This window comes from Ovis canadensis, chromosome 20, assembly GCF_042477335.2.
Source record: "Ovis canadensis isolate MfBH-ARS-UI-01 breed Bighorn chromosome 20, ARS-UI_OviCan_v2, whole genome shotgun sequence".
Taxonomy (NCBI): domain Eukaryota; kingdom Metazoa; phylum Chordata; class Mammalia; order Artiodactyla; family Bovidae; genus Ovis; species Ovis canadensis.
Genome location: NC_091264.1, coordinates 64058331 through 64201040, shown reverse-complemented (window position 1 = coordinate 64201040; position 142710 = coordinate 64058331). Strand labels below are relative to the sequence as shown.

Genomic DNA, 142710 nt, shown 5'->3' with positions numbered 1-142710 from the left:
CCACTGAGTCGGTGACCACCACCGAGTAGCCATCCACAGAGATGTGGGATGGGCTGGGGCAAATATGGCAGCCTGACACACCCTCGGGCAGGGGGCTGCGGTGGGATTGTCCATGTTTACAGAGGGGGAATCTGAGGGCTCCTCTCACACTCAGCAGGAAGACCCTCTGCCCATACTTAGGGGGCTCCCCGGGGGCAGCCTTCTGCAGCCCAGCTGCTGTGGGGAGCGTGAATTGAGACACAGCATTGGTGGCAGAAACCAGCTCATCCCTCTTCACGCAGTCTAACCAAGTACTCTCTGCTTTTTCCAAGCCCAGTTTTGTTTTGGGCTCTATCCATCCTTATCCTTCAGCACTGCCAAAAGAAATTAAGATTTTTCAAGTACCTCCTTTTGATACTGCGTTTAATGGAAGCTCTGACTGGTCACGGATTCTCCTTCTTGAATTTTCACTGACAAACTGCCTCCAGCTGCCCTCTCGAGTGGGAGGCCACCACAATAAAATGCAGTGTTAGCTGGGGATTTCAGCTGCCACCTGGGGGCTAGAGGTTCTCAATGGACGCTATTTAGCAAGGCCAGTGGTGAAACGGTGACAAATGGTATGTTGGCTTTTTTTTTCTTGAGTCTGTGGTTTAGGACTGGTTGGTTTCAATCTTGCTGGCTTTTTTTTTTTTTTTTTTCCTGTTAGCAATCTTTTCCACATTTAAAATCCGTTACTGCCTCTCATACGGGGATATGGCAGCAAGCTTGGTGCTGTCAACAGAAACCATTTGTTGGTGAGAAGGTTCATGAGTTTAGACTCCTGGCAAGTACTGATTTTTAGAGTTAATCCACACTACAGAATTTATGTTTATTTTCTTAAGTTATTTTCTTTTTCAACTCACAAAATAATTTTCCTTTAAATTGTTATCACTCCACTGACATGAAATGACCTAGACGGTTGCTTCTTTTATCTCTGCTCACAGCCGGTCAAATTAGGCTCGTTGGCATCTGATTAGCCTCAGACGGTCTGCATCTGAGCCCCTTTTACTCTCTAAACATCCCTGCCGGCTTCACTGGCTGGTGGGCCTTTGCTTCGGGCTCTGCCCCCCTAGCAGGCACCCTCCTCCCCACTCAGAGCCACTTCTTTTATTACATTTTTTTCACACTTAAGCAATTCTTGATTAATACTATAATTTATATGTCAACCTTGATGAAAATCCTCCAAGCTGTCCGCGTATGTCATTTAATGTATTCCGTTACTGTTATTTTTTATCGGCGCGTAGTTGACTTAGGACGTGTTAGTTCAGGTGTTCAGCGCAGTGATTCAGCTATACACATTTCCTGGCCTTCCGCCTTGGCCGGAGCTCTGGAGGCCCCCTGGCACAGCCTTCCGCCTGCATCCTTCCTGGTTCTAGAATACTTCCAACCTGCAATGATCACTGGCTGAGCTACAAAATGGGAAAAGGAGGGGAGCTGGGCAGAGAGGCCATTGAACTAAACTGCCCAAAGGTCGTGAGAAAGGATGGTCTCTGCTCCACGCCTGATGAGAGGCCCTGGACTCCCGCTTATTAAAGGGGAAGGAGGTCAGTGCCACTAGAGTTGAGGCGAGGCTGGCAGAAGACGTCTGGTGCTGGAGTAGCTTTCTGCTTCTAGCAGCAGAGAGAGCTGAGACCATCGCTCCTTCAAAGAGGCGTCCTGGGCTCAGGGCCCCTTCTGTGCAGGTCATATCCGGTGCACCCCAGCCCAACAAGGGCAGGTGCCATTTGAAGTGGAGAAATGATTTTCCTACAGTCCAGAGCCACTTGGGGTATAATTAACAGGCAACTTAAACTGTTTGCACCACGTCCATATCTCCAGACCATATATCCTCTTGCCCGTCTAAAACCCAGACAACAGCAATCACATCACATTCTATACATGTATCAAATCAACATGTGCGTGCACGCTCAGTCACATTCAGCTCTCTGTGACTGTGGACCGTAGCTACCAGGCTCCTCTGTCCAAGGGGTTTTCCAGCCGAGGATAATGGCATAGGTTTCCGTTTCCTCCTCCAGGGGATCTTCCCCACCCAGGGATGGAACCCTTGTCTCTTGCATTTGTAGGCGAACTCTTCACCACTGAGCCACCTGGGAAGCCCATGATACACCTTAAACTTACACAGTGTTGTAAGTCACGTAGGTTTCAATTTGAAAATAAAGATAAAGCCCAGACAGAGTAGGGTTGCTCCTAGGTTGTCCACTCTTCCAGAGGAGGGAATAGTTGCCACATGGAGACAGGAATCTGACAAAAGTGCTCTCTTACATCTGTGTGCGGAAGGCTCGGTCCTTACATTAAATGAGTGCCCGCATCACTTTTAGACTATAGGGGTCACAGGCTAGAGACGGTGCTGTAGGTGACCTGAAACATCCAAAGATCCCAAAGCTGCTGCTCTAATCCAAAGGCATCCAGTGACCGTCTTCCAGCAAGTGTATTTTTCTGATGATGTTTGATTCAGTCACTTTAGAGTAAATCCTGGGAGTCTGGAAAATGGTCAAGGTGACTTCTGCATGGCAGTGAACCCAACCTAAGATGATTAAAAGTGTCTGATCACAGAAACCTATTTCTGTGTTTTTCTGAGGCTCTGTGACCAGATAATGTAACGTGTATGCTCCCAAGGGACAGGAGGGAGTGCCCAGGGAGACAGAGCTTCGTGGTTTCAGTTTGGCAGCAAATGTCTTCCTGCTCAGCAAGTCAGTTTTGAGGTTTTGTTCATGAACTGAGCGGATGGAACACACAGGGGCTGAAACTGATGAGTCAGGGACACAGATAGCACTGGTTCCCTACGAACAGGTGAATCAGCCATTGCACATCTACACCGCGTCTGTCCTGAGAGGGAGGGACAAAAAGGCACAGGTTTTCTGACCTCAAGGCTCTTCGTGTCTCGAGGACCTTGACGGATGGGGATGGGGAGGAGCTGAGAGTAAGCAGCCACTTCGGGAACCGAACCCTGCAAAACCCAGTGGATGCCTGCACACACCTCCTTTCCACGTCCGCTCTGCAGGTCTGCCCCCAGCCCCCACCCGCCCTGAGGGCCCGCATGGTCTCTGAAAGGACCCTGGAGCTGGGCTCCTCCCTGCCGCTGCAGTTAAGCCCCTCACTCCCCGCCCCATCCTGGCTGCCTGCCCCCTTGCACAGTCTGGGTCACTGCCCTTCCTGCTTTTCAGGTTCTGTTTGGCAAATATGCTGGAAGGACATTTCCAGAAAATGTGCTGTGAATGTTTGGAATGGTGCAGTTACCCGGGACAGAGGCGTTTTCTCCTTCACTGTGTGTTCAGAGTGTGGGCGTGGGCCAAGTGTTACTTTGGTCGTCTGACCAGGGCGTTTAGGTGTGAGTGCAGCAGCGGCGGTGTCCCGTGTGTCTGGAATGCCGCACTTCCGGTTACACAGTCTGGACGGTGCTTGTCTGCTCCAAAACCACCTCGCACTTTTGGCTTCAGCAAATTCCTGTAGTTCCCTAAAGCCCGCATGACGTGTTGCTAAATCACGACTCTCCCATCCTACCTTCTTTTTTATGAGTAGTTAAGGCATAAATTCTTTCTGCAGTAGTAAAGGGCGCCACTGGGTTAGACTCGTCTAACCAGCAGTATGCCTAAAGGGACTCACTCTGACCTAATTCCAATGGTGAGAATTCCAGGGAGCAGGTCAGGCCTACATCTAAAGCATGCGCTTGGTGAGCAGAATGGGATTTTGAGATTGCTTGTTTGCTCAGTATACTCGATTTAATAATATTGTGCTAGTTTCACATGCACAGCAAAGTGATTCAGTTATTTATTTTTGCTCAGATTCTTTTCCCTTATAGGCCTTTATATAAGATACTGGATATAGTTCCCTGTGCTATACGGCAAATCCTTGTTGCTTACCTACTTGATATATAGCAGAGTGTATCTGTTAATCCTGTACTATTCCTAATTTATTCTTCACCCTACCTGCCTCTCCCCTTTGGTAACCATAAGTTTGTTTTTTATGCCTGTAAGCCTGTTTCTATTTTTTATGTATATAGATTCATGTCTATTTTTTATAGTCCATTTATATACAAGTGATAGAGTATTTGTCTTTGTGTTACTTCACTTGGTATCTAATCTCTAGGTCCATCCATGTTGCCTTTTTGATGGCCGAGTAGCACTCCACTGCACATACACACACCACATTTTCTCAAGCCCGTCATCTGTTGATGGACGCTTCAGTTCAGTCACTCAGTCGTGTCCAACTCTTTGTGACCCCATGAATCACAGCACGCCAGGCCTCCCTGTCCATCACCAACTCCCAGAGTTCACTCAGACTCACGTCCATCGAGTCTGTGATGCCATCCAGCCATCTCATCGTCGTCCCCTTCTCCTCCTGCCCCCAATCCCTCCCAGCATCAGGGTCTTTTCCAATGAGTCAACTCTTCACATGAGATGGCCACAGTACTGGAGTTTCAGCTTTAACATCATTCCTTCCAATGAACACCCAGGGCTGATCTCCTTCAGAATGGACTGATTGGATCTCCTTGCAGTCCAAGTGACTCTCAAGAGTCTTCTCCAACACCACAGTTCAAAAGCATCAATTCTTCAGTGCTCAGCCTTCTTCACAGCCCAGCTCTCACATCCATACATGACTACTGGAAAAACCATAGCCTTGACTAAATGGATCTTAGTCGGCAAAGTAATGTCTCTGCTTTTGAATATGCTATCTAGGTTGGTCATAACTTTTCTTCCAAGGAGTAAGTGTTTTTTAATTTTTTCATGGCTGTAGTCACCATCTGCAGTGATTTTGGAGCCCCAAAAAATAAAGTCTGACACTGTTTCCACCATTTCCCCATCTATTTCCCATGAAGTGATGGGACTGGATGTCATGATCTTCATTTCTGAATGTTGAGCTTTAAGCCAACTTTTTCACTCTCCTCTTTCACTTTCAGCAAGAGGCTTTTTAGTTCCTCTTCACTTTCTGCCATAAGGGTGCTGTCATCTGCATATCTGAGGTTATTGATATTTCTCCCGGCAATCTTGATTCCAGCTTGTGTTTCTTCCAGTCCAGCATTTCTCATGATGTACTCTGCATATGAGTTAAATAAGCAGGGTGACAATATACAGCCTTGACGTACTCCTTTTTCTATTTGAAACCAGTCTGTTGTTCCATGTCCAGTTCTGACTATTGCTTCCTGACCTGCATATAGATTTCTCAAGAGGCAGTTCAAGTGGTCTTGTATTCCCATCTCTTTCAGAATTTTCCACAGTTTATTGTGATCCACACAGTCAAAGGCTTTGGCATAGTCAATAAAGCAGAAATAGACGTTTTTCTGGAATTCTCTTACTTTTTCCATGATCCAGCGGATGTCAGCAATTTGATCTCTAGTTCCTCTGCCTTTTCTAAAACCAGCTTGAACATCAGGAAGTTCACGGTTCACATACTGCTGAAGCCTGGCTTGGAGAATTTTGAGCATTACTTTGCTAGCATGTGAGATGAGTGCAATTGTTCGGTAGTTTGATCATTCTTTGGCATTGCCTTTCTTTGGGATTGGAGTGAAAACGGGCCTTTTCCAGTCCTGTGGCCACTGCTGAGTTTTCCAAATTCGCTGGCATATTGAGTGCAGCACTTTCACAGCATCATCTTTCAGGATTTGAAATAGCTCAACTGGAATTCCATCACCTCCACTAGCTTTGTTTGTAGTGATGCTTCCTAAGGCCCACTTGACTTCGCATTCCAGGATGTCTGGCTCTAGATGAGTGATCACACCATCGTGATTATCCAGGTCGTGAAGATCCTTTTTGACAGACGCTTAGGTTGTCTCTGCGTCTTGGCTGCTGTGAACATTAGCAGTGTCAGTCATTCGGCCGTGTCTGCCTGTGACCCCGTGGACTGTAGCCGCCAGGTTCTTCTGTCCATGAATGAAATTCTCCAGGCAAGAATACTGGAGTGAGTTGCCATTTCCTTCTCCAGGAACGTTAGTTTGCTTGTACCTTTTTGAGTTAGAGTTTTCCAGATGCGTGCCCAGGAGTGGGATGGCTAGATCATACGGCAGCTCTGTTTTTAGCTTTTAAGGGCCCTCCACACTGTTGTCCCTAGCAGCTGCACCGATTTGCGTTCCCACCAGCAGTGTAGGAGGGTTCCCAGAAGGACAGCTTTGAGTACAGCTCCTTCTGCCCGTCGTCCTTCCATCCCAGATTCACAAGACATTTCTTGGAATATTACCTCCTGCAAAAGTTAACATGTAAGAAATTCAAAGTTGTGATAAGCTGTGAAGGGGAGGGAGGGAGATGCTCGTGGTTATTTCTATGGGGTATCAGACACAAGGGGACCGTTTTACTTTATATCCTCTAGTACGCGTGAAGTACTACATGATAAAAATTTTAAACATATAGTAATTTTTAAAGGAATATGTGAGGTTGGTTTAAAGTGGGGAGAAAATGCTCATTACCCTTTTGAGTTTTGAGTAAAAATAAAAGGTAATGGAGAAAAATGAGAGAGAAAGCGTGAAATAAGCAAAAGGAAGGGGGAAAGATGGAAAACCGAGAAGGAGGATGAAAGTGATCAGAACGATGCAGGCTGGAGTTGGATTGGGGGTTGGCGGCTGGGGAACACGGGTGGAACAGAAGAGGGGGCAGGGAAGGTGTGGAGGACCCTTAACCCTCAGGTGGGGAAATGGGGCCTCAGGCGCGGCCTCACACCCCCAAAACCTGGGCAATTCTTCCTGCCCCCCGGCCATCGGCCTCGGCCCTCTAAAAGAGCCACCTTCCTCCGTGGTCCAGACCGGCCCGTAGCCAGGGGGTCCTGCCAGGCCTGCCTCGCAGCCCTGAAACCCACAACCCAGACTGGGACTCGAGCCCACCATCTTTATTGAAAGACACTTTGTTACTTACCTGCTCATGGCTGTGCTGGATCTTCCTGCAGCCAGGTCTTCTCTCCAGCTACAGCGAGCGAGGGCCTCAGCCTCCTCGTCGCGGCGGCTCCTCTTGTCGCCAAGCGGAGGCTCTCGGGCACGCGGGCTTCGGTAGCTGCAGCGGGCAGTGCTGGCTCCCGGGCTCTAGGGCACAAGCTCAGGCGCCGTGGCGCACGGGCGTGGCTGCTCCGCAGCCCGTGGGATCTTCCCGAATCAGCGATCAAGCCCGCGTCGCCTGGATTGGCAGGCAGGTTCTCTACCACTGAGCCACAAGGGAAGCCCAGACTCACTGTCTTCCAACAACCAACCCCCCACTGTCTTTTAATTGATATCGCACACCTGATCTCAGGACTTCATGAAACTCAGGTTCCTGATATCTCATTGCAGGGTGAATTCAGTGAGATAATGACAGGTAACAGGAGGATTTACTCAGAAACACTCCTCAGACAGCGTGTGGGCCATCTCAGAAGGCGAGAGGCCCTGAGATATGGGGGTGGGGGGTGGTTTTCATGGACTGCGTCATTTCTGAGGCTAATGAGCAGGAGAATGATTCCAGCTATTTGGGGGAAGGGGCAGGGATTTCCAGGGCTCAGGACTTGGCCTTTTATGGTTGGCCTTGGCACCTGTGGGCGTGTCATTTAGCCCGTGTGGTACAGCGAGCGTATAATGAGGCCCCAGATGCACGGGAAGTTGAGTCTTCTGCCGTCTCCGACGTAATCAGTGCTAACCGGTTACTGTCGTATCAACAGTGGCGGTGTCATTCTTTAAAAAGCTTCGCCCTGCCCCCTCCCCTCCTAGTCCAGCTCTGGTACAGATTCTGCATAAACAGTGGGTGTCCCCATGTGACTGGTTTCTCCGTCCTTCCCTCCCCCAGGGCCTCGGCAGCAGCCTGGAGCCCTACAGCCCACCAGAGCCTGACAAGCCTGGGAATGAAGAGTGGCTGCCCCCCAGGGAAGCCCGCAAGGTAGGTGTGCAGGGCCTGCGTGGGCCTGGTCACTCGGCGACACCTGACTTCAGGGAGAAGGCACACGCTACCCTCTACCCACCCCCTGGTCCACAGTATGGCAAAATCCCACTGGTGTTAGAAAGTGACATTTTCAAAACGTGAAACTGTAAAAATATACTTGACTCAGAGAGGTAAGTAAAAAATATAAGTTCTGTTTAAAGGAAAAAAAAAAGGAAGAAAGGGATTCACAAGTACAGAAGACCAGTACAGATGGGTGGTCTATACCGGCAGGGAGAATGCGAAATGATTTTTTTTCAACTGCTGTCTTCAAATCTTCCTTCCATGTCTCGTCTTGACCCCTTGGGCTGAGCACACAGCACCTTAGTCTTTGGTTGTAAAAAAGTAGCCTCCTTCTAGTCATTAAGATTCTACTTCAGGTTTTTAAAAGTCAGGCCAGGCTAAGCTGAAGACGGACTTCACGTCCGTTCAAGGAGTTTCCCCTGCATCCATCTCAGGGGGACCTGTGGCCCGAGGGTCCTCTGGGAGGAGATCAAGGCCACTTTGGCCTGGTGCTCCTCTCCCCCTCCCCTGCTGCTTCTCACCCCTCAGGGCTTTGTGGATGAAGGAAGCGAAAAGGCAAAAAAACAAGACAGTATATTAAAAAGCAGAGACATTACTTTGCCGACAAAGGTCCGTCTAGTCAAGGCTATGGTTTTTCCAGTAGTCATGGATGGATGTGAGAGTTGGACTATAAAGAAAGTTGAGCACCGAAGAATTGATGCTTTTGAACTGTTGGAGAAGACTCTTGGGAGTCCCTTGGACTGCAAGGAGATCCAACCAGTCCATCCTAAAGGAAATCAGCCCTGAATATTCACTGGAAGGACTGATACTGAAGCTGAAACTCCAATACTTTGGCCACCTGATGCAAAGAGCTGACTCCTTAGAAAAGACCCTGATGCTGAGAAAGATTGAGGGCAGGAGAAGGGGATGACAGAGGATGAGATGGCTGGATGATATCACCAACTTGATGGACATGAGTTTGAGTAAACTCTGGGAGTTGGTGACAGACAGGGAAGCCTGGCATGCTGCAGTACATGGGGTCACAAACAGTCAGACATGACTGAGTGACTAAACTGAGCTGATTTTCGCCGTGCGTGTTCATGGACATCATGAATTCTACCCACAAATCCCCAAGGACTCTGGATCAAGAACCCCACCCTGGAGGATTTGTTGTTCCGGGGAACCCTCCCCTGACAGCCTTCCTGCCTCTGCTTGTAGATCAGCAAGGGGAGAAGGGGGGCGGCTGCACGACTGGTGTGGTGGCCTCTTAGTGAAGCCTGCGGCTCCCTGCAGACTGGAGAAAAATTTGAAAGCAATAGTCCTCAGCTTTGAAACATGCAACTCTGAGACGTCAGGAAAAGTGCCCTGAATGACCTGCTGCTGTGAATTCATTTTCTCTCCTACATTTGTGAAAATACGCTGGAATCAATACCCAAGAAACTGTTAACATTGATTGGCTCTGAGGAGTGGAGATGCGAGGCTAGAAAGAAGGGAAAGGAATTACCATTCTTGCTAAATTCTTTTGTACTGTCTGAAAAATAATAATAACAATAAAATATATTTTGTTTATATAATGGAAACAAATTTTAAAGAACACCTGAAAAGTTTTTCTGAAGGAAACTAGATGTGATTTTAACTGATCCAAGGCTAGTGAGGGCAGCTTTCTAAGCATAAAATTTATAAAAGAAATGATGGGGAAGGTAGGTTTTATTATACGAAAAGGTATGTCAAACATAGTGATATTACAGACAAAGCTAAAAGAAAAAAGTGACAAACCTGAAGAAATATTTGTAATAAAAATTACCGTAAAGGAGCTAATAGTCTTGCAGCAACTTTATAAATCAAGGAGAAAAAGAATAACACGCTTCATACAGCTGTTTCGGAGTTTTCAGGACCCCTCTTCCTGGTTTCTGTTCTTGATTCACCATCTCCAGAGAGCAACTGGGCAGCAAAAGGGAGAAGGAAAATCCTAAACGTTCAGAGGAAATCCCAGGAATCTGTGATGGCTGAGGCCACATCACTTCACTTTTATTTCTAGTCCAGGTGAGGTTAGGTTACTGACCACTGTTGCTTCAGGCCACATAAGGCTTGGAGGATCCTGTACCAAAGTGGACCAGAATTCCATAACTTCCTCCCACACTGGAAGAAAAATGAGTTAACCTCAGAGTCTCCTTTCAAGCATATCCTTAAAGATAAATGAGACCCTCACTAAGGATGCAGGAAATTTTCTTGAAAAATAAAGTATTATATTCATGTGCACATGGCCTTCTGTGACAGCATCGTGCCACGTGGGAAGCAGCATGGACTTTGAAGACCAAACAAATGTTTCACTCTCATAATATTAGAAAAAAATTTAAATTCAGTAATACCAAGTGTTGGAGAGGATTGTGTGGAAAGTACGTTCTCTGCACTGTTCCTCAGAATATTAACTGATCCAATCACTTTGAGAACAATTTGGCAGCATCCAGTAAAGTTAAAAATGGGCACAGTTTCTGATCAATAATTCTATTTCTGAAGACCCAATTGCATGTGGGTGAAAAGAGACATACAAAGATGCTTACCGAGACGTTGTTTCACAATAGAAATTAACCAGAACCAGCCCAAATGTCCATCTGTACGATGAGTAAATAAAATCATGGCCCATTTATACAATAAAGAACACACGAGTCAAACTAAATTAACCAGATTTGTGTGTCCCAACATGCAGGGATCACAAAAAATACATAATTTTAAGTAAAAAAATATAATGTTGCAGATGGTTTTATACAATACGATACCATTTATGTAAACATTCTTAAAAATGCAGAGGAACCCTAAGTGTTGTTTACAGATGATCTTTGCAGTAAAAGTATGAAAATCAAGACCTGGATATATACCAAAGTTCAGATGGAAGGAAATATAGGAGAATTGCTATTAAATTTTCATATACGTTTTTTGAAGCACATTAATCATTTTTACTGAAATATAGCTGATTTACAATATTGTGTTAGTTTTAGGTATACAACATAGCGATTCAGATATAGATAACTACACATACAGATAGAAATACATATTGTGTTGCTATTTATTTACTAAGTCGTGCCCGACTCTTTGTGACCCCGTGGAATGTAGCCCCCAGGCTCTTCTGTCCATGGGATTTCTGAGGGGAGAATACTGGAGTGGGTTGCTATTTCCCTCTCCAGGGGATCTTTCTGACCCGGGGATCAAACCCACATCTGCTGCTTGGCAGGTGGATTCTTGCCCACTAAGCCCCCTGGGAAGCGCGATGGCCTTTATTGCTGCTGCTGCTGCTAAGCCGCTTCAGTCGTGTCCGACTCTGTGCGACCCCAGAGATGGCAGCCCACCAGGCTTCCCCGTCCCTGGGATTCTCCAGGCAAGAACGCTGGAGTGGGTTGCCATTTCCTCCTCCAATGCATGAAAGCGAAAAGTGAAAGTGAAGTCGCTCTGGCGTGTCCGACTCCTAGCAACCCCATGGACTGCATCCCACCAGGCTCCTCCACCCATGGGATTTCCCAGGCAAGAGTACTGGGGTGGGGTGCCATCGCCTTCTCTGGTGGCCTTTATTAGGTGCCTGTAAAACTACGGCTCTGGACACTTTCCCTCCAGTAGAGGTAACCAGAATGTATTCCTGTCCTGCCTCCTGATGACACCAGCTAGGAGCTTCTCCCTGCCTAGCACACCAGCTGGCGGCAGGCTCTGTCATCTTCACGCTAACAACACGAAGTTAGTGTGTTGAACATCATTATTTGGCCAATGGTTCTCAACTAGGGACACTATCCACCCCCGGGGGGCACCTGGCAATGTCTGGGGACATTCTAGTTGGCACCACTGGGGTGGGGGCATTGTTACCGACGTAGAAGGCTGAGCCAGGGATGCTGCTGAGCATCCTGGGAGGCACAGGGCAGCCCGCACAGCAGACACATCTCGTAGAAACTCTCACGAGTGCAGAGCTTGAGAAACACCGTGGAAAGCCCGTCGAAGGCAAATATCATTGAAATGAATTTAATGAATTTTTAGGGTACATTTGACTGTTTTTCCAATGAGTCCCTCCTCTAAATTACCAGACGTGAGAAACCACCCGTTCCTGATAACAGTGGGCACTGGGGCCGGATAGGAGAGAGTGGGTGACGGAGCTGCTCCCACTCAACCCTGACCCCTGATTCTTCCCTCTGTCTCCGCACCAGGCAGGATGCCGTCTGCCAGACAGGGTGTCCGCTCTGTAATCACTTAAATTTGGCAAATCACTGTGGAAGCTTTTCTGATCCTGAAAATGTTATCAGGCTTGCATCTTAATTCAGTCTAACCCTGACTGTTTCCAGAGCTGAAGGAAGAAACATATACTTCTTTCCAACCTCCCAAGCAACAGCTCAGCTCATCAGTGGACCAGACCTCCAATCCGCATCGCTAACCAACTGCCCCTTATCCTTGAAGTTCAATTGGTCAGATCCCACAGAGAGTATCAGTCATGATGAGATTCAGCTTCCTGCATTGGAGGCATTCAAAACCCTTCAAATGCAGTGGTTTAAATAAGATAGAGCTTTATTTAGCTCTCGGTTCAGTGACATCTAGAGGTAGGCAATCCAGGGCTGGTTCGGTAGTGCAGTGATCCCATCACGCTTCCTGAGCACTCTGCGGCCTGCATCCTCACGGTCCAAGACGGCTGCTGAAGTTCCTGCCAGAACACCCAGGTTCAAATCAGCAGCATGAAAGAAAACTCCCTTGCCCACTGTTCCCACAGCCTTTGGCCATGCCCTCTAGAAGGTTCTTCCTTGTCCGTTTTCCTGCACGGCTGTCTCTGAGCCGTGGGCACTGAGGATGTGGTCTTCTTTGGAGCTGGTCTCCATGCCCAACTTCTTGCTTGTGCAGGTGCAGAGACCCAGGGGTCCTTTTGAGAGCTGAACAATCGTAAGCTTTTGCTGGCCAAGCTGAGGGCTTCTGTCCAAATATAGTAAGCCACCAACCCGTTTGCTTCCAGTGGGTTCCAAGTGTGAATTACCTCAACCTAAAACTGTGTCTAGAAACAGTCTTTAAGCCCGAAGTCACTGATCATTCATTTTACTTAGAGCTCTTTAAGCCATGCCCATCCCTTTCCTCTCACATCGACACTGGCTCTCCTTGAGACTGTAAGAAGCTAAGAAAGAAAAGCTGGGTGGGATGCTTCCATCTGATCTTTTGGGCTTGTTCCATTGTCTGGAAGTAAGTCCCAGGGAAGACGCCTGAGAAGGGCTGGGGGCCACCTTCTCCTCTCCTGCCAAAACTGCAGGGGCTTGCAGCCACTGACTGCCGCCTCAGTCTGCGTCAAGTAGCACTGTCAGCCCTCCATACCCACAGGTGCTGGATCATGGATTCAATCAATCTCGGATAGAAAATATTTTTTATTGGAGTGTAATTGCTTTATAATGTTGGGTTAGTTGCTGCTGTACAACAAAGGGAATCAGCTATATGTATAAATATGCTGCTGCTGCTGAGTCGCTTCAGTCGTGTCCGACTCTGTGCAACCCCATAGATGGCAGCCCACCAGGCTCCCCCGTCCCTGGGATTCTCCTGGCAAGAACACTGGAGTGGGTTGCCATTTCCTTCTCCAGTGCATGAAAGTGAAAAGTGAAAGTGAAGTCGCTCAATCGTATCCAACTCTTAGCAACCCCATGAACTGCAGCCCACCAGGCTCCTCCATCCATGGGATTTTCCAGGCAAGAGTACTGGAGTGGGCTACCATTGCCTTCTCCGATAAATATGCATAAATATATATATATATATATGTACACCTCCCTCTTGAGCCTCCCAGGAGCATCGCCACACTCAAAGCCAGCTCTGGGCTCGTGGGTCAGAACAGTGGTGCCGGTGGGCTGAGGGGGGCTGCTCCCTGAGCACATATGGGCAATGTCAACATCCTATCTGGTGCGGAGTGGGGGGAAGAAAAGGCTTCCTTTAGGGCGATGATGCCTAGCAGAGACCAAGGAGGATAAACACAAGTTAGCCGAGTTCAGGCAGGCAGGAGGGCCACTTGTGCAAAAGCCCAGGAGAGAGAGCAAGTGTGGTTTCTGGGTGCTGTTGGCAATGGCTGGGGGCGCATGGCAGGGGAGTGGCAAGGGCCAGCCCAGTCACTGCACTCAGATCCTGCCGGTGCCAGTGGCCTGCTCCCCAGTTTGGGGTTTATCCTGAGGGTGACATGACAGGGACTCCTCAGACATGGGCTGGGGAGCTCGCTGCAGCTCCAGGGCTCCAGGAAGGTAGCCGGAAAGATGACTTTCAGGGGAGAAGCCCGTGAACGGTCTCCCTCGTTAAAGCAGCCTTGAGATGGTTTGGCTAGAACTCAGGTGCCGGCAACAGGAGAGGACAGAACTGGACCGACTGGAACGCCTGCTTCAGGACGGCAGGCAGGCGAGGGAGACAGACGCTGGCCCAGGACCCTGGTTTCCGGATGGAAAACTCAGTGGCAGGATGGAGGGAGCCGGGGGAAAGAAGCTGGTCTGGGCCGGGTCCTGGGGGTCTCGCTCGAGGTCCCTGGAGAGACCTGGCTTGGGGCGGAAGCTCTGCTGTGCTCCGTGTCCAAAGCCGCTGGAACCAAGGAAGGGCTGAGCGTGTCCCAGGGGCGGAGGTGGACCTTCTCCCCGTGGAGTCCCGGCCCTCCTCACCTTGTGCTGCCCCCCAGGGGCTGAGTCCTCCCCCAGGGTGGCCCCTCCCCAGGCTGCTCTCTGGGGTCTTACCCACGTCTTGGATAGTCGCCCTGATTCCCATCCAGAATGATGTCCTTGCTCTCAGACTTTCCCTCCTACTCAGATGAATGATTTACTGCTAAAAACCCATAGACACGAACGGATTATGACTTAACACACTTATGAATTTTGATTGAAGAGAGTCAATAAGATTTAAATCCATTGCAACCTCAGATTTTCCCTCTTTTGCTCCTTCTCTCTCTCCTTTTCTCCCTTCCTTCCCCGCTCTCTTCCTCCCGTCCTCCTTCCCTCCTTCCTTCATGTTTGGGTAGGTAATCTGTCCTGAGGCGCCCTGCCACTGTAACGCCCATTTCCTCAGCCATGGATTTTCCCCAAAATTGAGGATGGGGTTTTGCGCTTTTGAAAGCATAGGTCTGACCTGCCTTTCTGTATCCTGATCCTTTTTTTCTCTAAAGAATGTGTACCCGTGCTCGCTACGTTTATTTGCAATGTGGAAACCTCAGATTGTGGTGATTCTAGCACAGACGAAACAGAATCGGACCATGTGTCTGTTCCGCCGCTGCAAAGCCCCAGGTCAGGAACACAGTCAGTGTGTGGTGGAAAAGAAACCGCCGCGTTTGAGATCCCCTAGATCCACCAGGAGTTCCCACAGCTGTGTGGCGTTTCTCACACTGCGTCCTAGTTCATGCTTACAAGTCCATCTTTTCCCCTTTATCTTAAGTTCTAAGAAGAGAAATATACCTTACCCTTCTTTGGATCCCCTGACCCTGGGCCTTGACACAGTGCTGTGTATAGCAGTGTTTAATCCGTATCTGTTGATTAATGAATGAATGAGTGAGTCTGCAGAGAGAGATGCCGTTCCCAGGTGGGTCAGGCCACTTCCTGATACACCAAGTCCAGGGGCAGCTTTTCCAAGAGGCGAGAGGTTCCTGCTGCTCCATCTGCCCCTGAGAAAAAGCGTAAAGGATGAGTGCCAATAGCACAGGTTACGTGCCGCGTGTCTACTTTGGTGTGTGAGAAGGGATTCTGAGTCCACAGATGTGGAGACTGGTAGCGAGAACTGAGACGAGAGCAAAACTGAGGCCTGAAAGCTTTGGGAGGGAAGGATGCCAAGGGGATGGACAGACGGGACAGGAAACCAGGAAAGGGAGAACTCTGCGGCTGGGCAGAGAGACTGATGGCAAAGAAATGAAAAAAACAGGAAATATTGGTAAACTATAAACATGGTAAATGTTGGTAAACTGATGACAGAGTTGAGAAAGATTAAAAAAAGAAAAGAAAGATACAAAAGCTAAGTGCCCACCCTGAAGACCGCTACCAACTTGTTCCCTCTGCTGCTCAAAGCTTTTAAAAAAAAATTTTATTTTTATTTATGTACTTATTTATTCTATTTATTTTTGGCTGTGCTGGGTCTTTGTTGCTGCACGGGCTGTTCTCCATTTGCCACGAGCAGGGCCCACCCCCTAGTTGCCAGGCACAGCCTTCTCAGTGAGGTGCCTTCTCGTGGTGCGGAGCACCAGCTGTAGGTGGGGAGCACCAGCTGTAGGTGGGGGCACTGGCTTTAGGCGCGGAGCTCCGGCTGCAGGCGCGGGGCACAGGCTGTAGGCGTGGGGCGGTGGTAGTTGAGGCCTCACTGCCCCGAGGCATGTGGAATCCTCCCGGACCAGGGATAGAACCTCTGTCCCCTGCATTGCAAGGGAATGTAGACCACCGGGGAAGTCCTCTTCAAAGCTTTTCTAAAATCCTCTTCCTAGAAATCTTCAGCAGGAGCAAATAAAGCATCTTAACTCCTATAACAGAATTGTAGGATGAGAAGGAACCCTAACGGTTTTCAAGTGTCTTTATTTCACACGGGAGGCAACCGAGGCCCAGAGGACGGAGGGACGTCCGTGTCGGCAAAATCCTGGTCTCTGTGTTTCCAGATCTTTGTTCATTCGCCATAGATATTCACCTACTGTTCCTGTTTCTCCAAACAGAACTGAAAAAACATGTTTGTTTTAAAAAATAAGTCAATAAACATCTCTGTCTGAAGGAACAAGAAGTCTTGGAGGCAGAGGCTATGTTTCGATTGCTGTTGTATTTCTAGGACCTGGCCCAGTGCTTGGCACAGAGTGGCTCTCAGTAAGGTTTTGTTTGGACAGATGCACACACGGGAGGACGGAGGGTGGGTGGATGGATGGGTGGATGAGTGTGGGTTGATGGAGGCGTGGGTGGATGGAGAGTGGGTGGAAGTGTAGGCGGATGGGTGGAGGGGTGGACGGATGGAGGGATGGGTGGGCGGATGGATGGACAGAAGGGTGGACAGCCTGGCTGGGTGGGCGGGTGGACGGATGAATGCGCTCTGCCAGGGCTACCAGTACGACCCAGAGGTTAGTGGCCAGACCTGTGTTTCCTGACGTTGAGCACTCTCAGACTCCAGCTTGTAGTTGCATATGGACCATGCCTTCAGCTTGTTCTGAAGAATGTTCCACACACATGGATCAAGTGAGTGAACGCGATCATTGATAACCTAAAGGAGACTATCATTCCACTGGAAACCTAAGACAGGGACCCAGCAGAAATAACAGCCATACAGGACAACAATGTGTTAAATGTCAGAGGACTATGCAAGCAGTGTGGGCTATTTGTAGCGTGCCTCTCTGATTTACTTTACTTTTGAAACTGGGACGCTTTTGAGAGTGAAAGGGGTCCTTATTAATAAATAAACCAAGAGAGTAGGAACCAACTAGACCGTATGGTATAAGGTATAAGGGCATTCATTTGAGAGATCAAATCCTCCTCGGGGGAGCCTCTGGGCCTTTGCATATACCATTCCCACCACTTGCAACACCTGCCGTCTCATTCCTAATTAGGAAACACTACTTAATCTGCTTAAATTAATAAGCTGTGTGCACTCCGTCACTCAGTCGTGTCCGACTCTTTGCAATGCTATGGACTGTAGCCCGCCAGGCTCCTCTGTCCATGGGATTCTCCAGGCAAGAATACTGGGGTGGGCTGCCAGGCCCTCCTCCAGGGGACCTTCCCAACCCAGGGATTGAACCCGAGGCTCCTGCACTGCGGGGCAGATTCTTTAACTCACCAGGGAAGTCCTAATGAGTTAGTAAGTATTAAATGGGAACAAAAACTGTGTGTGAATGATAAAGGCTAGAGGAATAAGTTTTAAAAGCTTCTGTACATGCCTCAAGTTTGTAGTAATGAGTTAGCTGTCTTAAACACACACACAAAATCAGACACGTCTTTCTAGCGTTTTTAATTACAGACATTTGGCTTTGAGCAAAATGCCTCTTTTAATGATCTAATGAAGGTAATCCAGAATTCTTTTTTTAAGAGCTGGAAATGTTCCTAATAAGGTAGGTTTATGCCCTTCCTATATAACGTGAAGGGGTTTCCCTGGTGGCTCAGTAATAAAGAATCCACCTTTGATGCAGCAGTCGTGGCGCGGGTTCAGTCCCTGGGTTGGGACAATCCTCTGGAGAAGGAAATGGCAACCCACCCCAGTATTCTTGCCTAGAGAATTCCACGGACAGAGGAGCCCGGTGGGCTATAGACCATGGGGCCACAAAAGAGTTGAACACAATTGAAGTGATTAAATAACAGCAGCGATATCCAAGTTGTAGTCCCTGGACTGCAGTGTCAGCGTCACCTGGGGATATGCTAGAAATGTAGGCTCTCAGGCCCCATTCCAGACCTGCAGAGTCAGAATCCACCTTGAACGAGGTCCACAGGCAGTTTGCAGACACATCAGTGTTTGAGAAGCACTGTTCTGTACCACATTAGTTCTTCCAAAAGAATAACATTTATTTAAACACTTAAATATACTTCTATTTTGCTGCTACTCTCCTGTATAAAATATATCCAAAGTAAGTTTCCTTTTGCTTTTAAGCCATTTCAGCGTTTAGAACTTTAATGATGATAATGAGGATGACCGTTGTTTACCAAGAGATCCATCAAAATGGGGCTGAGACACCTAATATTCCCACAAATTGCACGCTCCATTTGGGGGTAAGGATAGAAAATAAACTCAGATTCACACAATAAGCGACTCCTTTCTGGCAGAGACCAGCTTTTAGCTCTAGCCAACCAACTTTGGTGTAAAAGCTTCTCCCAGTGGGAGGGAAAACAACTAAATGAGAGAAGAAACCATACTTGGAAATGCAAACTAATCCAGGAAATCTCCACTTTCGTTCACTGTAAATGTTGAACAAAAAGTTTTATCTGGTACAAGCTGAAGGATTGTGAGCGTGCTCTGGGGGTCCCTCGCCCAGCTATCCTGCCAGCTTTGCTGGCTCGGCTGCCACGAATTTGCTAACCCGCGGCAAGGCCACAGCTGCATACCGACGTGTTTCTGCGGCCGGGAAACAGCTTCTCCAGGCCCCAGCCCAGGCTGCTGCACATGCGACCCTGTGAACCTCCTGCCAGATGAAGATAATCACGTGGGGGGCAATGAGACAGCACACCGGGCTTCCTGGCCACCTCTTCCCATGTTAACATCTGCAGCATGTCCCGGGAAGCGTGGAGGGGCGGGGGGCTCCTGAGAATTCTTCTAACGCCCCATGACTGTCCCCCAGGCTGGGAACCAGGAGGGACATCAACCGATCGTCCTTCCCAAGGCGAAGGTTGTGCAGGACCACATGAGGGCCCAGAGCGCCTCCGAACACAGGTCTGCACGGCTCTTAAAAGCTCACAGTCTCTTTTGCCTACTGGCATGACAACCTGAAACATTCCCATGTCTCGACAACAGGCATTCATCCAACGTGGGGGAGGAGGAATCACAGGTCAGGATAACACTCACAAAGCACCTGCGTGCTGCTCTCCTGACAGACGCCCTGAGTCTGCCTCCTAGGGGTGCCTGTTCCAAGAAGCATGCTGCAAGAATCGAGGCCATGGTCCTGGAAGGCCAGACAGGCGAGAGGTTTCACGGTGATGATCGTTGGTTCTTAGCCCTCAAAGAGGCCTTGGTCCCCTTTCCCTTTTTTGGCCACTGTCTATCAGTTCAGTTCAGTCGCTCACTCGTGTCTGACTCTTTGCGACCCCATGGACTGCAGCATGCCAGGCCTCCCTGTCCATCACCAACTCCTACAGTTTACCCAAACCCATGTCCATTGAGTTGGTGATGCCATCCAACCATCTCATCCTCTGTCGTCCCCTTCTCCTCCTGCCCTCAATCTTTCCCAGCATCAGGGTCTTTTCTAATGAGTCAGCTCTTCGCATCAGTTGGCCAAAGTATTGGAGTTTCAGCTTCAGCATCACTCCTACCAGTGAACACCCAGGACTGATCTCCTTTAGGATGGACTGGTTGGATCTCCTTGCAGTCCTATCAAATGAGGATTAATCCTGCCCTGTCTCATCTTATGGCAGGAAGGACCAAGTCAGACCAAACGAGAGGCTGTCTTTGAAAACCCTTATGTGTCCGGTTTACATGCATGTCAACCAAAAGAATGTATGTTTTTAAAGATCGGTTTTCTTTTAATCTGAGAAAGCAGGTTCAAGGGAGTCAGCTGGTAACTTGCCCACAGTCACTAGACCGTGTGCTGCCTGTCTGCGAGCCGAGCTGGACCAGGTTGCCTTCTCGAGAGACCCCGGTCCTTCCCCGTGGTCTGCAGTGGTCCAGGCGCGCCTGCCTGCCCTCCATCCAACAGGACACCGGTGCTCTGGCCTCGCACTAGAGAATCCAAGCTCGAGCTCTCTACTGGCCAGTCCTCTAGCAAATAGTGGTTTTTTGAAAAATAACGTTTGAGAATTCCCTGAAGGGTATGAAAATTATCCATTCTGCAGGATACCTTCAAATTTAACTTGGGATCAAGTCTGGGCATCTGAGCACTGTGCGTTTAGATCGGAGGCACTTGCCTCCTTGTAGAACGGACTTGACCAAGTTGTGCACACAGGGAGGGCTGTGATCAGACCCAGCCCAGGAATGTGTGCTTACTCTTAGCTTAGGGACTTTATTGATGGCCCAGTCCGCTCTGTCGCTAGATTCCTCTTCGTGAGGACCCACAGGAAAGCTCCCCCTGGGAATGCAGGGGAACCATGGATTTTCCTGAACAACCTTTTAATTTTCTGACCAGCAGTGCGCGCTCACTTCCTATCTGGGAGGTTTCCTCTTTTCTCTGGCCCCTGGGAAACTTGGGCCACATTTGCTTAGCAAATGGAACATATTACTCTGTAATAACTTTATCCTTGCTGCATGCTGCAATTTTCTGATCCCTTTTTCCCTCTGAAAATTTCTTCTATGTCTTTGTATCGCCTGTATTTTGTAAGTCAACTCATTTTTATAAATCAACTGTATCAACTTCATAAATTTCAGTTGAATGGAACCGAGTCCCTGGCCTTATTTGCTGGCGAAGCCTTTGCTCAAAGCCTTAAGCCAAGTACTTGCAGCAGCTGGGCCTTGGCGACCACGCTGAGCTATGACTTTTCTTGGGCCTATGGAGATCGCAACGCGGCCTAAATCTGCAAAGCTGACAGGTCTTCATTGCAGAAGTTGTGTTTAGCTTTGCAAGGTCTCTTAACCCTACAGACAGGCACTAAAGGGCAGACAAGGCGCTTGGTCTTTGACGCTCAGCTCTTGGACTCACCACATGCTAAACAGTAAAATCCCAATCAGATTGTATCATTTGGAATTTGTGAAAATCTGGACAAAGAATGGTTGAAGTTGACTCTTTGTTCTCTGGGCTTATTAAACAAATGAAGAGTGTAATTTGTAAGAAGGAGCAGATGAATATGAAAGAGTTATTTCCCAGCAATTTTTATTCTCATGTGTATATTAAAATGTCATTAGATTCTCTTCATAAACAGCACTGCTGTGGCTAGTACTTTAATATGCTGATTACAAAGTCTTCCTCGCTCTTAAATTAATATTTGATTACTCTAATTAGAAAGTCTATCCTTGAAGGTGATAAATATGTACTCTTGAAAAATATCCTAGTAGTTAAATCACTTGTAACGTATATGATCTTTTTTAAAAATTCTATTTGCCATCATTTTAACTTGCCTCCACTTTTTTCTATCTTCTGTTAGGTTTTATCTTTGTCCTCTTTCTATTCATTACTGAGTTAGAATTAGTAGTGATAGTTGTTCAGTCATGTCTGACTCTGTGACCCCATGGACTGTAGCCCACCAGGCTCCTCTGACTATGGAATTCTCCAGGCAAGAATACTGGAGTGGGTTGCCATTTCCTTCTTCAAGGGATCTTCCTGACCCAGGGATCGAACCCAGGTCTCCTGCATTGCAGGCAGATTCTTAGAAATAATATATTCTATTTCCACTCTATTAGTGGTTATCCCTAAAATTTAACACAAACATTTATTTTTTCACTTTTTAATTTAATTTTTATTTTATATTATAGTTGATTTACAATGTTGTATCAGTTTCAGGTGTACAAGGTGATTCATTTTTACCTCTCTCTTTCTCTCTCTCTCTACACACACACACACACACATGCACACACACACATATACATATATATATCCACTCATCGTCTGATTCTTTTCCCATATATAACATGAATGATCTTGATAGTCATGCCAATCCTTGATATCACTCAAGAATTTAATAATACCTACCTTTTTGACAACATTTGGAAACGTTCACTACTTCTTTGTTGAAGTCACGCCCCTCCTTTTTCTCTGTTTGCTCCACTGGGTCATAGCTGTGGCACGTGACCTCTTAGGACAGCATGGGGGATCTAGTTCCCTGACCAGGGATTGAACCCCAGGTCCTGCATTGGGAGCATGGAGTCTTAGCCACTGGACCACCTGGGGATTCCCTCACCCCAGTCCTGAACGCTGTAACATTGCATCCTGTTTCTCCTCTCTCCATCGCTGATTAAGCCTTCGTGAAGCTTTCCTCCTCCTCCTCGCAGCCTCCCGCTTCGGGTGTTCCCTAAGTTCTACACCGAGGCCACGTCTTCTCCTTTCGTGTTTGCTAAGTAACGAATCCTCCTTCAACATCAACTATCACTTGGAACAGACGACTCTCCAGTCTGGACTCTCGTTTAGTTCCAACCTCTCCACTCAGATTACCTACTGGATACTTCCACTGACACACCAAAGGCATTGTGTCAGCCATTAATAATGGCTGTCAATTTTATTCATTAGCACCATAATAAGGCTTGGCAATGGCAAAAATAAAAGTCATTTTATTGATCATACACACCCCAGGCTACCACTGGTGCTTTGAAATGTCGCTTTTTAACCCTCTGAAGCATCCTAGAGGTGGGCTTTGCCACCGTCACTTTGCCTAGCAGGAGACTGGGAAAGAGCGAGGCACGGAATCTTAATTTCACCAGGCTTGTTCAACATTACGAAAATAAAATGTGAACTCACGTCTGTCATGTGAAGCTGCCTCCTAAAATTTATACCTAAAATTAAATTGCTTTATTTTATCCCAAACTTTCGCTCTGTCCCTATTTTTGCCTATGGTACCATAATCCTCCTAGTAAATATGAAAGCTTAAAATTTTGGGTACTTGATTGGTCCTCCCTCCTCATCACCCTTCATGTTGAATCCATCACCAGGTCCTGTAATTGTGTTTCTTCCTAATTTTTCTTTCTTCCTTCCTCCCATTCATAAACTTATCCATTAGCATCTCCAGTAAACTGCTGCCCTCTCCCTGATTCCTCCTCACACCCTCCTTCCCCGGATCACCACCAGTGAACCTTCCAACGGCACCACTTGCCCGTCCTTTTATCTGATCAGAAGCCTTCAGCCGACCACACTGCTTCAGGTCCTGAGCCTGAGAGGCTAGGCTTCCACAATGGGACCTAAGCTGTTTCTCTGATTTCATCAGCTCCTGCAGCCCAGCACTCCTCTGCTTCCTGGAACAGGCATTTGATTTTCCTTCTGAGCTTTTGTTCATAGTGTTTCCTCACTTGAAATAAATATTCTTCTTCCACCTCTTGCTCCTGAAAGGCCCGATTCAAGCCTTTGATTTGATTCTGTCGTTTTTACCTTCATCTAAAGTTCAATTCAGAGAAGGCAATAGCAACCCACTCCAGTACTCTTGCCTGGAAAATCCCATGGACAGAGGAGCCTGGTAGGCTGCAGTCCACGGGGTCACTAGGAGTCAGACATGACTGAACGACTTCATTTTCCCTTTTCACTTTCATGTGTTGGAGAAGGAAATGGCAACCCACTCCAGTGTTCTTGCCTGGAGAACCCCAGGGATGGGGGAGCCTGGTGGGCTGCCGTCTATGGGGTCGCACGGAGTCGGACACGACTGAAGCGACTTAGTAGCAGCAGCAGCAAAGTTCAATTACTTTGTTTATTTATTGGCTGCTCCACCCGGCTTGGAGGATCTCAGTTCCCCAACCAGGGACCAAACCCAGGTCCAGGAGTGCAAGTACTGAGTGCTAACCACTGGACTGCCAGGGGAGTCCTCCAACTACTGTATTTATTATCCACAGTACTCATTCAGCCCAACTGCATGTTGCCTTAGTTGTAAGGGATGTGTGTGCGTACGTGTGAGTGTGTGGGCGTGTTTGTGTGTGTGTATATCTTGCATCCCCTGGTCAGATTTTAAATTCCTTAGACAGCAAGGATCGATCTCAGACATCTTTTACGTCCCTCAGAGGTTTGGAATGAGTTATTATGTAAATCATCTATGAACAATATAATATTCAAAGGAAGCAAATAAATTTGATAGACAAAATGAAAAGAACATGCATTCTATAATTAAGAATACCTGATTTCCAGTCCAGTCAACCATGTGAATTCACTTTCAGATTCTTTGAGAGAAAGTGGAGTTGCTTTTGCCTACCTCATAGCTTATCGTGCTTTTCAGTGAAGTATCATGTGTGCAGGCCAATTCTTGGCACCAGTGTGTACTGAAAAATGGAACTATGATGCCTGAACAGAGCCTTAGCATTGTGACTCTATGTGAGCATCAGTGATTGCTTTGGAACACCACTGTAGCCATGATTCATTGACAAGAATAAATGCATAGATCATAAGCTCAGACTTAAGTTTGTTCCCTATTTCTGTATTTAGAATTCTACAATTTTAGAGTTGAAACTGTAGAACTAACACCCCCAAAATCTAACATTCTTCTAGAACTAACAACCAAAAAAAAGATGTCCTTTTCATCATAGGGGACTAGAATGCAAAGGTAGGAGGTCAAGAGATAACTGGGGTAACAGGCAATTTTGGCCTTGGAGTACAGAATGAATCAGGGCAAGGGCTAATAGAATTTTAGAACACACTGGTTATAGCAGATACCCTCTTCCAACAACACAAGAGAAGATTCTACACATGGACATCACCAAATGGTCAATACCTAAATCAGATGATTGACTATATTCTTTGCAGGCAAAGATGGAAAAGCTCTATATAGTCAGCAAAAACAAGACTGGAAGCTGAATGTGGCTCAGATCATGAACTCCTTATTGCCAAATTCAGACTGAAATTGAAGAAAGTAGGGAAATCCACTAGACCATTCAGGTATGATCTAAATCAAATCCCTTATGATCATACAGTGGAAGTGACAAGTAGATTCAAGGGATTAGATCTGATAGACTGCCTGAAGAACTATGGACAGAGGTTTGTGACATTGTACAGGAGGCAGTGATTGAGACCATCCCCACGAAAAAGAAATGCAAAAAAAGGCAAAATGGTTGTCTGAGGAGGCGTTACAAATAGCTGAGAAAAGAAGAGAAGCTAAAGTCAAAGGAGAAAGGGAAAGATACACCCATTTGAATGCAGAGTTCAAAATTAGAGATACCAAGCGAATATATCATGCAAAGGTGGGCACAATAAAGAACAGAAATCATAAGAACCTAACAGAAGTAGAAGATATTAAGAAGAGGTGGCAAGAATACACAGAAGAACTGTACAAAAAAGATCTTCATCACCTAGATAACCATGATGGTGTGATTACTCACCTAGAGCCAGACATCCTGGAATGTGAAGTCAAGTGGGCCTTAGGAAGAGTCACTATTGACAAAGCTAGTGGAGGTGATGGAATTCCAGTTGAGCTATTTCAAATACAAGAAGATGATGGTGTGAAAGTCCTGCACTTAATATGCCAGCAAATCTGGAAAACTCAGCAGTAGCCACAGGACTGGAAAAGGTCAGTTTTCATTCCAATCCCAAAGAAAGACAATGCCAAAGAATGTTCAAACTACTGCACAATTGCACTCATCTCACATGCTAGTCGAGTAATGCTCAAAATTCTCCAAGCCAGGCTTCAACAGTACAGAAACCATGAACTCCCTGATGTTCAAGCTAGATTTAGAGAAGGCAAAGGAACCAGAGATCAGATTTCCAACATCCGCTGGACCATCAAGAAAGCAAGCGAGCTCCAGAAAAACGTGTGCTTCTGCTTTATTGACTATGCCAAAGCGTTTGACTGTGGATCACAACAAACCGGAAAATTCTGAAAGAGATGGGAATACCAGACCACCTGACCTGCCTCTTGAGAAATCTGTGTGCAGGTCAGGAAGCAACAGTTAGAACTGGACAGGGCACAACAGACTGGTTGCAAATAAGAAAAGGAGTACGTCAAGGCTGTGTATTGTCACCCTGCTTATTTAACTTATATGCAGAGTACGTCATGTGAAACGCTGGGCTAGAGGAAGCACAAGCTGGAATCAAGATTGCAGGGAGAAATATCAATCACCTCAGATATGCAGATGACACCACCCTTCTGGCAGACAACAAAGAAGAACTAAAGAGCCTCTAGATGAACATGAAAGAGGAGAGTGAAAAAGTTGGCTTAAAACTCAACATTCAGAAAACTAAGATCATGGCATCCAATCCTATCACTTTATGGCAAATAGATGGGGAAACAGTGGAAATAGTGATAGACTTTATTTTGGGGGGCTCCAAAATTACCGCAGATGGTGATTGCAGCCATGAGATTAAAAGACGCTTGATCCTTGGAAGAAAAGTTATGACCAACCTAGACAGCATATTCAAAAGCAGAGACAGACACAGGATACAGCATGCATGGGGCTGGTGCATGGGGATGACCCACAGAGATGTTATGGGGAGGGAGGTGGGAGGGGGGTTCATGTTTGGGAACACATGTAAGAATTAAAGATTTTAAAATTAAAAAAATTAAAAAAAAAAAAGCAGAGACATTACTTTGCCGACAAAGGTCCATTTAGTCAAAGTTATGGTTTTTCCAGTAGTCATGTATGGATGTGAGAGTTGGACTATAAAGAAAGCTGAGTGCTGAAGAATTGATGTTTTGAACTGTGGTGTTGGAGAAGACTCCTGAGAGTTCCTTGGACTGCAAGGAGATTTAACCAGTCCATCCTAAAGGAGATCAGTCCTGGATGTTCATTGGAAGGATCGATGATGAAGCTGAAGCTCCAATACTTTGGCCACCTGATGTGAAGAGCTGACTCATTGGAAAAGACCCTGATGCTGGGGCAGATTGAAGGCAGGAGGAGGAGGGGATGACAGAGGATGAAATGGTTGGATGGCATCGCTGATTTGATGGACATGAATTTGAGTGAACTCTGGAAGTTGGTGATGGACAGGGAGGCCTGACGTGATGCAGTCCATGGGGTCACAAAGAGTCAGACACGACTGAGAGAGTAATCTGAACTGACAGTTCAAATGATTTTCATCTAAATTAATGATTCCCAAGCACAACACTGCAAGACAATGGGAAAACATTTTTATAACAATTTTTTGTAAAACCAAATAATACAATTTACAGAATTACCCAAGGGACTTCCCTGGCTGTCCAGTGGTTAAGACTCTGGACTTAATCGTGCTTCCACTGCAGTGGGGTGTGGTGGCGCAGGTCGACCCCTGGTCAGGAAACTAAGGTCCCACAGGCCATGCATCGCGACCAGAAAAAAAAATCCCACAAGGAGTCCAGTGCAGCCAAAATTAATTAATTTAAAAAAACCAGAATTACCCTGTACTTTGTAGTTATCACTTTCCTACTTTGTTTAAGTTAAAAGTAAGTTAAAAGTCTTTTATGAAACAGATGTGATGAGACATGCTGGAGGGTGGCAGTTGTGGGTTTTGCTGTTGATGACTGTGTGGATCACACTAAACTGGAAAATTCTGAAAGAGACGGGAATACCAGACCACCTGACCTGCCTCTTGAGAAACCTATATGCAGGTCAGGAAGCAACAGTTAGAACTGGACATGGAACAACAGACTAGTTCCAAATAGGAAAAGGAGTATGTCAAGGCTGTATATTGTCAGTCTGCTTATTTAACTCATATACAGAGTACATCATGAGAAACGCTGGGCTGGAAGAAGCACAAGCTGGAATCAAGATTGCTGGGAGAAATATCAATCACCTCAGATATGCAGATGACACCACCCTTCTGGCAGAAAGTGAAGAGAACTAAAAAGCCTCTTGATGAAAGTGAAAGAGGAGAATGAAAAAGTTGGCTTAAAGCTCAACATTCAGAAAATGAAGATCATGGCATCTGGTCCCATCACTTCATGGCAAATAGATGGGGAGACAGTGGAAACAGTGTCAGACTTTATTTTGGGGGGTTCCAAAATCACTGCAGATGGTGATTGCAGCCATGAAATTAAATGACGCTTACTCCTTGGAAGGAAAGTTATGACCAACCTAGATAGCATATTCAAAAGCAGAGACATTACTTTGCCAACAAAGGTCCAGGCTATGGTTTTTCCAGTAGTCATGTATGGATGTGACAGTTGGACTGTGAAGAAAGCTGAGTGCCGAAGAATTGATGCTTTTGAACTGTGGTGTTGGAGAAGACTCTTGAGAGTCCCTTGGACTGCAAGGAGATCCAACCAGTCCAATCTAAAGGAGATCAGCCCTGGGTGTTCTTTGGAAGGACTGATGCTAAAGCTGAAACTCCAGTACTTTGGCGACCTCATGGGAAGAGTTGACTCATTGGAAAAGACTCTGATGCTGGGAGGGATTAGGGGCAGGAGGAGACGGGGACGACAGAGGATGAGATAGCTGGATGGCAACACCGACTCGATGGATGTGAGTTTGAGTGAACTCCGGGAGTTGGTGATGGATGGGGAGGCCTGGCGTGCTGAGATTCATGGGATCGCAGAGTCGGACACGACTGAGCTACTGAACTGAACTGAACTGAGTGACTTCTCATACTCAAACAGAGAGGCGGCAAACTGATAGTGATTTCCACATTTTTGAAAGTGTTACAGGACCATGTTACCCCAAATGCTTGGAAACCCTAACCTAGCCCCAGGTCTTTGTTTCAGAATTGAAAATTATTTGACTTTCAGAAGTTAAATTGCTTGTCCAAGGACACACGACTACTGCACATCCACCGCGAGAATTCAACTCTTAGCTCTCACAACATGCCTCATTCTTTAAGTGCAAAACTATCTTTACTGATGGAAAGAGGAATCTATTTTCCATATAACTTTTGAAAAAAAGTAAAAGTGAAGTCACTCGGTCATGTCCAACTCTTTGGGACCCCATGGACTGTAGCCTACCAGGTTCCTCTGTCCATAGGATTTTCCAGGCAAGAATATTGTATAAATTTTATTCATTTATAATAAGCATATTAAAATCCTCCCAAATGATGACTTCATGGAAAAACTTGATTATAGATCTTTTAAAGATTTTTAAAATAGGTTTCCTACATTTAAACATTTCATATTTTCCATTTATTTTCAAATAAATTTATTTTCATTATAAATAATATTATTTGCAAAAAAACTCTAGAAAACACAGCCATAAAAGCCCTATAATTTTAGAGAGAGTCATATTGCTACTTTAGTATAGTTCCTGCTGGATATTTTTCTTTGTCCATTTTGCACAGTTGAAATTATATTGCATATTTCCTCTTTCATCATTTTACTTATTTCAATTTTTAAGAAGTAGTACATTCACATAATATAAAGCTCAGTGATGAGTATTTTCTGACCTCTGCCTCTCTATCATCCAGTTCTTCTCCCTAACAAAAACTAATATTTCCAGTTTTTGATATGTGCATCCTTGTAGAGATATTTTATGAATTGTGCTCAGGTTCTTTTTCTTAATATTAAGACATATGCATTTCCCAATCGTTTGTAAAAATCTTATTCTTTAGGAGCACATAATACTTCATTATGTAAATATACCACAATTTATTTAGTCATGGTTACATATTAGACATTAAAATTATTCTCAGCTTTTTTTTCCCATAACTTTGTATATCCTAGTGCTTAAGCTAAAAGAATGCATTGACCTTTTCCTTTTAGAAATTTTAGGACTTTGGCAATAACTTTGCTTGAACAGGTTAAGCTCGTTTTACCTCTATTCCCAAAAGCAAATCTATTGCTTCTTCTGCTGAAATTAGTCATCCAACCTGGGGCTGAAACAATCTTTTACCCAAATGAACTGACCTCAGGTGGATACATCACAACGTCTATACTCAAGGAAAAACATCCCTTGCTCGGTGTTCCATGAAAGGTAAGCACTGGTGGAGAGAACTTTCCAGGAGGAGATGGATAAGCTCTGAGCATCTAATGTAAAGCATAGTGATCGCAGTTGCTAAGTACAGTTGGGCTTCCCAGGTGAAGAATCCACCTGCCAGTGCAGAAGTGAGTTCCGTCCCTGATTGGGAAGATCCTCTGGAGATGGAAATGGCAACCCTCCCCAGTATTCTCGCCTGGGAAACCCTGTGGACAGAGGAGCCTGCCCGGCTACAGTCTATGAGGTCACGAAGAGTCGGAAAGGACTGAGCGTGCACACACGTAGAACAATAGTTAGGCCAGTTTACATTTCTCTATATTCTTAATACTGAATACACATGAATAAGAGTCGCTAGGCTTATACATGCCTAATACATAGGATTTATGAACCTCATATACTAATTAATGGCCAAGTGTTTCTACTCAAACTGAGACCTCACCAGAACCAATTAATCTTAAAGATCTCAACTTCCAGTTAAAAAAGGAACATGTTCTGGGGCTCTAATATAGAGTAAGGTCACTACATTTAGTAACAGTGTAATATATACCTTAAAGTTGTAAGAGTAGATCTTAAATGTTCTAACCACACACACACAAATGTATTTACAAGAGGTGACAGAGGCATCAACTAACTTTATAGTATTAATCCCTTTGTCATCATGTGGTACCGGAGAAGGCAATGGCACCCACTCCAGTACTCTTGCCTGGAAAGTCCCATGGACGGAGGAGCCTGGTGGGCAGCAGTCCATGGGGTCGCTAAGAGTTGGACACGACTGAGTGAATTCACTTTCACTTTTCACTTTCATGCATTGGAGAAGGAAATGGGAACCCACTCCAGTGTTCTTGCCTGGAGAATCCCAGGAACAGGGAGCCTTGGTGGGCTGCCGTCTATGGGGTCACACAGAGTCGGACACGACTGAAGCAACTTAGCAGCATCATGTTGTACACCTTACGTCTCCAGAGTTTGTTGTTGTTCAGTTGCTAAGTATGTCTGACTCTTCGACCCCCTTGGACTGCAGCACGCCAGGCTCCTCTTCTTTCATTATCTCCCAGAGTTTGCTCAAATTTGTGTCCTTTGAGTTGATGATGCTATCCAACCATCTCATCCTCTGTTGTCCCCTTCTCCTCGTGCCTTCAATCTTTCCCAGCATCAGGGTCTTTTGCAATGAGTTGGCTCCTCTCTCAGGAGGCCAAAGTATTGGAGCTTCAGCTTCAGTCCTTCCAATGAATATTCAGGGTTTATTTCCTTTAGGATTGGCTGGTTTGATCTCCTTGCTGTCCAATGGACTCTCAAGAGCCTTCTCTAACACCACAGTTTGAAACATGGTATTAAACGTCACTAATATCTTAATAATGCTGTGGGGAAAGCTTGGTGATTCTTTTGTTGTTGCCTGGGGTTTTTAAAAAGTATATTTATTTCATTTATTATTTATTGTTGGCTGTCTCAGTCTTGGTTGTGGCATGTGGGATCTAGTTCCCTAATCAGGGATCAAATCCAGACCCCCAGCACATTGGAAGCTCAGAAGCTTAGCCACTGGACCACCAGAGAAATCCTTTAATTATTTAATTATAAAAAAAGAAAAAGAAAATTGCCAACCTTGAATTCTATACTAAGTGACATTGTCTTCCATAAACATAAAATAGATATGCTCAGAGAAACAAAGATTAGAGAATTCATCAGCAGCAGTCTTCAACAAATAAAATATTATTTTTCAAGCAGACGGAAAATGATTCCAGACAGTAAATTAGAAATACAGTAAAAAAAAAAAAATGAGGGATAATTAAAAAGGTTAAATATGTTGGGTGAATCTAAATAAATGTTGGCTATATAAAAGAGTAATATTATTATTACAGTTATTTAAGAGAAAGATACTTATTATAAGTTCTAGGGTTACCACTATAGAATTTGTAAAAGAACATATGACTTGCAAGGTAAGAAGAAGAAAAAAGATAGAATAACAATTTTTAAAGTTCTCAATCTGAAACAAATCAATGAAGGGGAAAAAAAAACACAGAATAGGCAGGATAAACAGAAAAACCTATATAATATTGTAGAATCAAAACTACACATATTAGTAATTACTTTAAATGGAAATGGATTAAACTCCCCAATAAAAAGACTTAAAGGTTGTCATATGGAATTTAAAGATAAAATTGCTATTTATGAGAGACATATCTAAAACATAAGGATACAGAAAGTTTAAAAATGCAAAGATGGAGAAAGATTTGTCTATCATATAAACATAGACTTGTAAAAGTTTGTTATAGGTATCTTAATATAAGACAAAATAGACATAAAGTCAAAAGCATAATTAATATAATAAAATGCTTTATTTAGTAGCTAGATATAACAGTTTACACTTGTATGTACATAATAAATAGCTTCAAAGCATGTAAAGTAAAAAATAACTGGTCTAAAAAAACATAAAAGCAGATTCATAATCATATTAGAAAATTTTAATATACCTATCCTAACAGGTGATTTGAATAACAAATACTAAACCTGAATATATATTCATATATAAAATTCATTATAACATATATCCAAATTCAAAGGATTGAAATTCTACAGATTATGTTCTTTGACTACAATGCCATCAAACCTTAAATCAAATAACAATTTAAAAAACCTAGAAAATTTCTATATTTTAAGATTAAAAGCATACTTCTAATAACCCATAAGTCAAAGAAGAAAACACAGTGGAAGTGAAAATCAAGTTTGAACTTAACAAAAATGTAAATTATCAAGACTTTTGGGATGCAGAGGAATTTATAGGTTTAAAGACATGCATTTGGAAAGACTAGAAGTCAATGGACAAAGGCATTTAAAGAAATTAGAAAAATCACAGCAAATAAAACTCAAAGTGAAAAGGAGATAATAACGGAAAGAACATAATGAAATAGAACAGAGGCTAGATTCTCTGATAGCCAAACAGAGAATCAATGAAGTCCAAAGTTGGTATTTTCAAAAGACTAATAAGTTAATACAGTGCTGGCAAGACTGATAAAAGAAGTCACACAAAATGTGAAAAAAGAGACTGACCCTAACAATACTAAAATCTTCTGAACAATTTTATGCCATTAAATTTGAAAATTTTGATAAATGGATAAATTGACATAGGAAGAAATAGAAAACCTGAGTATTCCTTCATTAATAATTGTGAATCTATACCTTAAAGCCTTTCAACAAGAATGCTCCAGGACAGATGACTTTACAAGCGCATGCGTACAGATGATAAAAGAAGAAATAATGGCATCTATACAGAAACTAAACGCTGGGAAGGAGGAAGCGCATGTCAGCTCCTCTTCTGAGAGATGTATAACCTTGCTGCCAAAACCTGACAAGAACATATGAAAGGACGGTTCCATGCCAACCTTTCTCATGAACACGGAGTCATAATCCACATTATTAGCATAACAAAATTAGCAATTTAGAAAAGCATGATGTATCCAATCCAGGTTTATTCCAGAAAGAGAACATTGATTTAAAATTAAGAATAGTTAGTGCAAGTCAATATGTTTATAAAATGAAGGGACAAAATCATATGATCATTTCAACAGAGGATAAAATTCAATATCCACTCACAATTTTAAAAGTTTAGAAAATTAGTATTAGAAAAGAATTTCCTTAATCTGATTAAAGATGCCTATAATATTTCTTTAACAAATATCCCTCTTAATAGTGAAAACCTTCCCCCAGTAATTTAAATCAAGAAAAGATGCCCGCTCCGGCCACTTCTGTTCACTGTTGCACTGGAGGCCCGAAAGGCGCTGTTCATCACCTCAGATCAGGCCTGGCATGCGCTTGGTGTCAGCAAAGCATTCACCGAAATTTATTTGGAAATAATCTGATACCTAAAAAATAAGCATTGACGTTGATGCAATAGGGTAATCATTCCCTAACTACTTTGCCCCAAGCTCCTGTTCTTCACAGAGCCAAGCTTTTCGAAAATATGGGTCAGATAATTGTTCAAGACGCCCAGGGCGTCTTCATGACTCCCCAGACTTGCCCGACTGCTGAGTCCACTCTGCGTTCCTCTTCCGGTTCTCTGCGCTCCTCTTCCGGTTCTCTGCGCTCCTCTTCCGGTTCTCTGCGCTCCTCTTCCGGTTCTCTGCGCTCCTCTTCCGGTTCTCTGCATCCCAGCCCCCGTTCTCATAGACCTGCTCCTTTCACGTCTAGACCTCCGCACACATTCTTTCCTCAGCCTGGGGCCATCTCCACCATCTTCTTGCCTGGTTCATCCTTCAGATTCTAGTTCTATAGCTTTCTTACCACCTAATCAAAACTCAAAAACGTCCCAGTAGTAATGTGCATCCTGGCACCCAGAACTTGCTTCCTATTAATGACTCTTCAGTAAGAGGAACCATGGCTACTTGGAGAAACGGCTGGTTCTAGAACTGGTGCAGAAGATATACAAGTTGAGCCTGGAGCATCTAGCAATGTCAGGAAGTAAAGAGCCACACGCGCACACCCACGCACACACACCCATCCCACAGTGGCCCGGCGCAGGAGCCAAAAAAAGCTCCAACTGGCCCAAGTTGGAACAATCAGAATAACACTACGAATAAGGAAGTGTGTATTACAACCCTGAGTACAAAATAAATATGTGGGAATTCATGATCAGAGAAATGACTGAATAAATTAGTGAGTGTGGAAGAACTCTGTGCAGAATTCCAGGTAATTTTTGTAGATATCCTGCCTTCGAGGAGGAGGATGGGTCCTTGCTTCTTGCATGTGTGTTGCCCATTGTAACTCCTTGCCAAACAGGCAGAACTGAAAGGGCAGGGGTCGGGAAGTAACCTTACTGGGGAAGCCTGCCAAGCCCTGTGTTCACCAGATGATCAAGGTCAACATCAGCATGAGAAGGTGTGCTGATAGTCTGTGCTTTCGACATGATGAGAAACGCATTGTACCTCTGTGGGCTCCTCTTCAGAACACATAAGCCAGTCTAACTGTGAGGAAAGCATCAGACAAATCCCGTTTGAGGGCCATTTTACACAATATCCAACCAAGACTCTTCAAAAATGCCAAGATCATCAGAAACAAAGGAAAAAAAATCTGTGAAGCTGTCACAGCCTAAGGGGATACAATCACTAAATGTATGCAGGGACTTGAATGAGATCCTGGAACAGAAAACGGACATTAGGAAAACTAGGGGAATCGAAAAAAAGACCTTAGTTAACAAAAATGTATTGGTGTTGGCTCGTGAATTGTGACAGGTGTGCCATGCTAATGTGGGGTGTTAATACTATGGGAGGGACTTCCCTGGGAGCCCAGTGGTTAAGGCTCCTGGCTCCCAGTGCGTGGGACACAGGTTCAGTCTCCAGTTGGGGAACTAAGATCCTCCATGCCACAAGGTGTGGCCAAGAAATAAATAAGTAATAAAAATAATAATAGGGGAAATGGTGTGGGGAATATGTGGGAATCTTCATACTATCATTGTAATTTTTCTGTAAATCTAAATTCGTGATAAAAAATTTTTTATAAAAAACAGCTGCATGCATGCTAAGTTGCTTCACTCATGTCTGACTCTTTTCAGCCCCATGCACTGCAGCCCACCAGGCTCCTTTGTCCAGGAGATTCTCCAGGCAAGAATACTGGAGTCGGTTGCTGTGCTTGCCTCTAGGGGATCTTCCCAACCCAGGGATCGAACCCAGGTCTCTTACGCCTAACCTGCATTGGCAGGTGGGTTCTTTACCACTAGTGCCACATGGGAAGTCCTAAACAAGTCCTGAATACTAACAAAATGTATAGTATATATAGTAATATATAGTATACTAATATGGTATACTCCCCACCTTCTAGAGATGAGTGCAATTGTGTGGTAGTTTGAGCATTCTTTGGCATTGCCTTTCTTTGGGATTGGAGTGAAAACTGACCTTTTCCAGTCCTGTGGCCACTGCTGAGTTTTCCAAATTTGCTGACATATTAAGTGCAGCACTTTTACAGCATCATCTTTTAGGAATTGAAATAGCTCAACTGAAATTCCATCACCTCCACTAGCTTTGCTCGTAGTGATGCTTCCTAAGGCCCACCTGACTTCACATTCCAGGATGTCCAGCCCTAGATGAGTGTGAGTGATCACATCTTCATGATTATCTGGATCTTGAAGATCTTTTTTGTACAGTTCTTCTGTGTATTCTTGCCACCTCTTCTTAATATCTTCTGCTTCTGTTAGGTCCACACCATTTCTGTCCTTTATTGAGCCCATCTTTGCATGGAATGTTCCCTTGGTATCTCTAATTTTCTTGAAGAGATCTCTAGTCTTTCCCATTCTGTTCTTTTCCTCTATTTCTTTGCATTGATCACTGAGGAAGGCTTTCTTATCTCTCCTTGCTATTCTTTGGAACTCTGCATTCAAATGGGTATATCTTTCCTTTTCTCCTTTGCCTTTCACCTCTCTTCTTTTCACAACTATTTGTAAACCCTCCTCAAACAGCCATTTTGCTTTTTTGCATTTCTTTTTCTTGGGGATGGTCTTGCTCCCTGTCTCCTATACAATGTCATGAACCTCTGTCCATAGTTCATCAGGCACTCTGTCTATCAGATCTAGTCCCTTAAATCTATTTCTCAGTTCCACTGTATGGTCATAAGGAATTTGATTTAGGTCGTACCTGAATGGCCTAGTGGTTTTCCCCACTTTCTTCAAGTCTGACTTTGGCAATAAGGAGCTCATGATCTGAGCCACAGTCAGCTCCCGGTCTTGTTTTTGCTGACTGTGTAGAGCTTCTCCATCTTTGGCTGCAAAGGATATAATCAGTCTGATTTCGGTGTTGACCGTCTGGTGATGTCCATGTGTAGAGTCTTCTCTTATGTTGTTGGAAGAGGGTGTTTGCTATGACCAGTGCATTAAGTCATTTAGAATGTGTAATATTTCATTTTTAAAGGCTAAACTATAAGGCAATTGTGTGCAAGTAAAAATGTTGATTCCTCTCATGATGGCTACTTCCATGTGTTTTTTTGGTGGGTATCAAATTGTTTGAAGATAACTTTTCCATGATCCTGCTCTTCTGGGGTCTGAGCATGTCTGGAGTGTCCACAGGCTGAGGGATACTGTCTTTGGGGAAGCAGCAGAGCAGATTCATAGCCAGGTTATGTGTGCTCATAGCTTCCTGCAATTTTCCTTGATTTTATAACCACAGTTTTTCCTGACAATTTAATGCTTATCTTTTGCAATAGATGATTAGTTGCTTGAGAGTAGGGATGATTGTATATACACTGATTAGCAAGGAGCCTGGCACATAACACATGCTTAGTCGCTCAGTTGTGTCCAACTCTTTGGGACCCAGTGGACTTTAGCCTGCCAAGCTCCTCTATCCATGGAATTCTCCAGTTAAGAAAACTGGAGTGGGTTGCCACTCCCTTCTCCAGGGGCTCTTTCCAACTCAAGGATTGAACTCTGCATTGCAGGCAGATTCTTTCCCATCTGAGCCACCAGGAAGCCCCCTGGCACACAATAAGTGGTCAAGAAATATTTCCTGGATGAACGACTGAAGGGCGGTAACTTAAAGACACTGCGATCGGACAGTAGAGGTACCCAGGTGCTGTTGTGCTGAGTCGTGTCCGACTCTTTGCGGCCCCGTGGACTGCAGCCCACCAGGCTCCTCTATCCATGGGCTTCTCCGTTCAGGAACCCTGGAGTTGTTGCCATGTCTTCCTCTAAGGGATCTTCCTGACCCAGGGATCAAACCCGAGTCTCTTGCGTCTCCTCCACTGGTTCAGTTAGTTCAGTCGCTCAGTCGTGTCTGACTCTTTGCGACCCCAAGAATTGCAGCACGCCAGGCCTCCCTGTCCATCACGAACTCCCGGAGTTCACTCAAACTCACGTCTGTCGAGTCGGTGATGCCATCCAGCCATCTCATCCTCTGTCGTCCCCTTCTCCTCCTGCCCCTAATCCCCTCCCAGTATCAGAGCCTTTTCCAATGAGTCAACTCATCGCATGAGGTGGCCAAAATACTGGAGTTTTAGCTTTAGCACCATTCATTCCAAAGAAAACCCAGGACTGATCTCTTTTAGAGTAGACTGGTTGGATCTCCTTGCAGTCCAAGGGACTCTCAAGAGTCTTCTCCAACACCCAGTTCAAATGCATCAATTCTTCGGCACTCAGCTTTCTTCACAGTCCAACTCTCATATCCATACATGACTACTGGAAAAACCATAGCCTTGACTAGATGGACCTTTGTTGGCAAAGTAATGTCTCTGCTTATGAATATGCTATCTAGGTTGGTCATAACTTTCCTTCCAAGGAGTAAGCGTCATTTAATTTCATGGCTGCAATCACCATCTGCAGTGATTTTGGAGCCCCCCAAAATAAAGTCTGACACTGTTTCCACTGTTTCCCCATCTATTTCCCATGAAGTGACGGGACCAGATGCCATGATATTCGTTTTCTGAATGTTGAGCTTTAAGCCAACTTTTTCACTCCCCTCTTTCACTTTCATCAAGAGGCTTTTTAGCTCCTCTTCACTTTCTGCCATAAGGGTGGTGTCATCTGCATATCTGAGGTTATTGATATTTCTCCTGGCACTCTTGATTCCAGCTTGTGCTTCTTCCAGCCCAGCGTTTCACATGATGTACTCTGCATATAAGTTAAATAAGCAGGGTGACAATATACAGCCTTGACGTACTCCTTTTCCTATTTGGAACTAGTCTGTTGTTCCATGTCCAGTTCTAACTGTTGCTTCCTGACCTGCATATAGGATTCTCAAGAGGCAGGTCAGGTGGTCTGGTATTCCCATTGCTTGAGGAATTTTCCACAGTTAGTTGTGATCCACACAGTCAAAGGCTTTGGCATAGTCAATAAAGCAGAAATAGATGTTTTTCTGGAACTCTCTTGCTTTTTCGATGATCCAGTGGATGTTGGCAATTTGATCTCTGGTTCCTCTGCCTTTTCTAAAACCAGCTTGAACATCTGGACGTTCACGGTTCATGTACCGTTGAAGCCTGGCTTGGAGAATTTTGAGCATTACTTTACTAGCATGTGAGATGAGTGCAATTGTGTGGTAGTTTGATCATTCTTTGGCATTGCCTTTCTTTGGAATTGGAATGAAAACTGACCTTTTCCAGTCCTGTGGCCACTGCTGAGTTTTCCAAATTCGCTGACATATTGAGTGCAGCACTTTCACAGCATCATCTTTCAGGATTTGAAATAGCTCAACTGGAATTCCATCACCTCCACTAGCTTTGTTCGTAGTGATGCTTCCTAAGGCCCACTTGACTTCACATTCCAGGATGTCTGGCTCTAGGTGAGTGATCACACCATCATGATTATCTTGGTTGTGAAGATCTTTTTTGTACAGTTCTTCTGTGTATTCTTGCCACCTCTTCTTAATATCTTCTGCTTCTGTTAGGTCCATACCATTTCTGTCCTTTATGAGCCCATCTTTGCATGAAATGTTCCCTTGGTATCTCTAATTTTCTTGAAGAGATCTCTAGTCTTTCCCATTCTGTTGTTTCCTCTATTTCTTTGCATTGATCACTGAGGAAGGCTTTCTTATCTCTCCTTGCTATTCTTAGGAACTCTGCATTCAGATGCTTATATCTTTCCTTTTCTCCTTTACTTTAGGCAGATTCTTTACCACTTCCTCACCTGTGAAGCCGGAGAAGGCAATGGCACCCCACTCCAGTACTCTTGCCTGGAAAATCCCATGGACGAAGGAGCCTGGTGGGATGCAGTCCATGGGGTCGCTAAGAGTCGGACACAACTGAGCAACTTCACTTTCAATTTTCACTTTCATGCATTGGAGAAGGAAATGGCAACCCACTCCAGTGTTCTTACCTGGAGAATCCCAGGGACGGGGGAGCCTGGTGGGCTGCCTTCTATGGGGTTGCACAGAGGTGCACACAACTGAAGCGACTTAGCAGCAGCAGCACCTGTGAAGCAGAGTTACCTGGACCTGAGTGTAAATTCTAGTGTCCCCACTTATCAGGACTGGGGACAACCATTGTGCCTATTCCAAAAGGTGATTTATGTAAAGATGTGCTTCCTGAGGCTTCTTTGTAAATGTTAGCTATAATTTTTATTAGGTGCTATTGAATGAAAGAAATTAATATCTGTAAAGGGCTTGTAACAGTTTCTGGTGCAGGGCAAGTCCTTTTTGTTTGTATTTACTCATTTTTTTTTAATATTGCTGTTTACCAAATTAAACTGTATTCACTTTGCACAGTCTGCTAGGGATATTCTTTGGAAATGCTTTTACATTCTTTGGAAAAAGAAGGCCTAAATCCTCATTAGTTCAAAATATATTACTCTACAATACCTGTTAATTCAGAAAGGAGCCTGGTCTGAACACCTTTGTAGCATTTATGGAGAAATAATTTGTTCTGCAAAAAGGAGATCATTAAGAAAATGGTTTTAGAGTACTTTGGCTACACCATTCATATATAATTAACAATCCAACTTTGCAGGGGTTTGTTATTCATCTACCAAACAGTGGTTTTCAAATTCTTTGGTTCTGATCAAGTGTAAGAAATGTCTTTTACATTATAACCTAATGTATAATAATATACGTATGTATGAATGTGGGTGTACATATACCCATATGTGTGTATATACATATATATAAACATATACATACTTTTCTATATTTTTAAAATGTGTGTATATTTAATGGAAACAATAGTTCCCTGGGAAGATCCCCTGGAGAAAGAAATGGCAACCCACTCCAGAATTCCTGCTTGGGAAATCCCATGCACAGAGGAGCCTGGTGGGCTACAGTCCATGGGGTCACAAGAGTTGGACATGACTTAGTGACTAAACAGCCACCTGGTCCCCTAGTGGAGAATGGATACACTCTTTTTCCTTTCCCAAGTGCATTCCATTCTATGCGTTCCATCCTGTCTCACTTCAAAATGCTAATCAGTATCTACTAAGGCTAATCAAAATTATCTGAAGCTCCACTACTGGTTTGAAATCTGTAGCTTCATTAAAAAAACAAAACAAAACAAAACAAAAAACCCACCACCACCACAAAGAAAACCGTCCTAAACCAGTTCTCCAACTTCCGTGTGCATCAGAATCGCCTGGGGAACGTGTTAAACAGATTGCTAGGTGCCAGTAGGCGGCTGGTGGTAAAGAATTTGTCCTTCTAATAAGATTCAAGGTGAATCTGTTGCTACTGGTCAGGGGACCACAATTTGCAAACCTCTGCACTGGGCAATACTAGTGATTGAAAAAAATCAAGCCCCAGTATACGTTTCTGTTTGTGGGTATGGTCTGAGCTTTAGTTTCAAATTCATTTACTCTTTGCTTTAGGTTTCAGCCCCCACCTGCTCTGTTCCTTAGCATATTCTGAGTCCCACTGTTTCCTTTGCACCTGGTGTTACCAGTCAGACTGTTTGTACTCATCTCTGCCCATTTGGTCCTATTGATAATCTCTTTCTCTCTAGAAAAGGCCAGAAGGTAATAAGATTACTGGGATGGTCTCCCCTGAATGACAAACATAATGACCCACCCATCACAATGATTCAGGGAACATTTACATTCGATATTTTTTTCAGGAATCTAAAATGAATTAGTTACTGCCCTGTCATAAAGTCAACCGAATGTCAAGGCAGTGTCTCACGATTGTTTACTCATTATGAATTTTAGTTCTGTTCTCCTTGCAGAAGGTGGAACAATGTATAAAGTTACAAATGAGAAATTTTATTAGTCTTGATCAATTGCTTCTATCAAAGAAAGATACCAAAGACATATAACAAGGATTCTTTTGGTAGAATCAGCTTTGGCTTAAAGATAAAAAGGAATTGTGGTTAAACACTCAATCTAGTTTAGGAAGAAAATAACCCTTGACTGTAAATTGATGAGGTTTGACCAATGGTGAAACCTCAGCCTGAGAGGAAACTGGTGAAACCAAATGTGAAGAAGTCTCAGAACTGCTATCGCTGGGGCACAGAGATCAAATAGTCGTAGCATTTGGTCAGGAAACAGCAACGTGGCAGCCAGATTAGGCACTTGTTCCCACACAAAAGAGAGAATAAAACCTGGAACTAAGATGGATGTAGGCAGGGAGAAGTTGCTGGTTGAAATGGGAAAACTGATGATTTGGCCAGGGAGGGAAACAGCAGCTGAAATCAGGAAACAGAGGTTGCGGGTTGTCTAGAAAAGTGGGGGCCACTGGCATCCAATTCAAGCTTGCAGGGAAGACTTGGTTGGCTCTAAATTCAGAGAAGGGCCTAGCACCTGCATTTATTTTACGAGTTTCCTGTGCTTCTCTGTTTTGCTTTGGAAGGCCTGAAATTGTCTTACTTTCTTTCGAGTGCGTGAGATAGGAATTCCCCAAGTTTCATGGGTGACTACTCTAGAACGAGGATGGCATTTAACTTCTCTTTGGTCTCAGTATGCACAAACCAACGAACTTAGGTCACTTCTTGATAAAAACTGCAGTTAAATTTTAGGTTTTGGTGGAGGTAGCCAAGACTGATTTTGCTTTGGGGGGGTGCATAATGAAGGGGATCGTTATCGGCCCTTTTCCAAGCCACCCAACCTTAAAATGCCTCCAACTCTGAGAGCAGTGGTTGCTAGAGCTTGGCTTCTTTTGTCTTTCCTGTCCCATCCCCCATCTCCTTTCGGGAGACTTGGGATTCAAATGTAGATGAAATGCAGATTCTTGGGAGAATGGAAGAAGTGATTGGTTGGGATGTCGAGTGGGGAAAGGAAAAAACTTCTAATGTAAGGTATTAGTCATTGTTCTGCCAGGGTGCAGAGTTGCTGTAACTCCTGATCGGAATAGTCTTGAGTGTTGCCGACTGTCGATTACCCATTGTCCGTACAAATTTGGAAAAGGAGATAGCTGGTGTCTGCTGGTATCCACCACACACTCACCTCAGGTAAGAATTGAAGCTTAGAACCGGTAGATGTGTATTTTAATCACACGTGTGCATCTTCTTCCTTCTCGACGTTTCGGTAATCTTTAAGATTTGTATATTTCACTAGTACAAACCGTTGTGCCCCGTGTATTTTTGGCACAATGCGGATATCTTCCTCGATGAGTTTAGGGGATGTGATTGCACTTTTATTCTCAATTCACCGAGAAAGTACTTTCACAGCGCCCACACACGTGGTCATGGTAACTACTGTGAAACTTCACTTTTTGATAAAAGGTGGTATAAATTTAAAGCCATTAAATGATCTTGGACATATCTGCTTCTGTTATGAGCACCGCTAAAATGTTTATATTTAAAGAGTGAGGGGAGAGAGAAGAATTTGCTTAAAAGTAAGACGGACTGAACTAACGAGGTGGAATACAAAAACAAAACGGTATTAAACAAGCCAGCGGTGTTTTGGGTGGCTGAGAGGAGCCAAGTGGACAGCTGAGCTCAATTTCTCAGTGACCAGTTGGGTACTTCAGTACAGGTCTCCTCTGCCTTGCTCTTAGATTAAGATGGAAACCGGCTCATCCTGGGAGGAGAGAGATGAGTTTACCGGAATGGCTTGCTTACTCCTGGCTTGTTACCGAGGTGACTTCTACCTAGCGGTTACTCTTAATATTTATGCTGGTCACAGCAGCATAAATAATCCAGGTCATCAGGATTGAAGGTCCGTATACATCGGCTTTTTGGAGTTGCTTTTTTTTTTTTTTAATGCTGTAATCCGCCCTTCCTTTTTCCCCACAGTGAGGGAAGTCTCCTTGTGTTAGGGTCGCATGTGTATCAAATGGACTAGCCCCAAAGCTGAGAGTAGCAGTTGCAGGTGTCTTGCTCCCCTCCCCTCGGAAACAGTGGGGGCTTTATATTTATTTCGGTCTTTGACTGTATGGGGGTTTCTAGCTGAGATGTGTGTGTTCACTTTATACTGAGGGTCCCTCTTTTTTTATTCGTGTTTTCTTGGGCTTATGTGACTCTGAACCACCTCCTGCAAGTCGGTGAGCACCGGCGTAGCTGGGCGACCACCACTTTTGAGACTTGGAGGCTACAGGGTGCTTAGTCTTTGCCTTCAAGGAGCTTACAACTACCGTTGACGAACCTGTGTGCCAGAGAGGCGATAAGCACATGTAGCAGATGTTCAGTAAAAGGAAAAGAGGTGCTCGTGTTTGGAGGGGAGAGAGAACTGGCTAGGCGGTCAAAGGGAGCTAGCTCCTGGGCGGGCTGAGAAGGTGGAAACTTTGCGATGCTGTTGTCTAGGCGTAAGATAATGGAATCAGAGCTGAATTAGGTGTCAGGGGCTTTGCTGTGGACGCCAGGATTCCAATTCACAGAATAAACACCCTGTTTTGTAGGTATAGTGTGGGGGCTGGAGCGTCAAACTTGAAGATGCGATCTGGGAGAAGGTCGTAGTCTAGAAACGGGGGGGTGGGAGAGAAGAGTGCACAGAACAGAGTCCGCAGAGGTGAGCGCCGAGTGGCTGCGGTGACTCATTCGGTCCTGGAAGTCAGAAGGCTTTGCTTTTGGGGTGACGTCGGAGCAGGAGTTCACGATTGAAAGGGGGGAGGGCATTCCAGGCAGAGGGGGTTGCAGGCGCCGTGGAGACAATGGTGATTCGACTTGAAGTGACTTAAGGGCAGGCGCTGCGCTCGTTCGTGGGCGTGGGGACGCTGGAATTCCAATTCACCGGTGGTGGGGGGCAAGCTTCTTTTGTAGGTAGACGACGGTGTGGCAGGAAGGACAGCAGGGTCTGTGAGAAGCCTTTTGGTCATTAAACTGCGTACGGGGCACCATCGAACGGGGTTTGAAGAAGGAAACTGGTGGGAGGAGCCTTGTTTTTCGGAGGTCGGTTTCTAGTTCACTGGAGCCCGGGGCGGAGGATGCACCGGGGGCTGAGAGGGCTGGGTTTGATGGGGGGCCACGTGAAGCGGCCTGTCCGCAGGGCCTCGCGAGGTCCCCTTTTCCTCGCAGGGAGGCTGGCGGTCGCCGGCCGTTTGGGGCAGTCGGGCCACGCAGCCTCTTCCTCGTTCCGCAGCGATGAGGAGACGTCCAGGGTCCAGGCAGGTGTGCCCAGGGGCCTCGTCCATGATGCCCCTCTCCCGCGGCGAGTGCAGGGGGAGCCTGCCCATCGCCGGTCCCCGAGCTGTCCCCCCCGTCTCCCCCCCGGCCCCGCCCAGGAGAACCACGACTGACAGCCCCGTTCCCTTGGAACCCAGACTTTTCCCCGGAGCCCGGCCCCTCCTCCCAGCTCCTCTTCGGGGGAGGCGGGCGCTCGAGAGGAACAAGGAGGCCCGGCGCGGGGGAAGCTGCGGGCCGGGCTCAGGCGGCCGCGCCCTCGCGCCGCCCCGGCCCCCGCCCCCGCACCCCGGCTTGCCGCCGAGCGGGAGCGCGCTCCGGCTCCGGGTCTTGGCGGCGGCCGCGGGGGAGGCGGGCACGTGGAGGGGCGGGGGCTCCACCTGGCCACGCCGCCGGCCCTCGGCGGGCTGGCCCTGGCCGGACGGGCTCCGCGCGCCAATGCCGTCGGGGCGGCGGGCTGCGGGCTGCGCGGCTCCGAACCCAACTTTGGGCTCGCCGGTGCCCGCCCCCGTGTGAGCCGCCACCTTCCGCCCCCCACGTCGAGGCGGGCGCGCGGCCCAGTCCGACCTCCGGAGGGCCCCGGGGCGAGCAGGCCCCGGGGCGAGCAGGCCCCGCCCCCTCAGACCACGCCCGCCCACAAGCCACGCCCTGCGCGCCGCGGTCACGCCCCCCACGTCGAGGCGGGCGCACGGCCCGGCCCGACCTCCGGAGGGCCCTGGGGCGATCAGGCCCCTCCCACGCGCGCCGCGGCCACGCCCCCCACGTCGAGGCGGGCGCACGGCCGGCCCGACCTCCGGAGGGCCCTGGGGCGATCAGGCCCCTCCCACGCGCGCCGCGGCCACGCCCCCCACGTCGAGGCGGGCGCGCGGCTCTGCCCGACCTCCGGAGGGCCCTGGGGCGAGCAGGCCCCGCCCCCGCTCGCGGCCCCGCCCCCGCCTCAGGCCCCGCCCCTTCCTGCCCGCCTGCCTGGCCGCTGAGCCCCAGCGCGGCCCGCCGCTCCCCGCGCCGCCCCGCCCGCCGGCCGCCCCGCCCCGCCCCCCCCCCACCCCGCGCGGGCGGCCCGAAAACCCGGAGCGCGGCTCGGCCGGGCCGGGCGGCCGCACTGGGCATGCTCAGTAGCCGGGGCAGGTTTTTCGGCCGCAAGTAGGAAGCTTTCTGCACTACCGCGGAGAGGGGGAGCCGCGGAGCCCGCGCGCCGCCGTGCACCGCCGCCGCGCCCGCCCCAGCCCGGCCCGGCCCCGCGGCGGCGCGATGAGCCCGAGCCCCAGCCGGCCCGCCGCGGAGTGAGCGCGGCGCGGAGGGCGCGTTGCGCAGCTGCTCCTGCGCACCGACCCGGCCGGCGGCCCGCAGCGGCGGGAGTGAGCGCCCGCCCGCCCGGCGCCGCGCGGAGCAGGAAGCGCAGGCCACGCAGGGACCCGACTGGAACAAAGTGTGGGCCGCCGGCGGCTCGGCGCCTCGCCGGCCCTGCCCCGCGCCGCGCGCCCCGCCGCCCGCCATGGCCTCCGAGGAGCTGTACGAGGTAGCTCCCCTCCCCCGGCCCCCGCCCCGGCCGCGGGTTGCTGGACGGAAGCGCGCGCGCCCGAGTTTGCGGGCCGGGGGCGTCCCGGCCGCGGGGCCGGACCGCGGACGGGGCTGGAGTGCTGGCGGCGGGGCGTGGGGGCGCCCGGCGGAGCACTCCTGGGTGGGGGGCTCTCGCCTGCGGGGTTGTGGGGCGGGGGGGGCGCGGGGACGAGTGCGACTGTCTCTCGACTCTGCTGCCGACCCGAGCGCTGCCCGACACCGCGCCGAGAGGGCCGAGCGTTGACCGCATGCTCTAATTAGGTTTGGTATTGTGGCCGGAGCCAGGAAATTTAAACCTAACGCGGCTCCAACCGTCATTCATTTTTGCGCCGTGGTGGTGCGAGCTTCGAGAAGGGGGCCCCCGTCAGAACCGCGAGTTCTGGGCCAAGGGTTTGCCAGCGTCGACTTGGAGCGGTGTGGTTGTTGGTTTGGATCTCCAGGCGTGTCTTGTGCGCCCCGATGTAACTTCTTGACTCGTTGCAAAGTCGACTTCCTGGGGAGTGCGGACGCTTGGAGAGCACTCTTTGCTTTCGGGTGCGTGTTTGTAAATACAGCTTCGTAAGAGACTTCACTTGTGGATACTCCGTGGGTTCACCTCCGATGCGTTCAGGGACCTGGATGTTTAGGGACGTAAGGAAGCGTCTGTAACGAGTAGAGCTCCTTTGGCCCCCCGCGATCGCTTAATGAGAACCGGCTGAGTCTTCCGAGGTGTCCCCTCTTGCCGGTGCGTTACCGCCCTTGGCACAGCGTGCGGCTGTGTGTTACCATCCGTTCTGGCCTTCTAGCAACTTTTTGTGCGAAAGTTCTCTGGAGGAGGCTGCCTTCCGTAGAATCCGTGGTCTGCCCGACATGGTACATGGTCGGAGTACCTTGGCTGGCTGAAAGTGCGCCATTATGCTCAAGTCCTTTACACGCTGGCTGTGCCCTGCTGTATTCAAGATGCTGTCTTGGGTCATTTGGGCTCAGTTGTGTCCCACTCTTTGCCACCCCGTGGACTGCAACCCGACCAGGTTCCTCTGTCCATGGGATTCCCCAGGCAAGAATAGTGGAGTGGGTGGCCATTTCCTCCTCCAGGGGATCTTCCCAACCCAGGAACTGAACTAGAGTCTCCTGCATTGCCAGGAGGATTCTTTACCCCAGCCACTTGGGAAGCCCCATTTAGGGTACTAAAGAAGGGGGGAAAAAAATCTCCTGTTCTCAAGCTTCCATTCTTTCTAAGAAAGAAAGTGGTGTTTGGGAAAAGGCCCGGAAGTAGAGGCTGAGACGTAACAGCTGGGAGAGTACATAGCACCAGGGCAAGAGGGGTTTTGGTTTCTACATCAGACTGTTGGTGAGGATTTTAGGCCTGAATGTTCATGCTTCCTTCATTTTTGAGGTTATAAATACACAGTCGAGTCACTTGTTCCCTTAGTGTTGGGTGAGGGCAGCACCTTATACCTGAGTTGTATCTCACATGTCACAAATTATTCTGGAGACAGCATTTTGACCAGTAGTGCATTATGAACCAGATTTAGTTCTTTGTTTATCCTGTATCTTCAGGCTTTCTGCTCTGGTGGCAGCATTCATTTATAAGTCACCTTCTGTGCCGAGCTGTCGTTCGTAGAGCATGTCATTGAATGCCTGCCCTGTGGACGCTCCGTGGGGAGCCAGGGAGGGACGAGGGATGGGAATGGTTTGTGCCTCCCAAGAGCTTCTGTCGGGAGAATGAAGAACGTCGCAGAGAAACGACCCACTTGCACAGTGGAGCTCATCATTTGGAGTTCTGATTTTGGGGAAAGGTGTTGCAGGGGGTCCAGTTGAGGTGACAGTCAATAACGTGGTCAGTGTCTTTCCCAATGCGTTTTCTCACTTCTCCTTTACTTGTAGGCAGCAGTGTGTCTATATTAGGATTGCAAGTTTATCTGAAAGTCCTGCGTGTAGCGATTGAGAGCCTGGATTTGGAGGCCGAAAACCTAGTTATTGACATCACCTTGAGCAAATTAACCTTGAAAGCTCAGTGTCCTCAATCTGTAAAATTGGAATCAAACGCTTCCCTCGTAGAGATGTGAAGTTTAAATGAAAAAAACGTGTAAAGCAGACCCACCGTTCCCAGAGAGCGCGCTCAGAAGGAGATGGTTGTTATTGTGTTTTAACTGATCTAACATGCCTCTCTGAGGTCTGGTTTTGTTTCTAAAGGTATAGAGTTGTCCTGGGTTAATCAAGGCAATATTCCTTGTGAGGCAGTTGTTTGAAGTAAACACTGCATCTGCCTGGCTGCTTGTCAGGTGGGGAGGGGAACGGTGTGGGAAGCACCAAGATACGTTAGTAACCAGTTCCTGGAGCACCAGTTGCCTGGTCTTGTCCAGTTCTGCTTAAATCGAAGTCGAAGTTTCTTTTGGGGCTCCACCTCCACAATTCCACAGGGATATGTTGACAGAGAGGAAGTTCAGAGTCTTGCTTTTTGAAGTAACTTGGGATGGTAAGAACAGGGCTTCTGCGTCTGCCGTAGCCTCTTGAACTTGGGTGAGTTCCTTAACTTCTGTTTTCTCACCTGAAAAGAAATGAGGCCTCTGACATTTAGCACAGTTTCTGCTCTGAAGTGATTGTCCTCGGTCAGTGGTGAAATGGTCACGGTAGCCGAGCCTCGTAAGTGCAGAAGAGAACAGCCCCCCGAGGGGGAAGCAGCGTCAGCCTTTTCCAGCATTGAGAGCGCTTGTTGGTTGAGGGGCAGTCGATTTACCCGCTGCGTCTCCAGCAGCTAGGATCAGGGGAGGCAGATTTTTCTGCATTCATCCATCCTGCGAAGTTTATAGTCTACAGAAGAAGTCAGGCATCCTTTAGGGCAGGGACCCACATAGTTTGTGTAGAGGACCAGCTAGTTGTTAATACCCAAGACCTTGCAGGCCGAGTGGTCTGTTACCACTGCTCAGCTCTGCTGTTGTCAGAAGCATCCACAGGGTGGGAAAATTCAAATTTCATATAATTTTTACATGTCATGTAATTGTCTTCCTTTTTTAAAAAAAGAATCACTTGGAAATGTGAAGAAAAAAAAATACAGTCTTAACCTATGGATTCTACAAAACAGGCGGTGGGCTGGATCAGGCCTGTGGGTCTTAGTTTGCTGACCTCAGCTTTAGCGGTCAGCTGTTCTGGAGGCAGGGTTTGCACGGGGCTGGGGAGATGGAGGGTGGGGCATGGAGCAGTTAAAGGGCTTCTAACCCCTATCCCAGCGCTAGGCTTTAGAGCCAGAAGTGTGGGTTCCAGTCTTCCCTTCTGGGTCAGGAAGGGAAGAGCTGTATATCTTAAGTAGCTGAATCTCCCCCAGACTTCCTCATCTGTGAAATGGAAGTGATGAGCACTGCTTCAGAGAAGAGTGAAGCCTGAGTAACGTTAGCATCTCAGAGCAGTTGGTAACGTTACCCTATAAAACATCTTTATCTTCTTCCATTCTTAAAAAGAGCCACCGCCAGCTCACACCCTGAAAGCAGAGTTTCTTCCTTTGAGATTTCATTCAGTGTCAAGTGAATTGAGTTTATCACCAAAGAAAACCGTGAACTCCAGAGGATCTTAATTTATCTAGTGGTCAAATAACCATCAGATTGAGTTCAGGTGGGCTGAGCGAAGACTCTAAAACGATGGAAACAGTATTCTTTTATCTTGATCATTCTTTTTCTCATTGGATGTGGGCTTTTCTCCTCCTGAGAACTAGAGTAATGGCCAATTTAAATTTCAGGAGGACCTCAGTTATCTCTTCTTGGCCTTCTGAGAAAATATTTATCCAACACATGGGTGCTTCAGGCAATCAAAAATGGAAGTAAGCTTTTAAGAATGAAATTATATCTGGCTTGTAAAACATGTCTTCAGGTTGGTTAGTTTGGAATGACAATCAGGATTTGGGGGAGAGTTAAGTGTTTGGAGTCTTTCTCCTCCCTTTGGGATAAGATTGTGCATTGCAAGACTTTTCTGTACACGGACCGGAAGCACAGTTATAACGAAGATTGTCTGTGTAATTTGGGTGGAAGTCACAAAAGTCAGGAGACCTTCCATGAACGTTGGTCAAGATGAACCAGCATCTGTAGTGTGTGGTTTGTTGGCTCTTAAGATTGAGATCCCTGAAATAAGAAAAGAGAAAACCTAGAGTCTGTTTTACACGGTGAAGTAAGTTAGAGAAAAACAGATGTCATACATTAAACAGACATATAGGAAATCTAGAGAAATGGTACTGAGGAACCTCTCTCTGCAGGGCAGCAGCCGAGACGCAGACAGAGAGAACGCACTTGTGGACACGGTGGGGGAAGGAGAGGGTGGGATGAATTGAGGGTAGCTTGGAAATACAGACAGTACCATATGTAAAACAGCTAGTGGGGATTTGCTGTGTGGCGCGGGGAGCACGGCCCTGGCTCTGTGTCAGCCTAGGGAGGTGGGATGGTGGGAGGGAAGGTCAAGAGGGAAGGGACGCGCTGAGTCACGTTGTTGTAGGGCAGAAGCCAGCATGACATTGTGAATCAATTTTCCTCCAACTAAAAAAAACTAAAATAGAGTTATTTGCTGGGATTGATTGTGTGGTGGTAGAGTCACGTGTGTGTGTTTTGAAAATTAACACAGTCTGTTAAATGTGAATTGCTGAGGGTATTTATGCATTTGCCTGGTCGGGGAGGATGGAGACGTCTCCCATGCATTTGCTCTGAATTTGCTTCCAGCTCCTGTGTACTTAAGTTTTTCTGTTCTTGCTGTGGTACCTAAGACGCCTCATGCCCTATAATGATTTTAACCACCGAATGTATTTTCATGATACGTAGGACATGCTTCATTAAGTTTTGAGTGTCTGAGCTATATAAAGCCGGGTCTGAGTCAAGCTTTCGTAAGGGGTCTTCACCACAGCATCGTCGTGGGTCTTATTAAAATGCAGATTCTGGGTCCTAAACCCTAAGTTTGCAATTTGCTGTGTTTCAATGGAGACCAGAATCTCTGCTTTACACACCTTCCTTCTTAAGGGTGGATTTGGAAACCTCCAGATTGCACCGGCCTGTTTCTCGACAACGCCGAGGGATCGGGACGTGCCTTCCCAGAAGTTGAGCTCCAGGTGGGCGCACAAGTCCATTTTTCAGGCTCTTTATGGTGTTGCCCCTGGTTAACCGAGTCGTTCCAGGAAGGGGGCATTAAAACTACTCAGTCGTGAGGTTAAGGGCGGTTTCTGGAATGTCTTGTTTTCTGTCTCTGTCATTTGGCGTACTTGTCCACCAGGTTGTAAGGTTGGTGTGGATTGTCTTTGAGAATTCTTTTGTGGTCATTATTTCCCACAGTTCAGATTTTACAGTAGTTGTATTGATGGTCGGATTATGTTTTAATGATACAGTGAATTAAAGGAATGATTCACCTCCAGATTCCTCCTCCCCAGACTTGATGCCCAGGTGTTCCTTTTACACTCAGCCCCTCATTGGCATATGTGGTTTTAAGCCTGGGATGGGGAGAACGCCTAACTTGACTGTTTCCCACACAGACTTAACTCTCCAGCTTTTTGAGCTGATCAAGGCCTGGGAGGACCCATGTCTGGGGAAGGTCTTTTGCTTTGGTGTGAAAATTTGTTCAAGTCCTAAGTGTTTTTCTGGGGAAGAGGATCAGCAGCTTTTTTCTGTTTCTCAGAGGGATCTAGGACTCCCAGAAGAGAATCAAACTTGTTCTTGAGACCGGGGTTTCACACCCCTGCATTGGGCCACTTTGACACCGTTTTTGCCAGGCTCTGCTCTGCTTCAGCCAGAGCCTGCGGTGAAGCGATGCTGAGGCCTCGTGACCCGGTGTGAGGCTGTATGCTGCTGGCAGTCTGTAAGTGGCTCTTCTTGGGATTCTCCATCCATGAAGCCTGCAGTTAGTATTTCAGCTCCACTTTTGATGATGCAGGGACTTCAGGTCCTGTAGCACTGATCCACCCCAGAACTCACTTGCTGTTCTTCTCCAGTGTTCAGCAGCCTGTGTGCACAAAATCTCACCAAGCAGAACCTTGCTGCTCCATACAGACAGCATTTGGTAAGCTTCACCTGCATCTTTGCCTGTTTCTTTGATTATCAGTCTTATCTCAGAACTTTCCTGTTTTTTTTTTTTTTCCTTCTCTTTTTCTGCCCCCTTTTTCAAGTATATCCTTCAGAGATTTCTCAAGTGAGGGGTTGTTGGTGGGAAAGCCTCTGGTTTTCTGATTACCTGGAACTGTCTTTATTTTGCCCTCATTTTTCTTTAGAATCGAATCAGTTGCTTGAGCATTTTCCTTCAGCATCCTGAAGCTCTTGTGCCCTCTGGCTTCCCCATTATTGTTGAGGAGGAGGTTGTCAGCCTGGAGGAGGTCTGCCTTCTGCCTCTGGTGGCTCTGGGATCCTCTCCTTGTCTTTGGTGTTCTGGAGACTTGTTACAGTGTATCTCTGTAACTTCCTGTTTATTGACTGTCTTGATGTATGTTGTGCTTTCCTTGTGGATTTGTGTCTTGTGGGTTCTGAAAGATTGTTGGCCGGCTTATCATCTGATCCCACTGGGCTTCTAAACTCTGCCCCCTTCACAATCCCCGTCTTAACTCTCTTGTAGGCATCTCCTTGTCTCTGTTTTGTTTGCATTCTGGGTGTGTCCTCGGGTCTCACTTCTGGTTCTAATCATCAATTAACTCGTCCATTGGGTCTTTCATTTTAAGTTGTATTTTTTGTTTCTGAATATTCTGGTCCTCCCCTTCCCCATCCTCATCAGTCTGGCTGGCTTTCTTCCTCTTTGGTGTTTGTCTACTTTTATTATGACTGACTGACTCACGGTTGGTTTGGGTTGGAGGAAGTTCCTGGGGCTCTTGGATATTTTCCTTGCTTACCGCCAGCCCAGGGAGGTGTTAAGAGTTGTATTTTATTGATGATCTAGTTATTTTGCAGTGAGAGTGCCTTTTGGAAACCTGTTTGCTTTTTTTTTCGCCAGGATCTGAAGACACGGTTCTGATTTGGAATTTGTGGTATCTCGGATCAAGAGCTTGAGCCAATACTTAAGGTTTATCTAAAGATAGAATGCAGAGAAAGTGTGAACTGCATTTCAGGGGTAACTGTTTATGCAGATGGACATACGACTTACAGCGAGTGCTTCTGAAACATAACGTACAGTGCCTTCGCTCTGCCTTCCCGCTCTACACGCGATTCTGATTCTTATCAACCTTCACCTAAGGTTGGCCTGTGGGCTTGGCTGGAGCCGGTGAAGCCACAGCAGTTGGCCTGCTTGGTCCACCTCTGCAACCCCCGCCACCCCTCTCCTACCCTCTGTGGTGCCAGTACACGGTGGCTTCACCGGCTGGGCAGCCCCAGTGCCCATCCTCATTCAGAAGCTTATCAGAGGTCACCGTTAGCAGGAAGACTCCCTCCCCTTCAGACTCTGGGTGACTCATTCATTTCCTTTTTGTTTGACACTACTAATCATTTGTGTTTGCTTAAGCATTACTTATAAGTAAGTAACGTATAAGTAAGTCAAGTAAGCATTGCTTCCCACGTGCTCAGACGGTGAAGAACCAACCTGCCATGCAAGAGATGCTGGTTGGATCCCTGGGTCAGGAAGATCCCCTGGAGAAGGAAATGGCAACCCACTCTAGTGTTCTTGCTTGGAAAATGCCACGGAGTCCAAGGAGCCTGGCAGGCTACAGTCCATGGGGGTCTCAGAGTCGGACATGATTTAGCAAGTAACAACAGTGCATGACTCTCTCTAGGTATTAAATATGATGAATATTTTCTCCTGGAAAGATGGGCTGTCTATTTTTGGGTTTATATTAGTGCATCTGAGGGTATGAACATGGTGAGCCATTAATAATTGCCGACTTTCAGCTGAAATACAAATGTTATAGTGACTGAAGTTGCATTATTTGAAATTATACCATATATGTGAGAATTGTGCATTTAGGTGTCTTGTTTGAAAAGCCATATGGTGTTTTGGAGGAAAGTTATTTCTAAACTTGATACAAATAATTTGAAGGAAAAGTGTGTTCCTGGAAAGAGTATTTGAAATGTTGGCCACAGCATTTATGTTTACCCGCCGGTTGAAAAGTGTGTAGGGGGGGTGGGGGGGGGGTCTAACCAGTAGTAGCTGGAGAAGTTAGCCCAGTGTTTTTGGGAAGCATCTGTACTTTTTGTTTTTGCCGTGTGAGGCTTTCAAGAGGGTGGCAGTTTGCAGCCTTTGTTGGTTGACCACCCTGCTTCCCTACCCCTGGTTGGTTGCAGGTCACGAATACCTTTGGGTACAATGGTAATGTTTTTCATCAGTAGATGACTGTTGGGAGTTCAGAGCAGCCCAGAGTTGCGGGCAGATTGTCTTAGCATGTAACTGATCTGGAAGCCTCAGCTGCTCAGAATGTGAGAACCAAGGCAGAAGTGCTCCTGACTATAACAGGTTGTCACACCACAGACAACCAGGTCTCCAGGTCTCTCTTGGAGGCCGATCGCCTGTATTTGCGGCACGATGCGCTTGGGCTCCCTGGCTTCCTTAGTGTGTTAGGAGCAGAGAGCTGGAAGGGGAGAGGGAGCCGCTGAGGGCAGGCGAGCTGACCTGAGGAAGTGTGTTCTCGAGACAGGCTGCAGAGGGACCCTGGCGTGGCACCTGCAGTCACAGATCACAGGGACTCCTGAGCCCCTCCAGCTGCTGAAGAGCCTGTTTACAGAGAGAAAAGCCCTGGGTGGAAAAGAGCGATCAAAAATGACTTGTAAGAAGTTTGGGGATGTAAGCGACAGAGCTCAGTTTAATTCTGTGGTCCGTTCTCCAAAGTGTCCCACTCAGGGATTCCTGATGGCAGAGGAGAGAGAGCAAACGTCATCAGGCGCGGAGGGAAGGGGTTGCAGACCCCACCTGGCTTTGAATCCTCTCATCCTCCGGAAACTTCTGTGGAGCTAACAGTGTGCTGCACGGAATGATCTTTGGCTTGACAAGTGTTTTCAGAGTAATTGCCCGTTAATGCTGCTCCATAAATCTTTGGGCTGGCTTGATGCTTCAGGAAGACGAGCCGGGAGTTGGTGTCTTTGTTCATCTCCTCACCATCCTCTTAACCCCGGGTTAAGGGCAGGGACCCGCCCTGTCCTCTTCCGTGACGGCGCTGGGTGGCAGAAGGATTAGATGATTTTAGTGAAATGTGAATGAAAATATTTGAACTGAGTCACCGATAAACAATTTAAGAAATCTTGTTTCAGCCCTTGTTTGTACCCTTGATGTTGGAAAGACATTTAGTTTCTATCTGAAGTCTTGTCTGGGTGTTGAAGGAAGGTGCAGGGACAGTTGCCTCCTGCTCTGCTTCTCTGAGGAGCGGGCTGCTGGCGCTGGGCCCGCCTGTTGCACACCTCCCGACCCTGGGCTGGCCGGAGCCCCCAGGAAACGTCCTGTCTCCCGGGCTCTGTCCTTCATTCCTCCCTCCCTCCATCCTGCATCTCCCGTCCCCTCGGCAAGGTTGGTCCCTGCAGCCTGATTTCCGTCTGCAAGGAGCCCTTGGAGGCCCTTGACCCAGACAGGCTCTGGCTTGTCGCTACACTTGGAGCTCTGCGAGTGGGCGTCCGGCTGCCCCCCTTGACTCACCTCACTTCTCATCCATGCAGTTCAAAGGGAACCCCCCGACCTGCCTGATGCCTCAGAGTCCCAAGGAGGCGGCCCTGGCTCTCTGGTCCCCCCACCCCCTGGACTTAGTCCTCTGACTTCTCTCCCCTCGCGGGTGTACCCTTTGCACTCCTAGCAACAAGTATGACTGTCGTGTGATCTCTCTTGAGGGAGGAGCAGCATGTGCGGAGGTGGGGGTGCTGCCTAGAGCAAGACTTGGGGAGCCTCCCCTCTCCATGTATACAGGCGGTCAGCGCAGACAGCTGATCCGCACAGACAGGGGAGAAGGCCCCCTTCGGAGTTACCCGCACCACTGGCTTCCGCTCCTCCTTGAGCTTTCTGAGACAGTAGCGTCCCCAGCCAGGGGGAATGCTGGGGTCGACCAGCCCTCCTTTCTCGCCAGCCCGGCTGTGTGGTCTGATGAGCCTCCCCCAAAGGCTCCCCTGAATACCCCCGGGGACAGAAGCCCCAGAGAGTCCCACTGAAGCACCCGCTGCCTGGGGAGGAAGGGGCTTGAGAGCCTCGTGTGGGGGCAGGTGGGCTCCTGGGGCTGTGTGCACTGCAGGCTGGTGGCCCCAGGTGTGGCGGCAGGGTCTGCTCGGAACCGAAGCTCTCCTCTGATCTCTGTCTCCCCCGGTCAGCGGCCGGGAGCGGAGGTCTTCTCCTCCTGCCTGCTGCTCTGCTGCGCTCTGCTCCTCCTGCCCCGTCGGGCGATGCAGCGTTGAACTGTTCACAGAAGTAATGAGAAAACTGAGTGAACAGTAGCCTCGCTCTGTTTTTCCAAACCAGCTTCTGAACTGAATCCAGCTTTGCTTGCTGCGTATCTGTCGTCCCTCCCCTTTTCCCGGAAGGTTTTGTCCTGAGCGGGAGACGACTTCTCAGTCCGGTTGGACATCATTATCAGTCTAGGATGGGTCATCGGTCAGGTTTCTGCTTGTCTGTTACGTGTAAGAGGTTAGTAATGATAAAAAAATGCGGCGAACCTGTGGGGAGGTTTACTTTTCTCTGTGTTCCATATACCTTAGCAGGGGTTAGTGAAGAGCTATTTGGTTAGCATTCTTAAATGATTTATGGGTTTGTTAAAAGTGGCATTTGAAAAATTTCTTCAAGAGAGTTTATAATGATACCCTTTAAATGTGAAGCTTGCTTAAACCTTAAAAAACTCTTTGAGTTTGAATGATCAGTTAACTGTGATGTGCCAATACTGTCTATGTATATGTAGGTGGTGCCTGTGATAAAGAACCTGCCTGCTCGTGCAGGAGACAGAGATTCAGGTTTGATCCCTGGGTTGGGAAGATCCCCTGGAGGAGGGAATAGCAACCGACTCCAGTATTCTTGCCTGGAGAATCCTATGGACAGAGGAGCCTGGCGGGCTACAGTCCATGTGGTCACTCTGAGTCGGACACGCCTGAAGCGTCTTAGCACACACACAGATCTTTTGCAAGCTTTAGAAAAGTTTCTTAGAGTCTGGGAGGCATTACCCCGGGTGAGTTAGGGTTTATGTTAAGGTGTTAGAGATTATTCTCTAAGACACATGCTAGCCCACACCTCAACAACAAAAGGAGTCCACTGACTGTTCTTGCCACGAGGACTGGAGTTTTAAGGGTTTCTTACTTCTTGCACTCTTTGTAGTATGACAACAGTCGATGGTGGTTTGATTATAAAAAACCAAGCAGGATCCCAGCCAGCATCCTCACTTGCCTTTCTCTCCACGGTCTCCATCCTTGGGATCACTAAGCAGACGTAGAGAAGATGTGACTGAAATAGCAACATTTTCTCGTGGGGCTCCTGGGAGCTCCCGGGAATTACCGGTAGAGTTCCTGTGCCCAGCAGCGTGGAAGTCTTTGTATGGACCTAGAACTAGTGACTAATTATAGGGTAGAGAATGAACCGGCTTTGTATGGGATTAAGCGAATTTGCCAGGAGCATGAACCTAATGCATCAACACAGATAACAGTTTTTGAATATCACCAAGGATTTTAGGTTGAACAGGTGGCTATAACGAAGCACAAAACATTGATGAAAAGAAAGATCAGAGGTTCCACTTGCCCAGAATTTGGTCCAAAAGAGAATTTGAAAGTGTTTGGGAAACCGCTTTTGACTTACAGCATATCACCAACTTAACTCACTAAAACTTTATGGTTTTGAATTACTCTGATCCTTTCTCAGATTCATTTTTTGTGGATTTTTGGCGCCATGGGGGATATTCAAAAGGCTGTCGGAGGGCAATCCTAAAAGAGGAAAAAGACCCGAGAATGTTTGGTGTTGTCAACAGCTTCTTTGAAATAAAGAGTTTGGTCTCTTAAGGTCACTTCTACTTGAATTAGCTGACGCTCGTTTGGCAGGCAAGTGCTTTGAATTTGATGGTCTCATCACCTTACTCACGGTTTCTACATAAAGGCTCTGCCCGTGTCTAAGGAGAAAAGAAGGTGGAAGTCAAAGGGGGAAAAAAGCATCCCCTGCTGTAACACCCAGGTTATCTAGCGTAAACCGTAGAGGCCCATCGTTAGGAACAGCTCTGTGCATGAATGCAGATAGAAGGGTGCATTTACAAGTCAGTTATTTCATAAACACAGAATTCTATCCATGCTGTTCAGAAGACACATAGAAGTCAACACTGAAGGAATTGTGTATCATGCTATAAAAACCTTTTTATGTTAATCGGTCCATTTTTTTCTCCTTTTTTCTTTTTTACTTTTTCAAGAAAAAATGAATGAAAATCCACAAAAAATGAATCTGAGAAAGGATCAGAGTAATTCAAAACTATAAAGTTTTAGTGAGTTAAGGTGGTGATATGCTGTAAGTCAAAAGCGGTTTCCCGCACACTTTCAAATTCTCTTTTGGGCCAAATTCTGGGCAAGTGGAACCTCTGATCTTGTTGAAGATCTTTGTAATTAATCCTACTTTTTGTTATTCGTCTTGTAAATATCTGTGTGTGTCCTCGCTCTTAAAAGATTTAAAAATCCGTAACATACGTATTTCACCCACAAAGTTAATGAAAATTTACATTTTAATCAAGTTTTTCTTCCTCATTTCATTTCTCATGTAGCAAATACTTCCTATCCCCAGATCACTGTCATCTTCTCATCCAAAAGTTTTGTGTCCTATGGTGAGAAAGCCCTGCGGCTGATTTTCATGGTGTGCACCGGGATCTGGTTTGTCTTTCAGCTGCGGGTCGTCTGCCGTCTCGGCTTGTTGAACCGGTCACCCTCTCCCCGACCTGTCTGCCTCTCTGCCGTGTGTGAAGTTTCCGTGTGTGTGCACGCGTCCGCCAGTTTCTCCTGTTTACCCGATGTTTGTCTCGTCATGATCACACCTGACTCTTTTAATTGGTCGGCTTTATAATAAGCCTGGGAAACTTGCCCTGCCGAATAGGGTGACCTTGTTCTCTTTTCTGAAAGATGGCTCAGCAGTTTGGTGGCGCGTTCTTCCTCTTCCCGGCCGGGGTTGCGCGCGTGGGTCCCTCGGTGGCATTGGAGGTGCACAGTGGGCCCGACGGGCGAGTCCTACCCGGTGCTCAGCCTCTCGTGGTGCTGGTAGGCTAAGTGGGGTGGCAGCCGGGGGGCTCGTTTCATGTTCATTGTCAGAGAAGGCCCCACTGATACGGTGACGTTTGGGGCTTGAAAAGGAAGGAGTGCCCCTGGAGGCGGGTGTGTCTGGAGCTGGAGAGACAGCTGGTACCTGAGGTCGGGGTCTGGGGTCCAAGCGGGGGCCCTTTGTAGATGTGCGCAATACTCTGAGTTTGGTCTTTACTGAGGCGGGGAGCCTTGGGAGGGGTGACATACTCAAATTCACATTTTTAAAGGGTTGTGTTGGGTGCCGGTATATAGGGAGAACCAGCTGGGGCGGGGCTAGGGAGGAAGGAAGACGGGCACAGTTGCTCGGGCAGAAGATGCTGGCGTTTGATACCCGGGGGGCGGGTGGAGTAGTGAGGAGTGATTGCCCCCGGGGTCTGTGTCGAAGGTGGAGCTGAGCACGCCTGACTCGAGGATCGGGTGTCCGGTGTGACGGAAGGAGAAGAAGCGGAAAGAACCTGGGGTTTTCGGGCTTGCGTCACTCGGAGAATGGGGTCGGCCAGTTGTTCAGACAGGCGTGACTGCTCAGGGCTCGGCTTGCGTTTTATCGCTGGGGAGATCTAAGGGGGTGGATAAGTGGGAATTGGGTTCTGGACGCGTTAAGTTTGAGACGCGTTTTAGACACGCGGGCGTGGCCGGGCGGCCCGGCGGCGCTGCAAGCCTAGCGTGCAGGGCACGTGCTTCGGCGGGAGGTGCTTTTGGGGGATGTCCGCCTCTGCGGAGCTGGTGCGATTCCCCTCACTGACCTGGACTCGGACTTAGTACGTCTTCATTGGGTAAACCTGGTTCTTCTCAGGTGGCGCAGTGGTAGCAGAACTCACCGGCCGGTGCAGGAGACACAGGAGACTCGGGTTCGATCCCGGGGTCAGGAAGATTTCCTGGAGGAGGGCACAGCAGCCGCCTACAGTCCGCGGGGTCGCGGAGTCGGACACGACCGAGGCGTCAGGCGCCACGGCATACGGCCGGGGAGGGAGGGCACCCGGGCAGTGAGTGTGGGTGGAGAAGAGCCGTGAAAGTCGCAGGTTGCGAACATTCCTACATAGAGCTGGCGGGGCGGGGGGGTGAAGATGCTGGGAAGGAGACTCGAGCGGTGTGGGCAGGAGAACGGCGGCGGCGCGCTGGAAGCAGGTGAGGAGCGTTCCAAGGAGGGGACGACTGTGCTGAGTGCCGCGGGGACGACCTGGGATTGACCTTCAGGTTTGGCAGCGGCTGGTGGGGGAGTCCAGGGCTACACCTGGCTCGGGCTCCTGAGAGCGTGGGAAAAGAGACACGGAGGCCGTTCTCAGGACCAGTGTTTCCAAAAGGGAGCCAGGAGGGCTGGGTAGGCTCCAGAGTTTGTTTGCTTTAAGATAGAGATTATAGAGGGTTGTATGATGCTGGGGAGGAGCTAATGGGAAGAGATGAATGAATCAGGGGGTGGGGGGGTGGGGTTGTGGGGGGGTGTGGAAGCCGCCTCTCTCTCACCCCTCCCCACCTTTTGGTTCTTAACTAATGTTTTATTACTCACTTTTAAAAGTTCTTCACAGCCTTTCTTAGATTTATTGAAAGTTATATTTTCTAACTAGTTAGTAATTTGTGCATAGGAAGCCTGTTTATATTCCATCACTGTGTCTAGCCACCTTGTTGAACTATCTCATTTGGAAACGTAGTGGATGCTTTTGGATTTATATGTAGAAAATCATCTGTGGAAATAGGGGTGATCGTATATTTTTTTCTTTTCAAGTTTATACCTGTTAGTTCTTAACCTTGTTACTTTGGCTGGGACCATCAGTACAGTGTTGAGTATCAGTTATAAAAACAAGGATTCTTACTTTAAATTCTGAGAGTTCTATAAAATTTTATTATTAAGGAAAAGCGGTAGATAGTTGCTAAGATACCTTTTTTAAAAAAGAATCCGGTTGAAGTTCTCTTATTTCTAGCATGTGAGGAATTCTTAATCCTGAATGGTTAATGAATCGTATGGGATGTGCTTTCTGCATTTCTTACAGATTGTCATTTCAGCCCCTCGTTCCTTTGAATATTTTAATGTATATTAATGTATTATCTGATGTTAAGCCATCCTTGCATTTCTGGGATAAACACTAGTTATACTGTATTGTCTTATGTGTTGTAATAGTCCCTTGAAAGAAAGGTAACCAACTTATTATTTTTTTTAGATTATGAAACACTTGCTGAATTCTTGGATTTTTCTGTTTTGATTTTCTGTTTCTGAAATTTTTACCTGTCTATAAAATCATCTGAACTTCTGTTTCCTTTTAAAATGGAAGAGCTATTTGATTATTCATTAGAGAATTACCTTGTATTGATTTATTGGTGCTTTCTATTAAGTCAGTTGCAGCCTGAAGTTTTTTATATCAGAGTATTTTAGGATATTTAAAAACCTATACATACTGGATCTGTGATTATATACCTTGGACATGCTTTTGGTTTTTTGTGCTTTTTTCTTACAAATAGTTTATCTCACTTGATTCTTTTTAAAAGAGTCCATTTTTTGTTTTATTGATTATTTCTCTCTGCTTTCCGCCTTATTGCTTGCTCTTGGTTTCCTTCTGCGTTCTTTTGCTCTCTGGCTCTTTTCCTAGCTTACTGAGTTGAACATATAGCTCATGCTGTTCTTTAATGAAGGCTATAAAATTACCTTGTAAGCGCAGCTTTAGCCACATCATACAAGTTTTGTTTTTTTAAACCTTAAGTGTCTTTAGATTTTTCTATTTATTTAAAGTAAATTAACTTGTTTGTTTGATTAGGATTTTTTTTCATGTTTTAAAATAAAAAAACTATTAAAAAAATTACAGCCCCAAGGAGTTTGTCTGTTTTCTGAGTACTTAAATGTACTTAAATTTAAATATTCTTAAGGTGAAAATATTCCTTTACTGTGTATTTTCTAATTGAATTACCGTGTGGCCAGAGAATGGTCTTTATGAAATTTTAATTCTGGAGGTTTCCTTCTGTGATCTTATAAAAGGGATTAAATTCAAGATTTGTTTGGTTCAGAGTTCTGTGTATTTGTAATGTGTATGTGTAAACAGTCAGGTGTTCATCAAGTATTGACTATATACCCTGCAATGTGTAGTGTTTCTTTTAATGAATTTTTTCCTTCAAATTTGTTTTTATATGTTGTTACACTGACATGTTTTGGGTAGTATTTTCTAGTCATATCTTTTTCCTTTTTAATTAAAAAAAATCTGGTTTTATTTAAAAGTGTCTCTTGATAGCAAAATATAGTAAGATTTTTAAAACTTCAGTGTGAGGTCTTTTATGAGCTTAGTGTTATGCTTTCTGAACCATTTGGGCTTGTTAAAATGTTTGCTCTTTTATCCTCCCCCCCCCTCCCCAGTCATTTGTTGGTTTGAGAGGTTTTTCTGTATGGATTGGGTATTTATTCATTCTTCTGGTTGGAAGATACAGATTGTTTGTCTACCTTGTGGTTGCCATTACTTTCTTTAGAATCTACTTAACTGTTAATCCAAATGATCAAATCATTGAGTGATTTCTTCTGAAATGTGACAGGGACATTGTATTCTTTACCTTTTGAGTATATCTATGCGCTGCATCTTATGCTCACTGAGAATGTTTCTGTTCTTTTTAGTGTACCAGAAATGGGATATGCATGCAATACGCTTATCTGTCTTCCTTGAGAGCATAAAGGACATGGCTCACTATTCTTTGAGGTCTCCAACCTCACCTCCACTTGATCAAGATTATTATCTAGTATTTGTTCTCTTTTAAAAATAAACCAATTAAAAAAATCACAAGTTTGAATCTCTTCCCTAGTATGTGGACTGACTTTTGTTCCTGAATTGCCCCTCACTTTCTTTCCATTTTTCTCTTTTTTGAGATATAATTTGGATACCATAGAATTCCTCCTTTTAAAGTGTAAAGATCCATGGTTTTTAGTATATTCACACAATTGTACTCACGTTCAGTCAGCTCAGTCGCATCTGACTCTCTGCGACCCCATGGACTGCAGTACACCAGGCCTCCCTGTCCGTCCCAGCTCCCGGAGCTTACTCAAACTTATATCCATCAAGTCGGAGATGCTATCCAACTATCTCATCCTCTGTCATCCCCTTCTCCTCCCACCTTCAATCTTTCCTAGCATCAGGGTCTTTTCCAGTGAGTCAGTTCTTCACATCAGGTGGCCAAAGTATTGGAGTTTCAACTTTAGCATCAGTGTTTCCAATGAATATTCAGGACTCATCTCCTTTAGGATGGACTGCTTGAATCTCCTTGCAGTCCAAGGGACTCTCAAGAGTCTTCTCCAACACCACGATTCAAAAGCATTAGTTCTTTGGTGCTCAGCTTTCTGTATAGTCCAACTCTCACATCCATAGGTAACCACTGGAAAAACCATAGCTTTAACTAGATGGACCTTTGTTGACAAAGTAATGTCTCTGCTTTTTAATATGCTATCTAGGTTGGTCATAGCTTTTCTTCCAAGGAGTAAGCGTCTTTTAATTTCATGGCTGTGGTCACCATCTGTAGTGATTTTGGAGCCCCCCTCCCCCCCCCGAAATAAAGTCTGACACTGTTTCCATTGTTTTCCCATCTATTTGCAATGAAGTGATGGGACCAGATGCCATGATCTTAGTTTTCTGAATGTTGTTTTAAGCCAACTTTTTCACTCTCCTCTTTCACTTTCATCACCAGGCTCTTTAGTTCTTCTTTGCTGTCTGCCGTAAGATGGTGTCATCTGCATATCTGAGGTTATTGATATTTCTCCCAGCAGTCTTGATTCCAGCTTGTGCTTCTTCCAGTCCAGCGTTTCGCATGATGTACTCTGCATATAAGTTAAATAAGCAGGGTGACAGTATGAAGCCTTGACGTACTCCTTTCCTGATTTGGGACCAGTCTGTTGTTCCATGTCCAGTTCTAACTGTTGCTTCTTGACCTGCATACAGATTTCTCAAGAGCCAGGTCAGGTGGTCTGGTATTCCCATCTCTTTCAGAATTTTCCGCAGTTTGTTGTGATCCACACAGTCAAAGGCTTTGGCATAGTCAATAAAGCAGAAATAGATGTTTTTCCGAAACTCTCGCTTTTTCAATGATTCAACGGATGTTGGCAATTTGATCTCTGGTTCCTCTGCCTTTTCTAAATCCAGCTTAAACATCAGGAAGTTCATGGTTCATGTACTGCTGAAGCCTGGCTTGGAGAATTTGGAGCATTACTTTGCTATCGTGTGAGATGAGTGCAATTATGCGGTAGTTTGAGTGTTCTTTGGCATTGCCTTTGGGATTGGAATGAAAACTGACCTTTTCCAGTCCTGTGGCCACTGCTGAGTTTTCCAAATTTGCTGTCTTTTATTAAGTGCAGCACTTTCACAGCACCATCTTTCAGGATTTGAAATAGCTCAGCTGGAATTCCATCACCTCCACTAGCTTTGTTCGTAGTGATGCTTTCTAAGGCCCACTTGACTTCACATTCCAGGATGTGTGGCTCTAGGTGAGTGATCACACCGTTGTGATTATCTGGGTCATGAAAATCTTTTTTGTACAGTTCTTCTGTGTATTCTTGCCACCTCTTCTTAATATCTTCTGCTTCTGTTAGGTCCATACCATTTCTGTACTCATGTTGCCATTACCTAATTTCAGAACATTTCCACACCTCAGGAGGAAGCTCCATACCCACTGGCTGTCAGCCCCGACCCCTGGACCCCTGGACCCCTGGGAAGCACTGATCTAATTTCTGTCAGTCTGTCTATACTGCGCGTTTCAGGTAAATGGAGTCACAGTACAATATGTGGTTTCTCTGCCTGGTTTCTTTTCTAATATGCTAATGATTTAGCATAATGTTTTCATGTATGAGTATATTGTTTCTTTTATGATTGAATAATATGCCGTTTTGTGACTGAACCACGTTTTGATTATTCATTCATCATTGATGGATATTTGAGTTACTTCTGTATCTGTGTGTGTGTGTGTGTGAGGAGTAATCCTGCAGTGAACGTTTATGTAGAAGCTTTTATGTGAATAGTTTCAGTTGCCCTGAATATGTATTTAGGGGTAGACTGTATTACATCTTTTAATTATTTTAGCAAGGATTTGAGATAGTAAATTCTTGACATTTGTACATCTAAAGATAACCTTACTATTGTCACTGTTAATGACTTTTTAGCTGTGAATAGATTTTATTGGTTGATAGTTAAAATTTATGAGCTTTGCAGCCAATGAAAAATCTGCTCTTTTCTTTATAAGTCATCTGAGTTTCTGGTGGTTTAAGATTTCTTACCCATGATAGTTCTGTAGTTTTATTACTGTGAGTCTAAGAGTGGATATGATATACTTTTGATCTGAGTGTGTGGATGATGTGAGGGTGTTTGGTCCTTTTAATCTTTGTTACTGCCTTGAGGAATTGTGTCCCTATGTTCATACAATAAAATAGGCCTATAGTTTCCTCTCCTTGTTTCATGTCAGAATTATGTTCGTATCATAAAGAGTTATGAAGCATTCCCTTCTCTCACTTTCTGAAGTTGGTTTTGATTCTTTATGAAGTTTTACTAGAATTTATCAGTGGAACCATCTGAAATTTTGCGTTGAATTAGATTATGAATTCACTATCTTTTTTGGTTTTTGTGTTTGTCAAAGTTTAAATTTTTCATTTTAATCTTTCTGTTGGTTTTCTAGCTATATTTCATTGCCTTTTTTTTTTTTTTCCCTTGAGGGGTGTGTAGTAGTTGCTCTCTGGGGATTGCAAAATGCATTTTGGCTTTATCCCAATTTAGTTAGTTATTGGTATTGAATCACCTTGGGTGAAACCCAGAATTTCTTCAGTAGTATATTTCCGTTTCCTCCCTCTTCCCTGTGGTAGTAGCATCATATGTATTTCACCTAGATAGCTTTTCCTGTAGTGTATTTACATTTCCTCCTTGTATCCTCAGTATTGCCGTATGTTACGTGTATATACCTTGTAAACTCATTGGTAATGCTGTAATTTTTGCTTTAAGTTGTCATCTTTCATAGAAGCTAAGAAATGATATATTATATATATTATGTATATATGTCTAGTCATCCCTCAGTGTCCATAGGGAACTGGTTGTAAGACACCCACGCATACCAAGTCTGCATATACTCGTTTCTTATGTGAAACGATGTAGTGCTTTCATATAATCTGTGCACATCCTCCCGTATACTTTAAATCATCTCTAGATGACTTATAATGTCTAATAGTGTAAGTGCTAGGTAAATGGTGGCCAGTGTGTTACAAATTCAAGTTTTGCTTTTGGGGACTTTGTGGAAGTTTTTTCCCTGAACATTTTGAACCCGCTCTTGGTTGAATGAGTGGATGTGGAACGTGTGACTAGTGTCCTCACGCAGTGGCTGTCTCGGGCTTTGTTTCTTCCTGCACATTTAAGTGACCACCTAGTGTGATTGCCATTCAGACAAGAGAACTTTTTTTTTTTTTTTAAAGCATCTCTTATAGTCACATCTGCTTGTGATAAATTGTTTTCTGTTGGGAAATGTCCTCGTTTCACCCACAACTTTAAAGAACAGTTTTGCTGGATACTGGAATTCTTGGTTGACAGTTCTTTTGTTCCTGTTTTTGCTTCCCCGCCCCCGGCCTTCTTTGGCAGTTAGAATATTTGGTTCCAGTGTCTTCAGACTTCCACAGTTTCTTAACGAGACGTCAGTGCACGCTCTCACCTTTATTGTCTTTGTTTCCTTGTATACGATGCGTCGTTTTCCTTCGGCTGATTTCAAGCTTTTATCTTTGGCTTTTAGCGCTATGACCAACATGTGTCTCAGTAGTTTTGTCTTTATTCTGTTCAAGGTCTGTTGAGCTTTTGGTGGATATTTCAGGCATCTTCAGAAATGGTTTTCGTTTCTCTGCTGGGTTCCAGTTAGCGTGTTGCTTCCTGCGGTCACACGTATTGAAGACTCCACTCATCTTTCAGTCCCCTCTTGCCTTCAGACTCTTCTGTATTCAGGACCACTGCAGATGTTAGAAGAAAGCGTCTGCTTGTTGTTCAGTCCGTCTGCTGAGTTCATTTTACTGTTTGTCTTGTTCATTTGTTTCTCTGTTCCAAGTCTTTTAACTGTTTGTTGGTGGCCTTAAATCCCAAATCCAGGCTCACTTGGAGCCAGCTTCTATTGACTGTCTTCTTATCTGCATGTGGGTCACTCTTTGCTGTGGTTTTGCTTGTCTAGTTGAAAATTGGACATATTATAGTGACCCTGGACTGTGGCATTCTTAGGATTATTGGAGTTTTATTAGGTTGGTGCAAATACATAATTATGGCTTCAGACCATGAATTTCAAATCATTGTAACTAGGAGTTGAGTCTGAGTAAACGCTGGGAGATAGTGAAGGATGGGGAGGCCTGGCGTGCTGCAGTCCGTGGTGTCACAAAGTGTTGGACACGACTGAGCAGCTAAACAACAAGGCTCACGCACATCGTTATTGACCAAAACAAGAACCATTACAATCAACACATTTGCCAATTAGAAATAAGTTTGTTTATGCCACAGGAATAAAGTAAAAAATCCATGCTTCGGGATTCATTGAACTCTTGGAAAGCATTTTCTGCATCTGGCTGGTGGTAGAAGCATTTTCCTTGCAAAAAGCTGTCAAGGTGCCTGAAGAGGTGGTGGTTGGTTGGTGAGAGGTCAGGTGAGTATGGTGGATAGCAAAACTTTGTGACCCAGGTCGTTGAGCTTTTGAAGCGTTGGTTATACCGAGTGCAGTCGGGTTGTTGTGGGAATGAATTGGGCTGTTTCTGTTGACCAGGGCCGGCTGCAGGCTTTGCAGTTTTTGGCGCATCTCATCAATTTGCTGAGTATACTTCTCATAGGTGATGCTTTTGCAGGGGTTCAGAAATCCTGTCGTGGATTAGACTGGCAGCAGACCACCAGACAGTGGCCAGGACCTTTTTTGGTGTGAGTTTGGCTTTGGGAAGTGCGTTGGAGCTGCTTCTCAGTCCAGCCAGTAAGCTGGTTGTTGCCGGTTATCCTGTACAATCCACTTTTCCTTGCATGTCACAATCCGATCACTTTGTTGACCGGTTTGTTGTTGTTGTACAGAATAAAGAGAAGATGACACTTCAGAACGATGGGTGTTTTTTCCTCTGGTCAGCTCATGAGGCACTCTGGAGAAGGAGATGGCAGCCTGCTCCAATATTCTTGCCTGGAGAATCCCAGGGACAGAGGAGCCTGATCGCCTACAGTCCATGGGGTTGCAAAGAGTCAGACATGACTGAGTGACTTAACACACGAGGCTGTCACTTACCAAGCTTTTTCACCTTTTCCGATGTGCTTCAAATGCCCAGCACCATAGAATGGTTGATGTTGAGTTCTTGAGCATCTTCCCGTGTAGTTTTAAGATCAGCTTCAACATTCTCTCAGTCGGTCATTGTCAACTTGCATGTCCAGCCGCTACGCTCCTCATCTTCAAGGCTCTCGTCTCCTTGCAAAACTTCTTGAACCACCGCCGCATTGTACATTCATTAGCAGTTCCTGGGCCAAATGTGTTGGTGTTGTGAGTTGTCTCCACTGCTTTACAACCCATTTTGAACTCTCATAAGAAAAATCGCTCGAATTTGCTTTTTGAATAATGTAGTTTCCATAGCCTAAAGTAAATATAAGATAAACAGCAAATTAGAAATCATTGGGAAAAGAAAGCATAAAGCAAGAAAGGTGCATTAAATGTGGTTATGTTATACATCATTTTAAGAATGTATTCCAGTATCAAATGGCAGATTTCAACAAGCAAAAACCATGATTAATTTTGCACCAGCCTAATATTATAGCAGTTATTAATAAATGCTTGGAGTCAAGCTATGAACTTCATTTTTCCTTGATAGGCATTTTACATCTCTGATCTGTTCTTGCCTTTTTGATGTTTCTTCATTCTCGCTCCCCAGGCCTGCAGGATTTGGACGTTGGCTTACCATCCAGGTAGAAATGGCCTTGCTGTCTACATGGTCTTTCTTCTGGGGTTTCCCTGGGTTCTAGTTGCTCTGCCAGGTCTGGGCTTTGTGCTTGACGTCTCAAGCCTCTACAAGCTGAGCACAGCTGGGACAGAGCATCCCATTCACAGATCTGGCACCATGCTCCTCCTCAAACGAAACGCCTTACTGGTTTCTGACTGCTGTTTTCCCAGGCCACTGGTGGGCTCCTTTGAGCATATGTAGTTCAGCTGTCAGCCAGAGATTTCAGCATTTTATGCTCCAGATTTGAGCGTTGCTCCTTCTACGATGCTGGTGCTGTCTAAAACCCCTGAATTTCTAGTTGCTTTCCCAACTCTGAACTCTCGTACCTGGCACCTTCAACTATTAAGGGTCTGGTCTTTTCCCACCACCATTTCTGCAGCCATAACTTTGGGGATTAGGCAGTGTCCTCAAGCCAAGGAAACACATAGTTACCTTTCTTAGACCTTAGGGTTGTTATTTTTGAGATTTAACCCTTTCCCTGGCTTCTGGATGAGATGGCATCGCTGACTCAATGGACATGAGTTTGAGCAAGCTCCAGGAACACAGGGAAGCCAAAGAGTCCGACACAGCTGAGCAACTGAATGAACTGGCTTCTGTAAGCACTGTCTTTAGGTCAGTTCAGTTCAGTCACTCAGTCGTGTCCGACTCTTTGTGACCCCATGAATCGCAGCTCGCCAGGCCTCCCTGTCCATCACCATCTCCCGGAGTTCACTCAGACTCACGTCCATCGAGTCCGTGATGCCATCCAGCCATCTCATCCTCTGTCATCCCCTTCTCCTCCTGCCCCCAATCTCTCCCAGCATCAGAGTCTTTTCCAATGAGTCAACTCTTTGCATGAGGTGTCCAAAGTACTGGAGCTTCAGCTTTAGCATCATTCCTTCCAAAGAAATCCCAGGGTTGATGTCCTTCAGAATGGATTGGTTGGATCTCCTTGCAGTCCAAGGGACTCTCAAGAGTCTTCTCCAACACCACAGTTCAAACGCATCAATTCTTTGGCGCTCAGCCTTCTTCACAGTCCGACTCTCACATCCATGCATGACCACAGGAAAAACCATAGCCTTGACTAGACGGGCCTTAGTCGGCAAAGTAACGTCTCTGCTTTTGAATACACTATCTAGGTTGGTCATAACTTTTCTTCCAAGGAGTAAGCGTCTTTTAATTTCATGGCTGCAGTCACCATCTGCAGTGATTTTGGACACCCAAAAAATAAAGTCTCACACTGTTTCCACTGTTTCCCCATCTATTTCCCGTGAAGTGATGGGACCAGATGCCATGATCTTCGTTTTCTGAATGTTGAGCTTTAAGCCAACTTTTTCGCTCTCCTCTTTCACTTTCAGCAAGAGGCTTTTTAGCTCCTCTTCACTTTCTGCCATAGAGGTGTTGTCATCTGCATATCTGAGGTTATTGATATTTCTCCCGGCAATCTTGATTCCAGCTTGTGCTTCTTCCAGCCCAGCATTTCACATGATGTACTGTGCATGTAAGTTAAACAAGCAGGGTGACAATATACAGCCTTGACATACTCCTTTCCCAATTTGGAACCAGTCTGTTGTTCCATGTCCAGTTCTAACTGTTGCTTCCTGACCTGCATACAGATTTCTCAAGAGGCAGGTTAGGTGGTCTGGTATTCCCATCTCTCTTAGAATTTCCCACAGCTTATTGTGATCCACACAGTCAAAGGCTTTGGCATAGTCAATAAAGCAGAAATAGATGTTTTTCTGGAACTCTCTTGCTTTTTTGATGATCCAGTGGATGTTGGCAATTTGATCTCTGGTTCCTCTGCCTTTTCTAAAACCAGCTTGAACATCAGGGAGTTCACGGTTCACGTATTGCTGAAGCCTGGCTTGGAGAATTTTGAGCATTACTTTACTAGCATGTGAGATGAGTGCAATTGTGCGGTAGTTTGAGCATTCTTCTGCACTGCCTTTCTTTGGAATTGGAATGAAAACTGACCTTTTCCAGTCCTGTGGCCACTGCTGAGTTTTCCAAACTTGCTGGCCTACTGTCTTTAGGTAGTTTTTTAAATTTTTTTTCTCCAGTGCGTGTTTCATAAATGTTACGAGTGTCCTCATGACCTCCTCAGCCCTCCTACCATTGCAGAGAAGTGGCTTTTGGTTTGTTTGGAACCATTAGGGAACACTTATCTGTTTCAAGAGCATGTCTTTCTGTGTGCTTTCATTGCTTTGTAGGGTTATTCTTTAATTTTTTTCTTTGTAATACGTTTGTGTGAGATTCAACCACCGTCCTTTTTCTGCTGTTCATTTTCATTTAAAAGTAGCCTCTGCACTTCCGGAAGGGGAGCACAGGTCAGGAGAGGGTTTCTCAAGGCGCGGCCCTGAGCTCCCTCTCGTCGGCACCCTGGTCTTCCTGAGACCCGGCTGCGCCCTGCATCCTCGCCATCAGCTCTCACCTGCACCTCCTCTGTCCGCTGCCCCAGCTGTCCGCGTCTGCTCAAGGTTTAGCCGGTCCCCGGCAGTTTCCCTCGGCGGAAGGAACTCTGCCGGCTCGGTGTCGGGAACTCCGAGGGCCTAGCCAGCCCAGGCCCCTGAGCCCCGGCCTGGATTCCGCGCTCACCCGTGGGTGAGTGTGCAGAGGTTGCCGCCAGCCCCCTGTGGGTTTGCCGTGCTCTCCAGGGCCCCTGCCGATGGTGCTGGGGCTCCTCCGTTCGCATCCATCCACGCCCGCTGGCTTCCCGCCTGCACAGATCGTGGTCCATTGGAGTCTCGTGGCTCTTTGTGATTTTTCCCTTCTCAGCAGTATTTTTGTGGTTTGGGGTCTTCTGGCTATTCCTGAAGATTTTGATAATTTTTTTAGAGCCTTGGGAAAACTGACACCCTCTCCTTTCCCCATCCTCCCTGAGTTCCTCTTGTCTTGAGAGGAGAGGGGGCCTTTGGGTCAGAATTCTTGCCTGTTCTCACACCAGCTCCCTCCTGCGGCGGGGCTGACGATGACAAGCGTTCCCCGGTCGTCCCTCTGCTGGGGTGGGGGGTTGGGGGGACGCCTGGCCTCTCGGCTGCGCCTGTGGGTCTTTGGCCTCCCGTCCCGCCTCACAGGCTCCGTCTCCGGGCCTCTGGATCGCCGGGCATCCGTGGGAGCCTTCAGGGAGGCATCGGACTGCCGGTTGTGTTTACCCTGCTTCATCGTTGGATTTTCATGTTTATGTTCTTAAAGGTTTTCCTACTTGCCCGCTTATGAGTGGTACATTTTAAAATAACTCAGCGTTTTCTTTGCTTGCTGAACTAGGACTAGTTAAGGCATTTTGTCCACCATAGTGGCGAAAATGAAAATACTTCGTTTTCCGTGACGTGTCTCGTTACTTAGCATGCCTTCTCTGCTCTCTTAACCTTTCTGATTTTGAAATACCTTTGTTCTCTGTGCGTGTTCTAAGAGCTTGCCGTCTTCCCCTTAGGAAGCCAGTGTACGTGCTGTAACTTTTGTGAAGCTTGGGTTTTCAGTCACTTAGAGACATAACTGGTGTAGATAAAAGGCAGAGAACAGTGTGGTTAGACTACTCGCCACATTTCAGAGACTCGTAGACCATCCGTGAGAAGGGCCTGTGGCCATCACCTTGCCTGATCACCCTCTTCCAGTTCTCCCCACAAGGATGCAGTAAGTGAGACTCAGGAAAGCTCTTGTTGAGGTGCAAGGCTCCAGGGCCTCCCCTCAAACATCCTCACATCCCTGCAAAGCGCGTGGTACTCATGCCCTCTGAGAACAGCTCATGTTGCAGAACCGAGGCCTCGGTCACCCCATCGGGTCAGCGGTCCGAGGGCCAGAAAGACCCGGCTCTGGTCCTGGACGCTTGCCTTCTGTTCTCCCAGGAGGAAGGGCTAGCTCAGGCTGTCGGATCTGCTTGGGGTCTCCTGTTTTCTTCGTGGGTGGTCTTAGCATGGCTCTCTCCTCACCATGTGGACAGCAGAGTAGCCCTTGCTCTGCTCTATCTAGCGTGTTTCGCGGACTTTCGTAACATACATCCGCTGCTCCAGGGGCAGGAACCCTGATGCCCCTCCCAGTCTCCATGCCATGCCAGTTGTAGGCATACGTGCCATGTGTGTCTTTCAGTGGCGGATAAACCCTTAAGAAGAGTAATTCAGCTTAATGGTTGAGCTGTTTTTTGTAGGTTCATCACTTAAATGAAAACACACAGTTAGAAAATCCTGCAGGACTCTCGGCCCATGTAGCTCGAATGTTCACTGCGTCTCCGTGTCTCTGCCCTGTGTGTCCCGGGTTTCTCCCCGCGTGGTACTTCCTCTGCGTTCGCCTTGTTTCTTGTAGAACAGCAGGGAGAACATCGGTTTCCTCGACTCCGTCCTGCAGTCAGTTTCTGCACACCTGACGTCGTTTGCACGTTGAGTTCAGCTGTATTTGTTTTGAATCTGATAAAACAGGGAGGAATTGTTTCTTGAAGCTCCGTGGGTAACAATGGCTTTAGCTAGAATAAAGGTTTGAATTATGTTTTCACACTAGACAAAAAATTAGGCTAGACTAGACGGTGCTTTTGAATGGGAATAATGCCTATGTAAGCCAGAGTCTATTTGAAGACACTAAGACCTATTAACATGCTAATCAGAGAGTGAATTAGCTCCCACCCGCCCAACCTGATGAGTAAATTTTGCTTTTACTTTTAGAAATTTCCAAAACCAAGTATGATAGCTCTTGTTCATCCAGCCCTTGGTGGTGAAGGTACCTGGTTGGTTAAAGGGGGCAGGAACGTGGTTTCTGTGAACGGCCTGGAAGGCCAGGTCAGGACTTAACCTGGAGCAGGCGGTGCTTCGGGGTCAGATCCCTGGCTTGTCAGGTCCAGGCCTGGAGACTTCTTCCTAGCTGTCACCGTAGAAGGGCCCTGTCTGCACATTTGTTAAGTTTTCGGTAGTTAAGAACGATTTCCTCTGGAAAGATTAATTAGCAGGAATATTCGACAGCAGTGATGCTCACAGTAAGCCACGTGGAAAATTTCCGCATTATGTTGCATAGATACGACTTCAGATAAAAATAGCAGTTGTTTATTTTTAATAAACTTACTTTAAAAATTTCAGCAGAGATAGAATGCTTGATTTAAAATAGTGTTTGTAAGAGTACCTCTGCAGTGGGGGTGGGCTGTCACCCCCAGCTTAAGTTCCCTCCAAGGGGGCTCTTCTGGCCAACTACCGAGCATCTTCCGAGGGCAGAGCAGCCGTCACTGACCACTGCCCCCCGCCCCACTGTGATCTGACCCCTGGGAGAGCCCTAGCATCTAGCAGCGAGACTCTCAGGAGTGGCCTATAGCGGTTTTTTAACTAGCTTTTAATGACACCACACTTAGCCACATTGTTCTTAGACAGTAAATGTGGACGTTATCAGGAAGGCAGGTGCCCTCTTTCACCCTGGCTCCTGATCTCCTGTCTTCTCACCCCCACCTCCTTCCCACCCCAGTGACCCCCGGATCAGTCTCCTCAGGAGCTTCCGGAGCATCTCTGCACTCTTCGCTCCGCTCAGTCGTCAGCATCTGGTGGAGCTGGTCAGAGATGTAGAAGCTGCGAACCTGGGCTCAAAACTTGCCCTCTAGCAAGACTCCTAGGCTTTCGTACCATGTGATTTTGTGTGCCTACGGTGAGCGTAGGAGACCCCGCCAGTGCGTCTAAAATTTACGTCAGTGGTCTGCTGTTGTAACTTTCTCCATCCCCAAAATGCCCGTGGAGGCTAAACGGTCTCTGTCTTGGTGTCTGGCGGGTCCGTCTCTTGACCTTCCTTGCGCGTTGTCAGATGCCCCGTCACTTCCCCACTGGAGGACGTGAGCCTGTCTGCAAGCCCTTTGTTTTTCCGAGACGCCCAGCGCCGCAGTGAACTCTCCCAGCTGCGGTGTCTCATGTACACAGGCCGAGGAAATAGCTGGATTGAAGAGTGTGAGCATTTTTAATTTCAAATTGCCCTCCAGAGTGGCTATGTCAGTTTGACTCTTGAGTTTGTTTTGGTGGCCAATTTGCATATTCTCTATTTATAACATTGTTTTAATTACTGCAGCTTCGGGTTTTCGTATCAAGTTTCATATCAAGTCTCGTCTTTCTTGGGATTCAGAATTACAATGACTTAAATTTCACATTTGTCTTCTATAGGAAATTTAAAATCAGCCTGTCAGGTTTTGCGAAAAGTTCTTTTGGAGTTTCCATGGCAGGAGATTGTACTGAATTTCGAGATTCATATGGATTGGGAGCTGGAGCCTTCTGCTGTTATGCCTGCATGTGGCATCTCTCTTTATTTTAGCTGCAATTCCTTCAGCTAAAGCTTTATAGTTGGTTGTATGTGTCTGTGCGTTTATGTACATGTGGGTTGCGTATGGTAGTTTTATTTTCTGTTAGGTTTATTCTTAGGAAGTCTTTCTAGCTGTTATGAATGAGAGTTCTTAAAAGATTGGCTTTTCATTGATTGCCAGCCCGTAGGAAAATCACCGAGGTCCTTTTGTGTGTTGATCTTGTGCCTGGTTCTCTTGCTCGACGCTAAGCGTTTTAGTCATCAGTTAGACCGCCAGGATCTTCTGAGTAATTATGATTTCGTACATACGTCCCCCTTAGTATTTACGCGTGGATTTCACTTTCTCACCCAAAGTGGGCTGCGGGCTCCTGGGTGGCAGGACGGGACACCAGCTGTCACTCTCGTCGCTCACCAGGAGCACGTCTGACGCACCACCGTCAAGAGTGTGGTCGTTTCTGAAAGCATCCTGCAGTAGATCTTCTCCTGTCTAGGTGTTTTTTTTTTTTGTTTTTTTTTTTTTGGCTAAGAAGTCTTTCTTAATCATTTCAACCCATGCGAGCTTTTCCAGCATCTGGTGATAATGTTCTGCTTCACCCATACCTGAGAGCTTCCTTGTGGTTCAGCTGGTAGAGAATCCACCTCAATGTGGGAGACCCGGGTTCAGTCCCTGGGTTGGGAAGATCCCCTGGAGGAGGGCATGGCCACCCACTCCAGGATTCTTGGCCTGGAGAATCCCATGGACAGTGGAGCCCAGCAGGTAGAGAGTCGGACACGGCGGAGTGACCAGCACGCCCAGTCCTGCACCTGAGGGCAGGGGCGGGTGCGCTCCCTGGCCGCTCCTGGGACCACCAGGCCCCCTCGGTCACGGTTCTTCTACTGCCCCTGGTGGCATTCAGTTTGCTCACTTACACGTTTAGGACGTTTAGACCTCGGCTCTGAAATTGACCCGTACTGTTTTTTCACTTTGGGCCATTCTCCTTCGGTTTGGGTATCAGTTGTTGTCAGAATGAAATTGTTTCTCGATGTTTTGGTGGAATTCATCTAAAGATCTCCATCTCAGACTCTTGAACAGAAGCTTTGGTGACGTGACATTCGTGTTTTTTATTTCTAATAACAATGAGCATTAACTTAAGTGGGTCTGTACCACACTCACACTATTTTCATTTCCACTTTTAGTTAAAATTACTCTTAGCAAACTTTTGGGAACAAAACGCATTTCCAAAAATGTTGGAGTAATAAGTTCTCTTAAACTTTGTGTGTAAGCAGCTGTTTTTATATTTAGTGAATTATTAGAGTTGAACTCATGAGGGGAGACGCAACCTTGAAGCAAATTAAAGTTGAGCCTCTCAGAAAAGGAAGCTGAACAGTGGCTTGGCCATCCTGTTGAGTTACATGCACAGCAAGCCCGGGAAGTCAGAGGCGCTGGCGCTCTCGGAAGCTCTGTTGCGGGTCGCCGAGGGTTTCGGGTTATTGGGGCAGAGCAGACCTCTCGGGGCTGAGGTCCCTGTGGGCTCCTGTCGGCACGTGGCGTTGGCGGGAACACGTTGGGAGAAGGGGTCCCCTGCGATGATGGGATGTCGCAGGGCCAGCTGTCAGCCCCACGCGTCACAACCGATCCTGGCTTTCTCTCTCTGTAACTCAGTGCCCCCATGCCCCCCAACCCCACAGTCTCAGAGTCCGCTTGGTCACCTGTCAGTCGGAGCTCACGTTGTAACAGTGCCTGCTGAGATCTCAGTAACAATCGCAGGTGGAAAGGGGGCCCTCTGTTTTCTCAGCCTCCCGCCTGCCCTTTCAGAGCATGCCTGCACGCGCGCGTGTGTGTGTGTGTGTACGTATTGGAGAGAGACAGGACTTTTACCAAGTTACCCAGATGTTTAGTGTTGTTGGGCCTCCCCTGTGGCTCAGCTGGTAAAGAATCCTCCTTCAATGCGGAAGACCTGGGTTCAATCCCTGGGTTGGGAAGATCCCCTGGAGAAGGGAAAGGCTACCCACTCCAGTATCCTGGCCTGAAGAATTCCATGGACTGTAGAGGGCCTGGGATGGCAAAGAGCCGGACACGACTGAGCGGCTTGCGCTGTTTGGGCTTCCCTGGTGGCTCAGGCGGTAAAGCGTCTGTCCACAATGCGGGAGACCCGGATTTGAGCCCTGGGTTGGGAAGATCCCTTGGAGAAGCAAGTGGGCAATCCACTCCAGTACTAACGCCTGGAAGATCCCATGGACAGAGGAGCCTGGTGGGCTACAGCCCATGGGGTTGCAGAGCCAGACGCGGCTGAGCGGCTTCACTTCACGTCCCGTGAGTTCGGCTGTGCTGCTCTCTCTTGTGGAGCTGGCGTCGGCCTCGTGTGTGGTTCCCGGTCACAGCGCCTGTCTACCCGCCCGCCTCTGTGGGGAGCCTCCTGCTTTCTGTTCCTAAGTACGGATATGCTATGTAATTTAACTTTTCTTTGCTGACCTTTAGGGTATTTACCAGTTTTCCAAATAGACTGCTGGGTCCAAAAGTACACACAGTCAGAAGCCCTAGGCCTCACTGGACTGCCTTCCAGATAGTCGCTTGTTCACATTCATGTCGAGTGTCTGTTTTCCTGTATTTGTATCGACACTGCTGCCTATCAGCCTTACAGCGGCGGCGGCGGCGGCGGCGGCGGCGGCTGCTGCTGCTGCTGCAGCTGCTGCTGCTGCTGTGGCTGCTGCTGCTGAGCCGCTTCAGTCGTGTCCGACTCTGTGCGACCCCATAGACGGCAGCCCCAGGCTCCACCGTCCTGGGATTCTCCAGGCAGGAACACTAGAGCGGGCTGCCATCGCCTTCTCCGCAGCCTTCTGTCTGATGGACTGAAACCGGTGTATGGTTGTCTTAATAGAGCGGACCTGCTTTTCTTTGGCCGTCTTAGTCCTTTTTCTTTTCAAAGGCGTGCTCGCGCCGATGCTCCCATCAGCCACAGGCTCGCCTGCTGTGTTGACGGTGCTTTTTCCTTCTCTCCTGCCAGTTGTAACTTTTAAAAATACATATCTTTTGCTCTACAGAATGTACAATATTACAAATCAACTATACTTCAGTTCTTAAATTTTGATATCTCCCTTTAAAAAATTTTATTTTTTACTCTAGTTGATTTACGATATTGTGATAGTTTTAGGAGTCTAGCAAACGGATTCAGTTTTATGTATATACGTGTGTGTGTGTGTGTGTGTGTGTGTGTGTGTGTGTGTGTGTACATTTTCAGATTCTTTACCGTTGCAACCCCATGCACTATAGCCTACCAGGCTCCTCTGTCCAGGGGATTCTACAAGCAAGAATACTGGAGTGGGTTGCCATTTCCTTCTCCAGGAGATCTTCCCAACCCAGGAATTGAACCCGGGTCTCCTGCATTGCAGGCAGATTCTTTACCAACTGAGCTATGAGGGAAGCCCTGTGATAGTTTTAGGAGTATAGCAAACGGATTCAGTTTTGTGTGTGTGTGTGTGTGTGTGCATTTTCAGATTCTTCACCGGTATAGGTTATTACAAGGCACAGGGTATACTTCCCTGTACTGTTTGGGCCCTTGTTGTTTAGCTGTTTCATATGTAGTAGTGTGTACATGTCAGTGGGAAGCTCCTGTCTACCCCTCCCCTACCCCTTCCACAGGTCTGTGTTTTGTAAGCGAGTTCATCTGTTCTTACCACGTTTGATTGTACTGGTCTCATTAATGAGGTCATGTAGAGCCTCACTGGCTCGATGACTGTTGGCCTCTCTCTCTCCTTTTCGTCCAGTGCGCTCTGGCTCCTTCACGGGCCGAGTGAAGTGAGTGAAGGTTCAGGACAGCGTGCGTAGCAGGGGCTGAGGATCGTTGTCACAGAGGGATTCTTGGTGTGAAAGTGTCCTTGGGGATCTGTGTGTTCTTAAAAAAGTTAATAAAGTACAGTCCTGTAGATTAAAACACGCATCTGCCTTTTCCATTAGGTAATCGCTGCCATAGCGTAAATTCCCAAACTGAAGTTCTTTATTTTTGCAGTATGAGTACCACCCACAGTTTGCTTTTTCTCTAAATTAGCTTACCTTCTCTTTTAAAAGCAAACTATGACTGCCATAAATGGAATCTCCTTTAGCTTAAGCAGTACATAAAAAAATAGAGTAATAATATTAGTATGGGGGGGGGAATGCAATAACTGTAGCAAGTTGATTTACAAAAACATTTACCTGAATGTTTGTTGGTGGGAATATAGTTGTTTCTCATCAGTCAGTAATAAAGGGACGCTTCATGTTCCTTAGCTGAAATGAGTTTCTGTGTCAGTGACACTACTGATTGATTGATTGTTGGTTGATTAATAGTCTGTAATTTTGTGTGAACCATGCAGGGTCAGTTCACATGTTGAGAGTTGAAAGCGGAAGAGGTGTATTTAACCGTCTCACCTGGTAGGGTCGAAGGTCAGGAGCTCCTGGTTCAGGTGATGAAAGTGACCTTGGTGTTACGGAGCCAGCAGAAGAAGCCTCTCTCCACAAACCGTTGTGAGCGTGTCCGGTCATTCGGCTGCTTTTTCAGGCCGTGGCCGGGGGGGGGGGGGGGCTCCCCGTGGCTGCCGTCCAGTGTGGAGAATGAAGCCCTCATCATGGCCTTCAGGTTCTCGTCATCATGGGCAAGATATTTTCATCTTTCAAATGATACCCAGGTCATGCAGATAGCACATCTGTGGCCCCAGAGCTCCACTTTTGTGCTTTGGGGTTGGGGAGGGTCCGTTGATCTCACCGTGGGATGCTGCAGTGCGAGGATGAACCTGGAGGGCGTGAAGGAGCCAGTCCCTGCAGGACGGGAGGTCCTTGAAGCTGTGTCTCATCCTGCCTGAGACTGCGTGGGCATCCCTGTTCACACGCGTGAGGCTCTTTCTGCCGTGGGGATGGCAGTGTCAGCCTGGGAGCGTCGGGGTGGAGTGGCAGTCGGGGTCCTTCCCCGTCTGCAGAAAGCAGAGGCAGGGGGGTTCAGCGTCTCCTTAATAAATGTTAGCACCGAGTTTGCGCCTCTGTATGAACAGGGGGCTAGCTTCCCTCAGTTCCCACTAGTATTCATATTTCAATGATGACCTTTACCTTGAAGATTCTTAATCTTATCCGTGATGAGTTTAACAGAAAGAGTAAATATTCAGAGAACAGTCCCAATTCCATTTCCCAATGATGTATACTCCTACAACTCTTTGCAACCCCATGGACCATACAGTCCACGGAATTCTCCAAGCCAGAATACTGGAGTGGGTGGCCTTTCCCTTCTCCAGGGAAACCTCCCAACCCAAGGGTAGAACCCAGGTCGCCTGCATTGCAGGCAGATTCTTTACCAGCTGAGCCACCAGGGAAGCCCAAGAATCCTAGAATGGGTAGCCTATCCCTTCTCCAGGGGATCTTCCCAACCCAGTGCAGAGATGTCCTGCATTGCAGGCAGATTCTTTACCAGCAGAGCCATCAGGGAAGCCCCATGCTTGTACACAGCGCTTGTCATAAAATACTGCCAGCTTCTGGGAGTAACTTTTGATCTGTCTCTGCTAAGAATGACTTCCTTGTCAGTGTGGAGATTCCAAGCTCAGGAGTCTTGATTAGCTGCTGGGTATTGTATCTATCTATACCTTCATTATTTACAGTGATGAAATGTCTATAAAATTTGCAGTTATAGCCATTTTAAGTGTGAGACTCAGTGGCGCTGAGCAGCAACATTCAGTGTTGTCCAACCGTCCCCTCTGTCTATTACCAAAACTTTTCCATCCTCCCAAACAGAAACTCTGTAACTCGAGTAAAAACACCTCGTTCTCTTTTCCTAGTCCCTGAGAAAGAACCAAACTGCTGCTTTTTGTCTCCGTGAACTGCGCATATTCTGGGTGTTTTATGTAAGTGGGCTCACGTAATACTTGTCTTTTCGTGTCTGACTTCTTTTAACATATGGTTTCCAAGGTTTATCCTTATTGTAGCATGTGTAAGTAAGAACTGCATTTCTTTTCATGGTTGAGAATAGACCCTGTATCTGTCATTCCTCCGTCCGTGTTAGTGGACCTGTGGTGGCTCCTGCGTTTTGGCTACCGTATATAATGCCGCAGTGAAAATTAACACGCACGTTTATCGGTGTCTCTCTCCAATTATTTTGGGTGTACAGGCCCCCCACCCCATTTTTTTTTTAAAGTTTGCTTTACACCCATTAACTTCTACAAAAGACCTCCCTATAGTATCTGCTTTCACAGTAATGAAAGAAGCTGGAAGAAGAGTTTTACTTTTCTGGGAAAAGGTGAAAAGCAAAGTGTTGAGCGTGTGTCTTGCAGCTGCTGCGCAGGTAGTGGGCACCCCAGCAGTGAGAGGGGCCCGCCCCACAGGCTCCCCGCCCCCAGAACTGCACTCAGCGTCTCGCCATCAGACCGCTGAGGCTTTGAACTGTGTCTGAATACCTGGGCTTGATCTCTGCTTATTCTGTGCATCTGAGAGCAACACGTGTCCTAAGTTCATCGGTTGTTCATCTTGCAGCATTTCAGCGTATGAGAGGTTTCCTAGGAGCACTCTGCTTCAGGATAGTAAGAGATCCCTGTGTATCTAGGAATGGATCATACGGGTTGTGTGATGGGTCCTAGTTTGGTCATATGGTACCGTAATTTAACTATGTTTAACTATTTAACTATGTTTAACCACCAAACTACTACATAGCAGTTAACTCCCATTTTACATTCTAACCAGCAACACCACCAACACTTACTTTTTCTCTTTTTTTTTGTTTAAAACATAGCCATCCTAGTAGGTGTGAGGTGGTATCTCATAGTAATGATGTTCACCATCTTTTCATGTATTTATTAGACACTTGTATACTTTTGGAGAAATACCTAGTCCTTTGCCCATTTGTTTCCCCATGGAGTTGTTTGTTGTGGAGCTGCAGGAGTTCTTTATGTGTTCTGAATATTAAACCCTTATCACAGACATGATTTTCAGATCTTTTCTCTTTTCTCCTGTTTGTTGGCTACCTTTTCATTCTCTTGATAGTGTCCTTTGAGATACAGAACGGTAAACTGGAAAACCAGTTTGTCTTATTTTTTTTTTTTTTTCCCCTTGTGCTTGTGCTTTGGATGTTGAATCCATTGCTGACTCCAGTGTCACGAAGATTTATCCCCGGGTTTTCTTTTAAGTGTCTTGTGGCTTTTGTTCTTACATTAAGATGTTGATCCATTTTGCGTTGTTTTGTACATGGTGTGAGGTGTGGGGTTCCACCCTCATGCTTCCACTGGTGGCTCTCCGGCTGTCCCAGCACCTTTGGTTAAAGGGACTGTCCTTTCCCACTGACTAGACTTCGGCATCCTTGTCAGCGGGCCATGGCCGGGTGCATCTGCAGCCTCAGTTCAGTTCCCATGTGTTTATCCTTACGCTAGGACCACAGTGCTTGATTTTGATAGCATTGGGTAGAACTTTGAAATTGGGAAGCATGAGCCTCCTGTTAATAGCTTTGTTCTACTTGAAGGTTGCTGTGACTCTCCAGAAACCCTTCCATGTGAATCTGAGGATCAGCTTTTCCATTTCTGCAAAAAAAAATGCTGTTGGGATTTTGATAGCGATTCCACTGAATCTGTAGATCTCCTCGAGTATTATCCGTCGCCAGGTGTATAGAAACACACTGACATTTGTGTGCTCATCTTGTGTCCTGAAACTTTGTTGAATTGATTTGCTTTCTCAGCTTTCATGTGAATCCTTTCCGTATGTTTTCTGTATACAAGATCCTGTCATCTGTGAACAGGGATAGCTTTACTAAAGCTCCTTTTTTAATTTAGATGCTTCCTATGTATTTTTCTTATCTGATTGCTCTGGCTAGCGCTTCATTACAGTGTTGAATAGCGGTGGTGAAAGTGGGGCATCCTGGTCTCACCAATGAGTAAGATGTTAACGGTGGGTTTTTCATAAATGCCTTTCATTGTGTTGAGGTTCTCTACTGTTCCTAGTTTGTTGAATGTTTTCATCATGAAAGGGTCCGATTTTATCAGAGCCTTTTCTCATTGATTGAAGTGATCTTGTGGGTTTTCTTTCTTTGTTTTATTAATGTGAAATATTAATCTGTGATATATTGATTTTCTTCTGTTGAATTACCCCTGTTTCTGGGATAAATTGGTCACAGTCCCTTTAATGTGGGTTCAGTTTGGTGATACAGTTGATTCTCATTTGTGTATTCCAGGTTTGTGAATTCTCCAAATGCTAAACTTTATTTGTAACCCCAAAATGAGTATCATGGTGCCTTCATGGTTATTCATGATGCTCTGAAAGTGGTGGAAAATTCGAGTCACCTGACATGCACCTTTAGCTGAAATCGACCAAGGAGACACTGCCTTCTTGTTTCAGCATAACTGCTGTGAATATTGAGAATCTGCTGTATTTTGTTGAGGGTTTTTGCTTCTGTATAGTCCATGGTATGCAGGTCAGGAAGCAACAGTGAGAACTGAACCTGGAACAACAGACTGGTTCCAAATAGGAAAAGGAGGACGTCAAGGCTGTATATTGTCACGCTGCTTATTTAACTCCTATGCAGAGTACATTGTGAGAAACGCTGGGCTAGAAGAAACACAAGCTGGAATCAAGATTGCCAGGAGAAATATCAATAACCTCAGATATGCAGATGACACCACCCTTATGGCAGAAAGTGAAGAAGAACTAAAGAGCCTCTTGAGGAGAGTGAAAGAGGAGAGTGAAAAAGTTGGCTTAAAGTTCAACATTCAGAAAACGAAGATCATGGCATCCGGTCCCATCACTTCATGGAAAATAGATGGAGAAACAGTGTCAGACTTAATTTTTTGGGCTCCAAAATCACTGCAGATGGTGACTGCAGCCATGAAATAAAAAGACACTCACTCCTTGGAAGAAAAGTTATGACCAACCTAGACAGCATATTAAAAAGCAGAGACATTACTTTGCCAACAAAGGTCCATCTAGTCAAGGCTATGGTTTTTCCAGGGGTTATGTATGGATGTGAGAGTTGGACTATAAAGAAAGCTGAGCGCAGAAGAATTGATGCTTTCGAACTGTGGTGTTGGAGAAGACTCTTGAGAATCCCTTGGACTGCAAGGAGATCCAACCAGTCCATCCTAAAGGAAGTCAATCCTGAATGTTCATTGGAAGGACTGATGTTGAAGCTGAAACTCCAATACTTTGGCCACCTCATGCGAAGAGTTGACTCATTGTAAAAGACCCTGATGCTGGGAAGGATTAAGGGAAGGAGGAGAAGGGGACGACAGAAGATGAGGTGGTTGGATGGCATCACCGACTCAGTGGACATGAGTTTGAGTAAACTCCGGGAGTTGTTGATGGACAGCAAGGCCTGGCGTGCTGCAGTCCGTGGGGTTGCATAGAGTCGGACATGACTGAGCAACTGAACTGATAGTCTATGGGGTTGCAAGGAGTTGAACATGACTGAGTGACTTTCAATTTTGCTTCCGTATTTGTAAGAGATACAGATGTGTAGCTTTATTGTGACATCTTTATCTGGCTTTATTATCAAGATACACCTCATGGGGTGAATTAGGAAGTATTCCCTCTTCTCTTTGGGGGAAGAATTTGAGAAGGTTTGGCGCTAATTTCTCCTTTTAATGTTTGAGAGAATTCACCAGTGAGAAGCGCCTGGAAAATTGGTGGTTTATTGCTGGTTGACTCTCAGATGTAACCACGTGGTTAAACGAGAACTCTGTTCGCTGCACATGTGTCTTGCAGGTGACTGGTAAGATCGTGGCAGAAGCAAGGTATACACAGTAGACGTCTATCAAAACAAAAACGTAGGTTAATGGTGGTAAACTAGAATACTTAGTTAAAAATGAGAAAAGGACATGTGTGAGACCAGATTGGGCATGGAGACAGCAGATGTGAGTCAAGACTGTCTTAGGCAAACCAGCACATATGCTTATCCTCTTGAATCTATAAAATTAAGCTTCTCTGTAGCTTCTCTTTCTGTTTCCCAGTTTGGGCAGCAAGTAGTTTCGTAATAGGTTTCAACTACAGCCTCACGGCCACACTCTACTTGTACACAACCACCCTGCAAGCTGATAATTCCCAAGTTAGGTCATGTCGATCCCGTGCTTGAAGCCCAGCCTTGACTTGACCTTGGAGTCACTAGTGGTCCTGCAGGAGCCGTGTGCACGTGCAGCATCTGTGTGTGAGGGCGGCTTGCAGATCTGGGTCCTGTCCCAAGCACGGAGAGTCAGGAGGTCCTGGGAAGACATTAACGTGAACATACCCATCTCTTTCGTTCATGAGGTACCATGGTGCCACCCAGCTCTTGCAGGTCCCCAGCATCCTGTTGGGGGGACTGGAATGCAGTTTTTCCACCTTCTTCCATCAGCCACGAGGCTGTTGTAGATCGAGCATCCTGTGCTAGTCGGGTCCAGGTCCCAAATCACTTTTGTGTTCTAAACCTGACACTCAGTGGTGACTGTTGAGTGATTATAGGTGGAAAATTCAAGGTAAGGGTCTTTCCAGTTTCTTCTTGTCATGAACTGAAAAAGTGTGAAGTAGGATTTGTCTGGTCGCTATATGAAGCTCATGATAGACATCAAGTTCTACCTTTAACACTTTTTTCCCCAAGATTGAAGTGGTGATTTTTAAATTCAGACTTGTAACATTGTGCCAAAGAATTGATACTTTTGAACTGTGCTGTTGGAGAAGACTCTTGAGAGTCCCTTGGACTGCAAGGAGATCCAACCAGTCCATTCTAAAGGAGATCAGTCCTGGGTGTTCTTTGGAAGGAATGATGCTAAAGCTGAAACTCCAGTACTTTGGCCACCTCATGCGAAGAGTTGACTCACTGGAAAAGACTCTGATCCTGGGAGGGATTGGGGGCAGGAGGAGAAGGGGACGACCGAGGATGAGGTGGCTGGGATGGCATCACTGACTCGATGGACAGGAGTTTGAGTGAACTCTGGGAGTTGGTGATGGACAGGGAGGCCTGGCGTGCTGCGATTCATGGAGTCGCAGAGTCGGACACGACTGAGCAACTGAACTGAACATTGTGCTTTAGAGCAGACAGAAAACAAACCACCCCTTAAACATTCACAATCACTGTTTTATTTTAATAGCAGCCATATTTTTCTGCAACCTGGAAGATGCAGGAAGCCTCCAGCAATCTGGGGATGGAACCAGGAACTATTTGCAGGAGTTTTGGGGTTTTTCCTGCAGGTGGGGATTGCCATACGAATGTTTAGGAAGATCTGCTAACGCTTTTCTGAGCATTCTTGCCAGCAGACACGTGTCACACTTAAAGGCCTGGGAGCAGTCTGGTTAATGACCAGCGTTAAAACTTCTGTTACTTGTTTGTTCTTTCACTTATAAATAATGAAGTTTAGTAAAATTTAATCATAATCACCTATTCTTTGAAATTTGACAGGCTTTTTCCAGAAATAAAGTAACCTCTGTAAGGCAGGATTTTGGGAGGGGCGGGGGGGGCAAAGGAATCCACATATAATATCCAAGATCTCAAACAAATAGCGGGCACTCAATATTTGTTTAATAAATGAATGAACTTAGGGTAAAGCTCAAGGATGACAGATTGATTCCTTGCTTAAAATTCTTTCCTATAGCAGATTTTTATAGAATTTGGAGAGTTTTGTGAAAACTTTTAGACAGAATTACCTTTGATATCCTTTACCAAACATTACCAGTCAATTTCACATCAGTTGCTAGTTAGTAGGGAGGACCAGATTTATGCCTCTCCTTAGGATTTTGAAAATGTTGTTTTTGACAAATGAGTAAATGAGCAGGACTATTAACAAATCACAGCTTTCTTGTTGAAATTGATGACAGCGAAGGTCTCACAGGCAAGCAGGAAGCTACATCATGAGTGGCTGAAAAGCCACTCTTTCCGTTTAGTGAAAAGCCAGATATTTTGACCAGGATACTTCTTGGAGAGGTAATAGACCAGGACAGTTTTTGATGTGTGGCTGTGTATTGCCTTCTGATGGTGCATCTCAGTCTTGATTTGATTTTTTGGGGGGTACTCAGTGTTGAGGGTCTTAGCCTTTAACTGCATGGATGACAAGCTGAGACGGTCTCCTTAAGGCTTCCCTGTGAGGCCCCTTGTGACACTGGTGACACACACTTTATCATTTTTCTAAATCTTATCAGCCTGTAGTCAATTTACAATGTTGTGTTAATTTCTGCTGTATAGCAAAATGATTTACTTATACATATAAGTTGTCTTTTCCACCTTCCTTTCCAGTGATGGTTTACTTTAGGGTGTTGAATATAGTTCCGTGTTATGCAGTAGGACCTTGTTTGGTTATCCCTCTAATATGTGATAGTTGGCATCTGCGAACCCCAGACTTCCAGTCCATCCTTCCCCCACCCACTACCCTGCAGCCACAAATGTTTCCTTTCTGTTTCTGTTCCATAGATAAATTTGTCTGTGTTATGTGTTAGATTCTACGTATCACATGGTATTTCCTTTGACTTACCGTGACTTAATCATAGTGATTATCTCTAGGTCCATCCACGTTGCTGGAAGTGACATTATTTCATCCTTTTCTATGGCTGAGTAATGCTCCATTGTGTGTATGTATGTGTGTGTCTATATACACACCCCACATCTTTATCTGGTCATCTGTCAGTGGGCATCTGGGTTGTCTCCATGTCTTGACTACGGTGTAGGGTGTTGCTGTGAGCATAGGGGTGCATGTAATTCTCTGAATTACAGTTTTGTCCGGATATGTGCCTAGGAGTGGGTGGGATAGTCTTCTGATTTGGAAGGTGACAGAGGCAAGAGACAGATTACTTTAGTGACTAAGTCGGACTGCAAAGAAAGCTGAGAGCCGAAGAATTGATGCTTTTGAACTGTGGTGTTGGAGAAGACTCTTGAGAGTCCCTTGGACTGCAAGGAGATCCAACCAGTCCATTCTGAAGGAGATAAACCCTGGGTGTTCTTTGGAAGGAATGATGCTGAGGCTGAAACTCCGGTACTTTGACCACCTGATGCAAAGAACTGACTCATTGGAAAAGACCCTGATGCTGGGAAAGATTGAAAGTGGGAGGAGAAGGAGACCCGCAGAGGATGAGTTGGTTGGATGGCATCACCGACTCCATGGACATGAGTTTGAGTAAGCTTCGGGAGCTGGAGATGGACAGTGAAGCCTGGCACGCTGCAGTTGATGGGGTCACAGAGTCGAACATGACTGAGCGACTGAACGGAACCAATTACTGAAACAGATAATAACTAAGTTTTGGCAAAATGAGTCTTTATGGAATTATATGTGCTCAGTCACTCAGCGACATCTGACTCTTTGTGGCCTCGTGAACTGTATGCAGCCCATCAGGCTCCTCCGTCCATGGGATTTTCTGTGCAAGGATACTGGGGTGGGTTACCATTTCCTTCTCGGGATCTTCCCGGCCCAGGGATTGAACCAGCATCCCTCGGGCCTCCTGCTTTGGCAGGTGGATTCTTTGCCCTGCTGCCACCTGGGAAGCCTTACGAAAGCATCCGTCAGTGATTATCTGCCTTGTGCTTTCTGAGGTTAACAGAGTTATAAACGGAAATTACAGAAAGTAAGGCCAACACTGAACAGTGTGATATGTGGTATGTTTTTTTCAAAGATTCTTTAAGGGCGCTCTGCTTGGTATGTTGCTTATTATTAAGTTTATTTGGGAGCAGTTATTTAAGCATATTTCCTTTATTCTTTCTCAGTTCAATGCTCCTGAATATAATCTTCATTATTCAAAGGACTTTGTTCATTTATTTTTTAACATAAAATTTCCCCTAAATGGTCATTCCAGAATGGAGTCCCTGCCCCACAAGTTTAAGCTGTTAGATCATTCCTTCTGGGGCTTCCCTGGTCCAGGGGATGCAGCCGGTGCAGGTTCGATCCCTGGTCGGGAACCTAAGATCCCACATGCCTCTTGGTTAAAAAATGGAACAGGAGCAATGTTGTAACAAATTCAGCTGTTCAGTGGTCATGTCCGGCTCTGCAGCCCTGTGGACTGGAGCACGCCAGGCTCCTCTGTTCTCCACTGTCTCCTGGAGTTTGCTCAAACTCATGTCCATTGAGTTGGTGATGCCATCCAACCATCTCATCCTCTGTCGCCCACCTCTCCTGCCCTCAGTCTTTCCCAGCATCAGGATCTTTTTCTACTGAGCCAGCTTTTCACAAGGTGGCCAAAGTATTGAGTTTCAGCTTCAGCATCAGTTGTTCCAATGAACACCCAGGACTGATCTCCTTTAGGATGGACTGGTTGGATCTCCTTGCAGTCCCAAGGACTCTCAAGAGTCTTCTCCCACACCACAGTTCAAAAGCATCACTTCTCAACGCTCAGCCTTCTTTATGGTCCAGCTCTCAGATCCATGCGTGACTACTGGAAAAAACCATAGCTTTGACTAGACGGACGTTTGTTGGCAAAGTGATATGATGTCTCTGCTTTTTGATACACTGACTAGGTCTGTCAATGCACACACACATCAAAAAAAAAAAAATCTTAAAGAGAATTCCTATTTATTTTGCACCTGCTGTGTGCCAGGCAGTTAAAAGTTGGAGGGATGCAGCTGGAAACAAACCTGTGAGCTCTGTGCCACGGTGATACTCACGTGTAGACTCGGCAAGATGGAGCAGTGAAGCGTGCCAGGACGGGGGGCGAGGGTGGGGCATGGGGGAGGAAACGGGAGCAGGGGGAGGGCGCACAGCCAGGAGGCCGGGGCCTGAGGGCCCGTCCCAGCCCTGCCACTCTCTGCAGAGAGCGTGCTGGCCAGGGGCCTCAGCTTTCCCTCCGGAACGCGTGTCCTCATGAATAAGCTGGTAAAAGTAACACATGTTCAGCCTACTTCATAGGGTTGTGTGGGTAAAAGGAATATTATTAGTAAAAAGGCTTTATAAATAGTGCAGGCGACAACTATTCACTCCTTTTAGCCTCAGATAATTGAATCTTCTCAGTCACGCTGCAGCCAAATGCCATCATCGTGGGGCTTTCCTTGATTAACTCAGGAGATATTTGCTGACTCTCTATGTGCCGGGCACTGGAGAGGTAGCTGGCTTTTAAACAGACAAAAGCAGCTCTGCCCTCATCCTAGTTGAGGTATAATTGAAGACGTAGCATTCAGTACCTCTTAAAACTGCTGCGTGTTTAAAAAGTTGAGTTTGGTGACCTTTGGTTAGATAACAAGTAAAATTTGTATTTTAGTGAGAAAGTCTGTATTTTTAACAAAGGTGGTGATGGGAAACTTAGTGTGGTTTTATTTTCCCATTAACGATTCTGAGACCACTTAAAATACAGTAATCATTGTTTTGTAAAAATCCGTTTTTAAAGTGTTCATGGAATTCCTTCCCTTATAGAAATTCTATAGCTCTAAATTTATAATGGTGTTCAGGGAGACCACTGAATATAATTTTGTGATGACACTGTAGGTCAGGCAATAGAAATACGTCATTTGATAATCAAGAGCAGTTGGCTTATGAAAACCGCACGCTGGAGTCTAGCTATGCTGGTGAAGTGCTGACTGGTGAATGGGGCAACTAGTCCTCCGTTCGGGAGTGTGGAGCAGGAAGGGTGCAGATACTTGGGTACTTAATAAAGATTTTCAGCAGTTAAAGTATTATTTGGAAAAAATATATTAATGAGTAATACAGAGTTCTTAATTAAACGAGTAAACAGTCCTGCAGATTATTTTGTAAAGCTCTTGTTTACTGCGGGGAGATAACGCATCTCAAGCATCGTCACTCTGCTGGTTAGACTGAGTTGTTGCCGCGGTGCTGGCCCAGGTCTGCTCAGCACAGAGCGGCTCCTGGTGCTGAATTGTCCGCGGTGTACTCCTCCACTTGCAAATCTTTCAGTCCCTGGGTTGCATGGCTGCTTGAATCTGGCTATCCTGACCATCTCCTTGGAATCCAGCAGCCAGCACAAAGTGTATATTCCCCGTTAACTCCCAGCAAGTCTTCTTAGGTAATTCAAAGCCCTGGCAACCCACTCCAGTGTTCTTGCCTGGAGAATCCCCGGGACAGGGGAGCCTGGTGGGCTGCCGTCTATGGGGTCGCACAGAGTTGGACACGACTGAAGCGACTTAGCAGCAGCCGTAACAAGAAAGGCGCCAGGAGCAAGAAACGATCCAAGTCCTGGTCAAGTCGCCAAGCGGGTCTGCATGCGTCTGCCCTTCTGTTGTTGCTTTTGTGTTATGTTAAACAAACAACACACTACAGGGTGAACAGTGGAAAAGCCTCCCTTCCCTGTAATTAGATCTGATCCCTTGCCACAGTCTGTACGTCCTAGCTTTGAAAGAAATGTTCAGTGTTTGTGTGTTGAGGCTTTTGTGGATGAATTGACTGATTTTGATTTAAGCCTATAAAGCAACCCTAAACCCATTCATAAATAAGACGCCAGCTCGGCCTGGCAACAGCTTACCCTAATTGTTTTACTCCAGCCATATAAACATAAAACCCACAGTAAGTAATAAGTGTTGTATCCGTTAAAACGGTATTCCCTGCAACGAAGTCAGCTCAGAGCTGCAAACGTGGCCTAGTAAGCAAGGATTCCCAAAGCTGCCTTCCTCTGGGGCAGAGCACGAATACGTTGGAGTATCTGTCGTCCAGCAGCGCCCTCCGTGTGCAGAGTTCCCCCTCCAGGACAGCTCTTTAATTTTTCTCATCCTTAGTTTATAATTCCTAGACCATGTCCTCATTTACAGCTTCAAAGAGAGTTCCGCAGCAGTAATTTGTCAGATATCTGTGGCAGCTCTCTGGTTTGACTCGGTGCTGAAGACCCGACAGCCCCTCCCGGCTCATCAGCGTCCGATGGTTTGAGCACAAGATCTCTTCAGATGGACTGCGTTATCAAGAACATCATCTTGGCAAAGACAGGAAAAGCAGGGTCGAGCGCTTCCTTGTCCTTTTGGATTAGCAAACGTCAGCCTCACGTTGACCAGGATGAACCCTGTTTATTTAGATCTTCAGTTTCTCCCAGTAACATTTTGATGTTTTCAGTGTAAAATTCTTGAACTTCTGTCATTAAATTAATCGTTGATTCCCCAGTATGTTACTCTCTTTGGTAACGTTTTGATAATGGTGTTGCCCTTGGATTATCCACTGCTCCTACATAGAGACACAGTCTAGTTTTATATGCTGGACTTGTACCCTTCAAGCTGGCCAAACCCACCTACTGGTTCTCATAGTTATTCTGTAGATTCGTTAGTGCTCCTCAGCATACTGAATCACCATTTGCAGAGACAGTTTTACGTTCTTGATCTGTCTGTGTTTGCCCTTTTGTGCTGTGTAGAACCTGTAGTCTGAGGGTCAGGAGGGGTGCTGAGAACTAACATCTCGCTTGTAATTCCTAGGGTATTTAGGGGAATGTCTTCAGCCTTTCACATTAAGTGTTACAGTAGCTGTAAGGTTTTTGTAGATTTCCTTACCCAGCTGAGAAAGTTTCTAGTTTAAGTTTGGTCATAAATTTAGATTTGTCAAATGGTTCAAAGGGTTCTTAGATAGCTTCACTTGTGAACTGAGCAGCATACGAAAGAAGAAAGCAATACTAGAAAGCATATCTGGGCACCAAGGTGATCCTGTGGCTTTTATTCTCTATCCTACTAATAAGGTGTTCCATTAGTTGATTTTCAGACGTGAAACCAACCTTCCCTTTTTGGAAATGATCCTACTTGGACATGGTGTTTAATCCTGTTTATATGTTGGTGAATATGGCTTGGGATTTCCGTGTCTATACTTTTACTGGAAATACTGTTCTGCAGGGGTTTTTGGTTTGCTTGCTTGCTTTTATTTAGCTTTGTTTTTAATGATGTCCTTGTTTGGCTTTTCTGGTCAGTAAAACTGGCCTCACAGAATAGGCTGGGAAGTGGTCCTTCCTGTTCTCTGACAGTGCTTGTATCAGTTCAGTTCAGTCGCTCAGTCATGTCTGACTCTGCGGCCCCATGAATCACAGCATGCCAGGCCTCCCTGTCCATCACCCACTCCAGGAATTCACTCAAACTCACGTCCATTGAGTCGGTGATGCCATCCAGCCATCTCATCCTGGGTCATCCCCTTCTCCTTCTGCCCCCAGTCCCTCCCAGCATCAGTCTTTTCCAGTGAGTCAACTCTTCACATGAGGTGGCCAAAGTACTGGAGTTTCAGCTTTAGCATCATTCCTTCCAGAGAACACCCAGGACTGATCTCCTTTAGAATGGACTGGTTGGATCTCCTTGCAGTCCAAGGGACTCTCAAGAGTCTTCTCCAACACCACAGTTCAAAACATATCAATTCTTTGGTGCTCAGCTTTCATTATAATCCAACACTCACATCCATACATGACCACTGGAAAAACCATAGCCTTGACTAGATGGACCTTTGTTGGCAAAGTAATGTCTCTGCTTTTGAATATGCTATCTAGGTTGGTCATAACTTTCATTCTAAGGAGTAAGCATCTTTTAATTTCATGGCTGCAGTCACCATCTGCAGTGATTTGGGAGCCCAAAAGAATAACGTCTGACACTGTTTCCACTGTTCCCCATCTATTTGCCATGAAGTGATGGGACCAGATGCCATGATCTTTGCTTGTATTTGTACTGCTTTTTTCTTCAGTGCATATTTTGTGCAGTTCGTAAGTGAAGCTATTATCTGAGCCTGTGCTTTTCTTTGTGGGAAGACTTTAAACTGCTAAGTAATTTATGGACTTGTAAGTCTGTATAGATTCTCTGTTCGTTCTGGGGTCCATTGTGATGATTTATATTTTCCTAGGCATGTCTCCCTCTCATCAGAGTTGCCTAGTTTGTTGGCATAGAGTTGCTCTTGTTATATACTATTTCATTGTAGTCCTTAAAATCTCTGTCACACAGTGATGTCCCTGTTTCATTTCTGTTACTGGTAAAATTGTGTGCTCTCTTCCTTTTTTTTTTTTTAGTCAGTTTAGCTAATGGTGTATCAGTTTGTTGATCTTTTGAAAGAACCAACTTTCAGTTTTATTATTTTTCTTGGTTGTGTTCCACTGTTGCGTTGATTTCTCCTCAGGTCTTCATTATTTACTACCATCTGCTTGTTTGGGGCTTAATTTACTCTTCTGCTCTTGTTTTCCAACATGGAAAGCTTAGGTTATTTTTTTTTTTTTAAGCTTCTTGTTTTCTGAATAGGTGTGTAAAGCTATAAAATTTACTCTTAAGCGCTGCTTTGACTGCATCCCATAAATTTTTGATGCATTTTCATTTTCATTTACTTCCAAATGCTTTCTAATTTCCCTTGTGCTTTTTTTCTTTGACCAGTGGGACATATTTAGAAGTGTGTTGTTTGATGTCAAGTTTGGGAAATTTTCCAGAATTGAAATTTAACTCCTTGTGGTCAGTGAACAAGCTTTCTCTCCGTCTTTAGCTTTTGACAGTGTGATGTGTCTACATAGGACATCTTTGTATGTCTTGAGCCCTTGCAGATTTTCTGGGGCCTGGAATATGGTCTGTGGCAGTGAATGTTTCGTGTGCTTGAAAAGAATGAGTATTCTGCTACAGGAGGGCATGTTGTGTAAATGTCGGGTGGGGAGAGTTGGAGGACAGCATCCAGTTTTCTATTTCATTGCTTGTTTTCTTTCTGTTCTGTTCTTTCAATTATTGATAGTAGGATACTGAAACCTTCACCTATAAACATAGGCTTGTCCATTTAGCCTTTCATTTCAGGTTTTGCTTCGCATATTGGGGCCCTTAGGTGTACGCATACATTTATAGTCATCATCCCTTCCTGATACGCTGACCTTTTATCATTGTGAAGCGTTCCTGTCTATCTCGAATAACATTTCTTGACTGAAAGTCTGTTTCGTCTAATATGAATATAACCGCTCTCGAGTGGTTGCCGTTTTCGTGTTCTTTCGCCTTGTTTTCGCCTTTGAATCTAAGGTCGAGTCTCTGGTACAGCATGCAGCTGCTTTGTTGGGTCTGCTCTGCCGCTCTGCTCTCTGTTGGGTGCTTGGCTCTGTGATGCTTCGAGGCACTATTGACGCTCCATTTGTCAGTTTTCCAGTCGCTTTCTGTTTATCTCATTGTTTCTGCTTCTTTTTATGCCTTTTTCTTTTTTTTTAAGGAACCTTAAACATTTTATCTTGGGCTGTGTCGGGTCCTTGTTGCTGGACGAGCGCTTCTCTCGTTGCAGCGAGTGGGGACTGCTCTAGGTGCAGTGCCGGAGCTTCTCCCTGCGGTGGCTTCTTGTCTCAGCCTGGGCTATAGGGCATGCAGGCTTCACTCGTGGTGGCTTAGTTGTCCCATAGCGTGTGGGATCTTCCGGGATCAGAGATCCAAACCATTTCTGCTGGTTTGGCAGACAGCTTCTTTACCGCTGAGCCACCAGGGAAGGTCCCTGTTTTCTTTTATGTTAAACATTTTTTGCCTTTATCATATTAATTTCTGTGACTTTTAAACGTCTTTATTTTCTTAGTGATTGCTCAAAGGATTATAATACGCATTTTAACGTTTCACAGTCTGCTGCTGCTGCTGCTGCTAAGTCACTTCAGTCGTGTCCGACTCTGTGCGATCCCATAGACGGCAGCCCACCAGGCTTCCCCGTCCCTGGGATTCTCCAGGCAAGAACACTGGAGTGGGTTCCCATTTCCTTCTGCAATGCATGAAAGTGAAAAGGGAAAGTGAAGTCACTCAGTCATGTCCGACTCTTCACGACCCCATGGACTGCATCCCACCAGGCTCCTCCGTCCATGGGACTTTCAGGGCAAGAGTACTGGAGTGGGTTGTTGTTGCCTTCCCATATCACAGGCTGCTTCTGGTTAATATTACCTTGAAAGTGAAAGTTGCTCAGTCATGTCCAGCTCTTTGCAACCCATGGAATTCTCCAGGCCAGATTGCTGGAGTGGACAGTTGTTCCCTTCTCCAGGGCATCTTCCCAACCCAGTGATCAAACCTAGGTCTCTCCCGCATTGCGGGCAGATGCTTTACCAGCTGAGCCACCAGGGAAGCCCAGGAACACTGGAGTGGGAAGCCTGTCCCTTCTCCCACCGATCTTCCTGACCCAGGAATCGAATCAGGGTCTGCTGCATTGCAGGCAGATTGTTTACCAACGGAGCTACAAGGGAAGCTCCCTTTCTCCCCCTTCCTTTGTGCTTTTAGTCATACACATTCTATCTAAGATGTTAGGTGTGTACAGTGTTACAGTGTTGGCTTTATACAGTTTTGTTTCGTTCAGTAGGTTGAGTAGGAAAAGCAACCTGTGTCCGACCGGTCTTCATATTTAGCTGCGTGCTTGCTCTTTCCGGTGCTCCTTTCTTCTGCTTTTGCGTCCCTGTCTGGAATCTCTCTCTCGTAACCTGTGAAGCTTCCCGTGGTGGTTTTGGTCAGGCAGCTCTGCTGGCAGTGTATTTTCTCAGTATCATTATTTGGAACGTTTTTATTTTGCCTTCATTTTTGAAGGATAGTTTAGCTGGATACAGAATTGCTGGTTTTCTTCTGGTGCTTTGAATATGTCTTTCTCCTATTTCTACATTCCATGGTTTCTGATGAAAAGCCAGCGATTCAGCACATTGTTGTTTCCCTAAACACGTTAGCTTCTTATTTTCCTGCTGGTTTCAAGATTTTCTCTGGCCTTAGCTTCCAAAACTTTCAACAGCTGATTCTCTAACTTAAGGATTTCCTTTTATTTATATTGATTGGGCTTCATTGAACTTCTTGAATCTGTAAACAATCACTTTCATATTTGAAACATTTTCAGCCATTATTTCTTAAAATATCTTTTTTCTGCTTTCCCTCTTTTTTATGTCCTCTTTATTATGTATGCCCTTTTAATATTTTTTTCCTCTTTGTTTTCACTTTGGGTAAAGTCTGTCAGTCTCTCCGATTCACTGATTCTTCTCCCTTCTCATCTGCTGTTTAGTCCATCTAGTGAATTTTTTATTTTAATTACTGTATTTTTCAACTCTGGAATTTTTGTTCTATTTTTGTAGGGTCTATTTCTTACTTCCTATTCAAATCATTGTCATATTTTCCTTGAGTTCTTTAAACATTGTTCTTTTTGGAGGTGGTTGATGTGTGTGTGTGTTTTCAGGTTTAAAATATGTATATATATATATATATATATAAAAGAATTGATCTGAAGTCTTTTTCTGCTAAACCCAAATCTTGTTTAAACTGAGAGATGGTTTTTATTGTTTTATTTTCTGAGTATGACTCATACTTTACTTTTCAGCATTTTAATTTTTTTCCTGAGTATTTTGTTTTAATTTTGCAGGGGTGTGTGTGTGTGTTTTGAGTCCACTGTGAACATAATCTGAGGAATCCTGTAGCCTTGTGTTGCGTGGCCATGCATTTCTTTGCTCAGCTTCTTCCACCCCAGCTCTTACCTGGATTTTCCTCTTGACTTTGCAGAGGTCACTCCTGTGTCTGTGTAGTTTTTGGTCAAGTTGTGGTCAGAGGTTGTGGTCAGACACCTTGAGCCCAGGAGGCTTTACCTCCACTTTGGGTTTGTGTTTGGGTCGGGAGTGCAGTCAAAATGCAGATGACTTGCAAGGCTGCCCCGGTTTGCCCGTTGCTAGCCGCCTGGAGTGTCCATCGTGTGCAGGGCATGCGGTCTGTTCATCACACCCCTCAAGGCCCGTCTCGTTTCCAGGCCCTCCCTCTAAATTTCTGCCTGTTCCTCCACTGTCAGCCACCATTACTGGGCCTCAGCCTTTGGCCAGGAGACCTGCAGCCTTTTCCTGGAGTGGGTTTTCTAACCTCTGCTCCCAATCAAGTCAGTCCCGTCGGTCCCCTTGACAGCTAAACTGCACACTTTCCAGGCCAGCCCCACAGCGGTGGAGGCACTGATGTGTTGGAGCTGGCAGCAAGGTCCCCGCCCTCCACTCTTCTCACAGACTTAAGTTGACTTTCATGAGTATACGCTTGTCAATCTGCTGGTCACCCTTTGTTGGATTTCTAGGCCCAGTAGTTGTTTTTCAACTTTGCCAAGTTTTGTAGTTGTTTTTTCCATGGAAAGGATTTGTCAACCTATTCTTTGCTCTTTCTCTGTCTGATTGGATCTGCTAAGACCATGAGACGAGATGGACTGACCTTTTAAGACACCTGGTTCTGGGGCAGCACTTCCTGGCTCTCCTCCAGCATCTCTCCTTCTTCCCCCTTTATAGTCTCTGCTGGACTCCCCTGTTTGTGCCATTTTGTAAATGTTTGAATGTCTCAGGGCCCAGTCCTCAAACTTTTTTTTTCTCTCTCTCTCCACACTTAACTCCCTTCATGCTCTCGTGGATTTAATGACTTTTAATTCCTGCAAATTCCAAATTTCTATCTTTAGCTCACATTCCAGATGTGTGAGTCTCATGACCTCATCCACGTCTCCTCTTAATGTGTTTGAAGCTGAATTCTTTTATCTTTAAAGACCACCACCTCCTGACCAGCCTCTCTGCCATTACCCTGTCGTCATCTGTGGTTTTTCTCTTCTTCGCAATTAAGTGTATTTAATGTATTTCACATTTATTAATTTGTCTGACTCCATTCACTTGAGTTTAACTCTCAATATAGAAATAAATACTGGTTTTGTTTCCTCCTGTATCCTCAGAAAAAGCAGAAACCCAGCATGTTGCAGGGACTCCATGCATCTTGGTGGTCCACCCATCAGTGGTGGGTGGAGACTGGTTAACAGGACTGGATTTTACAGTCCTGCTTCAAGGGCCTACAGCCAGACTGTCAGGGTCTCACGATCAGAACCTCCACTTGGCAGATTGCAGAGCTGGTTTGTCAAGCTCAGAGTCTGCAAACATTGATTCTGCTTACCCCTTCCATGATCGTCCAAAGGCTGTTGGGGTTCTGTGTAGAAATACTATTTGTTAGTGCCCCTCTGCCCTAAACAGTCTCCCCTAGATGGGGTTCAGAGGAAACAGAAAGGGGTGTGGGACTTCTCTGGCAGTCCAGTGGTTAAGATTCTGTGCTTCCAGTGTGAGGGATATGGGTTCACTTCCTGGTCAGGGAAGTAAGATCCCACATGCCCCTGGTGCAGCCAGAACAGAGAAAAATTTATGAAAGGGGCACTTTCTTAGAAACACCCCTTTGCACCCCTGGTACAGCTCGCGCGGTCTCTAGCGCTCACGTTACAGTGGGAGAGGTGAGCACGGGTCCCGGTTCTGCACTGCGGGGGCCGTTCACCGTGGCTTCCGTGGCATCTCCGTGCAGGAGCTGAGGCTTGGGTTTCGGGCCAAAGCGGTTGCATTCTGGCTCCTAAATGGTTGGTCTGCCCTTGGTCTGAGTCTGTGTGCACGTGTATTGGTGCAGAGTCTCAAGTCTCTTGTAGGCTGTAGAGCAGTTGCATTTCCTCCAGAGAGGGTGGTGGTATTTCTCTGGTGGGTGTACTCATTCCTGTTAGCACCCGAGGGATTTTCTACAAAAAGGTGTCCTCTCTGTGAGTCAGCTTACCATTTATGAGAATGATTTTCACCAGAGGGCATCCGTGAAGTCTGTCATGTGCTTCCTGAGCACCTGGTATATTCTTATTTAATTTTGGCAAGTTTTGGCATTTAGGCTTGGCTTTCTTTGTGGAACATGTAGGTTTAGAAGTGAATACTTGGGGAGAGTTCTTATAATTGAGGATATAGGAGGCTTGCCTGTAGGACTGTAGTTTCTAACTTTGCTATTTTGTTAGGAAAAGGAACATTCTCAAAGTCAGAAATCCTAGTTTATCTGTTTTCACTTCCTGAACAATTTCATCTTTGTCTCCATCCATTTAATAAAACCAGACAGTAAAGCATTCTGATTCAGAACAGGAATTTCTTTATTATTTCTTCAGGCTCTCTATTTTGCATCTTTGGTCTGTGTTGTCAATGAAAAATAACAAATGCTTTTTTTCTATTTTGAGGTATCTGAATACCTCAAAGATTAATACAGATGATATGAAATATGTTTTAATAGTTTTTCGGTTGTAGCAGCTGTGCGGGAATAGTTCTGATTCACTCTCGTTTATACAACACACATACATAGATTGGATTCAGTTTGTGGTTTGTTTGTCACGATGCAAGAAGCAAGTGGTTTCATTGGTACCAGATATCATCCTACTCTTATTCAGAACAAAATGCCAGAAATGTGACTTAACTGGTGGAATTTCTAAGTGGCTTACTCTTTAAAAAATTTGAATCCGTTTTCACTTGTGTAAGTCATAGAAGAAAAAGTGGATGGCTGGGGTGAGTGTTACGACTTTTAGCAAACAGGGTCCGTGTACTGCGTGTGCATGTAGAGGTGCAGACCACCGGCTGAGAAGGGAGGCGGTAACCGTGGCTATGGTTCCACCTCCAGTATCTGGTCTTCTCGCCGGGAGGAAAGGTGGGAGTAAGGATGGCACATTCTGTGCATTTTTCATGGGGCAGATGGAAATCCACATTTGCTGATAACTTCAATCATAACATGTTTGTTTTTGTTAGAAATTTAACTTAGCATTTAACACTTTGCAAAAACATGGCCATCAAAACTTTTTATCCTTACATTCTACCAGCCTGCTTCAAGAATAAGTTAATGAATATATGTAACAGCAGAATTCAGTCAGTCAGTCACTACTGAAGGAATCAGGACTGACTCTGTGTCTGTGGGTAACATGTGGTGGCAGAGTGAGCAGGGCTCCCGGCCTGGCTCTGAGGGGTGGGGCACATGCCTTCTCCAGGCACCTGGACTTCCCCCCACCTGCTCTCTGTTTGCCCCCGCCACTGTCTTGGGTCGTCTGCCGAGTTATTTCTTGGAGTTTGTTTCTCAGCTGGCACCGCTGTGCTGATTTCTTGCCACGGTTGCTTCTGCCTTCCTTGGGACCTGTGCAAGCGGTGTCGGGTAGAGTGCCGTCTGTCTCACTTCACTGGGCACGGTGATGTTTACATTCACTTGTGTCCCACAAGTCGATGCTTGTGGGGTTTTGTTGTGGACAGCAGTTCAAAGTGTGGACAGACCTCATTTCGTCCATACGCTTTCCTGTTGATGGACACTTGCGTCAGCTGTTCTGTTAGGATGAAGCTGCTGTGTCCATTCTCCTACAGGTCTGTCCATGGACATACGTTTCCGTTTCTCTCCGATAGGTGTGTAGGAGCAGAATTGCTGAGGTAGGTATGTGTTTAAGGAGCTGTTAAACAATTTTCCACACTCACCGATGTTGACCTGAAGCAAATAGCCAGGTATTTCTCTAGCAAAGATGGATTTATCCAGGATCAGCAGAGAATTACAATTCAGGTCTCATCTGTGGCAGCCACTTGTAAGTCTGGACCTCAACGAAAGGAGCAGCTTTTATAGAGGCGACAAGGGAGGGGGCGGGGCTGGTAAACAGAGTGTCTGCTTCTCATTGGCCAATTCCTGGCGGGAAGAAGGAGCGTCTTTTCCGCTTGGCTCTGCTATGGATGCAGGGGTGAGAGCTCCCCCTGCTGGTCGCCCAGCTCTGTTTAAGTGGATTTTCTGTGCATTAGCATTATGAATGAATGAACAAAAGTTCTTAGGGAACTGACTGGGAAGGGGCATCAGCTAGCCTCCTGCCTGGGGTGATACTTTCTAGCAAAGTGAGACTTTGGGCGGCACAGGTACATGCCTTTGTTGAGGTCAGCTGGATAGTATTTAGAACAACAGTATACTCTGACTGTAGTTTACTAGACTAGACTATGACTACCACTCTAATGGCAGAAAGTGAAAAGGAACTAAAGAGCCTCTTGATGAGGGTGAAGGAGGAGAGTGAAGAGCCAGCTTAAAACTAAATATTAAAACAACTAAGACCATGGAATCCAGCCCCATTACTTCATGTACTTTCTGTGCACCAGCATGTATGAATGAATATTGACTTTATTTACTCAACATATTTTAATTACAGAAATTGTAAACATCTGAGTTGAAAGTATTTTACAGTGACCATTCATAGGCCCACTCCAGACTACTCCCTGAGCATTCTGCTTGCCATCCTGCCATCTATCCATCAGCACATCTTAAGTGTCCATCAGAACACTCCCCACTAATAAACTTCATTTAGCATGAGTTGATTAACTTGAATTCCATATTTGTTTGTGGATTTTTTTCTAACAGTCTTAAATGCTATACTATAAACACTTAAACAGTACTGTCGTTGTTCAGTTGCCCAGTCGTGTCTGACTCTCTGTGACCCCATGGACTGTAGCATGCCAGGCCTCTCTGTCCTTCACCATCTCCCAAAGTTTGCCCAAGTTCATGTTCAGTGCATTGGTGATACTTTCCACCCATCTCATCCTCTGACGCCCTTTTCTCCATCTGCCCTCAAATCTCTCCCAGCGTCAGGGACTTTACCAGTGAGTCAGCTGTTCATATCAGATGATGAAAATACTGGAGTTTCAACTTCAGCATCAGTCCTTCCAAGGAGTATTCAGGGTTGATTTCCCCTAAGATTAACTGGTTTGATCTCCTTTCTGTCCAAGGGACTCTGAGGAGTCTTCTCCAGCACCATAGTTCAAAGGTATCAATTCTTTGGTGCCTTGACTATACAAGCCTTTGTCGGCAATGTCTGCTTTTCATCATACTGTCTAGGTTTGTCATAGCTTTCCTGCCAAGAAGCAAAGGTCTTCTGATCTCATGGCTGCAGTCACTATCCTTAGTGATTTTAGAGCCCAAGAAGAGGAAATATATCACTACTTCCACCTTTTCCCCCTCTATTTGCATGAAATAATGGGGCTGGATGCCATGGTCTTAGTTTTTTTAATATCTAGTTTTAAGCTGGCTCTTTCACTCTCTTCCTTCACCCTCATCAAGAGGCTCTTTAGTTCCTTTTCACTTTCTGCCATTAGAGTGGTAGTCATAGTCTAGTCTAGTAAACTATAGTCAGAGTATACTGTTGTTCTAAATACTATCCAGCTGACCTCAACAAAGGCATGTACCTGTGCAGCCCAAAGTCTCACTGAGCTAGAAAGTATCACCCCAGGCAGGAGGCTAGCTGATGCCCCTTCCCAGTCAGTTCCCTAAGAACCTTTGTTTTCTTCAGTAATAGCAGTGGGGGTGGGATGGGGAGGGGGTTGGCTTGGTCAAGAATTTTCATTTAAATAGAATCATACAGTGAGCAGTCTTGTAGGAAGGTTTTTCTCCTTCAGTGTAAGGTTTTGAGACTCACCCGTATGTGTGTGTCACTGGCTGATTTCTTTTTGCTGAGCCTATTGTACATACTCGTTTGCCCAGTGACTTGCAAACGTGGACTATTTCTAGTTTGGGTCCATTAAGAACACAGTTTCTATAAATAGGTTTGTACAAGTCTTTTTGTAGATGTATGTTTTCATTCCTTTTGGGTAAGTAATGATTGAAATTGCTGCATCATAGGGTGGGTGTTTGTTTAGTTTTATAAAATGCTGACAGACCTTTTACCAAAATGGATGTGCCACTTTAAAATCCTGCTGACAATGTGTGTGTGAATCTTCCAGTTGTACCTTCTTGGTGTTTTTTTCGTTTTAGCCATTTTAATGGGTATTAGTGGTATCGCATTGTCTATTTGCATTTCCTCAGGAACCATGAGGGTTCATCCCTTCTTAATGTGTTTTACTGGCCATTCAGGTATCTTCTTTTGGGAATGTATGCTTAAATCTTTTGCCCACTTTCAATTACATTTTGGTCTTTTCATTATTGAATGCAAGGAATTCTTTCGTAGTTTTAGGGACCAGTCTTTGGAGATATTTTTTCTGGATATTATCTCCCAATCTGTGGCTTATTTATACAGTTTCTCAACATTGTTTTCTGATGGAAATCTGGCTTACCAGTTTTCTAACATGGTTATTGCTTTTTTGTGACTTAAAACACTTTTGCTTACCTCCAAGTCACAATGATGATGTGCTACTTTTGCTAGGAAAGCTTCAGAGAGAGACTTCCCTAGCGGTCCAAGGGTGTAGGTTCCCTCCCTGGTCTGGGAACTAGGATTCCACATGCTGCAGGCGGTCGGAGAACCTTTGTTTTCTTTCTGTCTTGTGCAACGCTCAGCCCATCCCAACTCATTCCTGGGCCCTGATCGCTGTGTGCTCCGAGGGCAGTGAAAGTGGGCTGGGTTTTGGAATGACCCTTTTGATTAATTCTACTACTCTGTAAACTGTCAGAGGACTTCGCTGTGTTAAGGAAGGTTTGGTTTTACTTCTTTCACGTTTTGATTTTGTAGATTGAATTTTAGAAAGAAATCCTAACAAAAAGAACCTCTGCAGTTCTGTGCTTTTATGAAGAATTTGTTTCATAAAAATTTTTTGCATTGAAATTCTGTACTAGAAGTGGATACTTGATATATATTAACACTTTAAGAAAGACAGTGCGTCGATACTGGCTATCAGAACCAGTTATGAGGTGGATTTCAAGAGGAAGGGACTGAAAACCCAAAGAAAGAGTTCTTTATGCATTGTCTTGTGATCAGGTGTTCCTCACCACGGAAGTGCTCTGAAATAACATCGAGCTTCTAGTAAAATCTTGTTGAAGGCAGGTGATGTGCCTTCTTGTGGGAGATGATTTCAGCCAGAGAAGGAATAAACAGTGCTTTACATTTAAGCTGTCAGAGGGGGGAGGACGTTTGTCCTTGAAAGGGGGGAACGTGTCCTGGTTCGGTGTGAAGTTGGTGTGAGGGGCCCGAAGCGGCGGTGGCCTGACTGACTCACCGTGTGTCTCTGTACCGTGTCAGCTGCACCATGTCAGCTGCACGCGCTGTCTGCACGCACCGCGCCTGCGCGAGAGTTGGTCGAGCCGCGCGAGATTGTGCCCTGAGCGCCTTGTCCCCGCGAGAGTTAGAGCTGCACATGCGCGCTCGGGGCCCCCGCGCCTTCGTGTTGCTGTGGCACGCGCTGGGTGCCTTCCGGGTTTTGAATAGTTGAAGGAAACCAAAGGCGTCACGTTTTAGGGAACGCCTGAAAATAATAAGCCCCGGCCTTAGTGTCCATGAGTGGAGTCGTGTTGTCTCAGTGCTGCAGTGGCGGAGCGCCGCGGTTGGACGCCCGCACGTCCCCTCACAAAGCCCCGATCTCCTGCCTGAGGCTCTTGTCTCCTCTGTCCGGGGTCCGAGCAGCGTCTGACCACCGTGTGCTCACAGCGCTGCCCACGCCCTGGGGCACCGGCTGGGGGGATCCTGTGGACCTTGATCGTCTCGGAGGGAGCACCCGCGACACGGGGATGGAGGCGGCACGCCCTTCCTGATGAGACCCCCGCGGTAGCTTGAGGGGAACAGGCTCCCCTGGTTCTCGCTCGTGCTTCTGGGGTAGAGATTGATACAGAAAGAAAATATTAAACATAGTTCGCTTTTACAAGGTAATCTCTTTAGTCCCTTGTATTTAAAACTTTTCAGTTATTGCTGCCATGAAATTGATTTGCGTGGAATTTTCCAGAAATACATGTTTTGAATGGAAATACTTAGGCCCTTAAACACAACTCTTAACGAGAAAAGGAGTGGGAGAACAGCCACTTTGAAAGCTCCCCACGCTGCCTTCCGGACCCTGTGGGCCCACCGAGCAGGCCTGAGGCTGGAGTGATGGGGGGTCATCCGCTGAGTCTAAAGTCTGCCTTCTGCTCAGACAGGGCCTTTCTTCACCCTTCATCCTTGTTGCACAGAAGCAGTAAGGTGTGTTTAACCTCAGGCTTTTCTGTAGTTGGTATTCAGCTGTTCAGTCGTGTCCGAGTCTTTGCGACCCCCTAGACTGCGGCAAGCCAGGCTCCCCTGTCCACCACCGGCTCCCAGAGATTGCTCAAACTCATGTCCATCCAGTCAGTGATGCCATCCAGCCATCTCATCCTCTGTCGTCAGTCTTTCCCAGCACCAGGGTCTCTCCAGTGAGTCAGCTGTTTGTGTCAGGTGGCCAGAGGTTCTGTAGTTTTCTGGCTTTGATTCTCTGTACCCCAGGTAGATACGCTGGAGGGTTGGTGGAGGGGGGCGGTTATCTTAATAGGGGAGATGCTGGGGGGTGGGCTAAGCTGCACTTAGCTTTTGCTGTTTGGGAATGCTGGCCATTTCCCAATGGGTGATGCCTGCTGGGGTGGGCAGGTACACCGTTGTGTCATCTGGCCTAACCTGTGACTTTGCTGAAGACCTTGATGATGGCTCAGACCTGTGTCCTTAATTAAAGAGTTGCCGGCTGTGTGGCTGAGGCCTCTACTTAAAAGGGATGGAGGTGCCTGCTGCCACTGGGGAAGTGGGCTGGTGGTTTCTGTGTTGACCAGAGAGATAACAGCAGATTCTAAGTATTTCCACAAGAACTTGGGAGACATTTATGTTAAATATATTTTGTTCACGTGAATCATAGGCAATCCCCTACTAACACATAGGACATTAATTAAGGTGGTGGAATTTGTCACAGTAATGGTAATAGCAATATGTTTCATGGCAAGGGTGCATGAATTGTTGTGGGATGTGTTAATCGTGAAATTCAGAGATTGACAGCATCTTCCTTTAAAGATGTTGGCGTAAAACTAGTTAAAACCCAGTTTGAAAGGTAAATAATCTGATCACCAAGAAAGCGTTAGGTCCTCTGTTGACCTTTTTGATTCTAACCGAGTGCTTCTGAGTAATACTTGGAGTACAGACCCTGTTTCCTCAGTGGGCTGGTGTGGACCACCTGGCACAGATCGCAGCTGTGCTGTTTCTGGAGCGCCTGCTGTTGGTGCCTCGATGACCAGGCAGAGGGCGGCCGATGCCCGACACTGCCCAGTTGTGACCATGAAAACTGGATCAGGCGGTCAGGGTTCATTATAAAAAGTGAAAAGAGAGCCCCCTTTGAATCACACCAAAAAAATGACCAACGTAATGCACGTTCATATATTCTGGGCCTAAAATTTTAGCACTTTGACTTAATCTCAGGAAAACCATTAAAACCTTGAGTGTTGTGTTACTGTTCTGTTTGTAGATGGGTTGGCTCCAGAAGGGACAATCATTTACGTCACCTGTTAACAGTTTTTCTCGTTTTTGATGTTCCATTTTCTCCTTGAAAGAAAAGTTATAACCAACGTAGACAGCATATTAAAAAGCAGAGACATTACTTTGCCAACAAAGGTCTAGTCAAGGCTATGGTTTTTCCAGTGGTCATGTATGGATGTGAGAGTTGGACTATAAAGAAAGCTGAGCGCAGAAGAATTGATGCTTTTAAACTGGTGTTGGAGGAGACTCTTGAGAGTCCCTTGGACTGCAAGGAGATTCAACCAATCCATCCTAAAGGAAATCAGTCCTGAATATTCATTGGAAGGACTGATGTTGAAGCTGAAACTCCAATACTTTGGCCACCTGATGGGAAGAACTGACTCACTGGAAAAGACCTTGTTGCTGGGAAACATTGAAGGCGGGAGGAGAAGGGGGCGACAGAGGATGAGATGGTTGGATGGCATCACTGACCCAATGAACATGAGTTTGAGTAAACTCCAGGAGTTGGTGATGGACAGGGAGGCCTGGCGTGCTGCAGTCCATGGGATCGCAGAGTTGGACATGACTGAGCAACTGAACTGATGTTCCATTATTATTAGTTACCCTCACAGTTTATTTTTCAGATAACACGTTCCTATTTTTCTCTTTTCCTCTCTAAACAGGTTGAAAGGATCGTTGACAAAAGGAAAAACAAGAAAGGGAAGACGGAATACTTGGTTCGGTGGAAAGGCTACGACAGCGAGGACGACACCTGGGAGCCGGAGCAGCACCTGGTGAACTGCGAGGAGTACATCCACGACTTCAACCGGCGCCACACCGAGAAGCAGAAGGAGGGCACCTTCACCAGGGCCAACCGGACCTCCCCGAACAATGCCCGGAAACAGATCTCCAGGTCCACCAACAGCAGCTTCTCCAAGGCCGCCCCCAAAGCGCTAGTGGTGGGCAAGGAGCACGAGGCCAAGAGCAGCCCGCTGTTTGCCGCCAGCCAGAAGTTCCGGAAGAGCCCCGCGCCAGGCCTGGCCGCCCGCAAGAACATGGACCTGGCCCGGTCGGGCATCAAGATCCTTGTGCCCAAGAGCCCCATCAAGAGCAGGACCGCGGTGGACGGCTTTCAGGACGAGAGCCCCGAGAAGCCGGACCCCGTGGAACAGGGGCCGGAGGACACGGCGGCCCCGGAGGCAGCGGCCGAGAAGCCGGTCGGGGCCCTACTGGGCCCAGGGGCAGAGCGGGCGCGGATGGGGAGCCGGCCCCGGATACACCCGTTGGTGCCGCAGGCATCCGGCCCCGTGACCGCGGCCATGGCCACGGGGCTGGCCGTGAATGGGAAAGGTAAGTGACAGTCTCGGAGGGGCGCTGGGGGGGCCCCCTCACCTCCGCAGTTCTGCTCCGGAAGGCAAGCTGGCCGGCCTGAGCCCGGGGGCTTCCGCGGGCCCTGCTCCTGACAGAGCAGGTGTGTCTGTGGGAACCCTGGAGAGAGCTCATTGGCCCGTCCTCTCTTTACCCGAAGCCTAGGGCGTCGGCCTTTGAAATCAGCATGGGCTCTGTCCCATCGGCTGCCCGCGGGCTGGCCCACTGCCTGCGGTTGCTTTAAACAACGTCCCCTTCTAGGTAGGTCGTGGCTGGTATTTCTTTAGTTTCTGCTTTTATGCATCTTAACACATTGGGTCTCATGTTAGGAATCCATCTGAAATTTCAAAGTGTGAGCAATATTGATTAGAAGTCACAGTTCTTACTGTCCTAACTCATCTAAATAACCAGAAATGACTTTCAGTGGGGTATCGACCACAAATAGAGACTTTGGGACTTTGGGGGGGTCTCTCTGAAACAGTCAGCTGTTGGGATCTTTATTGCAGAGTAGGGGTCCATTCAGCATGGGTGCTGTTTTCTGTTGTGTTTTTATGCCGTTCTTGCCCCTGGACCGTGCAGCTCACGTGGTCATCCTGTGGGCTGCCTGACCGCTGGGTCGCACACCTGGGCGTCAGCATAGACGGCTTCCCTCACAGCGCTTTCCCCAGGCCTGGTGAGCCGCCACCTCTAGGACTCTGCTGCGTCTTCTCTGATGTAAGCCTTGCCACACGGTGGGTCCTGGTGCCTTCTCACCTACCATGGCTTTCTTACTGGTCCCCTTGCTTCCTGCCCTCTGAGAGCCCCCATCCACTTCCCATCCGTTCTTGAACGGAACAGCCATCCCCAGTCGCCAGACAGGTTACTCCACCATTGCCTCGGTCAGCAGGTACCTCCGAGTCTGCTGGGCCTCCCCTGCCTGCCCACTGCCTCTGGGGCACCTGCTCTTCTCTGCCGGGAGCTGCCCCAGCCCTCCCTTGCCTCGTGGACTCTGGTCCCCTCTGGTCTGGGACCCACTGCTCCCCCAGCCCGTCCATGAGCAGCACTGAGGCCGCCCCTGGACTGTGTGCATGTTCCTTGGGCCACAGTCAGTGGACCAATGTGGAATGGGACGCAGTGATGGCGTGGGGAGCTCTGCTCCTCTGAAACCCCACTCAGCCGTCTTGCCGTGGTGGGTGCCGCCGGCTTGGTCTTGGGCCCTGGATCCCAGGGAGGGGCATAGGTTGAGGTCAGGGTCCCCTTTGCGCAATAGCGATCCCTTGCCGGTGTTTGTCCAACGCGTACTTCGCCTGGGTGCTCTGCCCCTCCCTGCCCTCGGCCTCTGGGAGCTTGTGTGAGCGCATTTGCAGAGCTGACCTTTCATCCACGGGCCTTGAACTCGGTGTCAGGAAGGGCTGTAGTGGTTCAGGGGTAGGCAAGACCTGGTGGTGGCCAATAGAAGGCTCCACTTCATGGGGCGGTCAAGTCGCAAAGCTTGTGGGGTTCAAGCAGAGCGGGAGTCGGCGCTGTTTCTCAGCTCCTCCCGTCTTGTTCTCTGCACCATCACTGGCTGCCCCCGCCAGATGCACAGACGGACGCGTCGTCCTGCGCGGCAGACGCCGGGCCCTACTCTGCGCCCAGCTCTGCTGCTGAAGACAGGGCCTGCGCCCACAGGCCAGACCCTGTGTGGCCTGTGCGACGTGGCCTGTCACCTGAGAAGGGTTTTCACATCTTCTGATGTTTGAGAAAATCAAGAGGAATAATACTTCATGAGCCATGAAATATAAGAAACTGATTTCTGTTTCATAAAGTTTTATTGGAACGCAGCCATGTGTGTTCACGCTGATGGTCTGCGTCTGCCTTCCCGCTGCGGGGACAGACTAGAGTCCCTGTGACAGAGCCCGCGCAGCCTGCGGGCTGAAGGAGGTGCACACACACACGCAACACACACACACACACACACAAACAACATACATACACACACACAACACACACACACTCTAAGAGCTGGAGTCCCTGTGACAGAGCCCGCGTGGCCTGTGGGCTGAAGGAGGTGCACACACACATGCAACACACACACACAACATACACACAACACACAACATACACACAACACACACACTCTAAGAGCTGGAGTCCCTGTGACAGAGCCCGCGCGGCCTGCGGGCTGAAGGAGGTGCACACACACACACACACCACACACACAACACACACACTCTAAGAGCTGGAGTCCCTGTGACAGAGCCCGCGCGGCCTGCGGGCTGAAGGAGGTGCACACACACACACACACCACACACACAACACACACACTCTAAGAGCTGGAGTCCCTGTGACAGAGCCCGCGCGGCCTGCGGGCTGAAGGAGGTGCACACACACACAACACACACACACACAACATACACACCATACACACACACACAACATACACACACACTCTAAAAGCTGGAGTCCTATGACAGAGCCCGCGCAGCCTGAGGGCTGAAGGAGGTGCACACACACACAACACACGCACGCAATACACGCTCTCTAAGAGCTGGTGTCCCTGTGACAGAGCCCACGCAGCCTGCGGGCTAGAGGCACGCACACACATCCCCCTCTAGGTTCACACGCCCCTGCTCTAGGAAGACACACACATACAGAATCCTGTGACAGAGACCGCATCGCCTTTGAACTGAAGGCGTGCACACACACACACTCACAAACATTCATTCACTCTGTCTGGTCTAGGCAGCCACGGTCCCAATGGGCGGACTCAGATTCTGTGGTTGGTCGTCCACAAACTAGAAGCTGTCTTGACCCTTCTGTCTCCATGTGCTGCTCTTGGCGCAGCTCTGCAGGGCTGGCTGCTCTCAGCAAAAGCCTTAAGTTCTGGGCCTAAGGTGTGCTGTGGCTTCTATTTGAATTAAAAGTTGCTAACTTCTGTTTTCAGTACTCTGACCCTTTCAAAAAATTTTTTTCAGTATCTGTAAGGGTGGCTGTGGTTAAAACCACAAGGGGCACGTGAGCGTAAAATCTCACAGGCCTTTCATCTTGTTCTGTGCGGGTGGATGGGTTGGGGTGAGAGTGACGTACTCCCCAGGGCCCCCGGGAGCGTCCTTCTCTCCTGCCCCCCCAAATCTGCCACAGGTTGAGACCTTCCCCCCACGCAGATGGTGGGGAGGCCGGCAGCCCCCCGGGAGTGTCTGCAGGGCCGCGGCGGGCCCGGCTTGCAGGGGTGTCAGGGCGCCTTGCCTCCCGTCACCCTCCTGCGTAGAGGCGCTGGACTTGGGCTCCGGGAGGGATCTTCTCTCATGGGGCTCAGCGCCCCGCACCCCTTGGCCAGAGCCGAGCCTGCGTGGGGCGAGTGTGTCAGGCAGGACGGTGCTCACTGCAGGGGCGCTGGAGCACATCCTTTGTGGCCCTGTCCCTGGGTCATGCTCAATGGGAGCGCGTGCTGTTGCAGAGACAGGTCCACGGGCCAGAGCACAGAACCTTCCAGAAAAGCCCATGCTTGCCCTTGGCGTGTCTCTTTCGCAGCAAGCTGGGCTGAGGCCCTTCTAAGGAGTTGGTCCACGTTCGCACATTCTTAACACAGGGTTAATTTTAGAGCTGCACCAGAACCCTGATTTGTTTTTCTAAAACTAATTGAAGTGCTGCTCGTGGAGTCATTGGGAAACGAACCATCTCCTATTCAAAACATTAATCGTGTGGGGGGATATTTTTGCTACCAAGCACAACAGATATTTAAATGTCTGTTACCCAAAAGAGTAAATGTTTCTGGAGAATTTTAACATACACACAGTGACTCTTACAGACTAACCATATGTGTGTTTAGTTTCTGATGATTTTAAGTATGAAACAGAGGTTTAAAAGATGAATATGTTTCTTTACTCAGAAACAGAAAAAGTTTTAAATTTAGGCAGTGCAGCTGTCTTTCTAGTCTATTTTATTAATAAGTTAATGATTCTGTTTTTATGCTCTTTTAATTGCCTGGTGAATTAATCCTACAAAAGCAATTGCTTTTAAAAACTATATTATCATTACTTTGTTTTTTGTGAATTCAAATATGTTGTTAATCACCATTCCATAAGTATGACTTTGAGAAAATGTTATTAGCAAACTTTTTTTCCTAATGACATCTAAACCTTATCATTGTTACGGTGTAGGGTTGGCAGCTGGATTTTAAGTCCAAACTCATCAGTAAAGAACCCACCTGCCAGTGCAGGAGATGAGAGTTCAGCCCCTAAAGGAAAGCATGGCAGCCCACTCCAGTATGCTTCCCTGGAGAAGCCCATGAACAGAGGAGCCTGGTGGGCTCCCGTTCGTGGGGTTGCAGAGAGTCAGCTGCTAACAGCAGGTTCAGGAGGAAAATGACTGAGAAGACACCTCAATGGACCACGTTCACCACCTCATGAGCATTTTCAGTCAAAGCAAGGAGCCCGGAGGACGCGTGCTACTTCCGGAGAGGGGCACGTGAAGTCCTCCGGTGAGAACGTGGGAGAGGTCCTGGCCCCTGTGCCTGTCAGGGAAGCTCAGAGCTCCTTTGTCAGAGGCAGCTTACTGCGGAAGGTGCGGAAAGTGGGACCTGAATCCAGGGAGGTTAAGAAGCCAGGAGGCTGGGGCGCTGCAGGAAGTGCCCACAGGACAAGAGGGTGTCTGAAGCCACACAGTAGCAGACAGTCAGTTAAACGTGCGCCCAAGGGCGTGACACGAAGCATTTCCCTTTGAAAGCAGCAGATCGTCGGTTGGCATCTCTTGTCTGACGGGCGCCCGCATCCTGGATGCTCCCAACTGCCTGGACAAGCCTGGGTCCCCGTGGGAGGAGGCCCACGCCCCACCCCCACCCCCAGAGCTCTGCGCTCTGTCCTCTGCTCCTGGGGGTCGCCCCTCCTCGTTCCCCTGCGGGGGTCTCTAGGGACACTCAGGGATACCTGGGGCTCTGGGCAGTGTTGACCAGTGAGCCCACTTCAGGGTCCTTGGGACCGTGTGGCTCCTCTCTCCCCACTCTCTGTGGCGTCTCCTCCCGTGCCAGTGGCTCTCGGGGTTGTGGTCCCAGGGCGGCAGCAGCACCCGGGCACTTGCCCAGGCCCCGTCCCGCCTCCATGCCCGCGGCTCTCGGGCACCAGGGTGCCCTCCAGGGGGCACCTTCCAGTGCCAGCCTGTGCTGTTTTCCTGTAACTTTGTGGTTTTGTGGAGCAGGATGGGAAATAACTGTCCGCTAATACTAAGTTCATCTAACTGTCTGCTGTTTTATTTTAGGTTCTTATAGTTAGATTTAGTTCGTATTTGGTCTTGATTTAAAATTGTCTTCAGGTGTTCGTAATTTCTTTTTAGTAAGTGTTTTAACAGTTCAAATTTTTAAAGAACTGGAAGACATAAAATATTGGGCTGGCAAAAAAAAAAATCCTGTCCAGTTTTTCTGTAATATCTTAAAACATCTCAAAGGAAAAAAGAAGGTAAAAGTCCCACCTTCCCTATCCCACCACCTCGTCCTGCTCTGAGAACTGCTACTGACGGTTCTTTCCCTGCAGAAGCTGCGCAGGCACGCGCGTCTCTGAACACATCAGTGGCTCCTGCTTGTCTCACGGTTCTGCCTCTTAGGTCCCTTTTCAGTGTTCTGACATGTCCTGGATGTGTTTTCACACTCAGGCGGACAGCCCTCCGTCCTTTAAAGGGGTCGTGGTTATTTTTGGCGTGAATGCCTCCTGGCGCCTGCCGTCAGAGCGGTGGTGGCGTGCTTTTCAGCAGGGGTGTTGTGCTTGGGTCCGGACGCTCCCTGCTCAGCGTCCCTGGCTCTGCCTTTGCTAGCCTGGCCTCAGGCACACGCACGGGCGGCAGTGTGTCCTGCTCCCGTCTGCCTGCACACCCGCCTTCCGGGGGGCCGGCGTCTTGGTGCATCCTTTAGGGGAGAACCACATTGTATAAATAGTTTCTTCCCCTGTAAGTGAATATGTTTTATTGATACCCCCGTCTTAAACACAAGTAATCCATAAATGCTGTGGATTGGACAAGTACACTGAGTGGAACGGGACGGTGTGCCATCACCTGCTCCCCGCGGAATCCCGTTTCCTTCCCCAGAGGGAACGGTCGTGATTCGACGCGTGTCAGTCCAGATGTTTTTCCGTCTGCTTGGACTCTTCAGCGTGGAGTACTGCTCCATAAACGTGCTTGGGTTTGTCTTTCTCATTTGACGTTGCGTCTTGGAGAACTTTCTATGTTAAGACTCGTATCTCTGCCTCACTTCTTTTTTAAGTTGTAAGTTTGTTTTTTTGGGTTTTTTTTTGTTTTTTTTTTTTTTTTAATATGATTTCAGCCTTACGGGGGTGCTGGGAGGCAGTGCGAGGAGAGCACGTGTGCCCTTGTCCACATGCTCACTGTTTTCTGTGCTTTGCCTCATCTCCTCGCCCTGCGACCCCCGCCCCTCGCGGGTGTGTTTGTACCCACGGGGACGCACATGTGGATATGCTCTCCTCCTGAGTCACTTGCTGCTGCGAGCAAGGGAGGATACAAGGGCTACAGCGGACCTAAAGTTTTGATCGATGGGAGCAAATTCATCTCTAAACAAACTTGAAGACCAGGTGCCCATTCACCTGTTCGTAATCAACTCTTCATAAATCTACCTGCCTAACGAGAAGGCAGAAAGTGGTATCATCGTTTGTTACAATTGCCTGTTTGCATTTATTTTTCTGTTGATTTTCTTAATATATCCCTTGCCGATTGGGAGGGGGTGGGGGCAGAGGGGAGGGTAGTTTAACTTTTTCAAAACGTGAAGACTTCACGTCCACATCAGCATCAGCCTTACCCGGGGACCACACTCGTCTCACGTCTGAGCCCGTGTGTGTGCACATCCCCCTGGCCCCATGCAGGACGAGGGTGCCCGCGCCAGTGGATAGAGTGCCCAGGCTTGGCTGGCGTCTGCCTTCAGGGGTTTACGGCAGCTGATGAGCGTCCCGGTGCCTTTTCTCCCTTGACCTGCTTCATCCTGGCGGGGCGGAGGTGGGGGGGGGGGGAGGTGGGTGTGGTCAAGAGCCTTAAAGTTTGCTTTTGAAAATTAAAACACTTGGTTCTGTCTGGGTCAGGGGTGAAGGCCGTGGAGCCTGAAACGCGTCCTGTGTCTGGAAGCCCCTTGCTTCCCCGGGGCTGGCAGCTCAAGTGGGGGTCCACTTTCAACAGCACCCTTCTCTCTCCAGCCCACAGGACTGATTCTGCTGATAGCTGTCGTCATGGCAATTTCTGGGAGTCTACAGGGATCAGAGCCTTAACAGGGACAATCTCTGGTTCTAATTCAACCCTCAAGTCAAGTAGTTATTGAGACGTGGTATGTTAGGAGGTATGCCCACGATTCTGATTGATTCATGTTGGCAACAGGGTAAGGATTTTGTATCTCATCCCGTGAGTCTACCTGTCATGTGTCAGATGGGGGCGGCAGGACTGAGACGTCAGCGCAGTGTTGGCAGACAATGGTACCATGAGAGGTGGGAGAGTGTAGGACGGCCAGACGCCCCCTGACCTCTGCCTCCACGGGACCCTGCAGGGTTGTGAGAGGGGCGGTGCGGCAGGAGCAAGGCTCCTCTTGTTCCCTGTCTCCAGGCTCTTGGCATTAAGCCTAATCGCCGTCACCACGGAGGATGACAGGTTAACTGTGCTGCTCAGTTTTATGAATGAGAAGTTGCTTTAACTGCCAAGTACTCCCTTTTAGTATAGGACTTGGAATTTTGGAAACCATGAGATAGAAATGGTATAACTGTTTCTGTATATAACGTGGACATATAATGGGGCTTGGCATACAGCCGGGGGAGAACCAGCACGGGGGATGGGGTTTGAAATCAAGTGACCAGTGCTGGGTGGCTGCTGCTCAGCCTGAAGTTGTCTGGTTTTTAAAATATTGTTAGCTCACATAAAAATTGCAACCAGCTTTTCAAGTCCAGCAGGGACATAGACACATTTGTATCTCAAGGTGGTTGATAGTTATTTACCGTTGACCCTTGATGAACACCGTGGGGGTGTTGGGGATGCCAGCCCTGCACTCAGGTGTGACATAGATGGCCTCTGTGTCCTCAGCTCCTTCGTGTCCACAGTTCTTCCGTGTCTGCGAGTGGTAAATTTCTGAGGTGTTACACGGCAGGTGTGTGTAGGTACGCACCGCACGTCTCTGTACATTCATCCACGGACGCTTAGGTTGTTCCCTATCTTGGCTATTATAAGTAACGCTGCTGTGAACAAAAAGGAGTGTGTTATCCTTCTGAGTTAGTGTTTTTATTCTCTTCAGATAAATACCTAGAAATAGGAATTGCTGGGTCATATGGTAATTGTATGTTTTAAATTTTTGAAGAGCCTCCAAAATGTATTTCCATAGCGGCTGCACCTGTTTTTAGCAGAGTTGTTGATTTTAGAACTTTGATCGAAGGATCCAGTCATAGTGGGCTTTAAAGTCCTCATTAATAACCAGTGTGAGAGCGCCTCTTCTAAGCGTTGAATAGACTCTCGGTCTCAATTTTGAGAAAGTGGTTTTGTGTCTTTAAGGATGACATGGCTGTTAATATCAAGAGGGAAGCAGTTACTGGCTTGATTTGTCTTGCTTCCCCACGTACGCAGAGGAAGCCTGCCTCTTTCGGGGCATGTTTTGGAAAGGTACAGAGGATCATGAGACTGTTGGAAGGGACAGCCAGGTGGCGAGGACTCTGAAGTTATGAGTAAAAAGTTGAGATACAAGAAGAAGCTTTTGAGAAGATATGTAGATGTCTTGAGGAGTACGAGTGAGTTCTCATCATTTGAGAGCATAGAAGTCATTCCACTCCCCGGAAGCATCGGACTCTTGCTGCGGGTGGCTGAGAAGCAGCAAAACCACGTGTGATTCTGAGGACGTCCTCTGTAGGGTGGTCCTGTGAGCCAGGGAGGTTTGGTTTATTTTTGCTTTCTCTTGAATTTGGGGAAAATAAGCAGCCCCAGTATTGACACTGATATCGTGTGATCAAAGTCAAAATTACATGGTTTCAAGATGAATTTTTTTTTCTCCTAAAACTACCATTGCTTTCATTTGTTTTTAATCATCATGGTCATTTTGAAGTTTCAAATACAATTAAGGAGAAGACAGCTCAGGGGGGAGCCTGGGCTATTGTTCGTTCGTTTTTTTTCAAAGCAGGAGAAATAGCGGTGGAGGCGGCCAGAAGGAGCGACTTCCCTGGCGAGGGGCTGTGGAGGCAGCTGGGCCTCACTTTTCACAGGAATGTTACACCCGCCCTCAGAGGTGTGTGCGGGGTGCAGACAGAGTGGCGTCAGGATGCGCGCGCTCGCAATTTCCCGCCGAGCTGGGGGGCGCTTCACCCCGCGGCATCGTCGGCAGCTGCCTGTGTCTGCTCCGCTCTGATCAAGGAGAGAGATCACTTACAGGCGTCTGTTTGGAGCAAACGTGGCTTCTTTCAGGCAGCCCCAGGATCACTTTTTTAAGTGATTAGTTTCTAAACACAGGCCATGATTCTCGTCTTAAGTAGTTCACTTTGGTGATTCTGTGACATTGCCATACCTCTTGCTTTTCACCGAGGACACAAAGTCTGGTTGAATAATTCTTGGCTCGGAAATAGTCCTCATGCTGAACGGTGACCCCCTTCAGGCCTTCCAGGGGATTCCCTCTCTCCCGGGCCTCGCTCGGTGAATACTCTGGACCAAAGAGGACAGTCTAGCCTAGGGGTCAGCACGCTTCTGCTGTGAAGAGCCAGGTGGGAGGTGGTGTGGGCTTTGGGGCCAGGCGGGCTCCGATGCCACACTTGGCTCTGCTGTGAAGGGGCCGCCGGCAGTGGAGATGTGACAGATAGCTGGGCTCACGCCTGGGTCTGGCCTGAGGGCGCCCTGGGCAGGCCCCTGGTCTCCCATCCGCCAGCCGCCAGGCTCTTTCGTCCCCGTCCTCGCCAGCCCCTTCCCCTCGGGGAGCACAGTCTGGTATCCTACAAGCAGGGCCCTCACCCCCGGTGGTCCTGAAAGCACCGGACCTTCCTCACGTCTCCAGGTGAACAGGGCGTGGCGTGACAGCGCGGTGGCTGTAGTGATCTGAGAAGCCTGTGTGTGTGCTCTGTACACAGCGCCTGAGACAGGCCTCTGTGGGGCTGCGGCGCAGGCCTTTTCCAGTCTGCGGACGAGCTCTTCCGTGCTTGGCGGTGCTCTGGTGACCGAGTTCTTGGTGTCATGCGCTCCAGTCCCCCGTTTCTTCTGTTCCTTTCTGTGCTGTTGAGTCTCTTCTCACCTCCAGACCCGTTCGCTCACGCGCTCTTCTAGAAGCTTTCGTGTTTGGGTCTCTTTGCCTTGGAGGATGTGTGGCTGTCAGGCTCTGTACACTGCCATCCCTGCTGCATAACCGCCTCGGGTGGCCCCCCGGGGGCCGTCTCTGCAGGTCCGTCTCCAGGCTTCTGGTCTGGTCTCTCGCCGTCCCACACTGTCTTACCGGCAGTGTCTTGAAGTCTTGGCGTCTGGTAGAGGAAGTCCGCCCCCGTGTCCTTGTTCAGGAGGGCCCTGTCCATGTCCACGTCCAGGGCAGGGTCAGCTTGAAGTTTCCATTCCGCGGGAGAACAGAGCCCTCCTGGGGTCTGGACTGAGGTTGCGGTCACTCTGGCCATTTAGGGGAGATTGGCATAGTTACAGTCAGCACAGGTGTTTTTAGTCTTGTGAGCAGAGACCTTACATGTCTTTCATTAGTGGGTTCCTTTGGATTCTCTTAATAGTTTTGGATGCTGTTCTAAACGGCATAATCTAAGCTCTTGTCTTCATGTTCTGTTTGCTGTTCTTTGTTCTAATTCGAGGTTTCCTCGCTAAGGTGGTTTGCTGTAGCGGTATGTTGGGCATGTCACTCAGCCGATCTGAGAACCTCGGGTGGGTGGGTGGGTGGGCGTCTCTGATCTCAACAAGACTCCCCCTAGGTCTGCGTTCAGCTGCCTGTCCAAGAGCCACCAGATGGAAGTGCTGAACGTTTCCCCCGAACCTCTTCTCTTAGATGCAACTTATTTTTAAATAGGAACATATTAGTGTTGAATTCGACCCTGATTTTTAAAGGTGTGATCCAAGGATAAAAACAGTCATACATGAAGCGATGTTCAACATCACCAGAACCACAATGGGATAGTACCTCATGTCCATTAAAGGGGCTGTTACCAAAAAGGTAAGAAGTAACAAGTGTTGGTGAGGGTTGGAGAAAAGGGTGGGAATGTGAATCGGTGCAGCCGCTATGGAGAACAGTGTGGAGGTTTCTCAGAAAACTGAAAACAGAGCTGTGGTCTGTCTGTTCTGCTTCTGGGTATTTACCCAAAGAATGTGAAGGTGCTCATTCAGAGACATGCACCGCTGTGTTCATTCAGCGTTTACTGTAGCCAAGGCATGGAAGCAACCTAAGCGCCCATCAGCAGACGGACGGATAAAGATGTGAGGCAGAAGCACTCACACTCACACGAAGGCATACCAAGCCATCAGAGACCTGGTCTCGCCGTTTGAGACAGCGTGGACTTAGGCATTGTGCTGAAGGGAACAGATGACGGCATTCATGCGTGACGTTAGTGTTTGTGTGTGTGTGTGTGTGTGTGTAAGTGGACAGACAACACAGGGTGCTGGTTAGAGGGGAAGGGAAGTGGAGGAGGGCAAGATGGGCGGACCGGTAGCGGCGTGGGACCGACGGACACTTCGGACTCCGCTGACGAGCACGCCGCAGGGTGCACAGAAGGCGCGTGAAACGTACAGTGTTACAAACCGGCGTTGCCTCAGTTTAAACGCTGCAGCCACAGCCTTTAGAATCGCTCTCCTCATTCTAGTAAAAGCTGGGCGTGTCTGCTACTGAGACAGCTGAGGCGATGAGAAGTGCAGCAGGCCAGGCACAAAGGCGGTGAAAGCGGCAGCCTGCGCTGCTGCGTGTGTGCAGCGAGCACAGCGGGTTTCCAGTGCCTGCGCTGCTGCGTGTGTGCAGCGAGCGCAGCGGGTTTCCAGTGGGTGCGGGATGCACGCTCTGCGCGCCTCAGTCACCCGATCCCGCGGTCGCCGTGTGGGGTGGCTGCCAGTGAGCGGGGGAGCCAGCAAGGACTCAAGGTGGTCTGACTCGGGAGCCCAGCCCACAGCTGCATCAGATGAGAGTGAGACTGGAAATCCTCGTCGGGCCTTGCGCGGCCTCAGCCAGGACCGGCGGGGCAGCAGCCTGGGCCTCTCCTCCTCCTCCAGCTGCTCTGGCGTCATTCTCGTGGCGGTGTCCAGGACACAGCGGGGCAGGCTCCTGTCCACAGCCCCTCGCGTCTCTGTTCCAGCTTCGAGGCTGCCAGAGTCCGCCAGTCCACAGCGGGAGACCCGGGGATGGCGACGGGCAGGGATGCAGTGGAGTTCAGAATTGGGCCGTAGTTTAGTTAAAGGTTCACTCTGTTTCCAGCAGCGTGTTTTATCACGAGTCGATGCTGCATTGCCTACGTGTGTTGAGATTTTTCTTTCTCATTTGTTCCCTTAAACGGGTCAGTTACTCTGGGTTCTGCTCCTTCCTCATCCCCTCTCCCTAAACACCAAATCAGCCTTGAGTTCCTAGAATTAACTCAGCTTAGCTATGATATTTTATGCTGTTTATACACAGTTGCATTTGCTTTACTAAATAATATTACAGACGTAAGATCCTATTGGCACTGACCTGTAATGTTCCCCTCCTGGAATAGTGATCTGACTGTTCAGATTTCACTGGTTTTAGTCTTACAGCACCTTATATAATTTGAACGTAAACATATATGTCAAGCCAACAACTGTCTGTTGAGGTTCTGCTGTTTGAATAGGTAACTTTTTTGCATTTAGAAAAGTGAGATAGACATCACGCCATAATGCGTGCTCTGAAAGTGCTGTACTCCAGATTTTATTGAACACATCCTCATGTTATGCAGCCCAGCCGCCGTTCTGTCCCTCAACATTGCCTTCACTTTGGAAGGAAACCTTAGCCTGTTGGAATCCCTCCCCTCTCCACCTTCCTCCTGGCCCCTGGCAACTGATAACTCACTCTGCGCTTCTGTGGGTTTGCCTGTTCTAGGCAGTTCATGTAAATGAAACCGTGTGGATTTTGTGTCTGTATTCTTTTATTTGGCGTGTTTTCAAAGTTCATCCGTGTTAGCGATTAAGTGGGTGCCTTGTCCCTTTTTTGGCTGGATAATTCTCCGCGGTGTGCATATTCCATGCTGTTGATGGACGTCTGGGTTACTCCCTTGTTTAGCTCCTGTGCGTAACGCTGCTGTGAACACGTGTGTGCGTGCTCTTGCGTGGACATGTTTTCAGTGTTCTTGGTTAAATCCCTGGAGCGGGGTCACTGGGTGGGTGACTGTGTTTTCAGTACAGACAACATACTTGGCCCTTCTTCCGGGAGGTGATTCTTCACACCAGATGTTTTGAACATTAAAGATATTCTGTGTTCTGAGTAAATTTCCTTTAGGTCCTCATGAGATAAATCTTGACTAAAAAGAAGCTGAATTCTGAGTGAGTGTCACAGGTACTTAGAATGCTTCCTGAAAGTTCCCTGTGGGTTGAATTTTGACCTCGTTCTCATGGTCTGTAAACTCCCTGAAAGTGCAGTTAGAGCTTGTCTGGAAGGGCAGGTGAAGAGCGTGAGGTGACCGTCTCTGGCCCCAGGCCTGCCCTGTGGCCCGTCTGACCCTGCCCTTCCCCCCAGGCAGTCACCCTAGCCCAGCGGCTGAGCTCTGAAGACAGGCATCAAGTCCTCACCGCCAGTTTCCTTTTATAATAAAACCATATTTTCTTACGGAGCATCCTAAGTTCAGGGACACTCCGTGTTTCTGCGGTGGAGGTCCAGCCCCACATCCATGCCGGGCGGGTCTGGGGGCCAACGAGAGGCCGGCACATCCTTCTCCCCTCCCCTCCCCTCTGCCTGGATCAGCTCTGCGCCTCAGGCTCGGTGTTAGAGTCTGTTTAAGGAGGAAGGCCCTCGTGTGTCGGGGAACGCGGGGAAGGCCACCCACCGCCTTGGTGCACTCGGGGGACCCACTGGGTGTGCAGTCCGCTCCGTTGTGTGCTCAAGTCGTGTCTGACCCTCTGTGACCCCATGGACTTGGCTTCCCTGAGAGCTCAGTTGGTGAAGAATCTGCCCACAGTGCAGGAGACCCCGGTTGGACTCCTGGGTCGGGAAGATCCCCCGGAGAAGGGATCGGCTGCCCACTCCAGTGTTCTGGGCTTCCCTGCTGGCTCAGCTGGCAAAGAATCTGCCTGCAGTGTGGGAGACCTGGGTTCGATCCCTGGGTTGGGAAGATCCCCCGGAGAAGGGAAAGGCCACCCACCCCAGTGTTGTGGCCTGGAGAGTTCCGTGGACTGGATAGTCCGTGGGGTCTCAGGGTCGGGCACGCCTGCGCGACTCTCACTGCACTTGTGCTGTGTGCTGTTTCTTTGCCTTCATTGTCTCTTGTTCCTTCTGGTTTGGGGAGGCTGAGCGTGTGTGTGTGTGTTGGTCTCTTGGTCTTTCAAAGACCCTCAGGGAGTGACTTCTCTTGGGTCTTAGAAGTACCAGGTCGTCGACTTAGGCAGTACATGTCTCGTTTAGAATCGTCTTTTAGTGGGGTTTCCAGCCTTGCCCTGGCCTCCAGGAAGCCCAGCCTGTGTTCCGCTCTTGCTGACCAGGTGCAGGGCCTCAGCTTTCCGTGGCGCTGTCTCCCCGGCTTCACCTTGTTGCGGGCGAGTTGTATGTTCAGCAGCTTTGCCTTTGTGGCTTCACTGATCTCTCCTGCCCATCTAGAACACACTGAGCTGCGAACCTCGAGTCATGGTCGTGTTTGAGAAGTTAGTGCAGGTGCTCTTCGGATTTAAGCTGTTGCTCACTTAGAGATGAGGTGAGGGTTGGGGAGGAGGGCTGCTTTAGAAAGTCACATGAAGAACCCAGGTCTCCCACATTGCACGCGGATTCTTTACCAGCGAATCTCCCTGCAATGCGGAAGACCTGGGTTCGAGCCCTGGGTCAGGAAGATCCCCTAGAGAAGGGAAAGGCCACCGCTCCAGTATTCTGGCCCGGAGAATCCCATGGCCTGTGTAGCCCGTGGGGTCACAAAGAGTCGGATGCAACTGAGCAGCGTCACTTTACACGAGGAAGAAGGAGTGCTGCTTTGCTGTCCTCTGACCCGTGATGCGCGAGACCCAGACTGCGATGGGCGCGTGGGCAGCACGGGAAGTCCCGGTGACGGGGTCCACCCCGGTCCCCAGCTGTTGGCTTTGCAGATGGAAGGCTGAAGTAGGCCTCGCCGTGAACATCAGCAAACACCCTGGCCTTATTAGCCTTACTCTGGGTGATAATGTGTGATCCAAGAAGGGGTGTTTGGAGTCTCGGCCTCTGTGAGGTGCCCCTGTACCCCAACTAGGAAGTCGGCGCTTGAGCATTTTAGCCAGGAACGTACTGAGCTCAGTAAATGTAGACTGAGCTGATTTTACCTGGAGTAGAGCTCGGGTTGTACTCCACATATACCTGACCACAAGTATGTCTTCCTTTAAGATGCAGGATTTAAAATTATTGGGCAGGCACCGTTAAACAGGGAGATCAGATTATAATCGATTACTTACTTCTCTTATTGAAGCAGTAGTTGCAAAAGCTAGTTCTAAAAGTCAGTGCAAATTTTGTAAAGAAAAGTGTTGAGCGAATTCAGTCCTGTGTCAAATAAAGTAGGATCGTTTTTGCAAGAAATAAAATTTTTGTAGGTAAGATGAACAATAGGACTCCACCGCTGAAGACTCACAGCGTGTAGGTGGTTGTTATCCTTCTTGTAGTTTTTTCTTGTGAGCCTTTATTTCAGGACTAAGGTCTGACCATTTTCTGTTCCTGTTTTGAAACTTTAAAGTGACACAGCATAAAGCTTTTTTGCTAAGTTTTGTTCTCTCCAGTGTATGACTTACAGTGGCAGCTGTTAATGAGAAACTAAAGTGCATTGCATTTAAAGCATCAGCAGTCTTACTGGATTCGCTTTAGGAACTTATCCTGATATGTGTATTTAGAATGATAGAATTTATTATTGGTAGTAGTTTTTCCTTTTTATTTTACTTTTTCATAAGTAAAACTAAACTAAAAAGGTTGAATTTGCATCTGTAATTAAAATTTGACTCCCTGCTTGAAAGTTTTCCATCAGCCTCTTCAAAGGGCACACTTCACTTGTGAGGGTTTCCAGCTCCTCAGTCTGAGATGTTGCTGCCGACAGCTTTGGGATGCGTGAGTGCCGTTTCTGCTGAACTGAGTAAAAATGATGCTCAGATTTCCTCTGATCACTGAGGGCTCCCTGCTTCTCTGGATCCAGGAGCCCAAGTCCCTTGAGGGATGAGTGCCCTCTGGGGAACTCAGCTGACCCCCCAGGGAATATCAGAGCCGGCAGCAGGCTCTTCCACACAAGAAATGCTGCAGAGGACTGACCTTTGTGTCAGGAATCCTCTGAACACAACACGGACTCTCCGTGTCTCTGGTTGTGACCTGAACTGATCGTAGATGTTTGCAGAATATATGGTGACATTCAGCAATACGTGAACCGTGAACTTCCAGATGTTCAAGCTGGTTTTAGAAAAGGCAGAGGAACCAGAGATCAAATTGCCATCATCCACTGGATCATCGAAAAAGCAAGAGTTCCAGAAAAACATCCATTTCTGCTTTATTGACTATGCCAAAGCCTTTGACTGTATGGACCACAATAAACTGAAAAATTCTGAAAGAGATGGGAATACCAGACCACCTGACCTGCCTCTTGAGAAACTTATATGCAGGTCAGGAAGCAACAGTTAGAACTGGACATGGAACAACAGACTGATTCCAAATAGGAAAAGGAGTACATCAAGGCTGTATATTGTCACCCTGCTATTTAACTTATATGCAGAGTACATCATGAGAAACGCTGGGCTGGAAGAAGCACAAGCTGGAATCAAGATTGCTGGGAGAAATATCAATAACCTCAGATATGCAGATGACACCACCCTTATGGCAGAAAGTGAAGAAGAACTAAAAAGCCTCTTGATGAAAGTGAAAGAGGAGAGTGAAAAAGTTGGCCTAAAGCTCAATATTAAGAAGACGGAGATTATTGCATCTGGTCTCATCACTTCATGGGAAGTAGAGGGGGAAACAGTGTCAGACTTTATTTTTTTGGGCTCCAGAATCACTGAAGATGGTGATTGCAGCTATGAAATTAAAAGACGTTTACTCCTTGAAAGGAAAGTTATGACTAACCTAGATAGCGTATTGAAAAGCAGAGACATTACTTTGCCAACAAAGGTCCATCTAGTCAAGGCTATGGTTTTTCCAGTGGTCGTGTATGGATGTGAGAGTTGGACGGTGACAAAAGCTGAGCAACTGAACTAAACTGAACTGATGGTGAATTGCTGACCAGAGGGTGTTTATTCCAGAGAACAACAATCTTCAGGTTCCTTTTACTGTCCTGTGAGAATGTCATCAGCAGACACGGTCTCTAACTGCAAGGCAGGTGCTCAGGACTGGAGGCGCAGGCCTGTGAGGCCTGGATCCCACCCTCAGGGAGGCAGGCAGCCTCACGTGTACCTGCAGACTGCAAGGCTGGCTGGGAGAAAGGCAGTCCTGGCCATAGGGAAGCAAATAATGTGTTTATGAGGATTTTGTCTCTGGATCAAGAGCTCAAAACCGGCTCCAGATGCTTGTACAGTTTGTGTTTGATTGTAGTGACCTTTCCAGTGTTTCTCTCCTCCGCTTCCCTATCCCAGGAAAGCCAGAGAAACGTAGCGAGAAAGTGGAAGTCATCCCAGTCCAGCCCATGACTTGGATCTTCTCCAAGAGTTTGGTTATAATTGCTAATTAGACACAGTCTAGCTAACTTAGGAAAATACTACATACAGCTCCATAAGACTAAACATAGAATTTCTGTATGGTCTGTTTTTCTGTCAACAGACGCAGATTTGTATATGACCCATGGGATCACTAATTCTACTTCCAGGTTAATATCCAGAGAATTGGAAGTAGGGTCAGGTATTTGTCCACTCGTGAATACTGATGTCCATTCAGCATTATTCACAGCAGCCAAAACACGGAAGCAACCCAGATAGCCATTGGGGAATGAAAGTGAAGTCACTCGGTCGTGGCCAACTCTTTGCGACCCTCTGGACTATAGTCCGCCAGACTTCTCCTCCGTCCAGGGGATTTTCCCAACCCAGGGATCAAACTCAGGTCTCCCGCATTGCAGGCAGACTGTACTCTCTGAGCCACCAGGGAATCCTTGAATAAACAAAATGTGGTGGTTTTTTTTTTTTTTTTAAATATTGGAATGGAGTATTCTTCATCCTTAGAAAAGAATGATGTTCTTACACAGGCTACAGCAGGGATGCACCTCGAAGATATTATGCTAAATGAAATAGGTCAGACACAGAAGAACAAATGTGGAGCGACTGCGCCCACGTGAGGCGTCTGCAGCCATGATGTTCGTGGGCGCAGGCGGGAGGAGGAGGTTCCCTGGAGAATGAGGGGTGAGTGTGCCGTGGCTCACAGGCTCGCCTTGGGGGGCGGAGGGCTCTGCGCTGGGCGGTGGTGGTTGTCCATCAGTGTGGATGTACTGAGTGCCACCGAACTGTACACTCAAAAGCGATTAAAATGGTAAATGCCGTGTGATTTTGCCATAATAAAAAATTATGTCCCAAATTATGTTTGCTAATATTTTATTTAGGACAAAAGTAAGTGTGTGTGTGCGCATGTGTGTGTGTGTCTGTGTCTGTGTGTGTGTGTGTGTGTGTGTGTCTGTGTCTGTGTGTGTGTTTTCAGCCGAAGCTGTTTCTCTGAGGGCTTTGACTGCCCCTTCCCCACGCCTGGCCTGGCAGCAGGTGTTCCAGGTGACAGGCAGCCCTGAGGTTTTCCATAGGACAGGCAGGTCCAGAGGGGAGTTGCAGGCACCCTCTGACCTTTTGGATGAGGGCTCCATGACCTCAGGAGGGCGGCTGAATGCTGGAGCTTGGTTTTCATGTTTTGAAACCGATTCAGTGAGACGCCCGGGACCCCAAGTGCCGACGGGCCCATGATGTCTGTTGTCCCCCTCCGCCTCCCCATCGTGACTTCTTGAGACACTCCGTTGATGACTGGCGTTTCCCCCTCCTGCTTTCTGGGAAGGATAGGGGGAAAGTGAGCAGTCGTCACTGAGCGGGAAGCCACGTGACGGCAGGTGTAGACGTCTTCCGGACGTGGAGGTGTTTGTGCTTCTCCGTGACATGAACTGTGAACGGTTTCAGAATTGTAAACAGAACCGTTCGGCTACTGAGCTGTGAGCGTGGGAATGCAGTTCTGATCGGACCACGGTGAAATTGTCGTTTCTCTCGACTGCCGGACTCCCCACTGGTTCCCCAACCCCGAGACTTTGCTGTCGCCTCTGGTTCACTTGTCGCCACTCGTGTGGACTGTCCTCTGCGTTTCTGACGCCCTGATCGACGCTTCAGCAGCTCCCAGCCCCCTGCAGTCTTCCGGTCCGCGTCCTTCCCTGCTTGGTCTGGGTCACATGCTCCGTCTCTCGACGTCCCTGTTTGTCTGTTCCAGGCGTCTGGACGTTGACGACACTCCTCTGATGGGGAGGGACCATTCCTGCTGACTGGTCTCCGTCCTCTGACCGAGGCTGTTCCCTGTGGGGACCGGAGAGTCCCGTTAAGATGGAACTTGTGCTGGTCAGGCAGCGGGCGTCAGAGTCATGCAAGAGGATTGCCTCCCTGCCAGGGACCCCAGAAACCCCAGGTGGTGGGGAATGGCCCCGGGAGCATGGTTTTGAAGCTGCGCCCTGATGCTGCTGTGAATCAGTTTGAGAATCTATTGTACTTCTCAGGTCAAGTGTCACACGACTGAACCTCACACTTGAGAATCTTCGGTTTAATCAGGCTGATGTCACGTGGGTTTCAGGAAATTTAATTAGCTAACATTTATTTAAAATCGCATAGTCTTCATTAATTGCCGCTTTTTCTGGCAAAACAGGATTTGTCTTTTTAAACCTCATCGCTTTTTCATACTTAATATTCCTAGATTGATTCCCTCCAGAAACAGAATATCAACTGAAGACGTCACAGCTTGTGTCGTTTCTGCTGTTGGCTTTCAGAATGATTCTTAATTCTGATACTCGTAGATTTTCAACTAATTCACGCCACCGTTTTCCATTTACCTGCCTTCATGTGTCTCTGGCATTCCTGAGCTATTTAGTCATTTCAGGGAATTCTGTGTGTGCTTCTTTTTTGCACCCTCCACCCTTTGGTGTTCTTTTACTCTTTAAAGATAATGAGTTAATTGCGTACAGATGCTGTGTGCGCGTGGCTCCTCAGTACAAAGTTTCGGAGCCCCCCAGCCCGGGCTCAGTATGGCTCCAGTGCATCTCAGGAAGCGGGGATGCGGGTGGTCCTGCCTGCGTCCTGGAGCGTGTGGTGGTACCTGATTGATTCCCAAGAGGGGATGTCAGAGACACGAGAGGGACACAGCTTACAGAAAAACCGGATTATTCACCTGAGATGTTTTTATTTAAGTTGACGTTTTAAAGTTTCTCATTTTGTAGGAGAGGTACTTTTATGAAAGGTTGGAGGCCCACTGTTGGGGCCTTGGAGTTGGACACAGGCAGTGAGTGTGTGAGTTGACTACAGGTAACACGGCTAGTTATCCAGACTGGAAGGCAGAGAAGTGGTGAGGCTGATGAGGGTCAAGCGAGAGGAGAAAGACTCGAAACGGAGCAGACAGAGCAGGGTGGAGGTGCCAGACGCGATGTGGGCGTGCAGGGCAGCCGAGACCCCATGCATCTCTAGCCACCAGTCAGGACAGGCGTCCTTCTCTCCCCTCCAGCCACCCGCCTCCCAGGGTGGTACCAGCCAGGGGGAGGGAGACCCCGGTGATGCTGTTGAGAAGGCGGGAGGCTCGCAGACCCGGTGCTGCGCACTCAGCGCTCAGGCGTGTTCATCTGTAACGTGTGTCCCGACTTTGCTGGGTGCCCTCCTGCTCCGAAGAGTCGGTTCTTACGGCCCAGAGCTGGCGAGGGCCCGGGGGCTCAGCTTGGCCGGGGGGCACACTGAGTTGGGACCAGGAAGCGCAGCCCAAGCTTTCTCACGATGGGCGTTGGGTGCACAGGTGCTCAGATTGTTCCTGATGGACCAGTCACGTTGCAGCAAGCCTTCGAGCAGCACCTGCTGTGCGTCAGTGTCCCCCGTGAAGACTGCCCAGAGCCAGCCTGTGAACCGTAAATCCGGAGAGCCCCGTGGGCCGGGACTGTGAGGGAAGGAGCTGGAGGAGAGCTGTGTACAGTGATTGATAAAGGGCTCCTTGCACGTGTTGTGGAACCAAGTGGTGAGAAGGTTTAAAGCCTGTCTACCTTTAGTTCATGTTCACTTGAAAAGTTTTCTCTCAATGAATTGAGCATGCAGATTACATAATCGGAATAAAATGATAGGCTTTTATATTGTTAAATAGGACTGGGTTCAGTGAGAGTGTAGCTAACAGTGTTTTGAAAAGTCAGACTCGGTAAAGGAGGGCTGAGGCTTCTGTCGACTCTGTTGCCGGCTCTCTGGCTTTAGATCACAGAGAGGGATGGCCGCGACTGTCCAGGACGCCCAGGCCCTCCTCTTCTTCCGGCCGCCTGGGCCGCCTCGCCTCCCGTCTGCGCACCGGGTCAGCCTTTGCCCGTAGCATGGACGCAGCCTCCAGGCAGATGGCTGGTGAGTCGGCGGGCTCACTGTGTCCACCTCGGTCCTCGCTGCCCGAAGTCCGCTGTCTGAACCGGTCGTGTGGTGGGTTTTGTTCCGTTTTCTGGGTCTCCTGAGCCAGTGAGGAAATCCAGAGACCGATTCTCTTATGGTTGGAGCACATTTCATTTTAGAAATACACTTTCTGAAGCAGTGAATTTTAACAGGTCAGCAGTACCTGTTTGAGGGTATCTCTTTTGCTCTTAGGATGTTTTAAAATAAAACTTTTTTCAGGGGCAACACTAAAACGTGGGTTTTCCTGGCTGGACTTCACGCCAGTGCCTCCTAGGAAAGCGGCTGGTGGTCTCGGCGCCCGCCCCCCCCAGGAGCTGTTGGCTCCTGCATCTCCGTCAGTCGGGGCTCAGGTCTGAGGCAGGCCGCGTGTCGCACGGTCTATGCCGTGGGAGCAGCTTTGCCCGGGTCTTGGCGTCTGCCTCTTCACTGAGTCCTGAGCCTCGGCTTCTGCTCTGCGGTGCGGCTTTCCGGTCCCCGCTTGTCCTGATGCCAGGTGGCCCTCAGACCCTCCCCTCGGAGCGGAGGGGGCTGGGCTGAGGTGTCAGGGTTCCCTCCGCTTGTTTGTTCGGTCAGCGGTGACCACGTGTTCTGAGCACTGGGGGCGCATCAGTGGGCTCGATAGAGGGGACCCTGCCCTCAGGAGCTTGGCGGCATCCAGCCATGATTTGTTAGTAAGAGTCAGATGAGACAGAGCTGGGGTGAGGACTGAAAACACCAGAATGGGCCGGCACATGGATGGTGCCAGGAGGGGCCATGGACGTGGGTCCAAGAGGAGGCGGCGGTGCAGCTGCTGTTGAGATAAGCAGAAGAAAGCAGCTGTCAGAACTCCAGGCCCAGAACGTTCCAGGCAGAGGGAAGAGCGAGTCCAGAGGCCCCAGGGGAGCACGGGCCGGGCACAGATGTCAAGAGGGAGGTGGCCCCGGGCTGGCGCCTGTGCGCCCAAGGTCAGCCCTGCTGTGAGCACTTCTCCACCCAAAGAGGGCACAGCCACGAGGCCCCTGGGGTGGGCAGCAGAGGGTCCCTGGGGTGGAGGGCGCTCAAGCCCCTGGCAAGATTGCAGGGCCCGTGATGTCCGCCGAGAGCCAGCACGGTGTCAACAGGGAGGTGAAGGCCAGCTCAGCAGGGCTGGTCACACGAGCCAGCAGGAGTCCACGTCTGAACATGCAGAACCACGGAGAGGTCCGTGGGACCTGCCGCCTCAGAGGCGCAGAGCTTGCTGCCAAGCTCGCGTGTCCAGGCTGGTGGACCTGTAGCCTGAAAGTCCCGCCTCTGTGGACGGGGGTCTCCGGGGGGCCCTTGGAGACGTGAGGAGCAGGGTGGGGTGGGCAGGCCGGCCCTGCGCCAGTTAACAGCTCGGGTCCTGACAGCCTGGCTGCTGTGCCCCCTGCACGGGTGAGCCGCGGGCGTCCGCCCCTCTGGGCGGTGTGGCGCCCGCGCCGTCCACTCGCCTCCCTTCCATCAGCTTGTCCCCAGCACTCACACCCCTTAACACTGCACTGTAACAAGTGCAGGGTAGGCTGAAGGTTAAAGCAGAAGGGTACCTGACGGCTTCCTCGGTAAGACCCTAGCAGTGCCCCCTCGCTAGTGACCGCTAGTCAAACGCTCTCCCGTTAGAAATACTCGGCTTCTGAGTGCGTCAGCAGCTGACCCTGCAGGTTCACCGGCACATTGGAAGGCACAGCACAGCCCCGGGTATGCGCTGCGGCTTCAGTGGTAACATCCGAGGGTCGCTGGTGAAAAGCACTACAGACCATCCGTTCAGGGGACTGCTGAGCAGCCTCAGAAAAGCACAGGGAGGCTGAGCTGAGGATGGACGCCGGCGCCTGAGATGCCGTCGGGTGCGGGCGAGCGAGGCAGGGCGCTGGGGCTCGTGCGTCACTGCGGGTCTGTCTGTGGCAGATGGGAGGGCGGCGCTCGTGTGGCACTTGCTGCTGTGTGTGGAGCCTGTCCCCGAGGAGACCTGGAAACCAGACTCCACGACTGGGGTGGTGATGGGTCCCAGGCTGACGGCGGGGCCTTTCACCACACGCTTTTTATTCCTGTACTGTATGCGTATTACCGCTCCCAGCTTTTCCCCGGAGTGAATCTGTTTTTAACTGCAGAAATCTCCAGTCCCAGCAGCTGAATGAGAGTCTGCCTGTTTCAGCAGGGAGATGATCTGACTTCTGAGCGTCCACTCACCCATCCTCCAGCGGCTCCAGCTTCCTTTCACGTTACAGGAAATATCTGACTCGAGATTCATCATGTTAGAGAACCTCTCACTGGTCGAGTTAGCAAAGCCTCACCCAGCTGTCTTAGGTTTCTTTCCCTTCCTTCCTCCGCCCAAGGCTCTGCACATTTATTACCAGGGTAGATGATACTCAGACAGTTCACACCAGTAGGAAGATAATTGCTTGCCTTAACGCTTGAACTCTTGTTTCAAAAGTTACCCCTTTTGCTGCGCTGGGTCTTGGTTGCAGTGTGTGGGCTCTCGTTCCCTGACCAGGGATCGAACCTGGGCGCCCTGCACTGGGAGTGAGGAGTCTAAGCGGGGCGGGCCTTCTGGGTGGCAGGAAGGGGACGCTGTCTCCAGCTGTCTAGGAGGCTCTTTGAAAACGCAGCGGAACCAGGACTGTGGACAGAGGCCCAGACCTCCCGTGGAAGAGCCCCAGGCGGCGCGGAGGCCGTGGGCCTGCAGAAGCCGGGGGCTGCTTCACACGTCTGTCTGAATGGACCCTCACCCGGAAGCAGTCTCGGCTCAGTGCCAGACGGCCTTGGCTCTAGTAATATTTCTTTGAATCCGTTTCCTTTTTTCTTTCAACTTCTCGCGCCCAGGACATGTCCTCTGTTCTCGTTGAGTTCCGTTCTTCGAAAGACAAGTCCTGCAGCTTCCCCCCAGCTTGTTCCTGCCCATCTTTCTTTGTTAGGAGGGAAGGCTGAGGGCAAGCTCCTTCCTGTCAGACGTGCGAGGACAGCAGGCCCCTTTGAAAGCAGGCTCTGCAGAGGTTCTGGTCTCTAACCTTCTGGGACTGTCGGTCAGCCCTGGGTCGAGGGCAGGCTGGGGGTGGGTGCTCACCGCTGTGCTCCTGGGCTCCCACAGGCACCTCCCCGTTCATGGATGCGCTGACGGCCAACGGGACCACCACCCTGCAGACGTCGGTCACGGGTGTGACGGCCGGGAAGAGGAAGTTCATCGAGGACAGGCGAGACCAGCCTTTTGACAAGCGGCTGCGCTTCAGCGTGCGGCAGACAGAGAGTGCCTACAGGTACCGGGACATCGTGGTCCGGAAGCAGGACGGCTTCACCCACATCCTGCTGTCCACCAAGTCGTCCGAGAACAACTCGCTCAACCCGGAGGTGAGCGCTGCTGCGGGGGCCGTGGGGCCGCCGTCTCCGGGCCCGCAGGCCAAGCCCCCGTTCCCCTGGGCACTCGACCCCGCCCACCCGCCCCAGGCCGGGTCCAGCTACGAGCAGGGAGGGCAGGGTGCCCCAAGCCCCTGCCTCCTGGCCAAGAGCCCCCCCGTCAGCCCAGGTCAGGGGGTGGGCCTCCCTGAAATCACATGTGAGGTGTGTGCTTCCACCCCCACCTTGAGCTCCCAGAGCTCTCGGTTCAGGTGAGGTTAAGGCCCCCCGGGGTCCAGCCCTCCAGAAACTCACCCCACCTTCCTTCCCGTCAGCCTCCAGCTCCACGTGGAATGGAGCTTCAGCTGCGATGATTCCTACACGGTTATTGCTGGTCGTTAAGTAGCTTCCAGGGAGTGAGGGAGACGGGTGCTTCCAGAGGCTCAAAAGCTTAGTTCTGTGACTTACCTAAAATCAGAGCTGTTTGAACCTGAGCTATTTCATGCTTAAAATTGTAAGTTCTGATAGTTCGTTTCCCACTTGTGGATGGTAGGTCAGGCTTTCTCCAGGTGAAAGCTTGGGTGTTGGCCAGTGGTCAGGGGACACCAGGTCCGGGCTGGTCCCCAGAACCTCGTTAGAACGTTGGTGTTTGTAAATGCTTCGCAGGGACCATTTTAAATGGTTTGTGCCCACTGAAAATGCCTCCATGCTGTGCTTCCTCTTACTGCACTTGGGCACCAAACTTAGGGTTTCCGTCCCAAGAATGGGAGTCTGGTGTCAGAAAACAAAGCAGGACCAAACCAGCAGCTGCTTTGAACTGGCTGCATGTGCCACCTGCTGTCCAAACGGTAGAAATGCCAAGAGGATAGAGCAGAGCTCGCCCGCCCGGAGCCACGAGCACAGCGCTGCGTAGCGACTCAGATGCACGTCCCCCGAGTTACACTCCGTTCCCGATGGGCTCTGTGATGACACTCGGTCCCTACTGCTCCCCACCCCCGGCTTCAGAAAAGAAGGAAATTGGGAGCCATTCGGTAGACGGGGCAGCAGCGTCAGGCGGTGAACCCGGTTCCGGTGAATCAGGTTGGGATGGTGCCGTGAGGAGACGCTCTTGGGTGCCTTTCAGGTGATGAAGGAGCTGCAGAGCGCGCTGAGCACGGCCGCGGCCGACGACAGCAAGCTGGTGCTGCTCAGCGCCGTGGGCAGCGTCTTCTGCTGCGGCCTGGACTTCATCTACTTCATCCGGCGCCTGACGGACGACCGCAAGCGGGAGAGCGCCAGGATGGCCGAGGCCATCAGGTACGCACCCCTGTCCACGGGAGGGCCAGCTGAGCCGGACCCTGCTGCTGGGGGTCTCCTCCCCGGAAAATGGCCGAGGCCATCAGGTCGCACCCCTGTCCACGGGAGGGCCAGCTGAGCTGGACCCTGCTGCTGGGGGTCTCCTCCCCTGAGATGAGTGATGAGTCGGGTGAGGGGTCTCCTCCCTGGAAGATGGCCGAGGCCATTAGGTACGCACCCTGGTCCGCGAGGTCACCAGCGTGAACCAGACCCCATGATGGGTCTCCTCCCCTGAGACCTGCTGCTAGCAAGAGTTAATACATCTCTGTCTATTCTGTGGGCAGCTTGCCTCGAGCAGGTAACCGATGTCAAGGCTGGCTCGAGCCCAGCACGTGTTGGAGGGGGGTGGGGTCTGGGGGGAGAGCCCAGGGTAGCACATGGCTGGAGTGTCCACCATGCGTTCAGGGCTTCCAGCCCTGGAGTACAGACGCCCTCTCCTTTATGTGATAACTTACATTTGGTCAACTCCGGAATCAGTCAACTAGGCTTTACGACACGCTAGTTCTGTAACGTCACACAAGAAGAGTCCAACTCAATGGACGTGAGTTTGAGTGAACTCTGGGAGTTGGGGATGGACAGGGAGGCCTGGAGTGCTGCAGCCCATGGGGTCACAGAGAGTCAGACACGACTGAGCGACTGGACTGAATGTTCTTTTTAAGATGCAAACACTTTTGCCTCAGGTGGTGGCTGCATGTTTTCCGTAAGATCACAGTGAATTTCCACCTGACGGTGTGATTTGGGAGCTGGTTTGTCTACCTCGGTTCCAGCCCCCGGCCCCGCCCATACACGGCTCCCTGAGGCACCCCCTGCGCACAGGCTTGTATTATTGGGATCAGACAGAGCCGAGGAAGAAAAATCAGCACCATCTCGTGTGTTGAACCCCAGGTGCTTTAAATGCTTGTTTTCTTCAGCGACCCATTCCATTTCTGAGACTCCAGCACGCCCCACAAAAAGCTGGATTGGTCTTGTAGGGAAATGCCAAATCTTGCTTTAGGAAAATCCACTCCGTTTTTGTCTGCATGATGTGTTTTGTCGGTGTGAAGTGAAGGTGCTCAGTCGTGTCCGACTCTTTGTGACCCCATGGACCGTAGCCCACCAGGCTTCTCAGCCCATGGAATTTTCCATGGCAAGATTACTGGAGTGGGTTGCCATCTCCTTCTCCAGCGGCTCTTCCCAACCCAGGGATCGAACCCGGGTCCCCCGCGCGGCAAGCAGACGCTTTACTGTCTGAGCCCCCAGCTCGGTGTGAAGTCCTATTGATGCCAGTCGACTTACCCTTTACCTTGGCTCATCTGCACTGAAATTCTTGCTTTGTGTGTGAAGTTGGTTTATACGCGCAAAGCTGTTACTGGGCATATTTCTTATTTGTTTGGTTCTGTGGTGTCCTGCCTCAAATTCCTTAAATCTTTGGGTAGAGAACAGCACCACCGTGAGTTTTGAAAAGGAAGGTAGGAAATAGGAACAGGCATAGACTGTGAGCTTCTCACGTTTCTGTAGGGCTAACCCTGGCTGGGATTTTTGGTGGTAACCAGTTTGCAGATTAACTGTGATAAAAATATTCAGCATACGAGTGATAAAGTTATTAGCGATCAATTTATAGCGTTAGGCTCTTGGAGTCCGGGGGACCAGGAGGAGCCGAGGCTTGAGGAGGGAGCAGAGCCCGTGAGGAAACGAGCCCTTGACCCTGACCTTGTCGCCTTCAGTCCCGGCCCAGACGCACTGGTGCAGGGGAGCTCGGCTGAGAGAGGCAGGAAACCGGCCCTGGATAGCTCAGTTCCCGTTTCCCCAAAGCATTTCTGAGGCTTACCGTTTGTAGGTAGTTTTTTAACTTTTTGGTGAGGTCTGTGGGATGGCAAATATTCTCCAAAAGAATGGATAGAATTTTGATTTTGTTGAATGGTTTTTTTAAGCTTTAAAGGTCTTCCCTATAGCTCAAACGGTAAAGAATCTGCCTGCAATGCAGGAGACCCAGGTTCGATCTCTGGGTCGGGAAGATCCTCTGGAGAAGGGAACGGCAATCCAGAGTATTCATGCCTGGAAAATTCCATGGACCATGGAGCCTGGTAGGCTCCAGTCCATGGGGTCTCAAAGAGCAACTTCACTTTCACTAAAAAGTGAACTTTGTGGCAAATATAATCTCTCTCCTTCCCACTGTTCCCAGCATAGCCTTTCACTCAGTTGAGAGGAAGCTGACGTTTAAATTCAGTGTGTTGTATGGGACGCATCTGAGTGCGCATGCAGTTTTAAGGTTTAAAATACGCTTGCTTTACGCCCCCAAAGCAGCAGGCAGATGGGCCCGAGCGTCCAGGGCCCAGAGGCAGCTCCCACCTCTGGCAGCGTGGGGCTGAGCCCTCCTGTTTCTACTGGACAGAAAAGCAGTTGTGTGAACTTCTGTCTGGCAGCTTTCGTTTGTTTCTAACATGAAACGGATTTCTCTGCGGACTGTGCTCCCTCTGGCATCTCAGAGTCCTTAGCACGAGAAGAGGCGATGGTGTCCATTCCCGGGCAAGCTGGTCCACTCATGCTGCTCCTGGGAGGAGCCCCGGGTGCAGAGCAGGCTATCATCTCAAGCAAGAGAAAAAGAAAACTCATCTTCTTAGGGGGAAAAGTTCAGCTCCAAACATTTCTCCGAACATACAACACGAGAAGGATTAGTGCTGCGTGGAGAGTAATCCCTTCCCTTAACCATTTCTCTGTCAGTCACTGAGTCGTGTCCGACTCTTTGCGACCCCATGAATCACAGCACACCAGGCCTCCCGGTCCATCACCAACTCCCGGAGTTTACCCAAACTCATGTCCATCGAGTCGGTGATGCCATCCAGCCATCTTATCCTCTGTCGTCCCCTTCTCCTCCTGCCCTCAATCTTCCCCAGCATTAGGGTCTTTTCCAATGAGTCGGCTCTTTTCATCAGGTGGCCAAAGTACTGGAGTTTCCACTTCAGCATCAGTCCTTCCAGTGAATATTCAGGACTGATCTCCTTTAGGATGGACTGGTTGGATCTCCTTGCAGTCCAAGATTCTACCATTGCTCTCTAGAATCTTTATTGTTACACTGGTTTGATCCCCTCTTTCTTGTGAAGCTACCGTCCCTGTCTGTGGCTTCCAGTCGTGAGTACTGGAACCGTCTCCACTTTGCCCGCGTTCATAGGAGCAGCTGAATGCAGGGCCACTTGGGGAAGATGTCTGGTTTAAGTCAGGGTTACAGTTTGGCAGTTACTTTGTTGACAGTCGTCTGTAACTGAGCATAGACGATGCATTTCCGTCACGGGTTGTTGATCTAGAATCCTCAGAAGGTGGCAGAACTGAATAGCTTCATGGAGATGGTCTGGGATTATTTCAAGGACCTATCTTAGAGGTTATCTGGCTCTCTTTGTGTCCTTGAATCCCAGGGTGATCATCCTGACAGGACCCCATGCTCTCATTCATCGGCGTGAGTTAATTCTCAAGCCCCCCAACCTCCAGGGACCCTGAGTGGGCTGAGGGCTGACTCCAGAGGCCTTGGAGAACAGTCCCCCGAGTTGTGCAGCTGCCAAACACTGAGGGCCCCTCTCCCCACTGTATACACACCCACCCACCCCGCCACACCTCATCCTGCCAGAAATCCATGGCCCCTCATGTCTGTGTCTGCGGAGGAGGGGAGACTGCACGCTAAGTCGTGACTTTCAGAGCCCATCTAAACAGACTAAATTGCTGAATTGTAGGGAGTAGGACCCAGACTGAGGATCTGGAATTCTGTCCTTCTGAGCTAGAGCTCAGACAGCCTTGAAAGATTATCTTGTATTCATTTCCAGTGTGTTTATCCTTCCCTTCACTGTGTTCAGTCTTCACAAGACGCAGCCTCTGAATGCAGTTAAGATTCCGGCCCTAAACTGAAGAGCAGCCCAGCTTTCCAGAGGCCAGTGGCGTTGTCTGGGCCTATGAGACCCCTCACCCCGTGTGTGAGGGAACCTAGGCCCCCTGGGAGGCCCGCTCAATGGTTGTCGCGCGTGGCGGGAGGTGCTGTGCAGACGTGTGTCAGGCTGGGGGATGCTCTGTTGGGTCTTAGACCAGCCGCTGAGCATCTCGTCTCTGTGTCTGAATCACTCCGTCCGGTCCATATAAACTCAGGAATGCCTGTGTTTTCAGTTTATCAGTGAGCTGTCTGAAGTCACAGACCAAGTCCAGACTCAGGCCCTGAGGCTCCTGCCCGATCCCAGGCTGTCCTGTGTGGCCCTGTGTGGCCCCGCACCCTCTTTCCTGCGGGAGAGCTGCTGGACTGATTTGCAGCCTTTCAGGTTTCCTGGGCTCCCCCCTGTCATCAGGGGAAGACAGGGTTCCTGGAGCCCAAGCTGAGAGCGCCCTCTGCTGTGCCGCTCCCTGGGAATTCACGTGGGTCCTGTAGCGACAGCTGCCTGCCCAGCCTCTGGGACGCCGCTCAGCCTTTGCAGCACAGCGGTACAAGCCAGGGCCCTTTGCAGCCAGAAGGCCGTCAGAACCGCCAGTTACAGTCAACGCGCACGGCCTTGACGTCTTGATGTACTGAATTCCATACAAGTAGATTTCTTTCTGTTGCCCACATTTGCAGTGTTTTGAGTAATCCCCCATTTGCCTTCTGTTTTAGAAACTTTGTGAACACCTTCATTCAGTTCAAGAAACCTATTATCGTAGCCGTGAATGGCCCGGCCATTGGGCTAGGAGCATCCATCCTGCCTCTCTGTGACGTGGTCTGGGCCAATGAAAAGGCGTGGTTCCAGACGCCCTACACCACCTTCGGGCAGAGTCCAGACGGCTGTTCCACCGTGATGTTCCCCAGGATCATGGGAGGAGCATCTGTGAGTACCTCTTGTCAACGCGGCGTCCTGGGAACCGTCCTTGGTTGCTGCTTCTCTTAACCGTGTACAGGTGTCCCTCTGGGAGTTCCCATCGGACGCTCGTGTTGTCCAGCTCTTGTCCTCATTCGTGAACCCGTGGGAAGTTGTCATGCTCTGGTTCATAGCATGTTTATTGACACTGTTTGGCATCATTTCCTAGAGGCCCTCCTTCCACAAGGTGCCTCCATGTCTGCATAATTAACGCTGATCCTCCCCAGGAGTGAATACCTGGTCTGTAACCCAAACCACCGAGAGTTTGCAGTGGAAAGGGCCTTGACCTGATAGCCTGGCCGCTGCACTTCTGAGGGACGCCTCGGGCCGAGTTGCCAGGTGCTTCCGCACAGAATTGCTCTGCCGCGTGGCCCGCCGCACCAGGAGTCTGGGCTGTAGTTCTGTATCTCTGGAAAGGGTGTGTTGCGGTCCTCGCTCCTGGAGCCAGGGCAGGAGGCGGAGGCAGGCAGGGGGCTACCAAAGCTGTGAGGCAGCCCCTGACCCCACAAGGAGCTCCGGGGCACCTGCCGTGGACCAGAGTGGCTGGTGGCTTTGTGTGTCATTGCTGAGCGCAGGCTCCAGCTTTGCCCTTTGACAGAGTCCCTGGGGGTCCAGGCAGCTGTCCTGATGGCTTCTGGCAGCTAGGCAGCCAGGGACAGGGACGGGCCGCTCCTCTGGGTTCAGAACTCGCCTCCCCCTGCCTGGGAAAGACACAGAGGAGGCCTCAGGCAGGAAGCACCACCAGACGTTAAAATTAGTAGGTGAAAAAAGGGGCAGGAAATGGATGATCCATCTCCCCCTACGGGCCTCGGGGGCCGTCCTGGTGAGGCAGGGGGATACTGGTTGTTGCCCTTGGCCGTGGGCAGCGCGGCTGGACAGGGAGGACTGCAGGGTTCCCGGGCACCCACCTCCCTGGGCAGTGGTCATGGATCCGAGGCCCGAGGGACCCGCCACGCCCAGAGCTGTGAGGAGAGACGTGTCCTCGGGAGGGGCAGCCACACCTGCCCCCTGGGTCCCAGCCTGTGGGGACCTGACCCCCATTGCCCCTGGAGGGTCTCTCTGCCTGGTGCCGCCCGAGACCCCACCCACGTGTCCAGCCGGAGGCCTCGCTCTGTCTGCTGCCCCTCTCGTGGTGGGTGCCCCCTGCCTCCCTGGCTCAGCTCCCTGCCCCCCTCTCCCAGGCCCGCCCCCAGAGCCGCGTGTCTTTTGCAGCTTCGGCTCTACAGCAGATAGACCTTAGATTTCTTGGTTAGTCTGTGTGGTTCTGCTCTACATGAACCTCTTAGATTCAGTAAGAGTCTCCGGCCAGTGGGCCACTCCCCACGGTGCTTGCTTCACCCTTGGGCACCATCTGAACTCGGAGTGGAGAGTTTCCAGGCTGGGTCTCCCCGTGGCTCACACGGCCTCTGCTCTTCTTCCTTCCAGGCTAATGAAATGCTGCTCAGCGGGCGGAAGCTAACGGCACAGGAGGCGTGCGGCAAAGGGCTGGTCTCCCAGGTGTTCTGGCCTGGGACCTTTACCCAGGAAGTCATGGTCCGCATCAAGGAGCTCGCCTCCTGCAACCCTGTCGTACGTCCAGCTCCTGTTCCGCCCTTTCTCTGCAGGGTGCACACAGAGCCAGACGCCGAGGCTGGGCCTCTGCACACAGCAGGAGCTAAGGGAGCGCAGTTAGACAGACGTAGGCGCTGAGAAACGTCCCGTGGAGGTGTACAAAAAGCATTCTTGCTAAATTCTTTACCGTTTCCAAAGCCTTGCATTTCTACACACATTTTCTCCCCTCAGTGAACGTAGGTTTGTGTTTCGTTGGCATATATCCAGCACTTACTAAAGTGCATTTAGCAAAAGACAGGCTGAAACGTTATTTCCTATTAACTGACACAGCTCCCTTGTAAACTGTCCCAGACATCACAACAACCCATTACAGAGAGTAAGTTCTGGTTAGAAGTTCCTTCGGTGGGCTTTCTCAGCGAGCCTCCCAGGAGTGGGCATCATTGCTGCCAGGGCAGGACCAGGGTGTGGAGAGCATGGCTGTCGAGAAATAGCTTAACAGCCCTTTGAAGTCAAGTTGGCCCTGTACCCACAGTGGGTGAAATGTGCGTCACACACTCACCAGGCCTGGCGCGCATTAGGAGAAGGCGTTTGGTCCTCCTCTTGCCAGGTGGCTCCTCGGGTCTAGTATCTGCTTCCAGAAGCGTAGGGGCCGCGAGGCGCCAGTGCTTGCAGCCACAGTCCCTGCTCACTTCCTGCTTGTCGTCTGGCACAGGTGCTCGAGGAATCCAAGGCCCTTGTGCGCTGCAACATGAGGCTGGAGCTGGAGCAGGCCAACGAGCGGGAGTGCGAGGTGCTGAAGAAGATCTGGGGCTCGGCGCAGGGCATGGACTCCATGCTGAAGTACCTGCAGAGGAAGATTGACGAGTTCTGACGGCCGGGCCGCCGCCCTCACGCCCGGGCCAGGCTCGCCCGGAGCGCCCGCTGGGAAGCAGGACTTGAGACAGCCAAGCTATTTATTGCCAAGGAGTTTTTAAGTACTGTAACTTTAAAATAAATAACTACAAAACTCCTTTGTCCAAACGTCATTCTTTTATACTTAATACACACACAAAGTGTAGAAGTATAAAGGTGAGCTCTGGGTTGCTCTTTGAGGCTCTAAATTTTGTTATCTTCAGCTAGTACTGTATAAAGCGTGTTTTCTTGGTTTGGGTGTCAGAAAAAATGTTTTCCTTTTTTTTCCTTCTAGAAGAAAAGAACGAGGTGTTAGCCAGCCTCACCATTCCCCGCCCCAAATAGAA

The 142710-nt window shown here is 48.0% G+C and overlaps 1 protein-coding gene across 3 annotated transcripts; it reads left to right on the top strand.

The window, feature by feature from the left end:
- The first annotated feature begins 45839 nt into the window (after positions 1-45839).
- CDYL (chromodomain Y like) lies at positions 45840-142481 on the top strand. Of its 3 annotated transcripts, none has more exons than XM_069564369.1 (7): positions 45840-46386; positions 108098-108764; positions 133504-133760; positions 134869-135041; positions 139681-139891; positions 141347-141490; positions 142185-142481. In XM_069564369.1, the coding sequence occupies exons 1-7, from the start codon at positions 46363-46365 to the stop codon at positions 142341-142343; spliced, it is 1635 nt and encodes a 544-aa protein (XP_069420470.1). In that variant the 5' UTR covers positions 45840-46362; the 3' UTR covers positions 142344-142481. The 3 variants fall into 3 exon arrangements, with proteins under 3 accessions (XP_069420470.1, XP_069420472.1, XP_069420471.1); XM_069564370.1 differs by lacking the exon at positions 45840-46386 and adding an exon at positions 65153-65276; XM_069564371.1 differs by lacking the exon at positions 108098-108764 and having other exon boundaries at positions 45985-46386.
- The last annotated feature ends 229 nt before the right edge of the window (positions 142482-142710 follow it).

What these genes read in the sequence shown, in the direction of transcription:
- CDYL (XM_069564369.1), top strand. Translation starts at nt 46,363, where the DNA reads ATGGCCTCCGAGGAGCTGTACGAG. An exon ending in GCTGGCCGTGAATGGGAAAG is followed by an intron (nt 108,765 to 133,503) that starts GTAAGTGACAGT and finishes GGGCTCCCACAG; the next exon opens with GCACCTCCCCGTTCATGGAT. An exon ending in AGGATGGCCGAGGCCATCAG is followed by an intron (nt 135,042 to 139,680) that starts GTACGCACCCCT and finishes CTTCTGTTTTAG; the next exon opens with AAACTTTGTGAACACCTTCA.